General features: G+C 48.4%; 4 protein-coding genes across 16 annotated transcripts in view; 3 read left to right on the top strand and 1 right to left on the bottom strand.

Annotated features, from left to right (window-relative positions):
* The first annotated feature begins 3,145 nt into the window (after positions 1 to 3,145).
* RCOR3 (REST corepressor 3) lies at positions 3,146 to 38,813 on the top strand. Of its 3 annotated transcripts, none has more exons than XM_068168764.1 (12): positions 3,146 to 3,382; positions 4,001 to 4,057; positions 9,776 to 9,853; positions 12,846 to 12,898; positions 17,547 to 17,708; positions 18,375 to 18,499; positions 21,837 to 21,915; positions 25,468 to 25,686; positions 27,311 to 27,388; positions 28,852 to 28,909; positions 35,262 to 35,503; positions 35,925 to 38,813. In XM_068168764.1, the coding sequence occupies exons 1-12, from the start codon at positions 3,241 to 3,243 to the stop codon at positions 36,267 to 36,269; spliced, it is 1,638 nt and encodes a 545-aa protein (XP_068024865.1). In that variant the 5' UTR covers positions 3,146 to 3,240; the 3' UTR covers positions 36,270 to 38,813. The 3 variants fall into 3 exon arrangements, with proteins under 3 accessions (XP_068024865.1, XP_068024867.1, XP_068024866.1); XM_068168765.1 differs by lacking the exon at positions 3,146 to 3,382 and adding an exon at positions 3,460 to 3,551; XM_068168766.1 differs by lacking the exon at positions 35,262 to 35,503 and having other exon boundaries at positions 35,925 to 36,254.
* Positions 38,814 to 42,550: 3,737 nt separating this feature from the next.
* TRAF5 (TNF receptor associated factor 5) lies at positions 42,551 to 80,922 on the top strand. Of its 7 annotated transcripts, none has more exons than XM_068168752.1 (12): positions 42,551 to 42,653; positions 62,708 to 62,858; positions 63,412 to 63,636; positions 64,726 to 64,783; positions 67,094 to 67,195; positions 68,256 to 68,420; positions 69,907 to 69,984; positions 71,158 to 71,232; positions 71,496 to 71,588; positions 73,759 to 73,899; positions 75,390 to 75,558; positions 77,186 to 80,922. In XM_068168752.1, exons 3-12 carry the CDS (start codon positions 63,422 to 63,424, stop codon positions 77,761 to 77,763), a joined length of 1,674 nt encoding a protein of 557 aa, XP_068024853.1. In that variant the 5' UTR covers positions 42,551 to 42,653; positions 62,708 to 62,858; positions 63,412 to 63,421; the 3' UTR covers positions 77,764 to 80,922. The 7 variants fall into 7 exon arrangements, with proteins under 7 accessions (XP_068024853.1, XP_068024852.1, XP_068024854.1 ...); XM_068168751.1 differs by lacking the exon at positions 42,551 to 42,653 and adding an exon at positions 62,207 to 62,375; XM_068168753.1 differs by lacking the exon at positions 42,551 to 42,653 and having other exon boundaries at positions 62,585 to 62,858; positions 73,759 to 73,887.
* On the top strand, positions 79,937 to 101,414 carry LOC137457017 (micronuclear linker histone polyprotein-like). The gene is made up of 9 exons (XM_068168767.1): positions 79,937 to 80,060; positions 80,341 to 80,405; positions 87,642 to 87,936; positions 88,591 to 88,662; positions 89,336 to 89,470; positions 94,301 to 94,353; positions 96,158 to 96,238; positions 96,474 to 96,566; positions 100,744 to 101,414. Exons 1-9 carry the CDS (start codon positions 79,937 to 79,939, stop codon positions 100,792 to 100,794), a joined length of 969 nt encoding a protein of 322 aa, XP_068024868.1. The 3' UTR covers positions 100,795 to 101,414.
* Positions 101,415 to 109,636: 8,222 nt separating this feature from the next.
* Positions 109,637 to 140,000, bottom strand: part of RD3 (RD3 regulator of GUCY2D) — a 35,377-nt gene continuing 5,013 nt past the window's right edge. The window contains exons 1-3 of one of the 5 annotated variants that reach the window (XM_068168739.1): positions 128,733 to 128,820; positions 120,833 to 121,147; positions 109,637 to 115,803 (exon numbers count right to left, since the gene is read on the bottom strand). In XM_068168739.1, coding sequence (XP_068024840.1) covers positions 115,506 to 115,803; positions 120,833 to 121,128 — 594 coding nt within the window. In that variant the 5' untranslated portion in view covers positions 121,129 to 121,147; positions 128,733 to 128,820 and the 3' untranslated portion in view covers positions 109,637 to 115,505. Of the gene's footprint in view, positions 115,804 to 120,832; positions 121,148 to 128,004; positions 128,112 to 128,413; positions 128,683 to 128,721; positions 128,821 to 140,000 lie in introns of those variants that run through there. The other 4 variants (XM_068168740.1, XM_068168737.1, XM_068168738.1 and 1 more) reach the window with 4 other exon arrangements.

Below are 140,000 nucleotides of genomic sequence, written 5' to 3'. Positions count from 1 at the left end.
TGCCCAGGGAGGTGGTGGAGTCACCATCCCAGGAGGTGTTCAAGAGGGGACGCGATGTGGCACTTGGTGCCATGGTCTAGTAGTCATGAGTTCTTGGGTGACAGGTTGGACTTGATGATCTTTGAGGTCTTTTCCAACTTCATTGATTCTATGATTCTATGGTTCTGGTATTTGTGTTTTATGTTATTTTTTTGTTGTTTTTTTTGGTGGTGATTTTTGTTTGTTTTTTTCTTTTTTTTTGGGGTGTATATTAAACTGTGAGGTGACATTACAGTTTTTTTCACTCAGTTGTTGAGGCACTTGAAGGTCGTCAACCACATTTGATTCTGCCTTATTAGTCTTTCCAACTCTTGGAGAGACAGTAAAGCAAGCCTACAGGAGCCAGAACATGTTTTCTCCCCATTTTGATAGCTGCCAAAATGTGTCACAAATACAGCTTCTTGAGACAGCAATATTCCCAGAACACATGCAAAACAGAGGTTCTTCACAAGTGTAGAATTTAGCCATACTGGGCTGACTTCAATACAAGTGTCAGACAACCCTGCTAACATCGAATCATGGCACTGTTTGGAAAAGACCTCTACAATCATTGAGCTTGTCAACCTAATACCACCATGACCATTAAAGGGAGACACTGAACAGGTTGCCCAAGGTGGTGGTAGAAGCCTCATCCCTGGAGGCTTTTAAGCCTGGATGTGGCGCTGAGCAACCTGATCTAGTGTGGGGTGTCCCTGCCCATGGCAGGGGGGGTGGAACTAGATGATCCTTGAAGTCCCCTTCAACCCTAACAATTCTATGATTCCATGAAACCATGTCCCAAAGCACCAAGTCTACACATGTTCTGAACACTTCCAGGGACAGTGACTCCACCATCTCCCTGGACAACCCATTCTAGTGCCTTTCAGTAAAGAAATGTTTCCAATACCAAATAATTAAATCCATTCCAAACCTTCCCTGGTGCAACTTGAGGCTATTTCCTTCAGTTCTGTCACTTGATACTAGGGAGCAGAGACCAATCCCCATCTCACTGCGAGCTCATTTTAGGTAACTGTAGAGAGTAATGAGGTCTCCTCTCTGCCTCCTCTCCTCCAGATTTAACAATCCCAGTTCCCTCACCCACTCCTCTTAAGATTTCATAGTATCAGTCAGGGTTGGAAGGGTCACAAGGATCAGCTAGTTCCAACCCCCCTGCCATGGGCAGGGACACCCCACACTACATCAGCCTGGCCAGAGACTCATCCAGCCTGGGCTTAAACACCTCCAGGGACAGGGCCTCAACCACCTCCCTGGACAACCCATTCCAGGGCTTCACCACTCTCATGGGGAAGAACTTCCTCCTCACCTCCAGCCTGAATCTCCCCACCTCCAGCTTCATTCCATTCCCCCTACTCCTATCACTACCTGAGATCTGAGCAGTCCCTCCCCAGCCTTCCTGTAGGCCCCCTTCAGATACTGGAAGGCCACAATTAGGTCACCTGGGAGCCTTCTCTTCTGCACACTGAACAGCCCCAACTCCTTCAGTCTGTCCTCACAGGAGAGGTGCTCCAGCCCTCTGATCATCCTCCTGGCCCTTCTCTGGACACCTTCCAGCACCTCCACATCCCTCTTGTAATAGGGGCTCCAGACCTGGAGGCAGTACTCCAGGTGGGGTCTGACCAGAGCTGAGCAGAGGGGGAGAATCACCTCCCTTGCCCTGCTGGCCACACTCCTCCTGATGCAGCCCAGGATCTCATTGGCTTTCTGGGCTGCAAGTGCACACTGAGAGCTCCTGTTGAGCTTCTCCTCCCCCAGCACCCCCAAGTCTCTCTCCCCTGGGCTGCTTTCCAGCCAGTCACTGCATGTCACAGTTCCAGCATGTCCATATCCCTCCTGTAATAGGGGCTCCAGAACTGGATGCAGTACTCCAGGTCGGGTCTCATCCTTCACCGTGGCAAGCTACCCTACTTGTAAATAACTAGGGACACTTAAGTACTCATCTTTCCTTAATCTGTTAGAAAGCAGCTGCATCATTCCAGGTAGTGCTCTTTTACGAATCAATCCATCAACAACCTTGGGGCAGACAGCTGCCAGGGCAAAGTTTGGGCAGAACGGCTGAGATGAGACACCGGATAAAGAACTGTGTCAGACAGCCTTAGCTGGAACATGAGACTTGACACAGCAATACACAGTAACCTTAAGTTCCTAATTTTTGGCTTACACAAGGATATGAGACTGCCATTAAACATGCCTTTAACACATCTATAATGGATAGGCACAACGACGTTAAATGTATTCGCATAGAAACAAGCCAGACCAAAGCACCTCCGGGTTAAGTAACAAGCCTGTTAGCGGCTTGTAGCTCAGCCTTTGTCATCTCTTAAACCCTGGATGGTTCGCTGTGAGCTGGGTGGTGCGCACACACAGGGAAATCAGCACTGCTGCACAGCACTTCACTTGCAACCACCTGCAATGCTGCGCTGGCTTCCCTCTTCTTTTAATCCCCTCACCCCTTCACTCTGACTTGACCCTGGCTTGCACGCTCCCAAAAGCCCCGGCTGTGCAGGCGGCCCCGCCCGAGGAGGCCGACAGGGCCGGCCCCCAGCCATGGCCGGCGTCAACTTACACAGCCGGGGTCGTGGCCCAAGGTGACCGCCCTGCGGTCCTGCTCCGCCGCCCGCCCCCCGCAATCCCAGGCTCCCCCCTTCTCCCTCACCCCTCACCCACCCACACCCCCCCCCCCCGCACACTGGCTCAACCCCACGGCCAGGCCGCCGGGGCCACCAGGACCCCTTCCTCTTCCAAACAACTCTGTCGCTGCGGCCATGGCGGCCCAGCACCTCCTGTCACACCAGGCCGCCCTCCCCGCCGGGATCCGTGCGCCGCCGGGGGAAATAGTTCCCTCTCGTCTTCACCAGCCGGGGGAACCTCCCCGGCCCAGCGGCGAGGCCTTGTTATCGGCGTGGCCGGAATCCCACCGCCGCGCCACCGGAGCTCTCCCAGCATCCCCACCCAGCCTCTGCTGGCATCCCCGCCCCCTCGGCTAGATCCGGCGCGGAGGGATTACCGGGGGCTGCGCAACCGCCGGGGAGGGGGGAGCGCGGGGAGGGGGGAGGGGGAGAGCGGGGGAGGGGGGGGGGAGGAGGTGCCGGCGCCGCGGCGGCCCGAGGTGGGGGCGGGGAGGGGGTAGCATGGCGGCTCTATATTAACTTCCCCCCCTCAGCAGCCCAGGCTGCTGCCGCTCTCCCCCCGCCAGGCCCTAACATGCCGGGCATGATGGAGAGGGGAGCGGAGCTTTTGGGGGGCAGGAGCCGGGCAGCCCCCAATGGCACCAAGAGGAGCAGCCCCTCCAACGGGCACTACTCGGAGCCGGAAAGCGGCGGCGGTGACAGTGGCGACGAGCACGGTGCGAGCCTGGGGCCGGCCCCGGGCCGCCCCGCCAGCGGGGGAAGGGGGTGGCGGAGGTGGCGGGAGGGGCGGTGAACTGAGTCGAGCCGCCTCCCCTTTCCCTGCGCCGGTGTCGGGGCGGCGCGGGTGCTGCCGCCGCCGTTACTCTTCTGCTGCCGCCACCGCGCGTCTGTACTGCGGCGGGCCGGGCCGTGGACGGGAGGGGAGGAGAGGGGAAGGGAAAGGAAGCGGAGGGAGGGGAGCGAGTGTGTGCACGGGAGCGCGCGGCGCGGCCCCGCGTCTGCCGGGCGGCCCCGCGGTGCTTAACGATGGGGAGTGTCTCCCGGGAGCCGCCGCTGCCGCCGTCCCCATTGTTCCGCTGAAATAAACTCCCCCTTCCCCCTCCGGCCCCCTCCCCGGCGGTCGTCGGGGATTAATCTGAGGCGGCAGCGGGCGGGGTGGCGGGGGGGGGAGGTGGCTTATTCCATACGGCAGCGGCGAGACGGCGGGGGCTCCCGGGCGGCGCGTCCGCCAGCCCGCCCGCCACACGGCGGTAGCCTGGGACGGCGCCCTCCCGCTCCCCGCCCCACTTAGGGACACCCTAGCCGTTAATTTCTCTTCCCGCTTTGCGTTGCAGATGTAGGAATGAGGGTCGGAGCAGAATACCAGGCGCGCATTCCCGACTTCGAGCCCGGTAAATAGCTTTTCAGCTTTAACCTGACGTCTTGCTGCCGCCGCTCCCGAGGCGGGAGGGATGGGTTGGGTGCCGGGGGGCGGGGGAGGGGGTTCGGCGCTCTCCTGGCGGCGGCAGCGGCCGCGGGGTTGCATTTATTTTGCTTTTAAGCCTTTGTGTTGGCGATCCGGTGCCGGCGGCGGGAGGCTGGCAGGGGCAGCCTTGTGATCTCTGCGCGCTCCGGGTTGGGGGTGAGGGGTGGGGGCAACGCTGTGGGAAAATTTCACTCCATTATCCCCCGTACTATAATGCCCGACGGGAGGCTGCGGGGCAGGAGAAGATTTGATGCTTTTGGGTTTTTTTTTCCGTTTTTTTAACTTTTCTTTTTTTTTTTTTTTTTTCCCCTGTGGGTACCTCCCCTTCCCCCTTAACCGTAGCGTACCTAATATATTAATAAGATGATTTACAAATGTTCGAGGAGGGCTGATGGATGTTGCCGGGCAGGGGTGGGAAGAAGTGATGCGCCCTGCCGGAAGCGGAGCGGACCGGGCTGCGGGCTGGAGGCGCTGGGTGGAAGATGCGCTTGGTGGGAAACTCCTGCCCCTGGTTTTGTGTGCTGTAGTAACCTCGTTAGACCCGCTGTTGCAGGCTGAGCTGCTCTCCTCCGCCTTCCTCACCCCCAGCCTCCCCCCCCCCTCCCAAGCACCGCCCCGAGGAATACTGGGTACGCTCGCATAGCCTGGTACTCGGTTTTAGCAAGTTAATAGCTGGAATACTGTCTTGCCTTACTACAGTGAGACCGTAGGAGCGTTGATGCGTTTTGCTGTAGTGGTCAGATGAAGCCTATCTACTTTCCTGCTCTCCAAACAGGCTCCATTGGTGTCAGATGATTTCCTACCGGAAGAGGATTGGGCCAGAGCTTCTCTCATAGTGCCTCCTAAAGCGGGAGGGAGCCCCTCTTGATGGGCACAAGTCCCCACAGGCCAAAGAAAAGGCCGGGGGAAAGAAAGGGGGAGGGTGGGATTAAATGGATGCATGATCTTGGCATAAGGAAATGCCTTTTCCTTTGAAAGGAGCGTGTAGTCTAGGTCTCTTTGTTAATAAAACTAACCGTTTGCACCCTTTATTTTTACACTGCCTACATAAGAATAAACCTAAATAAAACCTATCTAACCTGCAGACTGGGTTTGTTTCTCCTATAGGCCACTTAAATTAGAAAACCACATAGTGCTTGGTTTTATTTTGATCAGAGCTCTTTGGCCCTTACAAGGGAGGCCCTGTGGTTTCTGTTTTGTAAACTGTATGTGTAACAGTATCATTGCGTTTGTAAGGGCAGAACTTAACTTTATGCTCTTGTAACTAGCTTTTTGTTTTCACAGCTCCTAAGTGTTCCTGGAGAGTGGAGCATTCTGTGGTACCACGAATTCAACTAATACTTGTTTCCCCAATAACTGGGGATTAAAGTATTCTCCTTTATCGATTTCCTTAATGATGGAAATCTTTCTTTAATTAAAGTCTTGTGCAAAGAAGCATAATGTAGACTATTTTTTTCCTTCTCATTTGTGTGTTTTGGTGACTAGGGCAAGAGGAGAGTAACTATTTTTTGAACACCCATGTCTTAACAAATTTTCCTCTTTTTTTAAAGGAAAAGGTCTGTAACAATACATATCATGTCAGCAGACAGACCTCCTCAGATGGCCACAGCAAGATCTCATGCTTTCATCTGACTTCTTTTGGTGGTTTGGGTTTTTTTCCTGAGGAGTTTTGAGGCATAATTTCATAGAGAAACTTTGTTAGCATAGCTTTTTGTCCTGCATTGTTACTCTCTTACAGCTATGTTTAGATCACCTTTTTTGTTGCAGCAAATACTCCCTTATTCCTGTAGGTTTGTCCATATGGGCATAGGTGCTAATTAATGCTGTTTCTTCTGGGGACTAGTTTAATGCCCCCCTTTTTTTGAGGGAGAGAGTTTAGAATGTGTGTTTATTTACAGTGCTTTGGGGTTTTTTTCAGCTCCCTCAAATAGGTGGGAGAATGGAATTGATGGATGAAACTAGGTAGAAGTCTAAGATAAAAATTCATCACTGGTACACACACAGAGAATACTAAAAGGAGTAGAATAAAACAAATCCTTTGGCCTCCCTTAGCCTGGGGTGAAAAATATTTGTAAGCAATGCTGTATGGGAGCTGGGGTTGCTTAGCCTGGAGAAGAGGAGACTCAGGGGTGACCTTATTGCTCTCTACAACTCCCTGAAGGGAGGTTGTAGACAGGCAGAGGTTGATCTCTTCACCCAGGCAACCAGCACCAGAACAAGAGGACACAGTCTCAGGCTGCACCAGGGGAGGTTTAGGCTGGATGTTAGGAGGAAGTTCTACACAGGGAGAGTGATTGCCCATTGGAATGGGCTGCCTGGGGAGGTGGTGGAGTCACCATCACTGGAGGTGTTCAGGAGGAGACTTGATGGGGTGCTTGGTGCCATGGTTTAGTTGGCTGGGTGGTGTTGAATGATAGGTTGGACACGATGATCTTGAAGGTCTCTTCCAACCTGGCTTATTCTATTCATTGAGGACCAAAACATTCATTGTTAAAGTTGGGAGGGCAGTAAACTTTTTAACCTGAGTTCATCTGAGATGGCAGTAAATTTTTTAACCTAAGTGAATTCATCTATGATTTTTTTTTCCTCTTAATAAAAAAGTGAATCAACTGTTAGTGTCTCCTGGGAGAATTAGCTTGTGGTTGGAAGCAACAATTACCAGGTAGCCTAAACATGCTCTTTCCCACCCCTTCCTCCCCATTCCCTTCTTGCAAGCAAGCCCTCAGTGCTGTAAAGAAGATGGCATCTTTATTTGCCACTGGCTACTACTGCAATGAGAAGTTTTAATACTGCAGCAAAAAAAAAGAGTTTCAATGAAATACAAATCTTACATTTCTGGCCTAATTTCCTGAGTTTATGAAGCATCAACTGTATTCCAGATTTTTGTCCCCTCATGCTGTTTTCCCTCATAGTCCTTCAATCCCGAGGTGAAATCATTTCTGCTTGTACTTTCTGACCCACCCCTAAATGTAGCAGGCAGGATTTTGCAAAGCTGGGTGCTGTTACGTTGTGGCCTGTTTGCGTTCTGCTGGAAACTGTGGTGAAGAAGTCTGTCACTGGAGGTGCACCATGCTGTTGTGTCATCCACACATAAAACTGCCAGAGAAGTTTTACTCTGCTCAGATTTGGGCTTCCCAAAGGCTTTAGCATGAATTTTGCTTTCATTAATGCCGAAATCTTTGTTTTCCTTTACTCTCCTTAGTCTTCACTGGAGTGGAGGCAGCTGTCAAGAGGATTATTTTATGCTTTTTAAGGCCACTCAGGGAATTAATTTCTGTGTATGTCCTTAACTCTTCCCCCTAATCTTTCTCTAAGAAAACAGACTTTCTTAAATGGAAATTATGGAATGCTATGGTGAAATGTATAATGTTTGCCATTCCATGCTATCTGTCTGCACATTCCCTGATTGATTTGTGTATTTGCAATCATGGGATCATGGACTGATTTTGAAGGTTTTCCTGCCCTTTACTTTTGACATTTTGCTCCTCCTGTTAGTTTCCATATTTCTGTTCCTACTCCCAAAGCTCAGTCTTGAGCAGCTGGTGGTACTTTTATGTTGCCATGCTGCCCCACGATCCCCCCATTAAGTCTTGCATGATTCTAGATCTTCATTATACTCTTGGTACTTAAAGTTGTGTACAGAACAGCATCCTCCCAGTCTATCTAGTCCAATGCTGAGATGAAATTTCCAGTGTGCCAGTTTGCTGATAGTTTCTGTGTTCAGAAAGCTGTGGAGAGTGCCCATGGGTCATCTTCAGCTGGCCCTGTTTTTTAAGTGGTACTTCAGCAGCAGATGAAATAGGAAAACTTTTTCCCAAGTGGCTTGAATGTGAGGTTTGGGCAGTGGGGTGCTGTTATATTTGAGGTGTAGCTCGTGAGCTTTCTTTTCTTTACTGGCTTAAAACCCTAGTAAGAGTAGGTCTTGCAGATAACATGACCCTTGAGATATGACACAGCTTTTTTTTGCCTTTTTCCTGAGTAAGGGGAGTGCTGCTGATTTGAGTACTTGGGGCAGCAGAAAGTAAACAATTCTCAAAGGTAGATCATAGTCCTGCACATGGAGATGAAGGGATCCCTGTACTGCAGCTGTGTTGAGGGCAGGATGCTGTCCTTCAAGCACGTGTGTGCATGTCATCCTTCCTTTGTCGTTCTTGCTTTCCATTTGGCAGTGTCAAGATGCCACCTGAACAGAAGCAAGTTGTCTGATTTGTGCTGGACAAACAACACTGTTTCAGAAAGAGCTGTTCTGGTGGGAGCTGCTTGAGGGTAGCAGTTCAGTAGGAAACTGTTACCACAGGCATGATCTCCTGCAGGTGCAAATGATAGGACTCTGAAACTGTTTACTGACATCAGCACTTGAATACTCAATACCTGATGATATCCATAATATCCACTTGTCTGTAGGTGTCTGCCTGATAGCAGAGAAGAAAAAATGAGGATATATTAATCTTCAGACATTTGCTAGTGGTCCTATTTTTCCCCTCATGTCTTGGTTGAAGCTTGGAGTACAGAGTAGCAGTCATAGTATCATAGTATCAGTCAGGGTTGGAAGGGACCACAAGGATCATCTAGTTCCAACCCCCCTGCCATGGGCAGGGACACCCCACACTAGATCATCTGCTGCTAAAACTGAGTGAACAAGAGCAATGTTGTGCCTATAGCATGTTTGCATACTCTCAGGACATGCTGCATTCCTAATTACTAGCAATGTCATGGGTTTTTGTTCTGATAATGTTATCCTAAGGAATTAGTTCTTATACACCAAAACCTGTTTCAGAGTTTAGTACTGCTTATGCCTCAAAAGTGGTACTCAGTGAATGTGCATTGTAAACTTGTTACAGAGTTTGTGATGCACTTTAGGTTATTAGTCTTACACATCTCATTTTGGAAGGCCCATGAATTCTCTTAGTTTGTCTAGTTAGCTGCTTTTTAAGCTCCTATCCATAGTGGATCTAAAGGTTGCAAAGATGATGGCAAATACAAACCACTGTCAAGCTAAAGGGAGAAGAGCAACCAAAAAAAGATGACTTCTACACCTAACTACTTTCTACAGCTGCACAATTTGGATGGCTATGCCTGTCAAAATTACATGTCTGTGAAAATCCAAACTAGAGAACAGAATTGTTCCTGCATGGTTGTTAGTATAGTTCCTTGCTGAAAAGATCAAGGATGGTGACTGTATTCTCCCCCTGTGTCTCTTCTTACTTAACACAGATTCTGGTAATCCTATGATAGTGATATGTGTTGGGAGTACTAACAGACAACTAACTTCTGGAGGACTGTTCCAACACAAATACGTCCAAAATTTGCATCCCTGTCAACTTTAACAATGCACTTTAATTATGGTAGCCAGGATCCTGTCTAATATCCAGTTATGACTGAACTTCCTAAGTGTAATAAGTGTAAATGTAGCCATTGGATGTATTGAGGAAATTGTGTGGCATTGATTATTTGGTGTTTTTTTTTCCCTTTGTGACCAGCACCCACCCACACACATTGCTCTTCTGTCTCCCCCCTTCATTAGTAGCTGGGCTGGTGGTCTTAATACAGTTATCTTCTACAAACTATTCTGTGCATAGTTGTTCTCTAAGTCCCCAAATTGATAAGAATTACCTAACTCTTTCATTTTGTCTTTAACTTACAGGTGCCACAAAATACACTGACAAAGATAATGGAGGGATGCTTGTATGGTCTCCATATCATAATATTCCAGATGCCAAGTGTAAGTCCTTCCCTGCTAAGGAATTTGGATGCTTAAATACAACTAAATACTACTTTCTCTTTTTTCCCCCTCTGGTGTGGCTGTTTGTTTTTTGACTTTACACACACTGAACTGCAAATTAGTAAATTAAATACAAAGCTTCTCTCTTCTTTTATTTATAGAACTCCTGGGAAAGGAAAGATCATCTTCTCTTATTTTATAGTTAAGTCTTTCTTTCAAATCACACTGCCTGTGTTGTCTCATCATTGGTGTCTGTGAAACCTTTACTTATGAGTAAAAGAATTAACATATCTAAGCATGAGGAACTTGCAGCACTGGATTTCTAGGAGAGGGAGTTGCCTTAGATAAAGTGAGAAAAGATGTGTTGAAGCTCAGTTCAAGGGGAAATTGTTATTGCTGTCTTATCAGGAAGAACTGAGTGTTTACTCCCTTCAAATGTGACCTGAAACACAGAACTCATCATCAGTTATCTGTTCCATCTAGTTTAAACCTGCCTCCTATGTCAGAATTTCCCATATGTAATGTAAGGGAGTAAACTATGAGAATGCAGTGATGAGAATCTAGTCCTCAGGGCTATTTCTACCAATTGCTATTAGTTAGAGGTTTGTGTCCCTCTACATTGGAGGGAACATACCTTCTACTACAGCAGAGCAGTAAGCAATGAAATGCCCTACCACTGTGTGGGGGCTGTAAGCAATGAAATGCCCTACCACTGTGTGTGGGGTGACCACTTTATTAATTCCTTTAAAGTATAAATCACTTTTGCTGCAACAGTTCATGGCAAGTATACCTCTGGTCCTTTTTGAATAAAGAGGCTATAATTGTTTCCTTTCCTCAGCCATGCTTCCTTTCAGCTTAATTTATTTGCCACTTAACTGTGCAGTGTAGAAGGTGACTTGGAAGAGTTTTTTCTTTAAAAATAAAAAAGTACTCACTGAAGATCTAAATTGGTAGGACTTAATTGTAGAGTGACAGAAAGTTCAGCCCAAAGCTGGCTCTGGTATGGCAAAATGATTCAAAAATACTGTACTGGTGCATTTGACTACCTAATTATTGCATTTTCATGTTCTCTATTGAAAAGTGGCTTCCTGCCATGATGAAAATTAATGTTGGTCTGTGAAAACTACATTAATATCTAGGATATGCATAATCATTGAGCTAGGATCTCTTTACATTAATCTTTAACATGTCTGGAAAAAAGAACAATGGAATTAAAACTAACCCAGGTGTTTGTGTTCTTAGGAGTGGAGTCAAATAAGACATAGCCTTTCAGTAAGCAGCTACACTCTGGTTGAAATAAATTCATAGTATCAGTCAGGGTTGGAAGGGACCACAAGGATCACCCAGTTCCAACCCCCCTGCCATGGGCAGGGACACCCCACACTAGATCAGGCTGCCCAGAGCCTCAGCCAGCCTGGGCTTAAACACCTCCAGGGACAGGGCCTCAACCACCTCCCTGGACAACCCATTCCAGGGCTTCACCACTCTCATGGGGAAGAACTTCCTCCTCACCTCCAGCCTGAATCTCCCCACCTCCAGCTTCATTCCATTCCCCCTAGTCCTATCACTACCTGAGATCCTGAGCAGTCCCTCCCCAGCCTTCCTGGAGCCCCCTTCAGATACTGGAAGGCCACAATGAGGTCACCTCAGAGCCTTCTCTTCTGCAGACTGAACAGCCCCAACTCCTTCAGTCTGTCCTCATAGAAGAGGTGCTCCAGCCCTCTGATCATCCTTGTGGCCCTTCTCTGGACACCTTCCAGCACCTCCACATCCCTCTTGGAATAGGGGCTCCAGACCTGGAGGCAGTACTCCAGGTGGGGTCTCAGCAGAGCTGAGCAGAGGGGGAGAATCACCTCCCTTGCCCTGCTGGCCACACTTCTCTTGATGCAGCCCAGGATCTGATTGGCTTTCTGGGCTGCAAGTGCACACCTTCCAGCACGTCCATATCCCTCGTGTAATAGGGGCTCCAGAACTGGACTTCCTCATCTGTTTTTTATGCTTTTACAGTTGCTGATTAAAATATGGAATCTTGCTCTCCCAATGGCAAGCACTCCCTCAGCACTCTTGCAAAACAGTCACTAAACAACCTTCAAGGCCTAGTTCCATGTCCTCCTGCCTGTTTGCCTTAGAAATGTCTTAGCTCTTAGTTGTAAAGCATCTCATACACACACCAAAAGTAGCCCAGGTAGTAATAACAGCAGGAAATACAGAACAGAAGGTTATGAAGTAAGCCCATCTTACTGAGACTTCACTGCTGCCCTATTGCAAGTCAAATGCCAGCATTGACTATTTTATTCTGAAGACCAAACTACTGTGGGCTATCCCTCATTATGTATATTTGGAGCCTCTTTGGCTTTGTTGTAATACAATATGTGAAAGCAAGCTGCTTTTTCACTGAATTAGCTTGTGTGAAAAGTTTATAGAGTTAAATGTTGGATTAAAGGCAGTGGACTTACTAACAAAGCTATGGATGTGTTTAACATTGGAGGACCTGGGCCTATGCAGTGTATTAAAGCATGGGAAAATTGCTTTCCCATGTTAGGTAGCTAATTCTGTGTCACTGAGGGAGACCTCTAATGCTCTCAGCAAACTACCTGAAGGGACATTGTGGAGAGGTTGGTGCTGGTCTCGTCTCACTTGTAACTAGCTACAGAATGAGAGGGAATGGCCTCAAGCTGCAACTAGGTTTTGACTGGACATCAGGGAAAAAAAATTCACAGAAAGAATGGAATGTGCTGCCCAGGGAGGTGGTTGAGTCACCAACCCTGGATGTGTTCAAAGATTGTTTAGATGTGGTGCTTGGGGATATGGTGTAGGGGTGGGCTTTGTAGGGAAGGGTTAATGGTTGGACTTGATCCCAAGGGTGCTTTCCAATCTGAATGATTCTGTGACTCTGTGATTTTCTCAAATCACAGACATATTAATGTCATATTAGCCTCATTGTAGGACTAAAAGTACTTAAGAATAATTCTTTGTTGTTGCTTTGTTACAGTGGATGAATATATAGCAATAGCAAAGGAAAAACATGGATACAACGTGGAACAGGTAAGTGCTGTGAAAGAAGAGTGTCTATTAAAGCTGGGGGGTTGGGTTGGTGTTTTTAATGTTGAAGTAGAACACAGCTCTTCCAGCTCCCCTTTTCCCCCCCTGCTTATTACCATTAATTAACACCATTTCTCTTCAGGCACAGCAGCAAACACTGCATTTAAATGGATCTGCAATACAGTTGTGCTCTGGGTTCTCTGCAAAAGATTGTGCTCTTTGTTTTCATGACATGCTCAGCTTGCAATGTGCATGTTGAAAGGTTTGGGATGTTTCTTGATACACTGGGCATGTCATGCAGCTGTGTGTGTGTATTTCTTACAACTTCATAGGAAAACAGCTTAATGTTTAATACTGTAATTCAAATACAGTACAGTTTTGAATCACTGATTGTGATAGGGGCAGCACTGGAAAGGTTTCTTGCATATTAAAAAAAAGCAAAGCCCAGCCAAAACCAGAAACAAACCAAACACCAAAACAACCAAAGAACAACCAAACAGCAGCAACAAAAAAACCCCAAAACACCACAGGAAAAAAGGACAAAATATCTTGAGTGGGTTTTGGCTTGGTGTTTGGGTGGTTGTGTTTGTTTTTAAATCAAGTTCTAGGTTTGAGAATAATAAACAAATCTCAATTTAAGAAGGACATTGAGACACTTGAAGGTGTCCAGAGAAGGGGAACGAAGATGGGGAGGGGTTTGGAGCACAGCCCTGTGAGGAGAGGCTGAGGGAGCTGGGGTTGCTTAGCCTGGAGAAGAGGAGTCTCAGGGGGTACCTTCTTGCTCTCTACAACTACCTGTGTGGCCAGCAGGAGCAGGGAAGTCATTGTGCCCTGTACTCTGCATTGGTTAGGCCACACCTTGAGTTCTGTGGCCAGTTCTGGGCCCCTCAGTTTAAGAAGGACATTGAGACACTTGAACGTGTCCAGAGAAGGGCAACGAGGCTGGGGAGAGGCCTTGAGCACAGCCCTGTGAGGAGAGGCTGAGAGAGCTGGGGTTTTGCCTGGAGAACAGGAGGCTTATGTGAGATATTCTTGGTGTATACAACTCCCTGAAGGGAGGTTGTAGTCAGGTGGGGGTTGATCTCTTCTCCCAGGCAAGCTGCACCAGAACAAGAGGACACAGTCTCAAGCTGTGCCAGGGGAAGTTTAGGCTGGAGGTGAGGAGAAAGTTCTTCCCAGAAAGAGGAATTGGCCATTGGAATGTGCTGCCCAGGGAGGTGGTGGAGTCACCATCCCTAGAGGTGTTCCAGAGGGAATTGGACGTGGCACTTGGTGCCATGGTTTAGTAGTCATGAGGTGTTGGGTGACAGGTTGGACTTGATGATCTCTGAGGTCTTTTCCAATCTTGTTGATTCTATGATTCTATTCCATGATTCTAGGATTCACTTTTTTAAAAGTAACTTTCCATAGAAAGTAGAAGATAAAACTTTTCTTGGTCTGTGCTTACTCCTGTTGGACTTGGGTTTGTTTTTTTTTCCTTTGTTTCTTTTTGTTTGTCTGCTGTTTGTTTGTTGTTGAGGTTTTTTGCCTGTTTTTTACCTTGTTCCTTTACTTTTTTGGGTTTTTTTTGCCTATTGCAAAAAAATAATAAAACTTGGTGTGCAAGTAAAAGCAAGTTGTATAATTTGATTTTGGAGGATGGAAACTCATAACAGCAAAAACTTACTAGACAACTCCTACCTGAAAAAGCAGCTGTCACAATGTTGGGAATCCCTACAGCTTCATGTTTGTTTATGGCTTGGGTTTTGGTAAGGAAAAGAGGGAACTCCAGCATCTCAAAATAGGTCTACAAGAAATGACTGATATTCAAAAGTGCTTCTGGTACAGAATATTTGTAGGTGTTCCTAGTGCTTGTCACCTGCCATTTCAACAAGAAGTTTGCTATGTCCAGGTTACTAGAAGATGTGAAATGGAAATTAGAAGATGTTCCAGAGGGACTTTGACAGGCTGGAGAGGTGGGCACAAGCCAACCTCAGGAGGTTCAACAAGACCAAGGGCAGGGTCCTGCAGCTGGGTGGAGGCAATCCCAGGCACAAATCCAGGCTGGGCAGGGACTGGCTGGAAAGCAGCCCTGAGGAGAGAGACTTGGGGGTGCTGGGGGAGGAGAAGCTCAGCAGGAGCTCTCAGTGTGCACTTGCAGCCCAGAAAGCCAATCAGATCCTGGGCTGCATCAGGAGAAGTGTGGCCAGCAGGGCAAGGGAGGTGATTCTCCCCCTCTGCTCAGCTCTGGGGAGACCCCACCTGGAGTACTGCCTCCAGGTCTGGAGCCCCTATTCCAAGAGGGATGTGGAGGTGCTGAAAGGTGTCCAGAGAAGGGCCAGGAGGATGATCAGAGGGCTGGAGCACCTCTCCTGTGAGGACAGACTGAAGGAGTTGGGGCTGTTCAGTCTGGGGAAGAGAAGGCTCCCAGGTGACCTCATTGTGGCCTTCCAGTATCTGAAGGGGGCTACAGGAAGGCTGGGGAGGGACTGCTCAGGATCTCAGGTAGTGATAGGAGTAGGGGGAATGGAATGAAGCTGGACGTGGGGAGATTGAGGCTGGATGTGAGGAGGAAGTTCTTCCCCATGAGAGTGGTGAAGCCCTGGAATGGGTTGTCCAGGTCCCATCCCTGGAGGTGTTTAAGCCCAGGCTGGATGAGGCTCTGGCCAGCCTGATGTAGTGTGGGGTGTCCCTGCCCATGGCAGGGGGGTTTGGAACTAGATGATCCTTGTGGTCCCTTCCAACCCTGAACTGATTCTATGAAATGAGGAGTTTGGAGTGCTTATGAACACCTTGGTGGTCATGTGTGCAGTGTGTGCTGGGAACTAAGTGGATTGTGCTTCCCACTTCCCATGGCAGACTTGATGTCAAATCTGTCATTGATTCTCTGGAATGAAGTCTAACCAGCATAAAAGTCTTTTAGATGATCAAGAAATTAAGTTATGGAAGAGTGTGTGTTTAAATTTCCATTCTTTATTAGGTGCACATGACATGGAATTTGCTGTCTTGTTACTTGTGGATTGGATAGTTGTAGAAAGACTACTCTCACTTTGAACTTTCAGGCTTGCATTTTGGATGATCCTCTGGCTGCTGAAAAGTTTGGTTGTTTTGGGGTTGGCTTTTTCTTTTGGTTTCTGAGTGGACTGGTAATAAAGGCCTGAAAACCTGTAAGGAACTGTGTAGGTGATACCTACTTGTAAGCAAGCAGGTCAAATTTAAGCCTGTCAGCCTAGTTCATTCTGCTGCAGAATTACTGCTGCCATGCCAGTGTTAAATTGTCCAGCTTTCATGCATTTAATAATATGCAGCTGTGTCCACTCTTCATTACCAGGCAGGCTGTGGATGTAGTCTGCCTGGACATCAGCAAGGCCTTTGACACTTTACCCCACAGCAAACTCCTGGCCAAGCTGTCAGCCCCTGGCTTGGACAGCAGCACTCTGAGCTGGGTTAGGAACTGGCTGGAGGGCCGAACCCAGAGAGTGGTGGTGAATGGTGCCACAGCCAGCTGGCAGCCAGGCAGTAGTGGTGTCCACCAGGGATCAGTGCTGGGCCCCATCCTGTTCAATATCTTTATTGATGATCTGGAGGAGGGCATTGAGTCCACCATTAGTAAGCTTACAGACGACACCAAGTTGGGAGCACGTTTTGATCTGTTAGAGGGTAGGAGAGCTCTGCAGAGGGACCTTGCCAGGGTGGGTAGATGGGCAGGGTCCAACATGATTGCATTTGACAAATCCAAGTGCTAGGTGCTGCACTTTGGTCACAACAACCCCAAGCAGTGCTACAGGCTGGGGTCAGAGTGGCTGGAGAGCTGCCAGGCAGAAAGGGACCTGGGGTTACTGATTGACAGGCAGCTGAACATGAGCCAGCAGTGTGCCTAGGTGGCCAAGAAGTTCAATGGCATCCTGGCCTGCATCAAGAATAATGTGGCCAGCAGAAGCAGGGAAGTCATTGTGCCCTGTGCTCAGCAGTGGTTAGGCCACACCTTGAGTCCTGTGTCCAGTTCTGGGCACAGAACAGGTTCTTAAGGACATTGAGACACTTGAAGGTGTCCAGAGAAGGGCAACAAGGCTGGGGAGGGGTCTGGAGCACAGCCCTGTGAGGAGAGGCTGAGGGAGCTGGGGTTGCTTAGCCTGGAGAAGAGGAGGCTCAGGGGAGACCTTCTTGCTCTCTATAACTACCTGAAGGGAGGTTGTAGCCTGGAGGGTGTTGGTCTCTTCTCCTAGGCAGCCAGCACCAGAACAAGAGGACACAGTCTCAGGCTGCACCAGGGGAGGTTTAGGCTGGAGGTGAGGAGAAAGTTCTTCACAGAGAGAGTTGTTAGCCATTGGAATGTGCTGCCCAGGGAGGTGGTGGAGTCCCCATCCCTGGAGGTGTTCAAGAGGGGATTGGATGTGGCACTTGGTGCCATGGTTTAGTTAGTCATGAGGTGTTGGGTGACAGGTTGGACTTGGTGATCTCCTAGGTCTTTTCCAACCTCGTTGATTCTATGATTCAAAGAGCGTTTTGTAACCTGCAGTCCATTAGCCAACAGAATTGTAAATAGAAGTCGAACAAACCTCGGATATTAAAATCTTATTTTCAACGAATAAGTTTTGCCTTTTTTTATTGGATTTGCCTCAACCTTTTATGGAGCTGACTGAATCCAAAAGGGGACTGTTTCTTTCCAAAGGCTCTCGGCATGTTGTTCTGGCACAAACACAACATCGAGAAGTCCCTTGCGGATCTCCCTAACTTCACTCCGTTCCCTGATGAATGGACGGTCGAAGATAAAGTCCTGTTTGAGCAAGCCTTTAGCTTCCATGGGAAGAGCTTTCACAGGATCCAGCAAATGGTAAAGTAATATTGTAATTGGGAGCATTGTTCAGATGCACTAAGAGTAGTCTCTTGTTGTGCCAGAATTTCATATCCATTTCTGTGTAAAAGCTTCAGGAACAACCTTGAATATAGCATCTAAGGGAGGTTGTAGGCAGGAGGGGGTTGGTCTCTTCTCCCAGGCAACCAGCACCAGAACAAGAGGACACAGCCTCAAGCTGCACCAGGGGAGGTTTAGGCTGGAGGTGAGGAGAAAGTTCTTCCCAGAGAGAGTTGTTAGCCATTGGAATGTGCTGCCCAGGGAGGTGGTGGAGTCACCATCCCTGGAGGTGTTTAAGAGGGGATTGGATGTGGCACTTGGTGCCATGGTTTAGTAGTCATGAGGTGTTGGGTGACAGGTTGGACTTGATGATCTTTGAGGTCTTTTCCAACCTTATTGATTCTATGATTTAAGATAATTTCTTCATGTCTCTTGGACCTGTAGCTCTTTCAGTCTAGGAAAAACAAGCTTTCCCCTTCTGTCCCCCTCAGGTTTTGAAATGCACATGTGAAATACACCCTGCGTCTCCGTTTCATATGGGCATTTAGAATATTTGGGCAAAGGTGGCTGAAAATAGAGCAGAATTATCATCTTGGGTAGAATTTTAATTTTAGGAAGTATTGATGTGCTAATGAATTCTTCCAGCTTCCAGACAAGACTATTGCAAGCCTTGTGAAATATTACTATTCTTGGAAGAAAACGCGCTCGAGGACAAGTTTGATGGACCGGCAGGCTCGGAAACTAGCAAACAGAAACAATCAAGGGGACAGGTAAGCTTTCTGTTCTCTGAGTAGCTAACCAGAGATTGAAGGCTTTCTAGGTAGAGATGGCTGAGTAGTTTCCAGCATGAACAACATTATTAGCTTTGAGTGATTTGAGTGAGAAAGATTGGCCATTGGAATGGGCTGCCCAGGGAGGTGGTGGAGTCACCATCACTGGAGGTTTTTAGGAAGAGACACGACATGGTTCTTGGTGCCATTCTTTAGTTGATTAGATGGTGTTGGGTGGTGGGTTGGACTTGATGATCTCAAAGGTCTTTTCCAACTGGTCTATCCTATTCTGTCCTATTCTGTCCTACTCGGGTCAAGGCAATCCCAGGCACAAATCCAGGCTGGGCAGGGACTGCTGGAAAGCAGCCCTGAGGAGAGAGACTTGGGGGTGCTGGGGGAGGAGAAGCTCAACAGGAGCTCTCAGTGTGCACTTGCAGCCCGCAAAGCCAATCAGATCCTGGGCTGCATCAGGAGAAGTGTGGCCAGCAGGGCAAGGGAGGTGATTCTCCCCCTCTGCTCAGCCCTGGTGAGACCCCACCTGGAGTACTGCCTCCAGTTCTGGAGCCCCTATTCCAAGAGGGATCTGGAAGTGCTGGAAGGTGTCCAGAGCAGGGCCAGGAGGATGATCAGAGGGCTGGAGCACCTCTCCTGTGAGGACAGACTGAAGGAGTTGGGGCTGTTCAGTCTGGAGAAGAGAAGGCTCCGAGGTGACCTAATTGTGGCCTTCCAGTATCTGAAGGGGGCTACAGGAAGGCTGGGGAGGGACTGCTCAGGCTCTCAGGTAGTGATAGGACTAGGGGGAATGGAATGAAGCTGGAGGTGGGGAGATTCAGGCTGGAGGTGAGGAGGAAGTTCTTCCCCATGAGAGTGGTGAAGCCCTGGAATGGGTTGTCCAGGGAGGTGGTTGAGGCCCTGTCCCTGGAGGTGTTTAAGGCCAGGCTGGCTGAGGCTCTGGCCAGGCTGATGTAGTGTGGGGTGTCCCTGCCCATGGCAGGGGGGTTGGAACTAGATGATCCTTGTGCTCCCTTCCAACCCTGACTGATTCTATGTGGCTCTTTCCTATCCATGCCTCTGCTTTTAGCAAGGGGTTCAGTACCTCTGCTTTAAGAGCTGTATCACTGCAGTCAAAGTGAGTTGTAGTAACACACTTGAGAGCTTTAGTTGATAACTGTAAAACCAAGGGCTCCAAAAAATATCTGGTCTGCCACTGCAGTTTAGAGAGAATGCTTTATTGGTGAAGCCTGATGCCATATTGCTGTGTGAGGAGGGGAGTGTTTTTGTGGGTGTGGGTGTGGGGGTTTTTCTGTTTGGGGCTGTTTTGGTTGTTTTTTCTTTCAGCTACAATGGAATTAAAAGTGAAAGACCAGCCATGGTAAAAAGCAGTGGCAATTGGAACACTCAAGCATTGTTTTGTGACAAAGCTTGCTCTAAAATCTTAACTTTAGGAGGCTTAGAACCAGTCAAAGTGAATTAAAGCTTAAAATAGGTTTAAATTGTCTTGGATAGAAGGGAATGACATTTCCCCTAGTTATTATGAAATTCAAATTATATTGTACTTAGTGTGCTTGAGCATTAACTTGTACTTTTTGTTAATGTGATGTCATAAGTTGAAAGTGTAATTAACATAATCATGTTTATATTGGGAAGTATGACTTGACTTTTCTGGGAAATGGCCTAGGTAGAGCAGAAAGTTTGATTTAATTATATATCATCAAAATGAACTCCTGAAATTCTTATACTTGGTGACTCTAGCTGGAAACTAACAGAAGCAAGCCAATCTACTTCCAATCCAGCATTTTGGCATGGGATTTTCTTGCAATAATCAGGAAATTTTGTCCTGTTTTTGCATTCATTCATAAGTTATGTTAATTGGGCTGGGTTTGACAGGGCTGAAGTAACATGGTTTCAGTTGCTTCTGTTTGATTAGTTCAACAGGCTTATTCAGGGGTTTGGGGTGTTTGGTTTTTTTTTTCATCCACTTGGTGCAGTGGTTTGAAAATTGATCTGTGCTCTTTAACATCTTTATTGATGATCTGGATGAGGGCATTGAGTCCGTCAGCAGTAAATTTGCAGATGACACCAAGCTGGGGGTGGGAGTTGAGCTGCTGGAGGGTAGAGAGGCTCTGCAGAGGGACCTGGACAGGCTGGACAGATGGGCAGAGTCCAAGGGTAATGAGATTGAACACATCCAAGTGCCAGGTTCTGCACATTGGCCACAACAACCCCAGGCAGTGCTACAGGCTGGGGTCAGAGTGGCTGAGAGCAGCCAGGTAGAGAGGGACCTGGGGGTGCTGGTCGATGGTAGGCTGAACATGAGCCTGCAGTGTGCCCAGGCAGCCAGGAGGGCCAATGGCATCCTGGCCTGCATCAGGAAGAGTGTGGCCAGCAGGAGCAGGGAGGTCATTCTGCCCCTGTACACTGCACTGGTTAGGCCACACCTTGAGTCCTGTGTCCAGTTCTGGGCCCCTCAGTTTAGGAAGGAGGTTGACTTGCTGGAACAAGTCCAGAGAAGGGCAACGAAGTTGGTGAGGGGCTTGGAACACAGCCCTGTGAGGAGAGGCTGAGGGAGCTGGGGTTGCTTAGCCTGGAGAAGAGGAGACTCAGGGGTGACCTTATTGCTCTCTACAACTACCTTAAGAGGGGGTTGTAGACAGGCAGAGGTTGGTCTCTTCTCCCAGGCAACCAGAACCAGAACAAGAGGACACAGTCTCAAGCTGTGGCAGGGGAAGTTTAGGCTGGAGGTGAGGAAGAAGTTCTAGACAGAGAGAATGATTGCCCATTGGAATGGGCTGCCTGGGAAGGTGGTGGAGTCACCATCACTGGAGGTGTTCAGGAGGAGACTTGACAGGGTGCTTGGTTGCATGGTTTAATTGGTTGGGTGGTGTTGGATGAAAGGTTGGACATGATGGTCTTGAAGGTCTCTTCCAACCTGGTCTGGTCTGTTCTGTTCTATTCTGTTCTATTCTGTTCTGTTCTATCCTAATGTGGCAAAGGAAAAGTTGTTTGTAGTGTTGGTACAGTTGACCATGTAAGTGTTCATGCTGGCACAGACGAGTTGAAGGGAGGTGGCACCCAAGTGTTTTGGAAGCACTTCCAGAACTGCTTGAAGTAACTTTGAAACTACAGTTCAGGATTGCTTGTTTATCATCATAATTAGTAGAATTTAGTGAAGAAAATATGTTTGTAACATCTCTCTTCTGAAAACTACAAATAGTTTAGAGATGCTCTATACTTCAAAAGAAGATATTGTCAAGTAAATAATTCTGTCTTACTCTGATACAGATTTGTGTATGGGGGTTAAAAAGCCCAAAATGACCAGTCTCTTCTCTGTCCTCAGTGATGATGATGTAGAAGAAGCTCATCCAATGGATGGAAATGATAGTGATTATGATCCCAAAAAAGAAGCCAAAAAGGAGGTAACGGATAGCTTAATGGTGAATGTCAGTTTGTTTTCTGCACATGTGCCACTGTGACAAGCAGGACTTGCCCTAAGAAGGTTTAGCTTGCAGCGTGCTGAAGCCACAGGTGATGAAGATCTTGACAGCTTATGATTGAAACCATTTCAATGTGGGGTTTTTTTTTTTCTGTTCTGTTTCTGTGTTAAATGCATCACTCATTACCTTCACTGTTCCCTAAGATGGTGCATGGAACTTAGTGAGACAACATTCCCCTGGCCTTTGTTTTGCTCGTGTTGTCAGCTCCACCGGTTGTGGATTGCTACAATCAAAACATTTCCTTTGCATTTTAAATTTAAATTAGGTTTTCCAAGAATAACTTTCTTCTTCTTTCAAAGTCAGAGAGGTTATGCTCCAGCTGAGAAGTGGCTTGAGATAGTTTCCACTAATACATGTGAAGGAAACACAAGCCCTGTGAGGAAAGGCTGAGGGAGCTGGGATTCTTTAGCCTGGAGAAGAGGAGGCTCAGGGAAGACCTTCTTGCTGTCTACAGCTAACTGAAGGGAGGTTGTAGCCAGGAGGGGGTTGGTCTCTTCTCCCAGGCAACCAGCACCAGAACAAGAGGACACGGTCTCAAGCTGTGCCAGGGGAAGTTTAGGCTGGAGGTGAGGAAAAAGTTCTTCCCAGAAAGAGGAATTGGCCATTGTAATGTGCTGCCCAGGGTGGTGGTGGAGTCACCATCACTGGAGGTGTTCAGAAGAGGATTGGAGGTGGCACTTGAAGCCATGGTTTAGCAGTCATGAGGTGTTGGGTGACAGGTTGGACTTGATGATCCTTGAGGTCTTTTCCAACCTTACTGATTCTATGAAAACATATTTGTAAAGCTAACAGTAAATATTCATTAGAGGAGACAAAAAACCCCAATGTGCTGTTTCTGGGACATGTTCAAGTTTTGAGGTTCTTTTGGTAAGCATTAAGTTATGTAGGAACAAGAATAGGAAAACACAGTGCAGTATGTAACTGTTTGATCCTTTCCTTTATCAACTTAATGCATGTGCCCCTTTCTTAAAATGGAGGAGTTTGTGCTCCTTGAGAACATGAAAGGAGAGGTAGTTCAAAACCTCAGCATTCCCATGAAGTGGTATCTGGGGTTATTAATTAGGAAGAAGTTCTTCCCAGAAAGAGAGATTGGCCATTGGAACATGCTGCCCAGGGAGGTGGTGGAGTCACCATCACTGGAGGTGTTTAGGAAGAGGCTGGATGAGGCACTTGCTGCCATGGTTTAGTTGATTAGATGGTGTTGGGTGATAGGTTGGACTTGATGATCTTGAAGGTCTCTTCCAACCTGGTTAATTCTATTCTATTCTGTTCTAATCAAACTTTGCAGCTCTGCTAAAACTAATATTAATAGACCCATTGGTTTTGATTCCATTCTCAGCTTTTCAATAATCTTTTATCATTTTATGTAGGTATCTCAGGGGAAAAAAAAGAGATTTGTAATTACCCCTTACTGTGGAAAAAGTTTGAGGGTTTCTTTTTTAACATGCTGCAGTATGGTGTCCCTGCCCATGGCAGGGGGGCTGGAGCTAGGTGATCCTTGTGGTCCCTTCCAACCCTGACTGATACTATGATGCTCTATATTTTAGAACTTACAGTGGCACAAGTTGTAGTAATGAACCTTTATACTTTGCATTCTGCTGTTGTAACAATTTTTGCAGTCTGTGGATTCAAGTTGCTGCCAGAGCCACCTCTAAATAAGGTCTATTTTGTTCCATTTACTTTCCTTGGTTATTGCTCAAATCACTACATGCAGTCCAGGATGAAAGTAGGGTGTTCCTAGACTGCTAGGAACAGGGCAAATAGGTTTGCAGTTTCTCATGAGCTGCTTGGATCTACATCAGATAACTTCTGTGTTACAGAGAGAGTGATTGCCCATTGGAATGTGCTGCCCAGGGAGGTGGTGGAGTCACCATCACTGGAGGTGTTGAGGAGGAGACTTGATGGGGTGCTTGGTGCCATGGGTTAGTTGTTTAGGTGGTGTTGGATTGGTTGATGGGTTGGACACGATGATCTTGAAGGTCTCTTCCAACCTGGTTTATTGTTCTATTATTCTATTCTATGATCAGGTATTTCTGGTAGGATTTCTATATTTTCACTTCCAAAGCAAGATACAAACTGAGTAGGGCTACTTAAGCCTGCAGAGTGATGGAAACTTTCTCTTACCAGAGGAAATTAAAACTAGCCAAACACTCTTAACTTGGCAAGACAAAAGCTTGAGATAATATTTTTGCTTTAAATCTAGATTGAACAGAAAGAACTCCAATTTCATACTGAAGGAACAATGCAGAACTAAACAAGACAAAGGTATAAATTGGCCCAAAGTAAACTTAATTTGGGGATTTTTAGCTGTCAGAGATGTAAGGCATTAGAACCACTTTCCAAGGAAGAGCAAATATCTTGGGAGCTTTTAAGATGGCCTCTATGAAGTCTGTGGACTGGGTTAAGCTGTGACCTTAGCTTGGAAGAGAATTTGTCAGAAGGTCAAGCGTACTAAAGCAAAATAGTGTCTGCTGATTTGTCCTGATGTCACAGAACGTGCTAATGGCTGCTGCAATTTGTTGTTTCCTCCACTATGATCAGATGACTACCTCCTCTTAACCTGCATGGATGCCAGCAGGGAGAAGCAGCAGGGAGCTGCTTGAAGTAGCAAAAAAGACTAAATCCCATTGGTGTTCTGGTACTAAGCATTGTTTTCAAGTGGAAAATCCTTACAGAGAATAGTAATTTTTGTTTCTTTTCTCCTGGTCTGGAGGAAACCTACCAGGTTGCTCTGTGGGAGTCCCAGAGACACAGCCCAGCTGTTGTGCAGCACAGCCCATTGAAGATAAAGCTTCAGTTTTTACACTTTCAAACATACTAAAACAGCAGTAGCAAAGCCTTCATCTCCTCTTTACTATCCCTTTCCACTTAAAACCAAACAACACAGATTTAGGCCTTTAAATCACATGGATTTTTATGATGACTGCAGAACTATGTGCCCTGTGTCTTTCAAATTTCCAATCTCCTGAAGCAAGCAGCATTTACCACTTTCCACAGAGTCCTTGTAGCAGGGACAAGTGTCATCTTGCATTCTTGCCCATCCTGCTTGACTTCCTGTCATTCTTTTTAGCTGTTCTTCATATCTGACCAGAAAGTAATGTGTAAATTACTGACTACTTGCTTTATCCATGTAATGCTCTTTACCTTCTGCACACGGATGAGCTTCTGGATTTGCCCTTTTTCAGAGTATCCACCCTGTGATTTCTCTAAGCCTTAGTGTGTTTTCAACCATGTTTAAATGAAGGAAAAAAATGTAACTGACCTTTAAGACTAATGCAGGCACATCCAACAAATGACTGGTATGCTCCATTAGCTCACCTGCAAGGCTTAGTTTGGGTACCACACGCAGAGGAGGGTGTTAGCTTAGGTTTTCCTCCCCATAAACGTGACACTGTGGTGCAATGTGATACTTTATGATGAAGTTGTGTTCGAGATGCTGTTATTCTTTAATTATTTATTTTTTGTAAATTAAAGGGCAATAATGAGCAGCCTGTTCAGACCAGCAAAATAGGTCTGGGTAGAAGAGAGTATCAGAGCTTGCAGCATCGCCACCATTCTCAGCGTTCCAAATGCCGGCCACCAAAAGGCATGTACCTGACCCAGGAAGATGTGATAGCTGTGTCCTGTAGTCCCAATGCAGCCAACACAATTCTTAGACAGCTGGATATGGAACTAATCTCGTTAAAGCGACAGGTACCATGGGTTATTGGTCTTGTTTTGTTTTCACCTTAGATTGTTCTGATTGTAATGATTTTGAAGATTATCTGTGAAGATTCTGAAACTCCTGTAATGTGAGTCTTCCTCATTTTGTTCCACAGTTAACCACCAGAAATGCTGGACACTAGTTAGCTTATCCAGCTGTTATCTGCCTTGGTGGATAACATGAAACAATGGCTTCCTTTGAAAGAAGCAGCGGGGGTGTAGGGGGTCATATGGCATGAAAATGATGTTAGAGATGTAGGAACAGGAGAAAACCAAAGACACTTCTCTTTAATTTACTTTGCAAGTATTTCTGTAACAAGTGAAACTAAGACCAATGAATCAGAAGAAGTTACCTTTGTTATGCTTAGAATTGTAGCTGTTTTTCTGGATATCCTTCCCCACATACCATGAAAGTACTGGTGGGGAGGAAATCATGGGCCTAGGTATTTCTTTTTGAACTGACAAGACTCTTACTTTAGGAAAGCTTTATAAAGTCCTCACCTTTAGGAGGACAGTTGCATGCATCCTCTGCATGAGTAACTTAGCTTGACACAAAGTTGAAGCACAGAATCTGTTCAGCTTCTAAGGGTACAGCAGTATGTGCATGCTTGCTTTCTAGGAACAATGGGGATGCAAAGGCAAGGCTTATCTCCTAGAATTTCTGCCTCCTTATAGACTGCTAAGAGCTGACATGTTGCAAAATCATGGAGTGAATAAAGGGTTTCATGGGTTTTTTGCTCCCTTATATTCTTTTACAGGAGAAATATGCTTCTTTCTGTCACAGCAGGACTCTGGGGCTAAATAGCATAGGTGGGTTTCACTCTTTAGCCTAAGTGTAGGTGAGTTCCAGCCTTGAGGCTGTGTTTCTCTCTTTTTTTCTTGCAGTGATCTCAGAGGCGCAGCCTTTGGAATCTCCCACTGAGTTGTCTGCTTTTGTGTCCATATTTAAGAGCTCTTTGTAATAGCTGTGCACCATAGTATGCAGAGCTACTTTCTTACCTATGTTACCTCATGTGCATTGCTGGCAGGTTTAAATGGCTAATGGGTATGGAATTTGGAAGCTCTCTCCTTTTTATAGATTAAGATATTTCACTTAAGTATTTTAAACCCTTTCAAGAATCACCCTTAAAGGAAATCATGATGGTCTAAGGTCAATTAAAAGCAATCTTTCAGAAGAAACTAGCTGGAAACATCTCATAAATCTTTGTTCTTTTTCCCCAAAGGGTGGGTTTTTCTGTTGGAGCAGGAAGAAGCTAATGGTTATGGTCCACCTCACTTAGATTTCTAAGAACCAAGTTTTATGTCTAGAATATTCTTCATCCCTCTTCAAGAACATTACCAAAACTCGTTTACCATGTCCTACTTTTAATATTCCTGCAGACAAACTGTTCTTTTGAAAGACTGGCTTAAATATTTCTCTCTCCATAGTAAAACTGTGCTGTATTTCTTGAATTTATTTACTTATATTTAAACAGTTAAAAGTAGTGAAGCCTTAAACTATAATATTTCTCTTTCTGACTTAGGAGGTACACTTGTGGCAATCCTAGTGAAGATATATGTGTAAAGTGACCAACTTTCTTTGTGGAGCTGATTAACTTTGTTGTTTTTGACCAAGGTTCAAAATGCTAAGCAAGTAAACAGTGCACTTAAACAGAAAATGGAAGGCGGGATTGAAGAATTCAAACCTCCTGAGGTAAGTCACAACAAACGCCAGAACTTGTGGCCTTGCGCTTGCCTTAGGGGGAAGCTAGAGGAATGTTTTGCTTCAGGACTGTTTGCATTTTAGCAGCAGCTTCAGCAAGAGCTGAAATTGAGTCCTGATATGATCTGATTTTATTTTTTGGTCTGGTTTAAAAGTAAATATAGTCCTGGTGGCTCAGTTGGTAGCCCACCAGGCCCTCAATGGGAAGGTTGTGAGTTCAAGCCTGCAGTGGGCAGTAGTGTCCTCCCTACTCTAGTCATGAGGTCTGTGGTGACAGGTTGGACTCGCTGATCTTTGAGGTCCCTTCCAACCTTAGGAACACTGAATACTGAAATAATGTAGTCTGCTAGCAGTTAATTATATGTTTCTGTGTGAAAACCTGACTATATACATTGGGGTTTACTATTGAGGTTCTCTTCTTGCTTGATTTGAAGGTTTGGATATGAAATATAACAGGAATGCCAAACACCAAGTCCTAGATAAATTAGATAAATCTAACTCTCCATTCAGATTCCATCTCCATAAAGTTCACTGGCTTGTGCTTAAGTTATGGTATAGCTGATACTGAGAACTGCAATAAGACAGAGGAAAAACTATTGATAGAGTTCTGAGCTCAAATCTTTACATGCTATTTCCTCCTCATGAGAGTGATCTTAAACTCTACTCTTATTACTCGAGGTGTGGCCTAACCAGTGCAGTGTACAGGGGCAGAATGACCTCCCTGCTCCTGCTGGCCACACTCTTCCTGATGCAGGCCAGGATGCCATTGGCCCTCTTGGCTGCCTGGGCACACTGCAGGCTCATATTCAGCCTAACTGGGCCCCTCAGTTTAGGAAGGATGTTGACTTGCTGGAAGGTGTCCAGAGAAGGGCAACAAAGTTGGTGAGGGGTTTGGAACACAAGCCCTATGAGGAGAGGCTGAGGGAGCTGGGGTTGCTTAGCCTGGAGAGGAGGAGACTCAGGAGTGATCTTATTACTCTCTACAACTACCTGAAGGGAGGTTGTAGACAGGCAGAGGTTGGTCTCTTCTCCCAGGCAGCCAGCACCAGAACAAGATGACACAGTCTCAGGCTGTGCCAGGGGAGGTTTAGGTTGGAGGTTAGGAAGAAGTTCTACACAGAGAGAGTGATTGCCCATTGGAATGGGCTGCCTGGGGAGGTGGTGGAGTCACCATCACTGGAGGTGTTGAGGAGGAGACTGGATAGGGTGCTTGGTGCCATGGGTTAGTTGTTTAGGTGGTGTTGGATTGGCTGATGGGTTGGACACAATGATCTTGAAGGTCTCTTCCAACCTGCTTTATTCTATTAAATTCAATTAAATTCTATTACTTAGAAGCAAGAGATTTTTACCTGTGTTGCAAAGGGTAGTGCAAGTAAAACATGCTATGATGCTTGTGTATTTTGGAGCTGTTTAAACATTTGAGTGACTCTGTGCCCTTTTTCTGTCTTTACTAGTCTAATCAGAAAATCAATGCCCGTTGGACCACGGAAGAGCAGCTTCTTGCAGTACAAGGTATGTTAATAGTAGTGACTTGAAATCTGATGCAAAGGATTCAAAGTGGTATTCAGGCTTGTGTTTATATTTCCCTACAATGAAAAGCTGAACTTGCAAGACTCTGGTCTTGCAAGGTCACTGAGAAAGCAGCAAAACTAGTGAGAGTGTCTAAGGAATTCATTCTAGCAACATGACACTAAATGTTGCAGTTCCCAATACTGAATCTCAAACAGAGAAGCTAAGCTGGGTTTCAGAACTGTAGTAGTACCACAAGAAAGTCCCTTCAATCTTCTTGATCACCTTTACATGATTTTTTCTGGAGTGGAAGATTGAAGTAATAATTTCATAGTATCATAGTATCAGTCAGGGTTGGAAGGGACCACAAGGATCATCTAGTTCCAACCCCCCTGCCATGGGCAGGGACACCCCACACTAGAGCAGCCTGGCCACAGCCTCATCCAGCCTGGGCTTAAACACCTCCAGGGATGGGGCCTCAACCACCTTCCTGGACAACCCATTCCAGGGCTTCACCACTCTCATGGGGAAGAACTTCCTCCTCACATCTAGCCTGAATCTCCCCACTTCCAGCTTCATTCCATTCCCCCTAGTCCTATCACTCCCTGAGATCCTGAGCAGTCCCTCCCCAGCCTTCCTGTAGGCCCCCTTCAGATCCTGGAAGGCCACAATGAGGTCACCTCAGAGCCTTCTCTTCTCCAGACTGAACAGCCCCAACTCCTTCAGTCTGTCCTCACAGGAGAGGTGCTCCAGCCCTTGAAGCACACACTAATGTTCTGTATTCATAAAGCAGGAAAAATCTGAAGTCAAAATATTTTACAGTTACTTTGTTCATGAGGGACTTAAAGAGCAGATATCTACCCAGTGGAGGCCTTTTTGAAGAGTTTGAAGCTGGATATGGGTACTGACTGTCTTAGTGGAGGGGGAAAAAACCCAAACATTTCTAGTAGGCTATTGATACAGCTAATGTGCATTGATGTGAATGAAAACTGACTCTTGTTTTGCTCTAAAATGCACTGCCTATTCAAGGTACATGCAAGGGAAGTATCTGGAGAGCCTAATGCTATCTTGAAGATACTCTGCTGTATCTCTTTTAAGATAATATAATTAGCTCAGGTATGCACATCTACTTTATTTCTCAGCATTCTTCATCTTTAAAATGAAAGTCTGGACTTCAATAAAAAACCTGCAGCTGGATCTGGATATCAGTGTAAAGTTGTCAGGTATGCCATACCTGAAAAGGTATTAGCCAGATAACTCAACCTAAAGTTAGGTTTAATTTGATGGATGAATAGAAGTGCTGAAGAGGCTGATGAGTTTGAAATCACACCTCTCAGCTTACATGCCTCGCACTGGTATGTGCATCTCCAAATTGGTTTGTGTCCTAAGTTCATCTTGTCAGTACTGCTAATAACCTCGTTTTCATTTTGTTCCCAAATGCAGCAGAAGGAGGTGCTTACCCTTAATATGATAGCCTAGTAAATAGAGTGCTTGCTGGACAAGTGAGCAAAATCCAGATTTCATCATGCCTGCCTTAGGATGAAAGGGTTCAGACTGTCTTGCATTTTAGTTTAGTTATTGTAGCTCTCACTGAGCATCAGTTTGGAAAGTGATAAGAATGCATTTACCTTTCCTTAAGCTATGGCAGTATGTGACTGACAAAGTAAAGAATAAAACTGGAGCATGGGCAAAAGAGAACAAGGGTTGTTGATGGCTCCCTGCAGAGGAGTCTTCTGGTCAGTTCTCTAGGGAGTGCTGTGTGTTCTATAAGGCTAGTCAGCTTCAATACTTAGGGGTGAGGTGAGCCCTGGAAGAAACATGTTCTCACTGATTTCTATGTGCTTTTTGTATGTGCTGTTTCCTTGTTAGACCTCTTCCTTTGCCACTGTATGAAACAGAAATGGCAGAGAACCTTAACATCATGGACAATGTATTGCTATTACTGTCCCTCCCTCATCTAGTGCCTGGTAGCAGCATCTCCTTCCTGGAGTGAGAGTATTGTAGGTTTTATCCTGCTGTCCCTCAGTCTAAGAACCCTGATGTCTTGCTTCAAAATAATTGCTTGAGCTAGTAGACTTGTACATGAAGGAGACAAGCTGTCTTTTGCCCTGACTGTTCTTAGAAGAAAGCAGCCATGGTGGCAGTGCTAAAATCTATTGTAATGTGTGTTGGGCTTGAACTTGCAAGTGAACTTGAGCACGGGCACGTTTAGTTTGTACACTTTGAAACAGATCTGTTTTATCAAATGTATTGATATATTTTGACATGTGCTTTTAATGATTTTGCAGAAAGCATAAGCATGACCAGGTGGGTGGCACTCCTGTGATTTGTTCCCTTTAGTTCAGACATTAAATCCAGTCATGGAAGTCATAGCAGTGCTTTGCAGTGACACAATCTCTGATACTGGTTTTTCCTAAACATGAGCATCTTGTTATCTGTCAGCTCAAGATAGTGGCAGTAATTAAAGAGGGGATGATGAAACATCCCACCTTAAAATAGAGCTAAGTGTGTTACCTTAAAAGCAGTGTGGCTGCAAGCAGCGGGCTTGTGGACTCAGCCTTACGTCTGAGCCAGTCTTCTGCAGTAGAATTTATTGGGTTGCTGTACAAATTTCTGAACAGTTACTGAAAGTAATGGGCCAGTTAATTACTTGATGGTTTTTAAGCTACAGTGAGTACAATCAGGATCTCAGCTGTATGAAAATTGCAATTGCAAAAATGTTTTGGACAAGTCTCAAAAGCATTTTAATCAAACAGCAGTGCCTGACTTTCATGGAGTTGCAGTGGAACAAAGTCAGTACAACTGGGGTCTAACTCTACATAAGGTAGTTGCCAAGAGCACTGCAGTCCCATCACGTTGAAACTGCAGATCTGATCACCCAGAGGTTGCCATTAACTCTTTCTGCCTCGTTGTGGTGCTGTATTTTACTGCTTTGGACCCAGGCTAGTGTTTTGTGTGCCTCTGCAGCTCAGTGAGCACACAACATCATAGTATCAGTCAGGGTTGGAAGGGACAACAAGGATCATCTAGTTCCAAGCCCCCTGCCATGGGCAGGGACACCCCACACTACATCAGGCTGGCCAGAGCCTCAGCCAGCCTGGTCTTAAACACCTCCAGGGACAGAGCCTCAACCACCTCCCTGGACAACACATTCCAGGGCTTCACCACTCTCATGGGGAAGAACTTCCTCCTCACCTCCAGCCTCAATCTCCCCACCTCCAGCTTCATTCCATTCCTCCTAGTCCTATCACTACCTGAGAGCCTGAGCAGTCCCTCCCCAGCCTTCCTGTAGGCCCCCTTCAGATATGAAGAAGCATAGGCAGCATGCAACTTGGATTTGTGAGATTCTCTGAGTTAGGCATTCAAGATGAAACATTGAGTGTGTGCACATCTTCAAGTGCATCTTTGCAGCTGAGCAAAGTTCTGAAGGACTTGAAGAATTGCCATGATCAGGGCTATTTTCAAGGGATCTGGAAGAAGGATATTCCCACATGTGAATAGAATAGAATAAACCAGGTTGGAATCAAGATCATCACGTCCAACCCATCATCCAACACCACCTAAGATACGCAGTTTTCAGCTTTGCTTTCAGCAACCCATTAAATTTATTCTTACTGAAGGCCAGATTAAACACTTTAGAAAGAATCTGATGTTTTGCACAGAAGTGGTATGAGGATGTGCAAGTAATGTTTGGAAGGCTTGATGGGTTGCCATCAACTCTTACGGTTATGCCAGCACCTTATTCATAAGTCTTTCACATGCATGCACTGAATATGAAGCGAGTAGTGCTGTGTGTAGCTAAGCTAAGGAAATTTTGGGGGTTTTAGGTATTTCTTCTAGCTGGAGTCTCAGTAAAGGCATGATACACTGTTTTCAAGTTGTTTGGAAGCAGGCTCTAAGACTTTTTCCTTTTGACAACTTCAGCTGAAGTTAGCCGCAGGTCGGGGGAAGAGAGAAGTACAGGCAGCGTAGTAATAAAGGCTGAAATCACTAAAGGTCTGAATTAGGTTTTGAACAAAAATGTGCTGTTCTGCTGGACACTTTGTCCAGTTGAGTTGTACAGATATGTTTCAGTGGATGTTTAATGATCACTTCAAATTAGTAAGAGTAGGACAGCCGTAGAATATTGAAACCCTGGCGAGTGCTTTGTGGGCACACGCAGCTCTTAAGGGGTGTAGGTGATAACCTTGTACAACTGACAAAATGCAGAGTCAGATCTCTTTGTGCCTGGGTATGTGCCCTCCCATGTGGCTCTGCTAGGTCCCTTTGTTCTCTTTCCAAGGTTCTTGCAGTGGGGATGGTTGGATTCTTTTGTATGCCCTAGAAAAGTTCTTAAATAATGTAGCTGGGCTGTTGACAGTTGAAGCATCAGCTCCAGCCACAGAAATTGTTACTATCCTGGAGCTGAACTTTCCTCTTAAATTGCAGTGAGTATACATTACCATATCAGAAGTGCCTGTTAATGACTGAAGCAGAAAAGAGCCGAACAAGCTGAAGGTCAGACTCTTCACAATTAAGTTGAAACGGAACGCAGCTTTCAGATTTGAAACAACTCTCACTTTCTCAATCCTTGGCTTCACTTTCTGAAGTGAAGCATGAAATCTGGCATAAATTTCTTTTCCTGTAATGAGACAGAGTGCCTGTCCTTTAAGCACTACAAGCTGCTCTAAATGAGTTTAGTTATCATGAGCTTCCCAGAAGAAGTCAAATTGTAATTCGCTCGTGCGTAGCTGAGCACAAAAAACGAGTATCCTGTTTACCCAGTCTGGAATAAAACTGGTTTATTTCCTTCAGTCTCCCAACACTTTGGACACCTGTGATCAAAAATACACTTTGTGCAGCTAAAAGCTGTTTTCTGGGATGCTGGAGAGTTTGAGATTTTGTTTTCTTAAGCAGGAGAGAGAAGAAACTAGATCCAAACTCTAAATGCAACTGAGAGAGAAATCAATAAACTTTAGACTATCATTCCAGTTTTAGGTTGCAAACTAGGGAGTGTTGCACTCAGGTTTTTTGCATGCTTTAACCAAATGTAGTTTATTAAGTAGTACATATTGGGAATTTCCTGTGAAGTATTGTGAAGTGTTTGTAAGCAGAAGTGACCTACTGCTATCAATAGGAAGATGAATGAAAAGAATGATGCAAAGATGTTCTGTCGTTGCTTCTTGCTGATCCTGGAGGCTTGTGCTGGGCTGTGTTGCAAATGACACAAAGAGCTTTTATTTGCTTGCATTCTCCAAGATCATTGTCCCCAAATCCCAGATTCTTCTACCCAGATCAAATGGTTGATGAAAGTGTTAAAAATACTTTGTCAGGTGAATGCTTGCCAGTTGCTCTTTGAAGCCTCAGTAGAGCATGTTACAAGTACAGGAATGTGACTTATGGAACTGTGCCCGGCTGTTCTGCCCTGTGCTTGGTCCAGAAGCAACTGCCCTGTACCACTCCTGCTGCACAGGGCACGGAAATATTTGTGTGCAGACAGCAAGAGGGGAACCTGTAGAAGCTGTCAGTGTTTGGCACTCGACATTTCTAGTGTCATACCTTGTGTCTTAGTTTATCACAACATTTTCCCTACAACACTGAAGTGAGGGAAAAGCAACAAATGCAAAAGAAACCTTCTGGGTTGAGACAAAGAGTTGAGATAAAAAGTTTTACTGAGCAAGTGCCCAATTATCTTAGCCTGTTTGCAGAAAAAGCACAGCAGAAAGCAGCAGCAGCCACAAGCAGAAGCAAAAGCAAGCTACCTAAAACCCCAAGCCAGGTAGCTACTCCCCATCCCTCCCTGTCCCACTGCCATCTCAGTGGAAGAGAGCCAACACCCAAAAACCCCAGAACCCAACAGCAGCAACTGGAAGAGGAAGCCTCTTGTGTTACAATCTGAACTTTAAGCCCCATAATACTTTGCTCCAGCCAGCACTTTCATTTTGAAGCTGTCATGAGGCAGGATGGTTTTGAATAACAGCAGGTTAAAACTCAGCCTATGACACCCTGTTTACGGCTGTACACACATGCTCAGTCATCCTCCCTCTCCTGTCTTGAATGAATTTTGGGCTTCTGCCCTCACTGTAAGCACACTGAAACGCTTTGTCCCTGGTTGTAGGTTGGGAGAGCTTGGTGAGTAAGCCAGGATGTTTGAGAAGAGTGGGTAATGATCTTTTAATAAAGTTCTTGATTTGTATGTTGATAGCTGTGCAACTAAAATTTAGCTTGTTTTAATTGAGGCCTTCTCTTAGCTGTGAAGTCCTCCTAGTTAGCGAGTCCTTGATTTGGAGGTCCCATAGGGTCTCTCTATGAATACATCACACGTAGCTGTGTCTGACTGATCCTTCACAGCTATGTTATTTACTTTGCCTTCCAGGTGTCCGAAAATATGGTAAAGATTTTCAAGCTATTGCAGATGTAATTGGCAACAAGACTGTTGGCCAAGTGAAGAACTTCTTTGTAAACTACAGGCGTCGGTTTAACTTAGAGGAGGTATTGCAGGAATGGGAAGCGGAACAAGGAACCCTGGCTTCTAATGGTGATGCTTCTGCTTTAGGGGAGGACACAAAAAATGCTTCTAATGTGCCATCAGGGAAGAGCACTGATGAAGAAGATGAGGTGTGTTTTGTGTACCAGAAATAAGTAAGCATGGGTTGAGGAACAGCATTTTATGTAGTGATATAATGTAAGGTTAACTGGTGTGGAGTAGCAAACTGCATTCTAAAGTATGATGATGACTTGCATAGAACTTCAGCCAGTGTCATTAACCAGCTGGGAGCAGGACAGCACCTTTCATTAATGATGATCATTATTTATTGTTACAATACAGTTCTTGTTCTAGAAGACTCTTGCTTTGTAAATATTTTAGTTCTGCTGTCTATAAAGTTTTGGTTGGTGATTTCTTTTCAGTAACTTCTGAGGTTTTTGTTTTGTTTCTTTTAAAATGCTGTTTCCTGTGTAGTGGACAGTGGCAGCCCAACTGCATGGCATTGTGGCTGGGATGGCTGTTCACGCAGTCTTGTCTTTGTCCTTTGTGCAGGCACAAAGCACTCTGGCCACTCAGTGTTTAGGCCCTTCACCTCCAGCACAGGCATCTGCTCCGGCACCTACCGCTCCCATGGCAGCTTTAAATCAGCCGCCCCCATTACTTCGTCCAGCGCTTCCTGCTGCTCCTGCTCTCCATCGTCAGCCTCCCCCACTCCAACAGCAGGCACGGTTTATTCAGCCAAGGCCAACTCTAAACCAGCCTCCCCCGCCACTCATCCGCCCAGCTAATTCCATGCCTCCTCGTCTCAACCCAAGGCCAGTGTTAACCACCGTCAGCGGCCAGCAGCCACCCTCGCTTATTGGAATTCAGACAGAATCTCAGTCCACTCTGCACTGAAGAAATAAGCAGAATTACGTTAACTCCTACATTCGAAAAAGAAATGTATCAATGTACTCTTTTTGTTTTGTTTTGCTTTTTTTCCAAACAATGAAGGGGAGAAAGAAAAATAAGGCAAGCCTTCCCAGGCGGCAGACCAGTTCCAGGGAGGAGCAAGCTGACGGCGGAGCCACGCGCACGACCACCTGGACAAACGTATTTTTTATCTCAAGGACACATGCAGCAGAATAATGCCTACAGTGCAGCCCTCCTCCGTGTGAACAACTGTGGAAGGGAAGCTAGCTTCTCAAAGTGAACACATGTTCCACACACCGGGGTTTTGTTCCACTGATTTCTACTCTATTTATTTTATTACAATTCTTTGTAGTCAAAACATCTAACTACAGGAAAGTAGCCTGGCAAACCTAGGGATAGATAATGTTGTAGGAGACTTAAATGTAGTGGTGGGGGTGGGGGTGGGGGGGTTGTGTGTGTGAGTTTCTTTTTGTTATGTCTGTCTCTATTTTTTTGTTTAACCTTTTAGTGCAAAAGGAATGATGGCCTTAGGTTCAGATTTGTTGGCCCTGGTTAAATAACAGTAGAAGCATTTCATGCACTTGTAAAACGTAGTTCTCTTCTCTTTGTGTTCTTCCTAAAACACTACTTCTGCTTTGAAAAGGTACTGTGGTATTAAATACTCCTCTGAAAGAGTGTTCTGAAGACTCAGTGAGCTGTTGTACCAAACCTGTTAAATCTCACACGTGTTCTAGTCAATGAAGTTAAAACAGGAGCCCAGTTCCCTGCTGCAGTATCTCTTGTGGGGTGGAGAGAGGCAGTGACCCCCACCTAGGGGGATGAGAGGAGAGGAAACGTAGCAAGAGCCATTCATTTCATTTCGGTTTTCCACTAATCCTGTTGAGCTCAGTAGAATTTCCTCCTTCTTAGGAATGGCTTGTCTTCAGTTTGTGTTACGTTAGGATATCTTTGCCTAAGAATTCAGGATGGAAGTAGAGAGGTTGATGTTGATAGTAGAGTATTGTGGCGGTCGGGTTTCCTGCTGCCGGCCCAGTCTTACTGTTAAAAGGTTCTCTGTGATTTCTGCTGTGCCTGGCAGAGCTGATTTAGCTGGGTTGAGGCTGTTGTGGATTTTTCTTTTGGTTTATTGGCTAAATCTGTGTTTGAATATTATTGTTTCCAAGTTTTAAGGGGATTGAAAGGGCTTCTTTTCCCCACTGTATTCTTGTCTGAAACCTAGGTTTATGCCCAGCAGTGGTTTGGGGGTGGGGTCTGTTTCGTTGGGGTTTTAGTTTGTTGTTTAGGAGGGGTTTGTTTTTTTCCCCTGTTTTGGGGCTTCTTTTATTTTTAAGTAGATGCCTCTACCCTTCAAATAAACCAGGCTACAAATTTGAGTAGCACTGTTTTGAATGTGAATCAAGCTATTGAAAAACACTGCATTCTTGACTGTGTAGTAACATTCTTGTTGACTGCCCTGCTCTTTAGGAACTTGATTTTGCTTATCGCCAAAACGATGTTTGAACGTACTTTCCAATCCATCTTGTTATTAACTAGACTTGCCCTTGACTAAAGTGAGGCTGTTTGAAAAGAGAATGTGCTCTCCCTTGGATTTTTCACAGATAAGCTGGATGGTATCATGATCAGCGTAGCAGCTGGCTACAGCCTTTATGTGTAAAGGGAAGCTCTCTAGCATCAGGGCCTATTTCATCTGTAAATCTAGCATTAAAGTCGGATAGCTGTGGCCTGAATTGCAGTTAGTGTTGACTGTTATAGAATCATAGAATGGTCTGGGTTGGAAGGGACCTCCCAAGGTCATCTAGTCCAACCCCCTCTGCACTAAGCAACTGGATCAGGTTGCCCAGAGCCCCATTGAGCCTCACCTTGAATATATCACAAGCATTCAATAATTAATAATTATGGGTTTAGTTCTTCACTTAAAAACATTTTCAGCTGAACTTGAGAGGTGGTTTTTTTTTCCTTCCCCAACAGCTTTCCCTGGTGTACTGAGGTCTCATACAAAAGGTCATTCTTGCAGATTTTCTCTTGCAGCAGAGTAGATGCTTAACCACTGTGTGTGTGCATCAGATGACCTCTTGTCTAATAAAAGCAGCATTGTGAAAGAAGCACTGAGGAATCCGTGGTCACAAGTGTCCCCTCACGCTCACACACAGATCTGGCTGCTCTCCAGACGTTAAAACCAATACAAAGCCCAGTTGGTACATGTGGATGTCCTGAGTACCTCGGTTTCATTGTTAATAGTGGTGAGATACATCTCCAGGATTTGTTTTGTTCTCATATTTCCTGCTTTCTTTTGGGGTTTGTTTAGCATTGAGTCTCCCCAGTGGGTGTGTTGTACCTTTTGCTAAGTTTTTGTCTTGTCTCTTGTCAATAGACTTCAGTATGCAGAATGTTGGGTGTTGCAGTGCAGTTGGCCCCTGCTGACTGCTAGAAAACTGTTCAGTACATTGTAATGCCATTGGATCTTGTTTAACTATTCGACAACTGGGCAAAGGTGCTGTATTTGAAGGGGGGGGAGGGAGGGAGGGAGGGGAGGGGGTCAGAGAATGGGTAGTATTTCTTAATTTGCCTACACTGTAGCACACAGTAGGGAGCTCCTAGCATTTGTAGTACTCAAGTATGTACATAACAAAAATGTCTTTATTGTGTGCTTTGCAGACTATGTGCAGCCAGTTTGCACGTCCTGTTTGGGGGGCGGCGGTAGGGTTTGTTTTAAGCGGTGTTTTGCCTGGAGAGTGATAACGCTTGCTGCTTCAAAGGATTAAAGTCTCAAAGAAATCTGTGTCCTCTATTTTTATGTACCTTGTAATGGTCTGATGTTAGGGCCCTTATACTGTAATTCTCTTCTAAATTCATTTCTATTTTTTTAAGAATTAGAAATAAAGTTCTACAACGGCGTTGGTTTCAGTGGGGAATCTTTTCGTTTGGTTGTTGTTGGGTCGGTTTGGTTTGGTGGGGTTGGTTGGCGGTGTTTTTTTTCCCCCCTGCCATATCTGTCTCCTGTTTTGTAATGTAGTAATGAACTCTGACTTCAAGGTTGGCTTCATTTTTGTCACTTTAAAAGGAGAAATAATAATGATGTAAAAATGTTTGCACACTGAAGTTTGGCAGAGAACGTGTATCCTACATTGTTCAAAGCTAATGTAACTCTACAGCTTTTTGTACAGTTTATTTTAGTTAATAAAGCAAAATGGTACTTAAAAAAAAAATTAATAATAATAATAATATAATGACAGGTTTTACAAATGCAAGGCCTCATCTGGACACCATGGCTGTTAGGAACAGCACCTGGAAAAACGTGGATGTACAAGAACTACCAGATTTAATTGTTGCACTTTAAATAAGAATGGGTATGAAGTGAAGCAGGTCTTTCTGCATTAATAAAACAATCACTAAACATTGCACATCATAGTAAAGCAGTTTACTTTGTCTTACAGTGGCTCATGAGCAAAAGGAATTGCAGTTGCCTGCTTGCTTTTAGGGTGTTGGGACTTTAAAAGCAGTGTTCCTTCTGGAAACCTCAGGGTATGTAGAATAGAATTAACCAGGTTGGAAAAGACCTCTGAGATCATTGAGTCCACACCATGTAATCAACTAAACCATGGCACTAAGTGCCTCATCCAGTCTCTTCCTAAACACCTCCAGTGATGCTGACTCTACCCTCTCAACACCATCTAATCAACTAAACCATGGCACCAAGTGCCTCAGCCAGTCTTTTCCTAAACATCTCCAGCAATGGTGACTCTGACATCTCAACACCATCTAATCAACTAAACCATGGCACCAAGTGCCTCAGCCAGCCTCTTCCTAAACACCTCCAGAGATGGTGACTCTGACATCTCAACACCATCTAATCAACTAAACCATGGCACCAAGTGCCTCATCCAGTCTCTTCCTAAACACCTCCAGAGATAGTGACTACTGGGCAGCACCTTCCAATGGCCAGTCTCTCTCTCTCTCTGGAAAGAGCTTCTTCCTAACATCCAGCCTAAACCTCCCCTGGTGCAGTTTGAGACTGTGTCCTCTTGTTTGTAGAAAACAGAACACAAGCCAGTAGCTTAGAGCTGTGTGAGTTTGTGTAGGGGTAGAGTAGAATTGTAGAGTTTAGGGGGGAGTTTAGGATGAGGGTTACTAGCACTGTTGTGTCTTGCACAGGGATGGAGTGAAGTTACAGATGACACTGGGCAGAAATGTGGTTGCCAAGGCTGAGAAAAATACCTTGAAATTCTTTGCTTAGATGTGCATTTCAAAACACAGAGGAAGCTGTAGAGGACTCAGCAGCTGTCATAGCTCCAGCACAAAATGGTGCACTGTCACCTGCCCCTGGATACATCTTTGTAGTTGTAATAAATGTGGTGAACCTCTACCTTTTCCCTGGGTTTGAAACAGCTAAACTTCAGTGTGTCCTTCTCAGGGAGGTCAGAGCAGGCACCATCACAAGCATCTGCTGTAAGATCACAGGAAGCTGTATGCATGATGTAAAAGGCAAACAAAGTATTTTAACACCACTTACAGTCTATTACTGGCTTAGGCTTTGAAAATGTGTAGTTAGGTAAGGAGGAGAGCCAAAAGGGAAAGGCAAAAGTATCAATCATCCTTAAAATTGATACTAAAGTACAGCTTCAGGGGGGAAAAAAAGCTTCATTTTCACCACTACTGAAGGCTACTCTTCTCAGCTGCATCATTTGCTTTTCTTCAGTGTGGTTTTGTACACTGAAATAACTACAAGCAGCACAATCAATCCTTGTATCTGTTACTGACTTGAAAGTTTTCCCTTGGACTGCCACAAAAGCCATCTCTGGGATTCAGGGACTCTGATCCCTACTGTTGCTCCAGGGAGATGACTTTGTCTTAATGCAAACCAGGCCTCTCTCTGAATCTTAAGAGTTGAGATTCTAGAACTAATGCCAGAACATTGATATTTGATGATTAGGTTTTTTGGACATCATTTTGTCACCACAGAGCTCCATTGCCAGGAGTTATAATGTTCTGCAGTAGGGGGATCGTGAGTGGAGCAAACATGCATCTCGGGAACACAATCCCAGCTCCAAAGAAACCATTGATGTGCTATAAATATTGACGGTGATGGTTGCTCTGACAGATGTTTCCGTGAGCCTCCTGGACAAGTAGTAACCAGACTGATCAGGATTAATTAATTGATCCTAATTAATCCTGAAATGGACCAAAATAAAAGAAGTCTTTGCTTTTTGCAGGAGGGAATATTTTGAGAAGTTCTCTGCTGTAGTCATGGCCTCTATACCTTTGCTGCACTCCCAGAATCAGTGCAACATGGACTGATGCCCTTGGGAGGGGCAAGTGTGAGTCATTGTAGCAGAAGAATCTTGTCAGAAACCATTTTATTGCTATTATTTCTAGAGCTTATTTTAAGACAATCCAGATAAGACAGCCCAATTGTTAGCACGGCATTTGCCTTAGAGACTTTCCTAGAACCTAGGAGTGGTTTAGTGTGAAAGACACAGCAGAGTGCAGCAGTAGATGATGGGGAGTGAGCAGTAGAACACCTTCATGGGCTTTGTTGGTTGGAAGGTGTCTGCGTGGTCTGTAGTAAAGAACCTTTTGGTATGTCTTGAGTAATTGGCAAATTATATTGGCGTGTGGTAATAGCCCATGTCTGTGTTCTTCGTGTATGCAGCATGGGCTTTGTTTTGCTGTTTCAGTGCCGTAGCTGTAAATAACAAAACACAGTGACTGTACTCCAGGCAGGCAGAGTGGAGCGTGTTGCCTGCAGAAGGAGTGGGTAAAGTCTGCTGATCCTTCCCAAACCAGCCGTACTCCACGCCGGGGACTCTCGTTAGCCTCTCCTGGAAACGTAAACATGAGCATCACCCCTGGAGGGCTTTTGTTCGGGGTTTGACAAATCCTCCAGGTCGCCAGTGGGGCTCCAGAGCCCTGCGGTGAGCCCCAGCCAGGCGGCGGCGAGGAGCGGCTGCTGCGGAGACTCCCTCAGCCACGGGGACCCGGAGCCAAAATCTTGGACTAAAGCGCAGCAGCGCTGCCGCTCTCGAGGAGATCACCGCGCTTTATTCATTCCCAGCCCGGGAACACCGACGGCTCCCCCGAGCAGCGCAGCGCTGCCTCTCGGACCGGGGTCTCCCCGCTCGGGGGTTGCCTTGAAACCGAAAGCGGCTGCTGCCCGCAGGGGCGGTGGCAGCAGTCAGGGGCGGTGGCAGCAGTCAGGGGCGGTGGCACTTGCGCTTCCTCGCCGCGCCCCCCGCCCTGCCGCCGCCGCGCCCGCAGCCGAGCCTCGCGCAACACGGAGGCGGCTCCGCAGCTCTTGGTACCCCGCCGGCGGCGGCGGCCACCGCGGTCCCGCCACGGGCCCCGCCTGGAGGGCAGTGAGCGCCGGTACAGGTGCGGCGGGGGGTGCGGGAGGTGCCAGGGCTGCGGGAGTCACGGCGGCGCCGGGCCCGGCAGGTGCCTAGGCGGAGCGGAGCCGGGGAGCGGGGCTGGGTCTGCGCGGAGCCCCCAGGCTGCGGCAGTCGGCGCTAGCCGGGCGCGGCCCCGGCCTCGGGTGCCATTGATGCCACTGCTGTGCAGGCTCCTCTTGCCCCCTCTGCTCAGGGGAAAAGGCTGCGCTGGGCATTTTGGCTGGAAACCCCAAAATGTGTGAATACCTGAACTTGATGCCCTCTGGAGTTCTGCGTTGGTGTGAATGGAGCCCTCGTCTCGCGGTGTTAGAGCACTCCTGTGGTCTAGAGAGCTGAGCCCAGCTGCTGCCGGCGTGAGCTCCCCTCACGAACGGATGCATCGACGCCGCCTTCCCCCGGCCATGCCGTACGGGAGCGTAGGCCCAGCGAACGCCGCAGAGACTGGCAGGGCTGGGAGATTTTGGAGGCTGAGAAAGAAACAAAGACGCAGGGGCTGCTAGAATAGAGCAGTCTGGTCTTTACAGCTCCTCTGATCTTGTTAACTTGCAGGGAACTGTAGCAAGTATCCCTGCTGGGGTCAGCTGAATGCTTCTGAGGGAAGGGATTTCCCCTTCTGTGTGTATGGAGGGAGACCCAGGCGCTCCTGTGGTTTTCCCCGATTAACGGTGCCCTGGGAGCAGGCTGAGGCAATAGGCTTTGGCCAAGTGCTGTCAACACTCTTAAGATTTAAAAGGGAAAATGGAGAGCTCCTATTGTTGCACTTCATGAATTGCTTTGCCTATTGTTCGCTGGCCTGTGCATTCCCCCCTGCCAGCCAAGAACAACTTTCCTCACAACTTCCGTTTTACGACTAGGGGGTGGCTGAAAGGAGGGCGGTGATGTGCTAAAAACAGCCGGGTATGTTCAGGTCAGGCATGTCTCCAGGCTGGTAGCAGCAACACGGTTCTATTTTTAAACCACTCCCGCTGATCCTGCACAGAGCGTGCAGATTGAATGAAGAACATCAGGCTAAGGCATTCTGGGATGCTCCTGTGCAGGAATCGGTCTGGCTGCTATTGCATTGCATCTTGTTTTACGTGGGGGCTGCATTGCATCATTGCCTTTGATCTTTGTGGGAGCTGTGGTGGTCCTGTGTACACCCAGGATTTGCTGCTAGCTTTGATTAATTTGTTTTCTTCCTGTCATGTGGAGAAATATTTGCCATGGGTGAGGGATCTGCTGTGCTGGGGGCTGTGCAAACAGAGGGCAAAACTGGTGCCCTTGGCCCAAGGGGATTTATTGTTCAAGCTGGGAGGGAGGTACATACCTGTGTACAAGAGCAGTAGGAGCCAGTGCAACCCCACAGACCAGTGAGACAGTCAGAAAGCCACTGTTCCCACCTGCTTCATAAATAAGATGTTACAGGAGAGGTTTGAAGTAGAATAGTCTAATATCATAGTAGTATCATAGTATCATAGCATCATAGTATCAGTCAGGGTTGGAAGGGACCACAAGGATCAGCTAGTTCCAACCCCCCTGCCATGGGCAGGGACACCCCACACTACATCAGCCTGGCCACAGCCTCCTCCAGCCTGGGCTTAAACACCTCCAGGGACAGGGCCTCAACCACCTCCCTGGACAACCCATTCCAGGGTTTCACCACTCTCATGGGGAAGAACTTCCTCCTCACCTCCAGCCTGAATCTCCCCACCTCCAGCTTCATTCCATTCCCCCTAGTCCTATCACTCCCTGAGATCCTGAGCAGTCCCTCCCCAGCCTTCCTGTAGGCCCCTTCAGATACTGGAAGGCCACAATGAGGTCACCTGGGAGCCTTCTCTTCTGCAGACTGAACAGCCCCAACTCCTTCAGTCTGTCCTCACAGGAGAGGTGCTCCAGCCCTCTGCTCATCCTCCTGGCCCTTCTCTGGACACCTTCCAGCACCTCCACATCCCTCTTGGAATAGGGGCTCCAGAACTGGAGGCAGTACTCCAGGTGGGGTCTCCCCAGAGCTGAGCAGAGGGGGAGAATCACCTCCCTTGACCTGCTGGCCACACTTCTCCTGCTGCAGCCCAGGATCTGATTGGCTTTCGGGGCTGCAAGTGCACACTGAGAGCTCCTGTTGAGCTTCTCCTCCCCCAGCACCCCCAAGGCTCTCTCCTCAGGGCTGCTTTCCAGCCAGGCCCTGCCCAGCCTGGATTTGTGCCTGGGATTGCCTCGACCCAGATGTAGGACCCTGCCCTTGGTCTTGTTGAACCTCCTGAGGTTGGCTTGTGCCCACCTCTCCAGCCTGTCAAGGTCCCTCTGCATGGCCTCCCTTCCCTCCAGCTGTCTGCTGCACCACACAGCTTGGTGTCATCAGCAAACTTGCTGAGGGTGCACTCAATGCCACTGTCCATGGCACTCACAAAGATGTTGAACAACACAGGTGTCCTACCCTGTCAGTATGCACTTGCTGCTCAAATACATAACAAGGAAGTGGTGGAGCCTGTTGTCATAATTTGGCCAGAGATGAAACCCACCCTTCAAATCATTGAAGGGGATGCAGGGGCCAGTTGAAGGAGACAAGCAACAGGCCTCGAAAGTCAAGAGGTTTTGGTGCAGTGGGGAAGTGGAGGGACAGACAACGAGGTGATGTGACCGTAGCTGTGGCTTAGAAAAATGATCCCTGCAGCAGCACCGTGAGTAAATGAATAAGTGAAAGACTGCATTTCAAGAGAAATGAGTTTAATGAGGATGGGCAAGAGTTTCAATCAAGTGGACAAGAAATACTGTGTTGTGTAGAGACACGAAGCAGAAGATGGTGAGACGTTGTAGCGATCTAACACTCCAAGCCTGAGAGAGAGATGAAAGTTATGGACCTGAGTGGAATATGGAGTGGCTATATCAGGTTTGAACACTGAGGGGCTGTGCAGAAGAAAGCCTGTTGGGGAAGCCTAGGGGCAGTGAGCTATCTTTCTGTCCACATTGAAGCCTCAGATTCTACAGCAGTGAGCTGGAGTGAATTCTCATAGGTCCTCCTTCAGCCGATGAGGATCCCTTTGAAGGAGGTAGTCACTGCAGCCAATGGAGAAGTCCACATTGGGGCAGATGCTCCATACTGCAGCTCATGGAGGACCCACACTGGAGAAGCCTTTCCCTGAAGGAGTGTATACCATGGCAGGAATGCTATGATGGAGCAGGAGAATAGTATGAGGAATAAGGAAAGGCAGATATGAAATGTTCTGTATAGCCTTTTCTACATGAAGCTGCTCTGGCAGGGGCTAGGGTTGGAGTGGCTGGAGAGCTGCCAAACAGAAAGGGACCTGGGGGTACTGGTTGACAGCTGGCTGAACATGAGCCAGCAGTGTGCCCAGGTGGCCAAGAAGGCAAATGGTATCCTGGCCTGCATCAAGAATAGTGTGGCCAGCAGGAGCAGGGAAGTCATTGTGCCCCTGTACTCAGCACTGGTTAGGCCACACCTTGAGTCCTGTGTCCAGTTCTGGGCCCCTCAGTTTAGGAAAGATGTTGAGATGCTGGAAGGTGTCCAGAGAAGGGCAACAAAGCTGGGGAGAGGCCTTGAGCACAGCCCTGTGAGGAGAGGCTGAGGGAGCTGGGATTGTTTAGCCTGGAGAAGAGGAGGCTCAGGGGTGACCTCATTGCCCTCTACAACTACCTGAAGGGTGTTTGTAGCCTGGAGGGGTTGGTCTCTTCTCCCAGACAACCAGCACCAGAACAAGAGGACACAGTCTCAAACTGCACCAGGGGAAGTTTAGGCTTGGAGGTGAGGAGAAAGTTCTTCACTGAGAGAGTTGTTAGCCATTGGAATGTGCTGCCCAGGGAGGTGGTGGAGTCCCCATCCCTGGAGGTGTTCAAGAGGGGATTGGACGTGGCACTTGGTGCCATGGTCTAGTAGTCATGATGTCTGTGGTGACAGGTTGGACTTGATGATCTTTGAGGTCTTTTCCAACCTTGTTGATTCTATGATTCTATGATTCTAAGGTAGAAGTCATCCACAGGCCAGATACCAGAGGAAGGAGTGAGAGTTTGCCCTACGCAGGAAGATGGTCTGGGGCAATAGGGCACATCTGTGAGTTGTTGGCAGGAAACTTCGGCTGAAAAGGTGTAAGATGCTAAAAGATAAGATGCAGAGTGCTACTGAGAAGGAAGGAAGAAAAGCTTGTGGTGCTCACAGGCACAGGGGAAGGCACAGGAGTAACTGTGGAGTTTAGAGAGAATGAGGAATGACATCCAGGAGGGGACACAATTTTGAAGCTAGACAGCTGCTGCGAGAAATTTTGACAGAAGGAGTTTCAAAAAGCACAAAGTGCTGAAAGCAGACAGCTTGTTAATTCACCCCCACAGGCTCCCTGAGCAGCTCCTCTAAGACAGGAACATAGTTTTTACACAGCCATCAAAGCTACCTGCCAGATCATTCTGTGCCACATATTTTTTGGGTCACTTTGCCTGCAGTGGGCACCTGCAGGAGTACTTGACACTGGGCTTGATTTGTGTCCTGTCTTTAGGCCAGCCTATAGCCCTCTGTCTTCTTCAGTTCTTTGACTGAGCCTTTGATTTTACATCAATAAGATGTTATTTATCATCAATAAATAGCTGATTATGGAGAAGCCTTCCTTGACCTGTAACTTTTCTTGGACTTTCAGTCATCTTGAGACAGTGGAGGGTGGCTGCAGTGATACAGGCAGTTTCTTTCATCTTGCAGACATATTGTCTTCAGCAGTGTTTAGCAGCATACCTGGAGCAGCCTGCCAATCTGAGGGCACTGCTGCAGGACCTTACTACCAGCACACCCATGGGTCTGGGCCTTGAGATGCTGTGAGGTTTTTGGAACTTCTTGTTTTGATTTCTGGTCCTTTTCAATCCAAGTTCTATGGCAAATGACTGTGAAGAGTGAATATTCATGCTGTGACACTCTTAGTCCCTTATCTGTATTGGTTTGGTCTGCAGCGTGCAGTTGTTCCATCCTCTTCCCTCAGCCCAGGAAAGAAGATAATCCCTTTACCCCAGTGGTAATCCCTTTACCCCAGTGTGTGGCTGGGCTCAGGAAGGTGTGTCCAGTTCTGGGCCCTTCAATTTAGGAAGGACATTGAGACACTTGAACTTGTTCAGAGAAGGGCAACCAGGCTGGGGAGAGGCCTTGAGCACAGCCCTGTGAGGAGAGGCTGAGGGAGCTGGGGTTGTTTAGCCTGGAGAAGAGGAGGCTCAGGGGAGACCTTCTTGCTGTCTACAACTACCTGAAGGGAGGTTGTAGCCAGGTGGGAGTTGGTCTCTTCTCCCAGGCAACCAGCACCAGAACAAGAGGACACAGTCTGAAGCTGTGCCAGGGGAAGTTTAGGCTGGAGGTGAGGAGAAAGTTCTTCACCGAGAGAGTCATTTGTCATTGGGATGTGCTGCCCAGGGAGGTGGTGGAGTCCCCATCCCTGGAGGTGTTCAAAAGAGGATTGGACGTGGCACTTGAAGCCATGGTTTAGTTAGTCATGAGGTGTTGGGTGACAGGTTGGACTTGATCTCTGAGGTCTTTTCCAACCTTATTGATTCCATGATTCTATGAATCTATGAAACTTGAGTCATATGTACTGATAATAAAGAATGTAAGAATTTCCCTAGCTCCCTCAGCTCTGTCTTGCATCAAATAAACAAGTGTGTGAGAAACTGTCTGCCCCTAAACTACAGTGGTTTTGATATTGGACAGCCTAGAGTGCTCTATAATGAAGTGTGCCTGCCATGGGGAGATGGGGTGGCCTGTGAAAGCAGGGGTTTATATGTAATACACTGACATTTGCATAGAGGGATTTCCTAAGGGCACATATGTTGCTGTGTGCTTATTTCACAGAAGACAGCATTGAAATGTAGAAGTTGGGGAGGGCTTTGTTTGGTCTTATTATTACACAAAGACACCTAATGACTAATCAAACCTCAAGGGGAGGAACAGTCTGCAAAGCAGTTTCTGCTGAAGTAGTCACTGTGAGACACACAATGTTTTCAGTCTCATCTGATGTATCCATGCACTACTGGGCATGACCTATAAAGGAAAACAAAAGAAAACAAAACAAAAACCCCACCAGAAAAGGCCAAATACCCAACAAAACACCTTATCTGTTTGTCTGTCTCACTGTCACTGGCATTAAAAGCTGTGGTGGCACAAGGTTTCACTGTGGAGTTACCAATGTGGACCCTGAGATGCATCTTGAGGTCACTGTTCAAGAAGGGATCGGATGTGGCACTTGGTGCCATGGTCTAGTCATGAGGTCTGTGGTGACAGGTTGGACTTGATGACCTTTGAGGTCTCTTCCAACCTTAGTGGTACTGTGATGCTGTGAACAGTGGCATTGCTCACTGCTGGGAGCAATAAAGCTAAAACTGATGGCAGCAGTGAGAGTGGAATTGAATGCTGCCCCCATTATGTTTAGCATCCTCCTTAGAAGGCATCTCACCTGATTCCAAAAGGGGCAGACCTCTGTGCCTTGCTCTTGGTACTCATCCAGGCTTGTGCCAGCGGTAGGGCTTGCTGTGCAGCTGCATTTCTGCCTGGCTGCAGCCACGGACACAGATGGGCTGCAGTACCACTTTCAATTGCAGGTGGTATTTACAGAGGGGGCCACATGAAAACACCTCTTCCAGTGCATATCTCCATAAATCTCCAGGCTGTCCTGTCTGACCTCTTGGGGAAGAACTTCTTAAGAACACATGTCCCAGCGGAGGCCAGTGACAAGCGGAGTCCCTCAGGGATCAGTCTGGGGACCTGTCTTGTTCAACAGCTTTGTGGGTGCCCTGGACAGTGGCCTTGAGTGCACCCTCAGCAAGTTTGCTGATGACACCAAGCTGTGTGGTGCAGCAGACAGCTGGAGGGAAGGGAGGCCATCCAGAGGGACCTGGACAGGCTGGAGAGGTGGGCACAAGCCAACCTCAGGAGGTTCAATAAGAGCAAGGGCAGGGTCCTGCATCTGGGTGGAGGCAATCCCAGGCTAAATCCAGGCTGGGCAGGGACTGGCTGGAAAGCAGCCCTGAGGAGAGAGACTTGGGGGTGCTGGTGGACAAGAAGCTCAACAGGAGCTCTCAGTGTGCACTTGCAGCCCAGAAAGCCAACCAGAGCCTGGGCTGCAGCAGGAGAAGTGTGGCCAGCAGGGCAAGGGAGGTGATTCTCCCCCTCTGCTCAGCTCTGCTGAGACCCCACCTGGAGTACTGCCTCCAGGTCTGGAGCCCCTATTCCAAGAGGGATGTGGAGGTGCTGGAAGGTGTCCAGAGAAGGGCCAGGAGGATGATCAGAGGGCTGGAGCACCTCTCCTGTGAGGACAGACTGAAGGAGTTGGGGCTGCTCAGTCTGGGGAAGAGAAGGCTCCCAGGTGACCTCATTGTGGCCTTCCAGTATCTGAAGGGGGCTACAGGAAGGCTGGGGAGGGACTGCTCAGGATATCAGGGAGTGATAGGACTAGGGGGAATGGAATGAAGCTGGAGGTGGGGAGATTCAGGCTGGAGGTGAGGAGGAAGTTCTTCCCCATGAGAGTGGTGAAGCCCTGGAATGGGTTGTCCAGGGAGGTGGTTGAGGCCCTGTCCCTGGAGGTGTTTAAGGCCAGGCTGGCTGAGGCTGTGGCCAGGCTGATCTAGTGTGGGGTGTCCCTGCCCATGGCAGGGGGGTTGGAACTAGATGATCCTTGTGGTCCCTTCCAACCCTGACTGATACTATGATACTATGATACTATGATACATCCTCTCTCCTGGCACTGCTTTCCTAACAGCAAGTCCCTGGGGTCCCAAACAGCACTTGAATTTTTACATTATCAGTTATCTTTTTAGTGAGGACTGTGACAAGACAAAGTAAGTGTCCATATGTTGTCAAATATATGTGTGCATTAGAGCAAAATGCACTGAACCTGTGAATTCCTGAGGCTGCAGCAGAGGCAGTCATTTGCTTGTGGAATGAGGCAACATGTCAGAAGAAGAGAGGGGTCAGCCTTAGCAAAATTTGAGTTCCTTGTAGTAATTCAAATTAATAACCACTGAGTTCAGAGAATCATAGAATTAACCAGGTTGGAAGAGACCCCAAAGATCATCAAGTCCAACCTATCACCCAACACCATCTAATCAACTAAACCATGGCACCAAATGCCTCATCCAGTCTCTTCTTAAACACTTCCAGTGATGGTGATTCCACCACCTCCCTGGGCAGCACATTCCAATGGCCAATCTCTCTTGCTGGGAAGAATTTCTTCCTAACATCCAGCCTAAACCTCCCCTGGCGCAGCTTGAGACTGTGTCCTCTTGTTCTGATGCTGCTTGCCTGGGAGAAGAGACCAACCCCCACCTGGCTACAACCTCCCTTCAGGGAGTTGTAGACAGCAAGAAGGTCTCCCCTGAGCCTCCTCTTCTCCAGGCTAAGCAACCCCAGCTCCCTCAGCCTCTCCTCACAGGGCTGTGCTCAAGGCCTCTCCCCAGCCTTGTTGCCCTTCTCTGGACACCTTCAAGTCTCTTAACATTCTTCTTAAACTGAGGGGCCCAGAAATGGACACAGGACTCAAGGTGTGGCCTAACCAATGCAGAGTACAGGGCACAATGACTTCCCTGCTCCTGCTGGCCACACTGTTCCTGATGCAGGCCAGGATGCCATTGGCCTTCTTGGCCGCCTGGGCACACTGCTGGCTCATGTTTAGGCAGCTGTCAATCAGCACCCCCAGGTCCCTCTCTGTTTGGCAGCTCTCAGCCACTCTGACCCCAGCCTGTAGCACTGCATGGGGTTGCTCTGGCTGAAGTCCAGCACCCAGCTCTTGAAATTGTTGAATGCCATCATGTTGGACTTTGCCCATCTGTCCAGCTGGTCATGGTCCCTCTGGAGAGCCCTTCTGCCCTCTAACAGATCAACTTCTGCTCCCAACTTGGTGTCATCCACAAATTTACTGATGATGGACTCAACCCCCTCATCCAGATCATCAATGAAGCTATTAAACAGGCTGGGGCCCAGCACTGATCCCTGGGGTCACTACCAGTGCCTGGAGTTGATTCACAGGTTTCTGTGTATATAATGAGTAAATTCTTCATTAAGACTAAGTCAAAGGGTTAGGGGTGTGGAAAATCAACCCCAAGATTCTCTTATGCCTTCATGGCCAAACTGACTGAAGGGTCAATACAACTGAAGTGCTGGATAGTGCGTCCCCACGGGGCAGGAAAGGAGATGTAGACCAGGGAGTGTCAAAGACCTGGTTTTGCAAAATGTGTAATGGTCTGTTATGTGCTAAGAAAATCCAGGACTTCACTGGGCCTCAAATGCACTGAAAGGAAACCAAATACAACCCTTTTTTTCAGCGCTGTAGTTGGTACTGGAAGAGATGGAGGGCTGCCCACAAGCAGTAACACAAGTCTGCTGCTCTCTACTCATCTGCAGAGTGAAAGGGTTTAAAATTAACATCCTTCTCCTACTCAACTTCTCCATTTGGGGTTTTCCCCAGTGCTTCCCAGAAGCAGATGGTGCTTCCTGGAGCTGTGCACACAGAACACTATGATTTCTGCAGCACTGCCTCCTCCTGATGAAACCATAATTGGTCCCACGAAGCAGCAGCATGCCTTCAGATTGATGCCTTTCCCTTGACCACTTCAGCAATGACTTGTCTGTTCCAGAAGGTGCAGGGAGGGCTCAGGCAAACATGCAGTAGGTTGAGATGCCTCTTGGGAGGGGAGGAGAAAATTGAAACAGGTTATACATGCTCTGGGAGAAAGCTTAGTTAAAGGAGAAGGGCTAAAGAGGGTATATGTAGTGTTTGCTACAAGCTAGAATAGGAGCTGTCTGTGGGAAGCAGTATTTTAAATAGCAGGAGACTTAAAAAGTAATGCTTGAGAGAAAATAAGATACCTTACATTAGGGGGGAGGGGGGAAAGGAGACTAGAAAGCCTGGGAAGGGGGCAGAGAGTAAAGAGAGAGTGGGGATAGAGATGGGGCCCATGGAACTGCTGTGAGAGCAGCACATTTGGGTCTGAGGAAGGAGACTGACACAGAGTTAGTGGAGATGAAGGCTGCCAGGAATCTCACGTGTGCAATTAAGTTCAGGCTACCAAATTATTATGGCCACTTAAATTACTACAACCCCAGATGTAAACATTTATGTGCTCAGAATGGATTTTATCTCAGTTGGAGAGTTCTGGTTCAAGTAAGTGCCCATGCAGCCTGCAGTGGGAGTTAGTGCAGCTGCTCTGGGACCAAGCTGCTGCTGTTTCTTCCATGAGCCGTCATCACTTTGCTTCCTGCACCAAGTGGGTCCAGCTGGACCTGCCAGGACTACGACAGAGGGGTTCATGGGGCTAGACCTGGGGTTTCCTTATGTCCTTATCTGTTTCCTGCTGCCCATGTATTTTTATTTTGGTCACATCACTCACCATTGTGTCTTGGGCAAACACAGTGACAAACACAGTTCTTGGAAACCTTGTGCTGCTCCCAGTGGTAAAATCTGCAGTCCCTACAGCAATGTGGTAAAGGAAAATACCTTTCAGTGGTTTGCCTTTTGTCCCAGCACTTTGAAAGCCTTTTCAGACGTGATCTTTTCAAAGCCACACTGGGGGATTTCCACTCCCCTGCTGCTTTAAAATTCTGCTGCTGTTGTTTTAACCACAAAGCTTACACTGGGGCACTCTCTGCACTGGGACACTCTCTACACTGGGACACTCTCTGCACTGGTGCACTCTCTACACTGGGACACTCTCTGCACTGGTGCACTCTCTACACTGGTGCACTCTCTACACCAGTGCACTCTCTACACCGGTGCACTCTCTCTCTTGCTCTCATTTTCTCCCCATTGAGGACCAGCTATATTTTTCAGGTATGGCTTTACCAAAATGTGTCTCATCAATGCTGGCAGGAGCCTAACTTAGCCTAGAATTGTTTCTCATCTCTGAAGGGCTCTTCAGGGGTGAGCTGTGGCATGTGGGGATATGAATGGTGCGTGGCTGCACTGATGGAAGGCTGCAAACCCTGAGACATCTCAGGAACTGAGCTCACCCCCTGAACTAGTGAAGCAGTGCTGGGTAGGGGTGAGTGGTGGTGCCAACACAGTTCTGTTGACAGTCAGGAAGGTGGTAAAATATCCAGGCACAGCTACAGAAGTGATGGCAATGAAGTTCTTTTCCAGCTGTGAATGAGATTATTTTAAGGCAAAAGTTTTCCATAGTTCTCTACAATATTGTGTTGGTCAGAGAGATTTCTTGGTAATACAAAATGAATGATCCAGGGGAAACAAAAATAAGCAAGCTGGCTGGAAAATCAAAGCTACTTCAGCACCAGACATACTTTGTAAGATGTAAAAATGCAATTCAAAAACAAAAAAAAAAGAGGCTTTTAAAATCTGTGTTGCAATCTACATCTTAAAAAAAGAAGGGGGAAAAAAAAAGAGAGAGGGGAAAAAAAAGATGAAGTCTAATTTCATGGAGAGGTTCCAGAGGAGGGCCACAAAAATGATCAAAGGCTGGAGGACAGGCTGAGAGAATTGGGGCTGTTCAGCTTGGAGAAGAGAAAGCTCCAGTGGGACTTTATTTCAGCCTTTCTGTGCTTAGAGGGGGCCTGGATGTGGAGGTGCTGGAGCTTGTCCAGAGAAGGGCCAAGAGGATGAGCAGAGGGCTGGAGCACCTCTCCTGTGAGGACAGACTGAAGGAGTTGGGGCTCTTCAGTCTGGAGAAGAGAAGGCTCCCAGGTGACCTCATTGTAGCCTTCCAGTATCTGAAGGGGGCCTACAGGAAGGCTGGGGAGGGACTGCTCAGGATCTCAGGGAGTGATAGGACTAGGGGGAATGGAAGGAAGCTGGTGGTGGGGAGATTCAGGCTGGAGGTGAGGAGGAAGTTCTTCCCCATGAGAGTGGTGAAGCCCTGGAATGGGTTGTCCAGGGAGGTGGTTGAGGCCCCATCCCTGGAGGTGTTTAAGGCCAGGCTGGCTGAGGCTCTGGCCAGGCTGATGTAGTGTGGTGTGTCCCTGCCCATGGCAGGGGGGTGGGAACTGGGTGATCCTTGTGGTCCCTTCCAACCCTGACTGATACTATGGTACTATGATAAGAAAGATGGGGACAGACTTTTTAGCAGGGTGTGTTGTAACAGGGTGAGGGATGATGGTTTTGAACTAAGAGAAAGTAGATTCAGAATAGATAAGGAAGAATATTGTTACAGTGAGGGTGGAACAGGAACAGGACACTGGAACAGGTTGTCCAGAGAGGTGGTGGAAATGCCATCCCTGGAAACATTCCTGGGATGAATGACAGAGATCTGAGCAACCTGGTCTAGTTGAAGATGTCCCTGCTTCCTGGGGAGGGGTTGGACAAGGGGCTGCAGGCTGGCCTAACTTGCACAGGTAATGTGATAAATGGGGGGGCATCAGGATCTGCTTGCTCAGCACTGTCCTGATGCTGAGCTGTGCAGGAGCTCGTGTGAGCCACTGCCACATCAGCAGTAAGATGCAAAAGCCAAGAACTGAGTGGCAGAGAAGCTGCTTCTACACCTTAGGAGGATGCTGATGGTTGTAAGAGATCTCCAGCCATGTTGTTTGCTGTGGTGGATGCTTTGCTTTGTTGCTTCTTCCAAAGCCCTCAAGCTTCATGTAGTGGATAATAAGAAACAGATACTTAGGGATGTTGCTGCTGGGACACCATCCCTGGAGGTGTTCAAGAGGGGATTGGATGTGGCACTTGGTGCCATGGTTTAGTTAGTCAGGAGGTGTTGGGTGACAGGTTGGACTTGATGACCTCTGAGTTCTTTTCCAACCTTATAGATTCTATGATTCTATGATTCTAAGATGACTTTTGAAGATCCCTTCCAACTCAAACCACTCTATGATTCCATACATTCCTTGTCCACAAAATGCAGTGGGTTTTTATTTGGTTTTGTTTGTCTGTCTGGGGGGTTTGGGGGGGTGGGGTGTTTGGTTTTGTGGTTTGTTTATTTTGGGGTTGTTTTTGTATGGAGGATCTTATATTAGAATCATAGAATCATAGAATCAACAAGGTTGGAAAAGACCTCAAGGATCATCAAGTCCAACCTATCACCCAACACCTCATGACTAACTAAACCATGGCACCAAGTGCCACATCCAATCCCTTTTTCAACACCTCCAGGGATGGTGACTCCACCACCTCCCTGGGCAGCACATTCCAATGCCAAATCTCTCTTGCTGGGAAGAACTTTCTGCTCACCTCCAGCCTAAACTTCTCCTGGCACAGCTTGAGACTGTGTCCTCTTGTTCTGGTGCTGGTTGCCTGGGAGAAGAGACCAACTCCCACCTGGCTACAACCACCTTTCATGTAGTTGTAGAGAGCAATGAGGTCTCCCCTGAGCCTCCTCTTCTCCAGGCTAAGCAACCCCAGCTCCCTCAGCCTCTCCTCACAGGGCTGTGCTCAAGGCCTCTCCCCAGCCTCGTTGCCCTTCTCTGGACACCTTCAAGTGTCTCAATGTCCTTCTTAAACTGAGGGGCCCAGGACTGGACACACCTTCCTGAGCCCAGCCACATACTCGGGTGCCCTGTACTCAGCACTGGTTAGGCCACACCTTGAGTCCTGTGTCCAGTTCTGAGCCCCTCAGTTTAAGAAGGACATTGAGACACTTGAATGTGTCCAGAGAAGGGCAACGAGGCTGGGGAGAGGCCTTGAGCACAGCCCTGTGAGGAGAGGCTGAGGGAGCTGGGGTTGTTTAGCCCTGAAGAAGAGGAGGCTCAGGGGTGACCTCATTGCCCTCTACAACTACCTGAAGGGAGGTTGTAGCCAGGTGGGGGTTGGTCTCTTCTCCCAGGCACCTAGCACCAGAACAAGAGGACACAGTCTCAAGCTGCACCAGGGGAAGTTTAGGCTGGAGGTGAGGAGAAAGTTCTTCACCGAGAGAGTCATTCATCATTGGAATGTGCTGCCCAGGGAGGTGGTGGAGTCCCCATCCCTGGAGGTGTTCAAGAGGGGATTGGATGTGGCACTTGGTGCCATGGTTTAGTCATGAGGTCTGTGGTGACAGGTTGGACTTGATGATCCTCGAGGTCTCTTCCAACCTTAGTGATTCTGTGATACTGTAAACTGATCTTAAAGCTCTGAATTTCAGCAAACTTTCCCCACTGTGACTAACACAAGCTTACAGTTCTGATGCACCATACAAGGCAGATAATTTTCCAAGGGAGTGTCCTGAAGGGCCATACCCCAAAACATGCCCTCACCTAGAAAATGAGTTAAGCACCTGTGAATGTGCAAACCTGGACACTGCCAGGGGTCCAGGTAAATCTCTAGCACATGTAACTAACCTTGCAACACACCTGTGAGCTGTGTGTGCCCCTGGCCATGTTTGGATAGGCCTCATTCTATAGGTGCAGCTATCTATCAGGCTTCTCTGTTACCAAAGTGCATTAATTGTCTTGGGACAGTGTGTAAGCCAGCTGAGAAGGCAACTTGCCGCCTTCTCACCAAGCAAGCAAGCAACGCCAAACGCTGCAGGAGCTGCAGCTGAAGAGCTTGTCCTAACAGGCAAACCACACCTGGGCCTTGCACCTGGACCAAGGCAACCAATGCTCCAAGAGCCCTGTGCCAGAGGCAGGAAGGGGACAAGCCTTGAGAGAACTGAATCCCAGGAGAGCTGCACTGCTACAGCCCAGGAACGGGGCACAAGAGGAGAGAGGCCCTTAGCCCTCTCCAAGCCAAGGAAAGGCTACAGCCCAGTGACAAAGTGCATGAGAGGAGAAAGGCCATTAGCCTTCTCTGAGCCAAGGAAAGCTACAACCTGTGAACTGGGCACAAGAGGAGAGAGGCCCCTTAGCCCTTTCTGAGCCAAGAGCCACTTGAATTATAGTCACAGCATCTGGGAAGGCACCGAACAGAGGAGCAAGCCGTGAGCAGCCGGATAACTTGCTACAGAATCTCCCTTGCGGGAACCTGCAGACTGCAGCCCTTCAATTCCTATTTAAATCTCTGTATTGGAAATTCATAGAATCAATAAGGTTGGAAAAGACCTCAGAGATCATCAAGTCCAACCTGTCACCCAACTCCTCATGACTAACTAAACCACGGTACCAAGTGCCACATCCAATCCCTTATTGAACACCTCCAGCGATGGTGACTCCACCACCTCCCTGGGCAGCACATCCCAATGGCCAATCTCTCTTTCTGGGAAGAACTTCTTCCTCACCTCCAGCCTAAACCTCCCCTGGCACAGCTTGAGACTGCATCCTCTTGTTCTGGTGGTGGTTGCCTGGGAGAAGAGACCAACCTCTGCCTGTCTACAACTTCCCTTCAGGGAGCTGTAGACAGCAGAATGTCTTCCCTGAGTCTCCTCTTCTCCAGGCTAAGCAACCCCAGCTCCCTCAGCCTCTCCTCACAGGGCTGTGTTCCAAACCCCTCCCCAGCTTTATTGCCCTTCTCTGGACACCTTCCAGCAGCTCAACATCTTTCCTAACCTGAGGGGCCCAGAACTGGACACAGGACTCAAGGTGCTGGGCCTAACCCAGGTTAGTCAACATTTAAGGAAGTTCATTTTCCTTTAGTGAAAATTCTCCCCCTTGGATTATTTCCAGTGAGGTTAAAGCATCTGCAAGCAACACCTTTATAGAAAAAGTTGTTGCAGAAATGTTTTGGTTGCTGCTGTGGTTGGCATGGGCAAGGATGGGATGCTGAAATAGTGGGAAGGTGCAACTGGGAGCTCTTTAGACTGTGCTGCCATTGAGCTGTCACTCCTCTATAGCTATTTATAGGGCTTAGCTTCTAGTGATTCATACTGCTCTTCTAGGTGCAGTTAGAATTAACTCTGTTTATTTCAGCATGGAATCATAGAATGTTAGGGGTTGGAAGGAGCCTCTAGAGATCATCTAGTCCAATCCCACACTGCCAAAGTAGGATCAGCTAGAGTAGGTCACACCGGGATGCATCCAGGCAAGTTTTGAAAGCCTTCAGAGGAGGAGAATCACAACCTCTCTGGGCAGCCTGTTCCAGTGCTCCATCACCCTCACAGCTGTTGAGGTGGAACTTCCTGTCTTCCAATTTAAACCCACTGTTCCTGTCCCTATTACTGGACACAACTGAAAAGAGCCTGGCACTTTTATCTTGATGCCCACCCCCTCAGACATTTATAGACATTAATAAAATCCCCTCTCAGCCTTCTCAAGACTAAAGGTCCCCAGTTCTCTTGGTCTGTCTTCATTCAGGAGATGTTCAAGTCCCTTAATCATTCTTGCAGCTCTCCATTGGACTCTCTCCAGTATCTCCCTGTCTCTCTTGAACTAGGGAGCCCAAAAACTGGATACAGTTTTCCAGGTGTGGTCTCACCAGGGCAGAGAAGAGGGGAAGGAGATCCTCCCTAAACCTGGTGGACACACTTTTCTTGATGCACCCCAGGATGACCGTCCCTCTTGGCGACAAGGGCACATCGCTGTCCCACAGATAACTTACTGTCTAGTAGGAGCTCTGCTAGGACTTACTGTCTTTCTCCACAGAGCTGCATTCCAGCAGGATGACCCCTAGTCTGTACTGGTGCCTGGTGTTACTCCTCCCCAGATGCAGGACTCTATACTTGTCCTTAATGAACTCGATCAGGTGCCCCTTCACCCAGCTCTCCAGCCTGTCCAGGTCTCCTTGGATGGCAGCTCAGCCTTCCAGCATATCAGCCACTCCTCCCAGTGTCATGTCATCAGCAAACTATATGGAAATCCATTTCTTTGGACTTGTAGATTTTCAGTGCCCATAGATTGGGTGGGGGGGTGTTGTGTGTGCTGTTACAGCGGAGGTGCAATGAAACTCCATTGGCTGCCTGTCCTGTGCATCAGCCACAGGAGCAGCTGCCATTATGCAGCACGGGGCTGCCGTTCTCTAGTGTTTTAAAAGGATTCACACAACACATGCTGAAAAATTGCAGTGTGTGCAGAGAAAGTGCAGCTTGCCATTGCTGCCGGCTGTGAAGAGGCAAAAGCGAAAGTGTGCTTCCTCTGCTGGCTGGGCAGGCTTCAGCCTCATCAGGAAACACATTCACTTAACTCCTGGCGTGCTCTTGCTCTCACAAAAAAAGGCACTTTTTCTCCTGATGGTTTCCCTCATGTTTCACTTCAGAGAGCGTGGGCACAGGCACTAGAAGCAGGCAGCAGAAGAGCAGCTTCTGCAATCCACCTTGGCTGGTGGGTGCTGGGATGGGAATTACATGCTGCCTGCGAGGGTTTGGACCACAGCCTTCTGAGCGCCGGCTGGCAGTAGGTCTGGCGCAGAGCCACTCTTTCTTGGCTCCTCTGAGCACATCTCCACAGATGATTCACACAGGCACCTCTGTACCTCGGGTAAAGCATTGCCACCCACAAGCCCTCTCCTGGGGCAGCCTGTTTCCTCCAGCAAAATAGCTGCAAATCTCCTGCAAAACTGGCAGTGGTGGCACATGTCCCTGGCCTTGGGGGCACCCAGAGGTTCCTGTTCTGCCCTCTCAGCAGGCAGGCAGGCAGGCAGGATTGCTTTTCACCTGAAGTGCTCCCTCCTGTGTCCTGAGATGCCCTCAGCTGTGCATCACACCGCTGAGCCAGGCTGAGGTGGAGGAGGAGCGTTCGTGGAGATGCCAAGAATCTCTATTTTTAGGCACGGGCTCTGGGTTGGGTGCTTCATGAAGGCGTTTAAGGAGATAAAAGTCTCTCATTTCAGCAAGGGAGTTGGGAGGCACAGCAGAGTGCTCCTCACAGAAAGAGATGGGAAAGAATGTGCTTGATTTAAGGAGCAGCAAGAGCTCTGAAAGAGTTTCTGGTTGAGATTTTGGGCTGGTGACTGATTGTGTATTCTTGATGTACTCCATAACTCTGTGGCCTAAACCATCTGTATCATTGTTCACTCCAGCTGGAAGGACTGCTGGAGTTAAGGTAAACCCTTAAAGGCAAAACAAGTAAAACTTGCATTCTTATTTCTTTTTGATGTGTGGCACTAACTTCTAAACCATACCATCAGATGGTGCAAGTCCTGGAATCCTCAGGAAATTGGGTGCCATATAAAAGGGAGAGGACAGTTTTGGGGTCCTCACCTGCCAACATCAGAAGGAATTTGCAGGTAATTTGTCCTGTAGGTGGTCTGTGCTGTAGAAGTTAATGGTGACAGCTCACCATCCACCTTTGAATCATCAGGCACACTCTGCTACTGGCATAGTATCATAGTATCAGTCAGGGTTGGAAGGTGACCTAATTGTGGCCTTCCAGTATCTGAAGGGGGTCTACAGGAAGGCTGGGGAGAGACTGCTCAGGATCTCAGGGAGTGATAGGACTAGGGGGAATGGAATGAAGCTGGAGGTGGGGAGATTGAGGCTGGAGGTGAGGAGGAAGTTCTTCCCCATGAGAGTGGTGAAGCCCTGGAATGGGTTGTCCAGGGAGGTGGTTGGGGCCTTGTCCCTGGAGGTGTTTAAGCCCAGGCTGGATGAGGCTCTGGCCAGGCTGATGTAGTGTGGGGTGTCCCTGCCCATGGCAGAGGGGTTGGAACTAGATGATCCTTGTGGTCCCTTCCAACCCATCTGCTACTGAGGCAGCCCAGGCATGAGGCTGGTAATCCCTGGGGCTGCACTTTGGTGTCTCTGGTTGACATGAGGAAAAAAAAGTAGAACTGCTCCTCATTAAGCCTAAGAGAACCAGGAACCCCATTTTCAGAGGAGAAAAAGACAGCTGTTTGAAAGTAAAAGGAGGACCAGGGACAGGCATTTGGAGAGACCGGACAGGGTAATCTGCAAATTCCATTTGAAATAATAATACCTCTCCTGTGAGGACAGACTGAAGGAGTTGGGGCTGTTCAGTCTGGAGAAGAGAAGGCTCTGAGGTGACCTCATTGTGGCCTTCCAGTATCTGAAGGGGGCCTACAGAAAGGCTGGGGAGGGACTGCTCAGGATCTCAGGTAGTGATAGGACTAGGGGGAATGGAATGAATCTGGTGGTGGGGAGATTCAGGCTGGAGGGGAGGAGGAATTTCTTCCCCATGAGAGTGGTGAAACCCTGGAATGGGTTGTCCAGGGAGGTGGCTGGGGCCCTGTCCCTGGAGGTGTTTAAGCCCAGGCTGGCTGAGGCTCTGGCCAGGCTGATGTAGTGTGGGGTGTCCCTGCCCATGGCAGGGGGGTTGGAACTGGATAATCCTTGTGGTCCCTTCCAACCCTGACTGATACTATGATGCTATGAATAATAAGTCTTTATGCCTGGAATATGATTATGGCTTGTAGTCCTGTGGGTTACCAATGTTAGAGTTAGGTCTGACATTCAGCCTGGTGGAGGGCAGCAAGGCTCTTGCAAGCTGTGTACAAGCATGGATGAGGGCTCTGAGTTACAGGAGAACAAAAATGTTTGCTGTGAAACACACCTCTTCTAGTTAAACGTTTTGGCATGGTTTTGAGTCAGGTACTTCATCTGTTTGCATGAATTCTTCACTCAGTATGGGATATTAAACAGAAGGGAAAATGGATGCTGCTTTCTGAAGCCTAAGCTGGTCTGCAGCAGTGCATGAGCTGTGCATAGCACTGGCTTTGTGGGACAGGAATCCCTTGCAGCAGTGAGGCAGAGCAGCATGTCAGTACCTGGCATGCTGTTTTGTGCCAGCTGTGAGGTTATTAATGATAACGTGTTGGCCCCGCAGCAGATACCCTGGGTGACCTTACAGAAGCTGAGTCAGAGCCCTCAGAGAGGTGCTGATGCCAGGAAGAGTGACTCAAGTGACTGACAGGGTGGATGATGCACAGAGAGGAGAACTAGCACCCCACAGCACAGCTATAGAATTGGACACTTTCACCTTAAAGCAATCTGGAGGCCTCAGGTACATGGTGCTTTTTATACACATCCTGTAAGGGAAAAAACAGCTGCTGAATGCAGACACACAAGAAGTGAAAGCCAGAGCAGCTGCAGGGCTTGAGCTACGTGAAAAAGAACTACTGCAAGACTGAGGGATTGGTGGGAAATCTGAAGGTTTATGACTTACATCCAGAAAAAAAGTATTGCTAGTTTTTTTTCCCATCAGAAAATTAACATTGCATCCCTGTGCTTGGTATGAGCCTTGGTAGGCTGAAAGGACAAATAAACCTCACAATTCTGATTGCAGTCTTGCTTTACTTCCTTTCTTTCTTTCCCCCCCTCCACTGCTTCTTTCAGGCAGGATTAATATGCCTCATTTGCACATAATTAAGTAAAATGCTGGAAAAAAAAACAGTGTTAGAGTTTCCTGCTGTGAGTGAGTGATCGACAGGACAAAGGAAAGATGCCAAGTTAAGAGGCTTTGACTCATGGAACACCTAAACTGAAGGTAAAATCCCCTCATCTTTTTTTTTCTCTGTTCCTTCCTGTGAACCACAAAGCTACCTCCTGCTTGAAGCAGTGCAAGTGAACTTCTGAATTCATGTGGGTGGGCTCTGTATTAAGGGTAGACTTTCCTGGCAGACACTGGGGCCCGGGCTTGGCCTCTGCTCTGACTCTTGTAGTGCTTTTGAGACTAAGAGTTGCTGGAAGAAAATAATACCAAAAGCAAGCAAACAGACAAAACTTAACCACCCCTCCCCCCCCCCCCCAGCAAGACCAAAGCTGGCACAACCCCAGAAAAATCTCTGTTCTGTGGAACAATTTTCAGTCAGTGAGTCTCTTTTCCAGAGCCGTGTGCTTTGATGGGTTTTGCATAACCATTGCTCTGTGGTTCTCTGAGCACTTCACTGTTTTCCACAGCTGAGGCCAGAGTTCCCTCCAAACCTTGTCACATCCTGCTGCAGATGACAACCCTTCTGCAAGGGCAGCCTGCTGCAAGCAGTAGCTGAGGCAGGGTGGCTGCTGGTGGATACTTGAAGGGATCCTCTCTGTGTTCTCAGTGCAGCTCCCATGGCCTGTGATGAGCCTGATGCTCTGTCGGGCATCTTCATGCGCCAGAACTCCGCTAGCGCCGTCTCTCTTGACTTCGAGCCTGATGCTGACTACAACTTTGTTGAAACCTTAGAAGACAGGTACAGGTGTGCCTACTGCCACCTGGTCCTTCACAATCCCCACCAGACAGGATGTGGGCACCGATTTTGCCAGCAGTGCATCGTTTCTTTGAGGTCAGTACAAACTCCTCCTGCATCTGCAAGCTCCCTGTGCCCTCCCCCCGCTAAAACCAGGTCAATATCTTCTATAAATCAGCAGCGATGCCAAACCCTCAGTACTGACCTGATAAAACGCTGAAGGAGACAATCGAAAGACTGTTGAGTAAAATGACTGCAGGCTAAGTGTTTTGAAGGTGTCTTTAAAGCCTTTATCTGGTGCCAGAGGTGAGTACTTGAGTAAGTGCAGGGAAGTCAGTGTGAAGAAATTGCTGATGAAAGCTTGAGCACTGCTGTTTCACTCTGTCTATCTAGCATTGTGCTGTTCAGATGAATTTGTTCCATTAATCTCTCATGCTGTTGGCACTGGTGGTTTAGACTAAGCTATTTTAGTTTCCTTTTGCTTCATTTCCATTATTTTAGTGAAATTAGTGTTATCTGATGCTGCAGTCAGATCACAAGGCTTCCATTCTCTTGGGATTTACCTGCAGGTACAAATTCATCCTGCAGACCTGTCTGGAAAGAGATTGCATACTGTGTGTTGTACTGGAGAGCAGGGCTTGGCCTGAGGAGGCTGCAGGGGAGCCTGTTTGTGTGGATAGATACTGCCATTTACCTTTTGTTAACTTTTGATGCTTCATGTTTTCTGCTCTCTCTCTCTGGGCTGCCTTCCTTTTGCACTTTTGCACTGCCTCAGTAAGTGTTTTCTTAACCCTTGCTGTAGGACTTCTGGAAGCCTTTTAAGACAGAAGCCACTGGATCTTCTTTCACTGGTGCAGCTTGCACTAGGCAAAGACTGGGTTTAATGCATGCAAGGGGAGTTTTTCAGATACAACATTTGTGAGCAGCAGATGGCCAGAGAGTGACAAAGTCCTCCCAATTAAAAAAAAAACCATCTTATTAACACTCCTAGGACAAACTCTGCTTTCTCTTCCATATTTACTGTTGCAGCTAATGCCTCCTTACTGCTGTGGGCACAATTTGGCTCTATGGTTAGCAGACGAGGGTGGTGTGTGTGGTACCCAGTCAGTCAGATTCTGGCACAGCCCAATTTCATAAAACAAAGGGATTTTTCTGCGGGTTAACATGACTCTTTCTCTAACCTAGAGAGCTGAATGCAGTGCCCACCTGTCCTGTCGACAAAGAAGCAATAAAAATGCATGAAGTAAGTGGCTGTAGGATTGCTTTGGCAGTCAACATCTGCATGGAGAAAACAAGACAGCTGAGAGGAAGATGGCTCTTACTCTGCTAGTCCTCTGGGGCAGAGCACTTTTGGTCTCTGAAATTATGCTGAGGGAAGAAGCATACTCATGACACTCTCCTGGAGAGGAAGTATAGATGTGTAGCTAAAGCTTTATTTTTGTACCTCATGTTGTGAAGTGATTTCATTTCAGTTCTTTAGTATTTTCAGTAAAATGCCAAAGAATTGCAGAAGGTTTTAAATGCTTCCTTGTCATCAGATGTCTGTTTTAGTGGAGAGTTCATTGACTTGCCTTTTTAGTGCCTTTATTTGCCTGGTTTCACTTTGTTATCATTTGCTGCCTTAACCAGTTCCATGATATCTCCTTGACCTTGCAGACTTAATTTGCTTTTGGGAAACTTTTTAGAGGGCAGGATAAGTTCCTGCTTCTTATATTGCAAACTACTGGGGTGTTGTTTTATTTCTGTAATTTTATCTTTGTGATTCACTCATTTGTCCTTGGTTATATGCCAATACTTGAAAGCATGCTACAGACTTGGTCCTGCCAGGATGAGTTTTCCAGTTAAACCAAATGTCTCCTTCCTCTCTTTTCTACTCCTGATACAAAACTGCAATCAGATTTTTGGTTTTCATTTGCTGTCTTCCACTTTGTGCAAGTTTTGATCCAGTAGTGCAAGAATAGAATAGAATAGAATAGAATAGAATAGAATAGAATAGAATAGACCAGACCAGGTTGGAAGAGACCTTCAAGATCATTGCGTCCAACCTATCATCCAACACCACCTAATCAACTAACCCATGGCACCAAGCACCCCATCAAGTCTCCTCCTGAACACCTCCAATGACGGTGACTCCACCACCTCCCTGGGCAGCACATTCCAATGGGCAATCACTCTCTCTGTGTAGAACCACTCACCAGCTTTGTTGCCCTCCTATGGACACGTTCCAACATCCTTCCTAAACTGAGGGGCCCAGAACTGGACACAGGACTTGAGGTGTGGCCTAACCAGTGCAGAGTACAGGGGCACAATGACTTCCCTGCTCCTGCTGGCCACACTGTTCATGATGCAGGCCAGGATGATCACCTTTGTGATGTTCCTTACATGAGAATCTCTAAATAAGTCTGGAAATTTTGCTCTGAGGGCCTGATTTGCTTCTGCATACACAACTGGGAAAGATGGTTTTGCTCCTAGAGTCTATAGAAGGGATATCTCCATCCCAAAAAGTGCACTGCACTGCTTGAACACAAGAGGAGCATGTACAGAGCTAGTTTGGCCTTTGGGGCCTGTTAGCTCCAGCTGCTTTCTTCTAGGTTCTTCTAGGCAGCTTCTGGCCATGGTTTTGTAGCTCCTGAGTTACTAACCTGCTGGCTGTGGGACGGATGAGTGTCTGTGGAAAAACTCATCCACCGTATGGACAAAACTCACTATGCTTGTGTAGTGGTTTGAGCCTTAATTGGGAGTTAAGAGCTCAGATGGGGGCAAGGCTGAGAATGTCTCCCCTGCTCCCCTCTCCTCCCTCCCAACAGAGAGGGGGGGAAAAAAAAGGAAAGGGAAGGAGCAAATCCACCAAGCAGTAATTTGGAGTCAGCCTGGATGTATGGGGGGTTGGAACTAGATGATCCTTGTGGTCCCTTCCAACCCTGACTGATACTATGAAGTAGAGAGGTAAAGAGATTTCTTTAAACAATATATTTATATAACAATAACAGGTAAGGTTCACAAGGGCAAGGAACAAGGATGGATGGGAGGAGTTAAAAAAACCCAAGAATACAAAACCAGTCTCTCTCTGAAGAGGCAGGCAGGCAGCAGGGAGGAGGATCAGGCCCCACCACATGGCAGAGGAGCAGGAAGGCAGCTGCAGCAGCTCTCATCCAGGAAAGGCAGGAACCAAAACGGAGACCTAAAGGCTGCAATGCCCTGCTTTTTGTACCCTAGCTGGGCAGGGAGGGGGGAGTGGAACAGACTCAGTTTCCCAGGGGGGAAAACACCCTGCAGGGAGGGCAAAGCACCCACAAGCCTTCCCCCCTGCTTTGTTTCTTTTCAGAATGGGCATTAACCCACCACAGCTTGTTATCAAATTCATACATGTTTAAGTTTTTTATGTCTTTTATTTGGTACCCATTTTCACTATGCATTATCAAGAACCATGCTCAAAAAATGATGGACTCTACACTTGTATGCTTGAAAGATTTGTTTGGGATGGCCTGCTTTTTCATAGTCTTTATAACATCCTATGTGGCTGCAAATGAAGACTGGCTTGCATCCTTTGCAGGTGTTCAAAGACAACTGCTGCAAAAGAGAAGTTCTCAACTTGCCTGTGTTTTGCAAAAACACTCCTGACTGCAATTCCAAAATCATCCTAGGACGCTACCAGGTCAGTTTGCTTGATCAGATTTTGGAGCCTTTTGATTTTCAGGTGAACTCTGGGTATTCATGATAAGCTAAATTGCAGCCATTGTCTTCAGAATTCAAAGCTCCTGTAGCACTGTGGTCTATGTACAAAGATGATGCTTTAGCTCAAAATATTCTGTTAGCTTCTTCCAGCATTGCCTTAGGTTATATGCTTGATAAGAACCACTTGCTTTATGTAGCTTTGGTGTACCCACAGCATTTATACATGCCTTCTGTATGTTTAAGTGCCATGTGATGGTTGATTCAAGGAAACTTTTCAGGACATACTGGCCATTTGGGCCTTTTCTTGGTATGTTATAGAATCAATAAGGTTGGAAAAGACCTCAGAGATCATCAAGTCCAACCTGTCACCCAACACCTCATGACTAACTAAACCATGGCACCAAGTGCCACATCCAATCCCTTTCTGAACACCTCCAGGGATGGTGACTCCACCACCTCCCTGGGCAGCACATTCCAATGGCCAATTACTCCTTCTGGGGAGAACTTTCTCCTCACCTCCAGCCTAAACTTGCCCTGGCACAGCTTGAGACTGTGTCCTCTTGTTCTGGTGCTGGTTGACTGGGAGAAGAGACCAACTCCCACCTGGCTACAACCTCCCTTCAGGGAGTTGTAGAGGGCAATAAGGTCTACCCTGAGCCTCCTCTTCTCCAGGCTAAGCAACCCCAGCTCCCTCAGCCTCTCCTCACAGGGCTGTGCCCCAGACCTCTCCCCAGCCTTGTTGCCCTTCTCTGGACACATTCAAGTGTCTCAATGTCGTTCAAGTGTCTCAATGTCATTCAAGTGTCTCAATATCCTTCAAGTGTCTCAATATCCTTCTATGCCAATTGCATGGAAAGTGGCAGTCATACAAAGGGCTGTCCAAATCTTCCTGTTCACTTTAGTTTGGAGCTTGGAAAAGGAGAAGGTTTACGGAGGAAGAAGTATTTGAAGCTTTGTCTGTTATCAAGCTGCTGAATGTTGTGTGGGTCTGCAGATGCAATGAAATGTGTTGGGGTTTAATCTGGTACTGCCCATTGCAGGAGCACCTGCAGCAGTGTTTGTTTGAGCGCGTGCAATGCACTAACGATGGATGCGGTGAGCAAATTCTCCGGAAGGACCTGAAGGAGCATTTGAGCCAGCACTGTCAGTTCCGAGAAGAAAGGTGCCAGTACTGTGATAAATATGTGGTGTTCATCAACATAAAGGTAAGATTTAAAAGCCTTTCCTGGGAACCCATAGTGCATGCTTCCTTTTAGTGGTGCTGAGTGGAATGTTTCCAGCATTGCAATGGGGCTGAAACTAAAATTTGCTGAAGAGCTGAAGGAGAAACTGTAATGGATAGGATAAGATAGGGTAGGATAGGATAGAATGGAATGGAATGGAATGGAATGGAATGGAATGGAATGGAATAGAATAGAATAGAATAGAATAGAATAGAATAGAATAGAATAGAATAGAATAGAATAGAATAGAATAGAATAGAATAGAATAGAATAGAATAGATCAGGTTGGAAGAGACCTTCAGGATCATCGTGTCCAACCTATCATCCAACACCACCCAACCAACTAACCCATGGCACCAAGCACCCTGTCAAGTCTCCTCCTGAAGACCTCCAGTGATGGTGACTTCACCACCTCCCCGGGCAGCCCATTCCAATGGGCAATCACTCTCTCTGTGTAAAACTTCCTCCTGACCTCCAGCCTGAACCTCCCCTGGCACAGCCTGAGACTGTGTCCTCTTGTTCTGGTGCTGGTTGCCTGGGAGAAGAGACCAACCTCTGCCTGTCTACAACCTCCCTTCAGGTAGTTGTAGACAGCAATAAGGTCACCCCTGAGTCTCCTCTTCTCCAGGCTAAGCAACCCCAGCTCCCTCAGCCTCTCCTCACAGGGCTGTGTTCCAGCCCCTCACCAACTTTGTTGCCCTTCTCTGGACTCGTTCCAGCAAGTCAACCTCCTTCCTAAACTGAGGGGCCCAGAACTGGACACAGGACTCGAGGTGTGGCCTAACCAGTGCAGTGTGCAGGGGCAGAATGACCTCCCTGCTCCTGCTGGCCACACTGTTCCTGATGCAGGCCAGGATGCCATTGGCCTTCCTGGCCGCCTGGGCACACTGCTGGCTCATGTTCAGCTTCTGTCAACCAGCACCCCCAGGTCCCTTTCTGCCTGGCTGCTCTCCAGCCACTCTGACCCCAGCCTGTAGCACTGCATGAGGTTGTTGTGGCCAATGTGCAGAACCTGGCACTTGGATGTGTTCAATCTCCTACCCTTGGACTCTGCCCATCTGTCCAGCCTGTCGAGGTCCCTCTGCAGAGCCTCTCTACCCTCCAGCAGATCAACTCCTGCCCCCAGCTTGGTGTCATCTGCAAATTTACTGCTGATGGACTCAATGCCCTCATCCAGATCATCAATAAAGATGTTAAAGAGGATGGGGCCCAGCACTGATCCCTGGGGGACACCACTAGTGCCTGGCTGCCAGCTGGATGTGGCACCATTCACCACCACTCTCTGGGCTCAGCCTCCAGCCAGTTCCTAACCCATTTAAATAATGCCAGCTGTTGCTCTCTGGTGAATGACAGTGTGATATGGGGCTTTGCACATGTATGTTTGGAATTGCTTTGTGCATATCTTCCTCTAGGTGTACTACTCTACAGAAATGCAAACCCTTGCCTTGTTTGCTTCTTTTCCCCCCAGAATCACGAGGAAAATGACTGTCCTGAATATCCTGTGCCTTGTCTCCAGAACTGCTCACAAATCATTCTGAAAAAGGAGGTACTGTTATTTTTCTCATGTGCTGTGATTCAGGAGATCACACACATTTATTACAACCAAAAGTTGTGTTGCAGACCCCATTGGCCCATGCCAATAAAACTTCATAGTTTGGCCATAAAAGGGGCCTAAGGGTAGTGTCACCAACCCTGGAGGTGGTTAAAAGATCTTTGGATTAGCTGCTTAGGGACATGTTCTAACAGTTAAGTACAGGGAGATGTTAGGTTGTGGCTGGTCTTTTCCAATCAGGCAATTCTATGCTTCTATGATATGTCCCATTTCATGAAGGAGTTATTTGTTTAGTAGAGTAGAGAAGAGTTGAATTGAATTGAATTGAATTGAATTGAATTGAATTGAATTGAATTGAATTGAATTGAATTGAATTGAATTGAATTGAATTGAATTGAATTGAATTGAATTGAATTAACCAGGTTGGAAAAGACCTCAGAGATCATCAAGTCCAACCTATCACCCAACACCATCATATCAACTAAGCCATGGCCCCAAGTGCCTTATCCAGTCTCTTTTAAACACCTCCAGTGATGGTGACTCCACCACCTCCCTGGGCAGCACATTCCAGTGGCAAATATCTCTTTCTATGAACAACTTATTCCTAATATCCAGCCTAAACCTCCCCTGGTGCAGCTTGAGACTGTGTCCTCTTGTTCTGGTGCTGGTTGCCTGGGAGAAGAGACCAAACCCCACCTGGCTACAACCTCCCTTCAGGGAGTTGTAGAGCACAATAAAGTCTTCCCTGAGCCTCCTCTTCTCCAGGCTAAGCAACCCCAGCTCCCTCAGCCTCTCCTCACAGGGCTGTGCTCCAAACCCCTCCCCAGCTTTGTTGCCCTTCTCTGGACACCTTCCAGCACCTCAACATTTTTCCTGACCTGAGGGGCCCAGAACTGGACACAGGACTCAAAGTGTGGCCTAACCAGTGCTGAGTACAGGGGCAGAATGACCTCCCTGCTCCTATTACTGCAAACCATTGGCATCTTGCAGTATGGAAAAGTATCTGCCTTGCTTATTGCCTCTGAATACTCATTTCCCTGTTCATGTGATTGGTTGGTATCATGACACTGGTCTTTGTTGATCCTTTATGGAGACATTCAGATGTTATCAGTGGGGCAAGTTCCTTAGTGTTTATTTCATTGCAAGTTTCTTTGTTAATGTCTGCAGATTGAAAACCACCACACGGTGTGCCCTGAGGCAGAAGTGGACTGCCCATATAAGCAGTATGGCTGTCTTGTAAAGGTACTCTTTCATAGATCTTATTTGCACTGGGACTGGAATTCGTTTCTCAAACCAACTGGAGTAGTTAATCACCAGTTTTTCCTCTTCCACAGCCATTTCTAGTGTTGACTAAGATCCTGTACTAGAGAGTCAGGGCTGCCATTCCCTCACTTTCAAAGCACATTTTAAGTGCTTGCATCAATAGTGGTTTTTTTCACTATCAGCTTCAAAAATGTGCATATCTTATTCTTTTATTCTTTCACTTCCCCTTCTGCCTCACTAAGGTTAAAAGAGGGCAGCTTGCTGAACACGAGAACAGTGCCCTGAGGGAACACATGCTGCAGATTTTAGACAAGAACTCCCGGCTGGAAGACCAGGTAAGTCAGATTTGGCAAGCACTCGCCAGCAGTTCCTGGCTGGTTGGAGGATGATAGGAGATTTGACATTTGGTGCCTGGTTTGGGTCATCTACATCTGAAAAGATTATTTTTATTGTCTTTGCATGGCTCAGAAGTCAGAATAATCTCTTCTAGTAAAGTCAGCCAATTAGATAAGAAGCCTCCCTGCGCTCAGACATGTATAGTCTCCACTGGGTATGGTGGGAGGTTTGTTGCCATTGCTCATCTCACTTGCTTTCAATCTCTGCTTACAGTGGATACAAGGTTTGAGGTTAAAGCATTTTCCAGTTTCAGTGGCCAGTCAGATGGCTCCAAAAAGGAGCCTTTAAATGCCCAGGTCACCCACTCTGTAGAGGTAGCAGAGAGTAGTGCAGAGCACCTCTCCACTCACAAGCATTTCTGCAGCGCCCAGCAGGTGACACTGGATGTATGCCAAATTGTACTGAGGTCAATGCATCCAAACTGATGGTTGGCTTGCTCTTTGGCTTGTTTAGGCTAAAAGTAAATGCTCCAAAGTGCTACAACTTGGTTTGGAATTAATATCCCTCACTGGCTGTGGTAGTTTAGCCCACCAGCATTAACAAAAACTCGGCTCAACTCAGTCAGCTGTATTTACAAGCAAAACTACACTCTGCAATGGAATGCAATGACTATGCACAAAACATACAGGGTTTACAATATCATACAGGTATTTACAGGGAGAAAACAACACAGAAACCCCCCTGAATGGGGGAAAACTTGCCATGCTTTCCCCCCTAACCTCCCTCCTCCCTTTCCTCTGTTTAATTAGAAGAAAAGAGAAAGAGATGTCAGAGAGCTCAGTTAGTCTTATCTGCAAGGTCATTAGCTAAGAAGTCCTTTCCAGAGAAGCAGCCAGGCAGCCAGAAGAGAAGAAAGGAATGGATGTGGGAAATGTGAATGCTAAGGGTCCCCTTTCACACATCTGGCCAATTAAATTAGTTTAGAATAAGCTCTTCTTTTCCTTGTTACACCCAGCTGTGGATTTGTTTATATTTCCCCACTCTTCTGATTGAAAATCTGCAGCTAGGTTTTAAAGGCATAGCCTAATACTGTCACACTGACTTCCTTCTTTTACTGGTTAGACTTCAGTAGAGGAAAAAACCTAATATATGTGTGTGTATGTATATATGCACACAGAAACACATGCACACATGTGCCCTTAAGTATGTATTAACCTGCTATAGAGCTAAGTGGATCATCCCAGGCAGCCAGGAGGGCCAATGGCATCCTGGCCTGCATCAGGAACAGTGTGGCCAGCAGGAGCAGGGAGGTCATTCTGCCCCTGTACACTGCGCTGCTTAGGCCACACCTCGAGTCCTGTGTCCAGTTCTGGGCTCCTCAGTTTAGGAAGGAGGTTGACTTGTTGGAGCATGTCCACAGAAGGGCAACAAAGTTGATGAGGGGCTTGGAACATAGCCCTGTGAGGAGAGGCTGAGGGAGCTGGGGTTGCTTAGCCTGGAGAAGAGGAGACTCAGGGGTGACCTTATTGCTCTCTACAACTACCTGAAGGGAGGTTGTAGACAGGCAGAGGTTGGTCTCTTCTCCCAGGCAACCAGCACCAGAACAAGAGGACACAGTCTCAAGCTGTGCCAGGGGAGGTTTAGGCTGGAGGTCAGGAGGAAGTTTTACCCAGAGAGAGTGATTGCCCATTGGAATGGGCTGCCTGGGGAAGTGGTGGAGTCACCATCGCTGGAGATGTTCAGGAGGAGACTTGATGGGGTGCTTGGTGCCATGGTTTAGTTGATTAGGTGGTGTTGGATGATAGGTTGGACATGATGATCTTGAAGGTCTCTTCCAACCTGGTCTATTCTATTCTATTCTATTCTATTCTATTCTATTCTATTCTATTCTATTCTATTCTATTCTATTCATCAAGATGAGTTTGAGAGATATGAGCCTCTTTGCACTTGTTGCCACAGAGACCTTAAAGAATACAGTTAGCTTGCATTCAGCTCTTGCCAGTGCTAATCCACAAACTGTGCATTATGTAGTGCTTTATCTAGCCAAGTTAAAGGCTTTGCATTGTGAACTTTTCCACTTTCTTTTACACAGTCATATATGTTTTAATTTGATTGTTGGATGTTTTGGTGTGCCCTTAGCATTTTTCCTGGTTTCGTTTCTATCTGTAGATATCTGACCTCCATAAGAGCCTGGAATGTAAAGAGATTAAAATCCAGCAGCTGGCAGAGGCCATTAAAAAGTGTGAGAAAGAATTCAGGCAGTTTACACAACTATTTGGTAATAACAGCAACTTGATGGTAAGCACTCAGGTGAGACATTTATTTTGCCTTTTTTACTAATTGCTCTCTTGCATCCTGAAATCCATTTGTGCAGTAAGAGTTGTCACTGGTAGCAGGACAATAACGAATTTCCCACGGGTTTCACATGCCCTTCTTGGCTTTGTGCAATATACTGTTGGCTTCTCATTTCAATCAATTAAGAAGCTTGGGTAGCAGATTTGGGGAAAGGTGCTGTACAAATCACAGTGTCACAGTATAACTAAGGTTGGAAATGACCTCGAGGATCATCGAGTCCAACCTATCAACACAGACCTCATGACCATGGCACCAAGTGCCACATCCAATCCCCTCTTGAACACCTCCAGGGATGGGGACTCCACCACCTCCCTGGGCAGCACATTCCAATGATGAACGACTCTCTCAGTGAAGAACTTCCTCCTCACCTCGAGCCTAAACCTCCCCTGGCACAGCTTGAGACTGTGTCCCCTTGTTCTGGTGCTGCTTGCCTGGGAGAAGAGACCAACCCCTTCCCGGCTACAACCACCTTTCAGGTAGTTGTAGAGAGCAATGAGGTCACCCCTGAGCCTCCTCCAGGCTAAACAACCCCAGCTCCCTCAGCCTCCCCTCATAGGGCTTGTGTTCAAGGCCTCTCCCCAGCCTTATTGCCCTTCTCTGGACACGTTCAAGTCTCTCAATGTCCTTCTTAAACTGAGGGGCCCAGAACTGGACACAGGACTCAAGGTGTGGCCTAACCAATGCAGAGTACAGGGCACCATGACCTCCCTACTCCTGCTGGCCACACTATTCCTAATGCAGGCCAGGATGCCATTGGCCCTCTTGGCCACCTGGGCACACTGCTGGCTCATGTTTAGGTGGCTGTCAATCAGCACCCCCAGGTCCCTCTCTGTTTGGCAGCTCTCAGCCACTCCAACCCCAGCCTGTAGCTCTGCATGGGGTTGCTGTGGCCAAAGTGCAGCACCTGGCACTTGGCCTTGTTAAATGCCATCCCATTGGATTCTGCCCATCTGTCCAGTCTGTCGAGGTCCCTCTGCAGAGCCTTTTTACCCTCTAACTGACCAACATCTGCTCCCAACTTGGTGTCATCTGCAACCTTGCTGATGACTGACTCGACCCCCTCATCCAGATCATCAATGAAGATGTTAAAGAGAATGGGGCCCAGCACTGATCCCTGGGGGACGGCACTGGCCTCATGGCCATCTCCCCATGGCAAATATAAAAGCATGCATCTGACTAATGAGGTGATGGATTGCAAATGGATCTGAGTAACGGGTGGCTTTTTGGTCACTAAACATGGCTATGAAGGAGCATCTGGATTCACTGCTAAGCCAGCAGACAACTTCTGAACGGACTATTTCATTGATATTGTTGATATGCCAAAGGCCTTGAGGTCTCTTCCAACCTTGGTGATTCTGTGATTCTTTATTTTGTTCCAAATGGCTGATTTTATGAATGTCTTTTGTCTCTGCTTCCACCCTCTCCAAATGGTGCGACCTGAGAAGGCTCTGGCCAGTCACCTGGATAAGTCTGCACGCCTGGAATCACAAGTGAAACAGCTGATACAGATGGCAAACCAGCAACAAAGCAAATTAGACTTGAGGCCTCTGTTTGACACCATTGAGAACGTAAAACAGACAATTGCCCTGATGGAGACCTATGACCAGCGCTTGGGTGTGTTGGGACTTTCTGTTCTTTTCTGCATGGCTGTGGGAGTTCTGCTGATTTACTGGTGGCTTGGTAGAGGCTTTCATGCTATAATCAGTCAATTGCAGCTCTCAGCCAGAAAGGGGGTTCTTCTCATTTTATGAGACCAATCTGTGGTCTTAAATGCATGCTGCATCCTCCTGCCTTCCCCTACTCTGCAACGAATTCCTGTAGTGCTGCAGGAGAAAGGAAGCCAGAGAGCCGTCCCTGGTCGTGCTGGTGTGCTGTGATGTAGGCAGTGGTACTGTCCATAGGCAGGCCTTACATCTCAGTTGTAGCTACTGAATTTCCTTACTCAACTACAAGCTGCAATTACAATTGAAATAAATTATCAGCTCTAGCAACACTGGTTACCAACCATATAGTATACCAACTATAATACTGGAGTAGTAGTACTGTACTATACTATAATAAACCACTAGTTACCAACCTATGCTATACCAACTACTATACTAGAGTAGTAGTACTAAACTATACTATAATAAACCACTAGTTACCAACTTATCCTACTGGAGAGTGGCCAGGCAGAAAGGGACCTGGGAGTACTGGTTGACAGTAGGCTGAACATTAGCCCTGGTGGCCAAGAAGACCAGTGGCATCCTGGCCTGGATCAGGAATAGTGCGGCCAGCAGGAGCAGGGAAGACATTCTGCCCTGTACTCAGGGCACACTGGGAGTCCTGTGTCCAGTTCTGGGCCCCTCAGTTTAGGAAAGATGTTGAGTTGCTGGAAGGTGTCCAGAGAAGGGCAACAAAGCTGGGGAGGGGTCTGGAGCACAGCCCTGTGAGGAGAGGCTGAGGGAGCTGGGGTTGCTTAGCCTGGAGAAGAGGAGGCTCAGGGGAGACCTCATTGCTCTCTACAACTACCTGAAGGGAGGTTGTAGGCAGGTGGGGGTTGGTCTCTTCTCCCAGGCAAGCAGCACAAGAACAAGAGGACACAGTCTTAAGCTGTGCCAGGGGAGGTTTAGGTTGGATGTTAGGAAGAAGTTCTTCATAGAATAAGAGATTGGCCATTGGAATGTGCTGCCCAGGGAGCTGGTGGAGGTGTTTGAAAAGAGCCTGGATGAGGCACTTGGTGCCATGGATTGGTTGACGTGATGGTGTTGGGTGATGGGTTGGACTTGATGATCTCAAAGGTCTTTTCCAGCCTGGTTAATTCTATTCTATTTTATTCTATACTATACTCAGACTGGAGTAGTTCAGTATTGTCAGCTCGAGCCTGGTCACTCTTTGTATGCAGAGCCCTGAGAACTTTATTTCACCCAATGTTCATAGTATCATAGAAACATAGTATCAGTCAGGGTTGGAAGGGACCACAAGGATCATCCAGTTCCAACCCCCCTGCCATGGGCAGGGACACCCCACACTACATCAGCCTGGCCAGAGCCTCATCCAGCCTGGGCTTAAACACCTCCAGGGACGGGGCCCCAACCACCTCCCTGGACAACCCATTCCAGGGCTTCACCACTCTCATGGGGAAGAAGTTCCTCCTCCTGTTCAGCCTGAATCTCCCCACCTCCAGCTTTCTCCTTCTTCCCTTTCTCATTCTCTCTCTCTCTTTTATTTTCCTTCTTGTTTTCCTCTGCCCCTTCCCTAGTTGTTTTGGAAGACCAGTCCAGCAAACACGATCTCCAGATCAATATTCACAAAGCACAGCTCAATAAAAATGAGGAACGATTTAAGCTCTTGGAAGGCACATGCTACAACGGGAAACTAATCTGGAAAATCACAGACTACAGGATGAAGAAGAAAGAAGCAGTGGAAGGCCGTGTCCTCTCCATATTCAGCCAGCCCTTTTACACCAGCCGCTGCGGGTACAGGTTATGTGCAAGAGCCTACCTGAACGGGGATGGCTCAGGCAAAGGGACGCACGTCTCTCTCTACTTCGTCGTGATGAGAGGGGAGTTCGACTCCCTGCTGCTCTGGCCTTTCAAGCAGAAAGTTACACTTATGCTTTTGGACCAAAGTGGGAAAAAAAATCACATTGTGGAAGTGTTTAGAGCTGACCCCAATAGCAGCAGCTTCAAAAGGCCAGACGGAGAAATGAATATCGCCTCTGGATGCCCACGCTTCGTTTCCCACGCGGTGTTGGAGAGCACCAAGAACACCTACATCAGAGACGACACTCTGTTCTTGAAAGTGGTGGTGGACTTAACTGACCTGGAAGAACTGTGAAAAGTGGGGCCTGCTTCAGCCATTAAGAAATGCTTTCTTGGTCACTACCAGCCATGCAATAGCGAATGGCCACTAGTCAAGCTAGTAATGTCTCGAAGCTTTGGGACTGCGTAACAGACAATGAATTGCCAAAACATCAGCCTCTCCTTTTTTAATCTCTTTTTCGCAAGACTGCATTTTTAAGGCAGCTAGAAGTCCAGTTTGATGTGAACATGCATTAAATCCAGACTGGGCTCAGTCCAGGCTGGAGGGAATGCTTGGTTTCAATCACCAATCAATGACTCCTCCAGTAAGCCCCCTTGGAGCCCAAGCAGGCCTGTGGGCTCCTGTCCCCCATGCAGAAGTGAAGCCATGCCCAAGTGTGAAAGTGTGCTTCACCTGTCTGAAACTCAAGCATTTCAACTTTAGCACATTTGAATCAAGGTATCTTGATCCTTTCACCTCCTGGATTTTTGAAGCAGGAAGAATGGCTCCAGACAGGCAGGGAAAACATCTGCCTGGGATCACATTTTTTTTCTCTCTCTCTCTTTTTTAATTGGAAGATGCCAATGTCTCTTACTTTCCTAGCCAGGTATTTCAGCTGTATAGAGTATCCCAAGGTGACAACAGCTTATGTCCTTTCCGTTCCTGCCCAGTGCCTTGGGACTGATTTCCACTGATGATAAACATCCACAGTCCCCAGCTGAAGCTAAAAGAAGCCATAGGTGCTTCTCACCTCTCAGGGCACAACCAGAAGCAGGGTACTTGGCCAGCCTGCCAGCTCTTGGCTGCGCTGCTGGAAGAAGCGTGGCAAAACTCCTGTACTTTTGCTCCCCAATCTGCACAAAAGAGGTTTTCTGATCTACCAGCTCTAAAGAAGACAGGAAGAGCTTTGGATATCTGCTTGAGAAAAGGCCCCTATAACATGTAACTGTTCCCTCTGCTAGAAATGGAGATGTTTGAAGGAGGAGGAGGAAAATGGACTAGGTTGCCCTGAGATCCTAGTTCTCACAGGTAATGCAGCTCTGGCATTTGTTAAAAGGGGAGAGAGCAGTTGAGTAACAGCCACTATGAAATACATCTGAAGATCTTCATTTTTATTTCAAGGTCCCACCAAGGGAACATGTGTGCTGTGTGGAGTTTATTGAAGACACACTAAACCCACCAAGATCAGGCACTGAGGAACAGGTGACAAAGAATACACGTGCCTTTTGAAAGCCTCTTGGGTGCCTGTGAGAGGGATGCAACTTTGCACACTCAGTAATTTTGTTATTACAAGGGACAGAATTTGATTCCTCTCTCATCTCACACAGGTCAGGTAGTGAAACACTGCAGGGCTATCCCTTGCCCCTGGCATCCACTGGCAGAGCAAACCTGACGCTTGCCAAAAGACAGCAAGAAACTAAGCTGGGTTTAGACTAGAGTAAACTAGGCAGGGGAAAAAGCAAAACAGTGCACAGACTACAATGTGCTGGCTCAAAAATTCAAGAAGGTGAATGTGGCAAAACCAAAAATGCCCTTTCTGTTCAGGAGATTGATATCAACTGAAATAATACAATCTGGGCACCGACAGTAGGACGAAGGCAAAATACCGTGTTTTATATCTGCAATCTCACTGCTAGGCACTTACTTTCCCACAGAGTTCCTAGAACATAATCCAGGTACAAATATTCTCTGTCTGTACCATATGGTAAGTTACCACATCTGAAATTCTTGTTTTGAGCTAGAAGTCATAGAATCATAGAATCAATAAGGTTGGAAGAGACCTCAAAGATCATCAAGTCCAACCTGTCACTCAACACCCCATGACTACTAAACCGTGGCACCATGTGGCACTAAGTGCCACATCCAATCCCCTCTTGGACATCTCCGGGGATAGTGATTCCAGCACCTCCCAGGGCAGCACATTCCAATGGCTAACAACTCTCTCTGTGAAGAAATTTCTCCTCACCAGTCCTTTTGGTTGTATGAGGTCAAGGTGTACTGAGCCACTGGAGGGGTTTTCTGTGTTCCCAGGGACAGCTGGTGAGGACCAGGTTTTATTATTTTGTACAGCCCTGGCTGACTTCAACAGTAATTTTGGCTGCACAGCAGAGAGAATTCATCTGCACATCCCTAACACTTTGTTTCAGATAAAGCAAGCTTGGTTTGAAAATGGTGTGGCACTCTAGGACATCAAGCCCAAGCTTCGGACATGGACTTCATATCAGTTATTACTTTAATATCTGTCATGATTCACTTTCAAAACAGCACAACTTGCATAATGACCACTAACAATCAGTGGAAAGCTCCCACTGGGACTCTCCAGTATGTTGAGTGTAAAATACAGACATTGATAAAGAACTTGGAGAACCAAGGGAGGCAAGAAAGGAAAGATGCAGCCTGTACCCTGGCAAACTGCCAGCCCTCTCCACCTCCACCACCACCCCAAGTGTAACACGGGGATAATAATACTTGCAGGAGCATTCGGCCTGTTTGAATGTTTGTGGAGAATATTGAGCATGAAAAGAGCAAAGTATTGTTACAGCTCCACTTCTAATTATTAGAATAGGTGAGAGCATAGTGATGTGGATAAGTGTTCTGTGTGTTTCTGGGCAGATTATGAAAGCATGTTTGGTTTCAGCCAGTCCACACTGCCATCTCTCCTCTCCCCGCCAGCTGGGGTGAGGCTTTTGCCATGAGTTTCTGAAGCACAAGTGATTCATCATGGGTGATGGAAACATCCCTTTTGAAGTACTGCCTGGTTTATAAAGAACTGGTTGAGGAAGTTAGTTTTTCTTCCTTAAAGGCAATCTCCTTGACTCTTTTCTTTCATTACAGCAATTGAGAGACTTAGGTTGAAAATTTTCAGCGACTTTTGCTACTTGCAAAGAGGATTTCAGACTTTCATCCCGTGTTGTATAGCATGAATTATCAGGAAGAATTTTGATGTTGCATGAAAAACACCCCCCAAAAAAAACCAACCCCAAAACCTTTTCAATACTATTGGACTGGGTAAATAACCCACAGAAAAATTAAATGAGGGTATTTCTACATCAGCATTCAGTATGTTTTTAATGTATTTATTGACAGTTTGGAGTTGTTTTGAGTATCTCTTACTACAATACAGGCATTTGTTTTTCTAGCCAAATGTTGTCACTGCACACACAAACTGATGTCAGAATAAATAGTTTTACCATCCTTCTGGAGTGAGTGTGGCATATAGAATCATAGAATAGAATCATAGAATCAATAAGGTTGGAAAAGACCTCAAAGATCATCAAGTCCAACCTATCATGACTACTAGACCCGGCTCCAATATATTCCTGTTCAGCAAGGTTTTTAAGGAGGCTATGGAGCACTGGATGTTTGCACCCCCACATAGGTTTTGCAATAAAAAATAAGCTGACACTGCTGTAGATTAAGAATCAACGTGCTTCACAGGTACTTGGGGTTATACTTGAATATTGTAAAGCAGCTGCACATAGAAGTTCAGTAAATTAGTGTAAGTTCAGTAAATTTGAGGTTAAGAATAGAATAGAATGGCATAGAATAGAATGGCATAGAATGGCATAGAATAGAATGGCATAGGATAGGATAGGATAGGATAGGATAGGATAGGATAGGATAGGATAGGATAGGATAGGATAGGATAGGATAGGATAGGATAGAATAGAAGGGACCAGGTTGGAAGAGACCTTCAAGATCATTGTGTCCAACCTATCATCCAACACCACCTAATCAATTAAATCATGCAACCAAGCACCCCATCAAGTCTCCTCCTGAACACCTCCAATGATGGTGACTCCACCACCTCCCCAGGCAGCCCATTCCAATGGGCAATCACTCTCTCTGTGTAGAACTTCGTCCTAACCTCCAGCCTAAACCTCCCCTGGCGCAGCCTGAGACTGTGTCCTCTTGTTCTGGTGCTGCTTGCCTGGGAGAAGAGACCAACCTCTGCCTGTCTACAACCTCCCTTCAGGGAGTTGTAGAGAGCAATAAGGTCTCCCCTGAGTGTCCTCTTCTCCAGGCTAAGCAATCCCAGCTCCCTCAGCCTCTCCTCATAGGACTTGTGTTCCAAACCCCTCACCAACTTTGTTGCCCTTCTCTTGCTCCAGCAAGTCAACATCTTTCCTAACCTGAGGGGCCCAGAACTGCACACAGGACTCAAGGTGTGGCCTAAGCAGTGCAGTGTACAGGGGCAGAATGACCTCCCTGTTCCTGCTGGCCACACTGTTCCTGATGCAGGCCAGGATGCCATTGGCCCTCTTGGCTGCCTGGGCACACTGCAGGCTCATTTTCACCCTACCATCAACCAGTACCCCCAGGTCCCTCTCTGCCTGGCCGCTCTCCAGCCACTCTGACCCCAGCCTGTAGCCCTTCTTGTGGATAGGTACCACCTTGGCCAGCTTACACTCTTCTGGGATCCCTACAGTGAGCCAGACTGCTGAAAAATGATGGAAAGCGGCTTGGCCAGCTCATCTGCCAGCTCTCTCAGCACCCTAGGATGGATCCCATCTGGTCCCACGGACTTGTGGGGATCCAAGCAGCTGAGGAGGTCTCTAACTATCCCCTCCTGGAATAGAGGGAAACTATGCTGCTCCCTAGCTCCTTCTGCCAGCTCTGCAGGCCAGCTGTCTGGAATACATTCTGTCCTGCTAGTAAAAATTGAGGCAAAGAAGGCGTTAAGTACCTCTGCCTTTTCCTCATCTTTTGTTACAACGTTCCCCTTGCTAAGTCAGATGAAGATCCCTCAGGTCTGAGGAAATCAGAATCAAAGGATATTATTTATGGTTGGAGCAGGTTTGATTCAGCTGAGGTTGGATGTGGTTTAGTTCAGGCTAGTATCAGAGGAGTTGTTTCAGTATCCCATGGTTATTTTATGCTTGAAAACATGCTCTTTTAGAAAGGGACTGGAAAACTTGGCAGGGTTAAGCCCAGAGTGTTAGAAATCAGCTTGGGGAAAATGTTAGCATCTGACTCCTGTTCTGCTGCAAGAACTCAAACACCCACTCAGTGCCATGAGGCGTCCCAGCACCATAAACATGGCATGCAGGGTGAAGGTGATGGAAAGCCTTAGCACTGTGCTGCTGCAGGCAGTGTGAGAGCAGCTTTCACACTACAATGGAGTGGGAAATGAGGTCCCAGGGCAGGAATCAGGGTCTCTTAGTTGATTTACAGGCAACTCTGACTCACATCTGCATGTGTGGAGGTAAAGACATGCAGAAGGGCTGTGTACATGTGCACCAACAACAGGATGGCAGGGGGAGCTTGGGCTAAAGAAGGGGGTCTCCATTGTAGGAGCCACACACAGAAGGACATGGCTCACCCACAGCTCCTCCTTGATTGCTGTGGGCAGTCCCCACACTGTGCCACATGCATGTGGGCTAATTGCAGAGCCGAACAGGAGGGCAGCACCGACCAAAGGTAACGGTCATGCTGGCAAGGGAAATGTGAAGAGCAGATCTTAGGAGGAACAATCAGGCCTTGTTGGGAAAGGGCTCCTGTGGCAGGGGCTGTATTCTGAACAGGTACATGGAATAAATAACTTTGGCTTCAGTTGGAGGCAAGGGTCAGTGAAGGCTTCAAAGCTCTCATTCCAACTCAGTGTGGAGGGCAGGTGTGTGTGCCTGTTTGGGCTTGCGTCCCCTCCCTTGCAGTGTTCTCCCAAAGAGCAGTGTCATTTCCCTGTGTGCAACACACCAATATACACACACAGAGCAGAGGTCTTTTCTTTATGTCATGTGTGGTAGTTCCACAAAGCCAGCACGCCTCTCCAAGGAGCTGTCATGCATTTATCCTGCCATGTGATTAGCAAAATCCCACTTACATTTCTGTCAATTGGCATCACTTTTGTGACGGGTTATTTCTATTTAAATGAGCCACACTTACTGCATCATCATCATAGAATGGCTTGAGTGTGATGGGACCTTAAACATCATCTAGTTCAAACGCCTCTGCCATGGCCAGGGACACCACCCACTAGACTGGGTTGCTCATGGTCTCATCCAGCCTGGTCTTAAATGCTTCTAGGGATCACAGAATCACAGAATCACCAAGTTTGGAAGAGACCTCAAAGATCATCAAGTCCAATGTGTCACCCAACACTTCATGAATAAACCATGGTACCAAGTGCCACATCCAATCCCCTCTTGAACACCTCCAGGGATGGGGACTCCACCACCTCCCTGGGGAGCACATTCCAATGGTTAATGACTCTCTCAGTGAAGAACTTTCTCTTCACCTCCAGCCTAAACTTCCCCTGGTGCAGCTTGAGACTGTGTCCTCTTGTTCTGGTGCTGGTTGCTAAAGAGAAGAGACCAACCCCCACCTGGCTACAACCACCTTTCAGGGAGTTGTAGACAGCACTAAGTCTCCCCTGAGCCTCCTCTTCTCCAGGCTAAGCAACCCCAGCTCCCTCAGCCTCTCCTCACAGGGCTGTGCTCAAGGCCTCTCCCCAGCCTTGTTGCCCTTCTCTGGACACCTTCAAGTGTCTCAATGTCCTCCTTAAACTGAGGGGCCCAGAACTGGACACAGAACTCAAGGTGTGGCCTAACCAGTGCAGAGTACAGGGGCACAATGACTTCCCTGCTCCTGATGGCCACTTCTCTGGGCAACCTGTTCCAGTGTCTCACCATGCTTATAGTAAAAAACTTCTTCCTTATGTGTAATCTAAATTTAGCCTGGTCTAGTTTAAAACCCTTGCCCCTTATTCTGTCACCATAGGCCCCTACAATGAGTGTCTCTCCAGCTTTCCTGTAGCCCCCTTTGGGTACTGGAAAGCTGCTCTAAGGTCTCCCCAGAGCTTTCTCTTCTCCGGGCTGAACAGCTTGTCCTCATAGGAGAGGTGCTTTAGCCCTTTGATGGTCTTTGTGGCCCTCCTCTGGACCCTCTCCCAACAGATCCATGTCCTTCTTGTATTGAGGGCTCCAGAGCTGGACACAGTGCTCCACTAGATGGTGTCTCACAAGGGCAGAGGGGCAGAGTGACCTCCCTTGAGGTGAGTAGCATGCACACTCTTTGTGGGTGTGGGAGGCAAGTCTTTTTGGGCTGACTTGAGTCAGTGCTCATGATCTCCCCTGCTGTCTTTACGCTTCCTCCAGTCACCACAGACCTACGCAGACCTCTGGCTTCCTTGGCAGTTCCCCACCTCTCAGTGCCTTCTGGGGAGGATGTTCCCTTCTCAATAATCTTTCCATTCCTCCTCAGAGTCACAGCCCCTAGCAAGGCAGGCACTGTTTAAACAAAGGAACCAGAGTTACACAGCGAAAGCCCCCGAACAATGGTCCTGCTTAGAAGACCAATGCTGTCTATTTAACAACATAAACAGTGTCATTATAACCATGGCATGGTGAGAAACAGTAATATTTGGCTTTGGCAAGGGGAACTGCTGGGGACCATGGGGTTCGATCTTTGGGCTGATTGGTTGGTCATAGCCTGTGTTGTGTGGGGTTTGATCCTTGTGTACTGGGAGAGAAAGAATAGAATAGAATAGAATAGAATAGACCAGACCAGGTTGGAAGAGACCTTTGAGATCATCGCATCCAACACCATCTAACCAACTAACCCATGGCACCAAGCACTCCATCAAGTCTCCTCCTAAACACCTCCAGGGACGGTGACTCCACCATCTCCCTGGGCAGCACATTCCAATGGCCAGTTACTCCTTCTGTGAAGATCTTTCTCCTCACCTCCAGCCTAAACTTCCCCTGGTGCAGTTTGAGACTGTGTCCTCTTATTCTGGTGCTGGTTGCCTGGGAGAAGAGACCAACCCCCACCTGGCTACAGCCTCCCTTCAGGGAGTTGTAGACCGCAAGAAGGTCTCCCCTGAGCCTCTTCTCCAGGCTAAACAACCCCAGCTCCCTCAGTCTCTCCTCATAGGGCTGTGTTCCAAACCCCTCCCCAGCTTTGTTGCCCTTCTCTGGACACCTTCCATCAACTCAACATCTTTCCTAACCTGAGGGGCCCAGAACTGGACACAGGACTTGAGGTGTGGCCTAACCAGTGCTCAGTACAGTGCAGAATGACTTCCCTGTTCCTGTTGGCCACACTGTTCCTGATCCAGGCCAGGATGCCTTTGGCCTTCTTGGCCACCTGGGCACACTGCTGGCTCATGTTCAGCTGCTGTCAACCAGTACCCCCAGGTCCCTCTCTGCCTGGCTGCTCTCAGCCACTCTGACCCCAGCCTGTAGCGCTGCATGGGGTTGCTGTGGCCAATGTGAGGCGTCCAGATGTCTGAAGACTGGCCAGGTCAAAAGTGCAGGTTTTGTCTCAGCTTTGAAGGAGAGGGTGGGAGCGTGCTGGGGCAAGGTATGAATATGTACGTTTGACGTCTATGTAAGTTCAACTCGTGCTGTTATGGTGCGCCTCTAGCACACCTGCGCCCAGCGCTGTTCTGCCTTTATTTTATAATAAACTGGTTGTATTTAAAATGCAGCAGTGAGCTCGTTTCTCACAGCATCTACTCAAACGAGACTCTGGCATGCTAACTAGTTACGCGACCCCCGAGCGGCCCCGTCCCTGGAGGTGTTTAAGCCCAGGCTGGATGAGGCTCTGGCCAGCCTTTATTAGAATAAACCTTCATTAGAATAAACCAAACCAGGTTGGAAGAGACCTTCAAGATCATCGTGTCCAACCCATCAACCAATCCAACCCACCTAAACAACTAACCCATGGCACCAAGCACCCCATCAAGTCTCCTCCTGAACACCTCCAGTGATGGTGACTCCACCACCTCCCCAGGCAACACATTCCATAGTGCAATCACTCTTTCTGTATAAAACTTCTTCCTAACATCCAACCTGAACCTCCCCTGGCACAGCCTGAGACTGTGTCCTCTTGTTCTGGTGCTGGTTGCCTGGGAGAAGAGACCAACCTCTGCCTGTCTACAACCTCCCTTCAGGTAGTTGTAGAGAGCAATAAGGTCACCCCTGAGTCTCCTCCTCTCCAGGCTAAGCAACCCCAGCTCTCTCAGCCTCTCCTCACAGGGCTGTGTTCCAAACCCCTCACCAACTTTGTTGCTCTTCTCTGGACTCGTTCCAGCAAGTCAACCTCCTTCCTAAACTGAGGGGCCCAGAACTGGACACAGGACTCAAGGTGTGGCCTAACCAGTGCAGTGTACAGGGGCAGAATGACCTCCCTGCTCCTGCTGGCCACACTGTTCCTCATGCAGGCCAGGATGCCATTGGCCCTCCTGGCTGCCTGGTTACACTGCAGGCTCATGTTCAGCCTACCATTGACCAGCACCCCCAGGTCCCTCTCTGCCTGGCTGCTCTCAGCCACTCTGACCCCAGCCTGTAGCACTGCATGGGGTTGCTGTGGCCAATGTGCAGAACCTGGCACTTGGATGTGTTCAGTCTCATGCCCTTGGACTCTGCCCATCTGTCCAGCCTGTCGAGGTCCCTCTGCAGAGCCTCTCTACCCTCCAGCAGGTCAACTCCTGCCCCCAGCTTGGTGTCGTCTGCAAATTTACTGCTGATGGACTCAATGCCCTCATCCAGATCATCAATAACGATGTTAAAGAGCACAGGGCCCAGCACTGATCCCTGGGGCACACCACTAGTGCCTGGCTGCCAGCTGGCTGTGGCACCATTCACCACCACTCTCTGGGCTCGGCCCTCCAGCCAGTTCCTAACCCATCACAGTGTGCTCCCATCCAAGCCAGGGGCTGACAGCTTGGCCAGCAGTTTGCTATGGGGGACAGTGTCAAAGGCCTTGCTGAAAAACACATAGCCTGATCTAGTGTGGGGTGTCCCTGCCCATGGCAGGGGGGTTGGAACTAGATGATCCTTGTGGTCCCTTCCAACCCTGACTGATACTATGAAACACGGTTTCACTCAGATTCTAACAGCAGGAGGTGCCTGACTTAGGCGGCAGCAGGGTGCAGGAGCCCCAGGGGTTCGGAGCGGTGGGGCCGGCAGGGAGCCCACCCAGGCGCGGAGAAGGACGAGGAGCCCCCAGCAGCCCTCAGGCTCACGGGGAGGCGCGGCGCGCACACCGGATGCGGCGCGCACACCGGATGCGGCGCGCACACCGATTCCAGCGCGCACACCGGATCCAGCGCGCACACCGGATGCTGCGCGCACCCCGATTCCAGCGCGCACACCGGATGCGGCGCGCACACCCTGCCATCCCGTTCCGCCGGCTCCGCGGGCAGGAAGCGAGCTGCGCTTCCGGGTCGCTGCGCCTGCGGAGCGGGGCCCGGGCTCGCTTCAGGTAAGCGCCCTCCGCGGGGAGGGAATCGGAGCGGCGGCGGCCGGCCCTCGCCCGGGGTGAGTCGTGCAGGGGGATACTGCTCGGCTGCGGGGAGCAGGTGGGAGCCCGCCGTCCCCCAGGAAATGTCGGCGCGGCCCGTGCGCTCGTGCGCCCGTCAGCGGCTCCGCACGGCTGGGCTCGGACCGCCCTGGCCGGCAGGGCAGCCCCTCCTGGCCCGCGGGCTGCCGGCGGGGCTGGTGCACGGCCACAGCTGGACGGATGGCTGGCTGGCTGGATGAGTGCAGGCTTAGGTCGGGCAGCTGCTCGGGGGCGGTGCAGGCCGTGCCGAGCCCCGCAGGCCTCCCCCCGCCGCCGCGCAGGGCGGGACCCTGTGGCTGGCCGGCAGCCTGCAGCGCCGCAGCTGCCGCAAACACCACGGCGCCGGCTTGCGGCATCGTCGGCCGTGGCACGAAAACAGGGCTTCGGCTTCGCGTTCCTGACCCGTGCAGATCATAGCCTGGGTTTGCACTGGGCAGCGCGATAGGAGTGGTGGCGGGGCTGCCCTTCACGGCTCCCGCCGGTGTCCTCTCTTACTCTTCCCCCGCCACACCGCTCCCCCCGCCAAGTCCTTCGGAACCAAATGAGGCTATTGAGTGTATTTTTGGCTCTTACTAGATATGGATAACAGGAAGGATGAAAAGAACAGGACGCACTGTGCAACTTCACAAGAAGAGCTGAAAGTCCGAGGTAAGCAATGCTGATCACTAAGCTGTTTTAGCGCTGTGGAGTGGTGCGTGTGCATCGGTCAACGATGCTTGGATGTCAACCGTTGTCACTCAGTGATGGTGATAGACCATGAGGCACTAGAAGAGTGGAGAAAATACAACAAAAAGAGTGGATAAAATACGACTGCCTGAAGGGAGGTTGTAGCCAGGTGGGGCTTGGTCTCTTCTCCCAGGCAGCCAGCACCAGAACAAGAGGACACAGTCTCAAGCTGTGCCATGGGAGGTTTGGGCTGGATGGTAGGAAGAAATTCTTCACAGAAAGAGAGATTGGCCATTGGAATGTGCTGCCCAGGGAGGTGGTGGAGTCACCATCACTGGAAGTGTTTAAAAAGAGACAGGATGATGCACTTGGTGCCATGGTTTAGTTGATTAGACAGTGTTGGGTGATGGGTTGGACTTGATGATCTCAAAGGTCATTTCCAACCTGGTTTACCCTGCCCTACCCTACCCTGCCCTACCCTACCCTACCCTACCTTACTCTACCCTACCCTACCTTACCCTACCCTATCCTACCCTATCCTACCATATCCTCTCCTAAAAACCCCACCAGAATAGAGGTGTAACTTCTCTGAGGAGTTCTTTTGTAGGCCACTGTTGCTGGCATGCTTGTCACTGTTGCCTTGTGTTATCCTAAGGAAAAGAGAAGAGGAAACGAAAGCGCAGCAGAAGCAGATCATCATCTGTTTCATCCTCATCCTCTTCTAGCACCACATCTACTTCCTCCTCCTCCTCACGCTCGTCATCAAGATCACCTTCCTCAAGCAGCAGAGGTAAGCTAACTCCACAGGTACAGGTGATGTTCACCAGTTCTGATAGCTCTCCTGGAAGCATGTAGTGCTCATTCTAACTGTGGCTGAACCACCAGAAAATGACTTTGTAGAATAGTAGTGCTGCATGCTTGAGAGTGTTTCCCTCAAACCTTTCCTGTTGCTGTGTTAAGCTACCTCTTTGTAGGTAGTGTGCAGTGTTCCTGTGTTAAGTAACTTCAGAATAGAAGCTGACATTCAAAGAAATGCTACTTGATAACAAGATACTGTATATATTTAAAACTCTTCTCTCTTGAAAGTGGAGTGATTGCAAGAGCTTTTTCTATCTCACCTGACTTACCAAGGCCAGACTTGGGATATTTGATTTAGTCTTAGTGTTACAAGCACTCAACTGAGACATGAGCCCAGACTCTGCAGGCAAATCATATCCTAGGCTGCATCAAAAGGAGTGTGGCCAGCAGGTCAAATGAGGTGATTTTTCCCCCTTTGCTCTTGTGAGACCCCCACTTCAAATACTGTGTCCAGTTCTGCTGTCCCCATCATAAGGAGAGCTGTTGGAGGAAGTCCAGAGGAGAGCCATAAAGATGATCCAAGGGCTAGAACACCTCTGCTATGAGGATAGGCTGAGGGAGCTGAAGTTTGTCAGCCTAGACAAGAGAGGACTCCAAGGAGAGCTTATAGCTGCCTTCCAGTACCTGAAGGGATCCTACAGGAAGGCTGGAGAGGGACTTTGCATAAGGGTGTCTACCAGCAGGACAAGGGAGAATGGTTTTAACCTGAGGGAGAGTAGGTTTAGACTGGGACTTAAGAAGTTCATCAGCGTGAGGGTGGTGAGACTCTAGACTGGTTTGCCTCTTTCCTGGGGTTGTGCAAGGCTAGGTTGGATGAGGCCTTGAGCCAGTGAATCTAGTTGAGAGGTGTCCCTGCCCATGGTGGGGAGGTTGGAGTAGATGGTCTCTCAGGTCCCTTCCAACCTAAGCCATTCTGTGAATCTTACTAAGAGCAATGACCAAGTTCAGTGTGAACATGTATGTAAGCATTGCAGGTGGGAGATTTTCCATGCTAAGCTGCTGCTTCCTTTGAGGATTTGGTATAGATACCACCTGCAAGTAAGTGCAGATTTTTTCCCTGACCTTGAGGGGGATGTATTGCTGATTAGATCAAGATTGCATTGTTTCCATTTTCTGTATCAAAATGCTTGGCCTCACTGCCAGTAGTGTGACTAAATTGCCATTTCCTAATGAGATGTGCCAGGCTAAACACTGAAGTGTATGTTAATGGGTTTGTTCCTATGATTCAGAAGAACTCTCATAGTGAGCTGGAGGTCACCTGGTGGAATGTCTGATAATCTGGGTTGACTGAAAATTCAGTATCTACTGCAGGATTTCACAGTATCACTAAGGATGGAAAGGACCTCGAGGATCATCGAGTCCAGCCTGTCACCACAGACCCCATGACTAGACCATGGCACCAAGTGCCACATCCAATCTCCTCTTGAACACCTCCAGGGATGGGGACTCCACCACCTCCCTGGGCAGCACATTCCAATGGCTAACAACTCTCTCAGTGAAGAACTTTCTCCTCACCTCGAGTCTAAACCTCCCCTGGCACAGCTTGAGACTGTGTCCTCTTGTTCTGGTGCTGCTTGCCTGGGAGAAGAGACCAACCCCCTCCTGGCTACAACCACCTTTCAGGTAGTTGTAGAGGGCAATGAGGTCACCCCTGAGCCTCCTCCTCTCCAGGCTACACAACCCCAGCTCCCTCAGCCTCTCCTCACAGGGCTGTGCTCAAGGCCTCTCCCCAGCCTTGTTGCCCTTCTCTGGACACCTTCAAGTGTCTCAATGTCCTTCTTAAACTGAGGGGCCCAGAACTGGACACAGGACTCAAGGTGTGGCCTAACCAATGCAGAGTACAGGGCACAATGACTTCCCTGCTCCTGCTGGCCACACTATTCCTGATGCAGGCCAGGATGCCATTGGCCCTCCTGGCCACCTGGGCACACTGCTGGCTCATGTTTAGGTGGCTGTCAATCAGCACCCCCAGGTCCCTCTCTGTTTGGCAGCTCTCAGCCACTCTGACCCCAGCCTGTAGCTCTGCCTGGGGTTGTTGTGGCCAAAGTGCAGCACTCGGCACTTGGACTTGTTGAATGCCATCCCATTGGACTCTGCCCATCTGTCCAGTCAGTTGAGGTCCCTCTGCAGAGCCTTTTCACCCTCTAACTGACCAACATCTGCCCCTAACTTGGTGTCATCTGCAAACTTGCTGATGACTGACTCAATCCCCTCATCCAGATCATCAGTGAAGATGTTAAAGAGCACAGGGCCCAGCACTGATCCCTGGGGCACACCACTGGTGCCTGGCTGCCAGCTGGCTGTGGCACCATTCACCACCACTCTCTGGGCTCAGCCTCCAGCCAGTTCCTAACCCAGCACAAAGTGTAGTGGTCCAAGCCACGAGCTGACAGCTCAGCCAGCAGTTTGCTGTGGGGGATGTGAGGAAAAAGTTCTTCCCAGAGAGAGTTGTTAGCCATTGGAATGTGCTGCCCAGGGAGGTGGTTGAGTCCCCATCCCTGGAGGTGTTCAAGAGGGGATTGGATGTGGCACTTGGTGCCATGGTCTAGTCATGAGGTCTGTGTTGATAGGTTGGACTCTATGATCCTTGAGGTCCTTTCCAACCTTTGTGATACTGTGAAATCTTTATAGCTAAAAACTCCCTAAGCTTTCCATTTCAGAAGGAGAGCAGGCACTGGCTATAAAACAGGGATTTGCCATCTGTTGAGAGCACAGCTATTGTAGGGGGTTGAAGTTCCCCCCCCCCCCCCCCCCCCGCCACACTATTAACTTTTGCCAGACCAACTCAGTTAGAAGCAAATGAAGCTGTATTTACAAGCAAGAACTGCACTCCAGGGTGGAATGCAATGGATGTGTACAAAATATACAGGAGCTACAATATCACACAGGTATTTACAATGAGCAAACAACACAAAACCCCACCCTGGTCAGAGACCAGGGAAGCTGCTCCACTGGAAAGGAGTGGAGAGAGAAGCACTGGGTTAGACCTAGCCAAGGTCAGCCAAAGCAGGCAGATTATCTCTCCTGAGTGAAGCAAAGCCAGCCAGAGATCAGCAGAGAGGAGAGAAGGAATTGTTATGATACAGCTCCTCTTATTCCACATATTTGCCCCATGAATTTGTTCAGAGTAATCTTTTGGTTTCCTTTTTACACCCAACAGTGATTTATTGATACTTTTCTACTTTTCTGCTCAAACCCTGTAACTGAATTTTAAAGGCTTAGCCTAAAACCACCACAGCTATAGAAAGAAGTCAGAAGTATTGTCTGCATTAATGTGATATATGGGTGTAAGTAATCACTGAGTAGATCAGGTATTGTCAGTGTCCATGCTAGACTAGTAAGTGGCAGTACATTAATGCATTGCTTTTCTCAGGTGGTGTCGGATGATAGGTTGGATGTGATGATCTTGAAGGTCTCTTCCAGCCTGCTTTATTCTATTCTGTTCTATTCTAAACCAGTCTTCTGGGCCCCTCAGTTTTTCTGGGCCCCTCAGTTTAGGAAAGATGTTGAGTTGCTGGAAGGTGTCCAGAGAAGGGCAACAAAGCTGGGGAGGGGTTTGGAGCACAGCCCTGTGAGGAGAGGCTGAGGGAGCTGGGGTTGCTTAGCCTGGAGAAGAGGAAGCTCAGGGGAGACCTTCTTGCTGTCTACAACTCCCTGAAGGGAGGTTGTAGGCAGGTGGGGGTTGGTCTCTTCTCCCAGGCAACCAGCACCAGAACAGGAGGTCTCAAGCTGCACCAGGGGAGGTTTAGGCTGGATGTTAGGAAGAAGTCCTTAATGGAAAGAGAGATTGGCCATTGGGATGTGCTGCTCAGGGAGGTGGTGGAGTCACCATCACTGGAGGTGTTTAGGAGGGGACTGGATGAGGTGCTTGGTGCCATGGTTTAGATAAGCCTAACACTGCTCTCTTTCAGGTCCTCTCTCTGTCCTGGTACAGAGGGGTCTGGGAGGTGGGGAGGGGCAGTGGAGCAGCTTGCCTGGACTCTTTTTGACCAGGTCTCTTTTCATGTTGTTTGCTAATTGTAAACACCTGTCTAATATTGTAACTCCTGTATATTTTGCACACATCCATTGCATTCCCTTGTAGAGTGTAGTTCTTGCTTGCAAATACAGCTTCATTTGCTTCTAACTGAGTTAATCTGGCTCTGAGTTAATCTGGTTCTGGAGCCCCTATTACAGGAGGGATGTGGAGGTGCTGGAACATGTCCAGAGAAGGGCCAGGAGGATGAGCAGAGGGCTGGAGCACCTCTCCTATGAGGGCAGACTGAAGGAGTTGGGGCTGTTCAGTCTGCAGAAGAGAAGGCTCCCAGGTGACCTCATTGTGGCCTTCCAGTATCTGAAGGGGGCTACAGGAAGGCTGGGGAGGGACTGCTCAGGATCTCAGGGAGTGATAGGACTAGGGGGAATGGAATGAAGCTGGAGGTGGGGAGATTCAGGCTGGAGGTGAGGAGGAAGTTCTTCCCCATGAGAGTGGTGAAGCCCTGGAATGGGTTGTCCAGGGAGGTGGTTGAGGCCCAGTCCCTGGAGGTGTTTAAGCCCAGGCTGGCTGAGGCTGTGGCCAGGCTGATGTAGTGTGGGGTGTCCCTGCCCATGGCAGGGGGGTTGGAACTAGATGATCCCTGTGGTCCCTTCCAACCCTGAATGAAACTATGAAACTATGAAGTTAATGCTAGGGGGAAACTTCAACCCACCCCAGTTTGCTTTGTTGTTTGTGGTCCTGGTTGGCTTTTTGTTGATGTTGGTTTTCTTTCTTTTTTCATTCTAGATTCTCCTAAGTCTAAATCAAAGAAGAAGAATAAAGAAAAACACAGCAAAAAGGTAAACATTTGCAAAGATCAGTTTTCTTAACAAGCAGAAAGTAGTTTATAATATTTTGGTAGCCCTAAGTGTCATGGAAGGTGGAATGGTTTTGTCTCTGTACAGCTGAGTCCTGCTGTGTAGTTGCAGTAGCTGAACCCATAGGTTGGCACATACTTGGCTGTTCATTAAAGGAGAAATAACATAAAGGATCCTGTTATCAATCAGTGCTGGTCCAGCTAGCATTTGGAGTGGTCTCTGAAGGAAGCAAAAGGGAAGATCTTGAGAACTCTAGAATTTGTCAGAAGGAATGATTTATAGAAGAGAAAATAAATTAACCAGGTTGGAAAATACCTTTGAGATCATCGAGTCCAACCTATCACCCAGCACCATCTGATCAACTAAACCATGGCACCAAGTGCCTCACCCAGTCTCTTCCCAAACACCTCCAGTGATGGTGACTCCACCACCTCCCTGGGCAGCACATTCCAATGGCCAATCTCTCTCTCTATGAAGACTTTCTTCCTAACATCCAGCCTAAACCTCCCCTGGCACAGCTTGAGACTGTGTCCTCTTGTTCTTGTGCTGGTTGCCTGGGAGAAGAGACCAACCCCCACCTGGCTACAACCTCCCTTCAGGTAGTTGTGGAGAGCAATGAGGTCTCCCCTGAGCCTCCTCTTCTCCAGGCTAAGCAACCCCAGCTCCCTCAGCCTCTCCTCACAGGGCTGTGCTCCAGACCCCTCCCCAGCTTTGTTGCCCTTCTCTGGACACGTTTCAGTTCCTCAGGATCTCAAAGTTGCTACTCCACTGCACTACCACAAAGATGATCACAAAGAGGGCCTGGAGCCCCTCTGCTGTGAAGACAGTCTGTGAGGTGGAGTGGTTCAGCCTGGAGAAGAGAAGACTTCAGGGAGACCTTATAGCAGCCTTCCAGTACTTGAAGGGCGCCTACAGGATAGCTGTAGAGGGACTTCTTAGAAAGGCATGTGGTGACAGGACAGGGAGTGATGGCTTTACGCTGGAAGAAGCTAGGTTTAGATTGGGAATAAATTCTTCACTATGAGGGTGGTGAGGCACTGGAACAGGTTGACCAGAGTGCTTGTAGAGGCTTCAGCCCTTGAAGTATTCAAGGCCAGGTTGGGTGGGGCCTTGAGCAAACTGGTATCATAGTATCAGTTAGGGTTGGAAGGGACCACAAGGATTATCTATTTCCAACCCCCCTGCCGTGAGCAAGGACACCCCACACTACATCAGGCTGGACAGAGCCTCAGCCAGCCTGGGCTTAAACACCTCCAGGGACAGGGCCTCAACCACCTCCCTGGACAACCCATTCCAGGGCTTCACCACTCTCAGGGGGAAGAACTTCCTCCTCACCTCCAGCTTCATTCCATTCCCCCTACTCCTATCACTACCTGAGATCCTGAGCAGTCCCTCCCCAGCCTTCTTGTGGCCCTCTTCAGATACTGGAAGGCCACAATGAGGTCACCTTGGAGCCTTCTCTTCTGCAGACTGAACAGCCCCAACTCCTTCAGTCTGTCCTCACAGGAGAGGTGCTCCAGCCCCCTGATCAACCTTGTAGCCCTTCCCTGGACATATTCTTGTCTGGTAGGAGATGTCTGTGCCCATGGCAGGGAGGTTGGAACTAGATGAACTTTAAGATCCCTTCCAACCCAAACCATTCTATGATTCTGAGATTCTGTTCTGTGGTGGTATGGCAAGCAGTAGTGGCTGTCTTCACTGGCTGGTACATTGAGAGCTGATTGTGGATTTCCTATGTTTTGCCTTTGTGAGTGTGTAAACATAAGAGCATGTTATGTACTTGCAGAAAAGGAAAAAGGAGAACAAAATGAAGAAGAAAGACAAGAAGAGAAAAAAAGAGAAAACAGGACCTGTCCAGCTGTCCAAGGTATGCTTGTGTGAGTGTGAAGCCCTTTCATAGTTCACTTTGAAACATGTCACCCATTGTGTCATTAAAATGTGGATAACACCACCAGTCTTTGCATCAGCAAAGGGAAACCTACACCTGTGATTCTGGACAGTTAGGAAGCATCAAAGGTTATTGGCAGTAATTCTGTTTCAGAGTTGTAACATGACAAAATGAAGCAGAGCTGAAGTCTTTCTCATCTGTGATCTTATTTTAGTTCTTCAAAAACAAAAAGAAGAATGATAACTACAGTATGATAACTGGAAAGAAAATTAAGATGAGAATAAAGAAGACTAAGAAGGATAAAGAGGTAAGAGTTAAAATAGGCCTTTGACACCGTCCCCCACAGCAAACTGCTGGCCAAGCTGTCAGCCCCTGGCTTGGACAGCAGCACTCTGAGCTGGGTTAGGAACTGGCTGGAGGCTGAGAGTGGTGGTGAATGGTGCCACAAGCAGCTGGCAGCCAGGCACCAGTGGTGTGCCCCAGGGATCAGTGCTGGGCCCCAGCCTGTTCAGTATCTTTATTGAAGATCTTTACGAGAGCATTGAGTCAGTCATCAGTAAATTCGTAGATGATACCAAGCTGGGAGAGCAGGAGTTGATCTGTTAGAAGGTAGGAGAGCTCTGCAGAGGGACCTTGACAGGCTGGAGAGATGGGCAGAGTCCAACAGGATGGCATTTAATAAATCCAAGTGCCAGGTTCTGCACTTTGGCCACAACAACCCCATGCAGTGCTACAGGCTGGGGTCAGAGGGGCTGAGAGCAGCCAGGCAGAGAGGGACCTGGAGGTACTGGTTAACAGCAGCTGAACATGAGCCAGCAGTGTGCCTAGGTGGCCAAGAAGGCCAAGGGCATCCTGGCCTGCATCAGGAACAGTGTGGCCAGCAGGAGCAGGGAAGTCATTGTGCCCCTGTACTCAGCACTGGTTAGGCTACACCTTGAGTCCTGTGTCCAGTTCTGGGCCCCTCAGTTTAGGAAGGACATTGAGACACTTGAAGGTGTCCAGAGAAGGGCAACAAGGCTGGGGAGAGGCCTTGAGCACAGCCCTGTGAGGAGAGGCTGAGGGAGCTGGGGTTGCTTAGCCTGGAGAGGAGGAGGCTCAGGGGAGACCTCATTACCCTCTGCAACTCCCTGAAGGGAGGTTGTAGCCAGGTGGGGGTTGGTCTCTTCTCCCAGGCAAGCAGCACCAGAACAAGAGGACACAGTCTCAAGCTGTGCCAGGGGAGGTTTAGGCTGGAGGTGAGGAGAAAGTTCTTCACCAAGAGAGTCATTGGCCATTGGAATGTGCTGCCCAGGGAGGTGGTGGAGTCACCATTCCTGGAGGTGTTCAAGAGGGGATTGGATGTGGCACTTGGTGCCATGGTTTAGTTAGCCATGAGGTGTTTGGGGACAGGTTGGACTTGATGATCTCTGAGGTCTTTTCCAACCTTGTTGGTTCAATGATTCTGTGATATTTGATGTGATTGGGTGGCCATGGTCACAAACATGCTGAACTAACATCTGTTCTTCACAATATTTTAAGATGCAGTAGTTGTTCTATGAATTGTGATTTTGTGACACTGAAAACAAGTGTTTTGACTGAGCTGTCTCTTATGTGAAGAAAGAGCCTCATGTTCTGCTTCTTTTCTCTTGTGCTGCAAACTGCTGCTTAAATCACAGAAGAAATTACACTTTTAGAGCACAAGTCTTGCAGTGTGTGCAGTGGGAGCTGCCTCAGACACCAGGGAATTGCATCTGTTCTGCTTGTGAGTTAGCTCCCTCCTGAGCAGGCTGTTAGCCTACATGGGGAGCGACTTACAGAACCTATGGACTTGTTCAACATCTTTGTGGGTGCCATGGACAGTGGCACTGAGTGCACCCTCAGCAAGTTTGCTGATGACACCAAGCTGTGTGGTGCAGCAGACAGCTGGAGGGAAGGGAGGCCATCCAGAGGGACCTGGACAGGCTGGAGAGGTGGGCACAAGCCACCCTCAGGAGGTTCAACAAGACCAAGGGCAGAGTCCTGCATCTGGGTGGAGGCAATCCCAGGCACAACTCCAGGCTGGGCAGGGACTGGCTGGAAAGCAGCCCTGAGGAGAGAGACTTGGGGGTGCTGGTGGACAAAAAGCTCACCAGGAGCTCTCAGTGTGCACTTGCAGCCCGCAAAGCCAATCAGATCCTGGGCTGCATCAGGAGAAGTGTGGCCAGCAGGGCAAGGGAGGTGATTCTCCCCCTCTGCTCAGCTCTGCTGAGACCCCACCTGGAGTACTGCCTCCAGGTCTGGAGCCCCTATTCCAAGAGGGATGTGGAGGTGCTGGAAGGTGTCCAGAGAAGGGCCAGGAGGATGATCAGAGGGCTGGAGCACCTCTCCTGTGAGGACAGACTGAAGGAGTTGGGGCTGTTCAGTCTGGAGAAGAGAAGGCTCTGAAGTGACCTAATTGTGGCCTTCCAGTATCTGAAGGGGGCTACAGGAAGGCTGGGGAGGGACTGCTCAGGATCTCAGGCAGTGATAGGAGTAGGGGGAATGGAATGAAGCTGGAGGTGGGGAGATTGAGGCTGGAGGTGAGGAGGAAGTTCTTCCCCATGAGAGTGGTGAAGCCCTGGAATGGGTTGTCCAGGGAGGTGGTTGAGGCCCTGTCCCTGGAGGTGTTTAAGCCCAGGCTGGCTGAGGCTGTGGCCAGGCTGATGTAGTGTGGGGTGTCCCTGCCCATGGCAGGGGGGTTGGAACTAGCTGATCCTTGTGGTCCCTTCCAACCCTGACTGATACTATGATACTATGAAATTTTGACACCAACAGCTTGTCTCCAGCAGGCTCTCTTCTGAGTACCTGTTGCCTTGCATATCCTCCAGGCACTCACACCTAACTGGCAGCTGGTTATATCCAGCTGGTTGAATGTGGTAGTGTGTGTTGTGCAGCATGCTGAGGTGTGAAAGCCCCACAGATAGCAGGTTTATGCAGTGTGGCAGTTTTAGACTGTGCCTTTAAGAAAGGAAAAGTTACTGGAACACTCTGGCTGAATGTTTTGGTATTAAAATGAAAACAAATTATTCTAAATGAATTTCATTGGTAGATTGGTAGAATGCAACTTTAAATTGTAGTTCAATTTGAGTCTCAGTCTTTGACACTGTCCCCCACAGCAAACTCCTGGCCAAGCTGCCAGCCCATGGCTTGGATGGGAGCACACTGTGTTGGGTTAGGAACTGGCTGGAGGCTGAGCCCAGAGAGTGGTGGTGAATGGTGCCACAGCCAGCTGGCAGCCAGGCACCAGTGGTGTGCCCCAGGGATCAGTGCTGGGCCCTGTGCTCTTTAACATCTTTATTGATGATCTGGATGAGGGCATTGAGTCCATCAGCAGTAAATTTGCTGGCAACACCAAGCTGGGGGCAGGAGTTGATCTGCTGGAGGGTAGAGAGGCTCTGCAGAGGGACCTCAACAGGCTGGACAGATGGGCAGAGCCCAAGGGCAGGAGATTGAACACATCCAAGTGCCAGGTTCTGCACATTGGCCACAGCAACCCCATGCAGTGCTACAGGGTGGGGTCAGAGTGGCTGAGAGCAGCCAGGCAGAGAGGGACCTGGGGGTGCTGGTCGATGGTAGGCTGAACATGAGCCTGCAGTGTGCCCAGGCAGCCAGGAGGGCCAATGGCATCCTGGCCTGCATCAGGAAGAGTGTGGCCAGCAGGAGCAGGGAGGTCATTCTGCCCCTATATACTGCACTGGTTAGGCCACACCTTGAGTCCTGTGTCCAGTTCTGGGCCCCTCAGTTTAGGAAGGAGGTTGACTTGCTGGAATGAGTCCAGAGAAGGGCAACAAAGTTGGGGAGGGGCTTGGAACACAGCCCTGTGAGGAGAGGCTGAGGGAGCTGGGGTTGCTTAGCCTGGAGAAGAGAAGGTTCAGGGGTGACCTTATTGCTTTCTACAACTACCTGAAGGGAGGTTGTAGACAGGCAGAGGTTGGTCTCTTCTCCCAGGCAGCCAGCACCAGAACAAGAGGACACAGTCTCAGGCTGTGCCAGGGGAGGTTTAGGCTGGAGGTCAGGAGGAAGTTTTACACAGAGAGAGTGATTGCCCATTGGAATGGGCTGCCTGGGGAGGTGGTGGAGTCACCATCACTGGAGGTGTTCAGGAGGAGACTTGATGGGGTGCTTGGTGCCATGGTTTAGTTGATTAGGTGGTGTTGGATGATAGGTTGGCCACGATGATCTTGAAGGTCTCTTCCAACCTGGTCTGGTCTGGTCTATTCTATTCTAGTTCAGTCTGTCTGGTTCATTCTCTCTGAGCACCAGCTGTGCTGGATGGAGTTGACCTTGCATTACTGAGCTAACCAGATAAGAAACTAATTCTTGCCTGTGCTTTGAGCTAACAGAATTTCCCCCCCAACTCTCCCCCCCCTTCTCCCCCTGCTTCCCTTTTTTCCCAGAAAGGCCTGGGGAGCAAGCAGGTTTATGCAGTCTTGGTCCTCTTGAGTACAGGTCTGTTGAACTCCTGCCTCTGCTTTTCTGCTCTGCAGAGAGACCGGAACCGCGCAGAACTCCTGGAATTCCTGAACTCTGCCTTGTGATGGGAAGAGTGCTGACCCAAGGACTTGTAAATAAACCAACCCCAGGATCATCATGCCTAGCAAAACACTAAAGGGAAACTCAGGGAAAAGGACACCAAGTTTGACAAAACCAGACTCTTCTGCCGAGAAGACAATCAGGATGTCCTTAGCAATCGCAAAACGAAGAGTAACTGATTACTTGCTGTCAATGAAAATCCATGTCCTCCTTTTGAGATCCTAAGGTACCAGCCAGGCTATGGTGTTCTGGAAGAGCCTGAGAGTATGGTGTTGGCAATGATCTGAAATGACACACTGAAGCCCAGTCATGTAGTTTCTGTCTGAGCTGCACACACTCTGAATTTCAGATGTCTTAACTGTTTCTAGTAGTTCAAGCAGAGTATTTGTCAATGTCTGTTTGAGAGATGAGGCATTGCTGTGTGGATTATTTTTCCAGCAGTGTGTTTTACTGGTCCTAAAGAGCAAGCTGACCTTTGTAAATAGAACCTGCTTTTACATAAATGGGTTTTTTGACAGCTCCTTCACTAATATATTATCTTTCTTTTAGAGTTGGAGATCTGTTTGAGATAGCTTCTTGCTCTCGCTCGCTAGAAAGTGTAACAATAAAATACCCTGGAGCAGAAGTGGTAGCTGAGTGGTTTTTATCCTAAAATAGAAGCAGGAAACGTCTTCAGACACTGGAAGGCCACAATCAGGTCTCTGGACTTCTCTTAACAAGGTTAACCACAAGCCTGCTGTGAGAGGACACTAACCTGCTTGCCATTCATCAGGTGGTATTTTATTTAAAGGCAGAATGGTTTCCTGGAAAGTGAGAGAGGGAAATAAATAAGTCAATAAAATGTGGAAAAGGGAAGGTAAATAGGAATGAGAAACCCAGAGACCACACTTGCAAAGAGCTGCATGGATGGGAGTTGTCAGAGTGAATTGACAACATCTGCTTTTCCAGGCTGTGGTAGGTTGAAAGGCTGATCCTCCCTTCCTCCCACCACGGGTGAAAAATGAGACTCAGACAAAGGGGTTGCACAAGTGGTGGAAAGTTTGAATGGCAGAGCAGTGAATGTTTGCAGAGACCCACAAGCACAGGGACAAAAGAGAGATCCCAAAGCATACTCAAAAGCATCCCCTCCCCACCTGAGGGTACACCCAAAACCCCCAGGGCTCATTCTCCCCTCCTGCTTCCTCCACTGCTAGGCTAATCTCAGCTGGGCAGATCTGAGATTGCCCTTCCCCTGGCCTTGGGCCTTGACGCACTGAATTTAGGGAGTGCAATGCTCAAGCAATGCTCAGCTGATAGAAGGAAATGTTTTAGCCCTTGCAGGCCACAGACCTTGGGAACAAACTGCAGCTTTGTAGAGAGAAAAAAGCCTTTAGCTGATTACCAACGGCCACTGTGACTCAGGAAGCCACAGAACGACCTGAGAATTAGAGCTGGTAAATATTGCAAGAGAGTCTTTTGTTTTCTCTCTGAACTTAGATAAGTGATGCTTGATCGTTTGCCTTTTGTCTAACACCTGCCTGGGCCTTCCCCAGCGATGTGTGTGCCCTGGTCTTCTCTGGGCAGCCAGTCACGGAGGATGGACACATTTGATTGCCAATCACGAGTTGCTTTTGATTATGTTACCCTATATAAAGAAAAGACTTTGTACAGTAAAGTAGACACTTTGCTTGCACCAAGCTTTGTCTCCATCTCTCAATCGTGGTAGGGCCCAGCCAGGCCCAAGAGGCCATGAGGTAGCTCCCCCCATTACCAGGGAAGAAAGAAGAAGTGCAGGACCCTGCAGGTGGTTTTTGTAAGGAGCAGGACATTATGGGATGAAATACCTGGCTTCCTGTGTCCACCCACTGGGCTGGACCCTGCAGGACACCAGAGGGGCTGGAAAGTAGCCCTGAGGAGAGAGACTTGGGGGTGCTGGGGGAGGAGAAGCTCACCAGGAGCTCTCAATGTGCACTTGCAGCCCGCAAAGCCAATCAGATCCTGGGCTGCATCAGGAGAAGTGTGGCCAGCAGGTCGAGGGAGGTGATTCTCCCCCTCTGCTCAGCTCTGGGGAGACCCCACCTGGAGTACTGTGTCCAGGTCTGGAGCCCCTATTCCAAGAGGGATGTGGAGGTGCTGGAAGGTGTCCAGAGCAGGGCCAGGAGGATGAGCAGAGGGCTGGAGCACCTCTCCTGTGAGGACAGACTGAAGGAGTTGGGGCTGTTCAGTGTGCAGCAGAGAAGGCTCTGAGGTGACCTCATTGTGGCCTTCCAGTATCTGAAGGGGGCCTACAGGAAGGCTGGGGAGGGACTGCTCAGGATCTCAGGGAGTGATAGGACTAGGGGGAATGGAATGAAGCTGGAGGTGGGGAGATTCAGGCTGGAGGTGAGGAGGAAGTTCTTCCCCCTGAGAGTGGTGAAGCCCTGGAATGTGTTGTCCAGGGAAGTGGTTGAGGCCCTGTCCCTGGAGGTGTTTAAGCCCAGGCTGGATGAGGCTCTGGCCAGGCTGATGTAATGTGGGGTGTCCCTGCCCATGGCAGGGGGGTTGGAACTGGATAATCCGTGTGGTCCCTTCCAACCCTGAATGAAACTATGAAACTATGTGGCCACAGCAGGGGGCACCTGGCCCATACTGCTGCACATGGAAAAGGCAGGGGACCCAATACTATGAGTAGTCTGTTCCTCTTTCAGGGTGTTGGTAGTTGCCAGCTCTGTATAAAAATAAATCAGATGATTTTTTCTTCAATCAACCAGAAACCCATTTTTTTTCTCCTTTCTGTTTCAGACATGTTGTATATCCTTATGTGATGCTTTGAAGGATTTCTCTGCCAGCATTTGCTTGTAATTATAGTTTCTTTTGGAAAACCAAGCTGCCTGAGTTCTGTGGTAGTGATGCAGCTGTATTTTCTCCAGTCAGAAGTTCTGTCTGCAGCTTCCCAGCAGTTGCTGCTTTTGAAAATCTTTCCTTTCTTACTCATCTCAGGTTTCTAAAGAGGTTGCATCCTTCTCTCCCCCATCTTTTCCACCAACCACTGAGATCACGTGCATCTCTACAACTACCTGAAGGGAGATTGTAGCCAGGTGAGGGTTGGTCTCTTCTCCCAGGCAGCCAGCACCATGGGGAGACAATGGGGTCATGGGGAGAGGCCTTGAGCACAGCCCTGTGAGGAGAGGCTGAGGGAGCTGGAGTTGCTTAGCCTGAAGAAGAGGAGGCTCAGGGGAGACCTTATTGCTCTCTACAACTCCCTGAAGGGAGGTTGTAGCCAGGTGGGGGTTGGTCTCTTGTCCCAGGCAACCAGCACCAGAACAAGAGGACACAATCTCAAGCTGCACCAGGGGAGGTTTAGGCTGGATGTTAGGAAAAAGTTCTTCCCAGCAAGAGAGATTTGCCATTGGGATGTGCTGTCTAGGGAGGTGGTGGAGTCACCATCACTGGAGGTGTTTAGGAAGAGACTGGCTGGGGTGCTTGGTGCCATGGTTTAGTTGATTAGGTGGTGTTGGATGATAGGTTGGACTCAATGATCTCAAAGGTCTCTTCCAACCTGTTGTTGTTGCTGTTATTGTTATTATTATTATTATCATCTTCTTGGGACTGTATATATTTGAAGCTGCTGTTTGGAGCTGGCCAACAAATTCTGTTTCCCATATAGCCAGGGTAATTGTCCATGCCTTGCCACCTCGATAAAGAGGATGATTTTGTTGACCTTTTCATTAGGACACACCTTGAGTCCAGTGCCCTCAGGTTAGGAAAGATGTTGAGTTGCTGGAAGGTGTCCAGAGAAGGGCAACAAAGCTGGGGAGGGGTCTGGAGCACAGCCCTGTGAGGAGAGGCTGAGGGAGCTGGGGTTGCTTAGCCTGGAGAAGAGGAGGCTCAGGGGAGACCTTATTGTTCTCTACAACTACCTGATGGGAGGTTGTATCTAGGAGGGGGTTGGTCTCTTCTCCCCGTCAACCAGCACCAGAACAAGAGGACACAATCTCAAGCTGTGCCAGGGGAAGTTTAGGCTGGAAGTGAGGAGGAAGTCCTTCTGAGAAAGAGTCATTCGTCATTGGAATGTGCTGCCCAGGGAGGTGGTGGAGTCACTGTCCCTGGAGGTGTTTAAAAAGGGATTGGATGTGGCACTCTGAGCCATAGTTTAGTTGTCATGAGGTATTGGGTGACAGGTTGGACTTGATGATCCTTGAGATCTTTTCCAACCTTATTGATTCTATGGTTCCATGAACTTGCTCAGGGGTTACCTGCTGAACCTGCTCTGGTGAGCTGTGAGTAGGAGCCTTGACCACTGGATGGAGCTCTGAGATGCTTTGTTGCATGCATTAAATGTACTCCTGGTCTTTGCTGGGTGTATTTAGGAACAAGTTTCGCAAGTTCTTTGTCAGCTGTCACGAATGGGAGTGCCACTCTCACTGGGCACTCTATGGAGTGGCTGGACATGAAGTGGTAGTGGATCCTCCTGAAGGATGAGAGTTCCGTCCCTGGAGAAGAATCATCGGTATTACAGTCCAGTGCAGAGATCATGATACCAAATTGGGCTGCTGATATCAGGTGTTTTCCCCCATCTGTTAAATTTATATCTTAAATTGTGATTCCACATGTATGGAAGGTAGCAGGCCATGGTGCTGAGGGCTCTGAGGAAGCACGTTCCAATGCAGGCTGCTCACTGCTGGTGTCTTCAAATACTTGGCCTGAGCACAGCCTTCGACACTGTCCCACACCACATCCTGGTCTCCAGGCTGGTGACACATGGGTTGGATGGGTGACCACTAGATGGATAAGGAACTGGCTTGATGGCTGCACCCAAAGAGTGGCTGTCAATGGCTTCATGTCCCAGTGGAGGCCAGGGACAAGCAGAGTCCCTCAGGGATCAGTCCTGGGACCAGGCTTGTTCAACATCTTTGTGGGTGCCATGGACAGTGGCACTGAGTGCACCCTCAGCAGGCTTGCTGATGACACCAAGCTGTGTGGTGCAGCAGACAGCTGGAGGGAAGGGAGGCCATCCAGAGGGACCTGGACAGGCTGGAGAGGTGGGCACAAGCCAACCTCAGGAGGTTCAACAAGACCAAGGGCAGGGTCCTGCATCTGGGTGGAGCCAATCCCAGGCACAAATCCGGGCTGGGCAGTGACTGGCTGGAAAGCAGCCCTGAGGAGAGAGACTTGGGGGTGCTGGTGGAGGGGAAGCTCAACAGGAACCAGCAGTGAGCACTTGGCAGCCCAGAAAGCCAATCAGATCCTGGGCTGCATCAAGAGAAGTGTGGCCAGCAGGGCAAGGGAGGTGATTCTCCCCCTCTGCTCAGCTCTGGTGAGACCCCACCTGGAGTACTGCCTCCAGTTCTGGAGCCCCTATTCCAAGAGGGATGTGGAGGTGCTGGCAGGTGTCCAGAGAAGGGCCAGGAGGATGATCAGAGGGCTGGAGCACCTCTCCTGTGAGGACAGACTGAAGGAGTTGGGGCTGTTCAGTCTGGAGAAGAGAAGGCTCCCAGGTGACCTCATTGTGGCCTTCCAGTATCTGAAGGGGGCTACAGGAAGGCTGGGGAGGGACTGCTCAGGATGTCAGGTAGTGATAGGACTAGGGGGAATGGAATGAAGCTGGAGGTGGGGAGATTGAGGCTGGAGGTGAGGAGGAAGTTCTTCCCCATGAGAGTGGTGAAGCCCTGGAATGGGTTGTCCAGGGAGGTGGTTGGGGCCCTGTCCCTGGAGGTGTTTAAGGCCAGGCTGGATGAGGCTCTGGCCAGGCTGATGTAGTGTGGGGTGTCCCTGCCCATGGCAGGGGGGTTGGAACTAGATGATCCTTGTGGTCCTTTCCAACCCTGACTGACACTATGATACTATGAAACAAGGCACTAAGCACTACAGGTACTACCAGCCGTGCTCAGTTTGCTCTCCATCAGTGAGCTGGTCTCTGGGTGGCAGTGGTGTGACAGAGCTGTAGCACGGCCGTGAGGAGTCCGTCAGCAGAGGGCTGGCGAGGGAGCTGCCGTGCCCTGGTCGGTCGGTGCTGGGCAGGGTGCCGGCAGGGGGCACTGCTCTCCAGCGGCGCTCAGAACTAAGTCCGTCCTTATTTAGGCTTTGCACTTTCTTATTCTGAAACCCTGGAATTAGTCCGCAGAGACCTAATTATGTGGTGTTTATGTGGAACATTTGTTACTGCTGTGCCATACAGTCAATCCAGTCCTTGTTCATGTCTTGCTCTTGACTGTGCAGTGGATGGCCAACAGTCTCTCCCCCTGTTGCCTGTGTGCCACAGGCAGAAGGAAGCTTCTCAGCAGGTGAATGCAACAGGAGCAAATTGCTGAGAGCCAGCAGGGTTCTGGAAGGGCCAAGTGTTCTTCCACCACCCCTGCCTGTGGTTGCTGAGCTCTTGAGATACTGCACCCTGCTCTTCCCCTTCTCTTAAGTGATTTCAGATGCCCAGTGTCAGAATAAAGGGTGTGGGGGGGGAATAAATAGTTGAGTATTTTACTGTCACTGCTTCATACCACATTTTGCTCTTTAAATCACCTTCAGACTAAATTGTGTGCAATCTGTTCCTGTAGGCAACCTCACACTGCAGGGAATAAAGTTGGAAAAGCTACTGCCTATGGACTATGACCTGATAAGGCATTGTGATCTCTGAACAGCTGTAATAGTCATCATATCCTGAGAGTACATACCCTGATGTGGAAAACACTCATGCTCCTTCACACACTCCTGCAGTGTCTGCTGCTGGGTCAGGTTGGATTTTTTTTTTGGTAGGGGTGAATTGTTCTTGTGACTAAAATACAGAGCTGAGATGCTATAATCTGGTTATCTAGCCAAGCCCCTAGGAATGTGTAAGTTTATGAAGTGTACAGTACACAGAGAGAACAATAAATTGCCACATCATTCACTGTGCTTCTCTGCAGCCCTTTCCATCACCTTTCAGTCACGTTTCTCGAGATCTTATCCTGCAAAGATTTTTCCCTTACTCTTAGAAAATCTTCATACAGCAACTTCACAGGAAATATCACAGTCTCACAGTATCACCAAGGTTGGAAGAGACCTCGAGGATCATCGAGTCCAACCTATCAACACAGACCTCATGACTAGACCATGGCACCAAGTGCCACATCCAGTCCCCTCTTGAACACCTCCAGGGACGGTGACTCCACCACCTCCCTGAGCAGCACATTCCAATGGCAAATGACTCTCTTGGTGAAGAACTTTCTCCTAACCTCCAGCCTAAACCTCCCCTGGTGCAGCTTGAGACTGTGTCCCCTTGTTCTGGTGCTGGCTGCCTGGAAGAAGAGACCACCCCCCTCCTGGCTACAACCACCTTTCAGGTAGTTGTAGAGAGCAATGAGGTCACCCCTGAGCCTCCTCTTCTCCAGGCTAAGCAACCCCAGCTCCCTCAGCCTCTCCTCACAGGGCTGTGCTCAAGGCCTCTCCCCAGCCTTGTTGCCCTTCTCTGGACACCTTCAAGTGTCTCAATGTCCTTCTTAAACTGAGGGGCCCAGAACTGGACACAGGACTCAAGGTGTGGCCTAACCAGTGCTGAGTACAGGGCACAATGACTTCCCTGCTCCTGCTGACCACACTATTCCTAATGCAGGCCAGGATGCCATTGGCCTTCTTGGCCACCTGGGCACACTGCTGGCTCATATTCAGGTGGCTGTCGATCAGCACCCCCAGGGCCCTCTCTGTTTGGCAGCTCTCAGCCACTCTGACCCCAGCCTGTAGCTCTGCCTGGGATTGCCATGGCCGAAGTGCCTCTCGGGGTCAGCACAGTATCTTCCTAGTGTAAACCAGCTGGAAACATGGCTTGTCTGATCACACAAAAGGAACAAGAGATGGCTTGTGCTGACACCCTGCAGTGTGGATGGCAGTACCAGGGAAAGGTAGGCACCAAGATCACAGTGTCTCTGCCCAGCACAAGTAGGTGGAACTGAGGGAGGCTTAACAGCCCTTCCCCTCCTCCTGGGCACAGCCATAAAGGCTTTTACTCATACACTTCAGTGCTGCTCAGAATGTTGGGGGGGTTTTGGCAAAGCTTCAGTGTGGTGTTTGTTGTCAGGAGGTATAGCAGAACACAGGAATCTCAGACTGGTCATCCAGCCAAGGCCTTTAGTTTTCCTCCTGGAAAAGGCCTATAAGCAATGTTTTGAGGAAGTGGTGTAAGCATCAACACAGAGAGATTTCCTTGTCCACAGCTTCTGGCAAGGAATAACTTAAGCCTTGTCCTGTAGGCTGTATCCTGATCACTGTGGTTTACTAACCCTCTGAACTCACACACTCCCCTTTAGGAGTCAACTCATCTGCCTGGTCTCCAGAATGTGCTGAGCAGTGCAATCCATACCTCGGTAATACTTTGTGTGTGGGAAAACAACACTTCCTTCTGTTTAACATACACATACTGTGCATGTAGGGTGCTTAGAACAGAGAATCTTGAGCCATCTGGGGCCATCTGCTAGTATCAAGGTGTTCTAGCACCCAGGATCAGGCACAGAATCCACAGGAGTGACTCAACAATAGCTGGAGGTAAAACATCCATTTTGTCCCATCTTCTCATGCCATGATAATAGTGGCTACTGCAAGACATGCTTGGAAGCACGTTGATGAAGCCTTCAGTTCAAGGTCATACCTGTAAACCAGAGAGTTTCAGATCTTCACAGCTGTTTCATCCTGGTTATTTATCAGCTTAAATCTTGGGAGGTACTTATAGAGGTAGCAAGATACCAAGGCTGCATTTGAAGCCTGTAGAAAACACAGGGTTTGGTGTGCTTCTATCATTCTTGCCTTCCTCCTCGGGTGCAGACACAGTGCACAGGAGGGCGATGGAGCAGCTGTTGTGTTTGGCCAGATCTGGACAAGATTATATTGCAGGAGATCTTTAATTAAAGACAACAACTACAAAAGTGTGTTTTATTTTGCTTTAATTGTGTGAGGTTCCCTGATGAAATGTATAAACAGTGCAGTCTCAGCAGGCAGGTATTTCCTGCACAGCTTACTCCAGCTCCTCACAGCATATTAGCTGTCTGAAATATATGCTGATAGGGGTAAGGGGCCTCACCTCCTGCACACCTTTGCTGGTTACCACATTGGCCAGGCTCATCTGTGGGAGCAGGGCTGCAGTCTCTCTCAGGTGAGCAGTGACTCTGAGGAACATCAGCCCCTTGAAGCTGAGCAGTGCAGGTAAGCAGCTGTAGAGGTGCTGCCATTGCTTGTCAGAATACATCATAAGTCTAGGACTGCTTTTTCCCAGGAGTAGTAATGTCTGCTGGAGAGCACATTACCAGCAGTGGCCTGGGCTGATGCCAAATCCCTTGCTCAGTTTTGAGAGGACAATTGAGGATTTAGAATGATTCTTGTAGAGTTTGCTTCTTTGTTGAGGCTGGTGTGCTGCTGTTTCACTCTTCATTATTCTTGAAGGATACTGGACTAGCTCCTGGGGCTAAGAACAGCTGAGAGGGTCTCACCACAGCTCTGCAGAAATGTTTGGGGTTTGTTTTGGGGATTTTTTCCCTACATTAGCAAGCAGTGTAGGAAAAGTGTAGGCCAGGAGGAGCCCAGTAGTAGTCAGACAGCTGTTGCTGAGGACCGGCTGTTCACACCCTGCAAGTTTCACAAGGCTTTACCTCAGGCCAGCGTCAGTCTAGCTGTATGGTCTGTGAGCCAGCTGCAGCAGCCCAGCCAACAGCAATCTGGATTTGAGCTAGAATGCTCATTTACAGTATCACAGAACCACAGTATCACTAAGGTTGGAAGAGACCTCAAAGATCATCAAGTCCAACCTGCCACCACAGACCTCATGACTAGACCATGGCACCAAGTGCCACATCCAATCCCCTCTTGAACACCTCCAGGGATGGGGACTCCACCACATCCCTGGGCAGCACATTCCAATGGCAAATGACTCTCTTGGTGAAGAACTTTCTCCTCACCTCCAGCCTAAACTTCCCCTGGCACAGCTTGCGACTGTGTCCCCTCGTTCTGGTGCTGGTTGCCTGGGAGAAGAGACCAACCCCCACCTGGCTACAACCTCCTTTCAGGTAGTTGTAGAGAGCAATGAGGTCTCCCCTGAGCCTCCTCTTCTCCAGGCTAAACAACCCCAGCTCCCTCAGCCTCTCCTCACAGGGCTGTGCTCAAGGCCTCTCCCCAGCCTTGTTGCCCTTCTCTGTTCACATTCAAGTGTCTCAATGTTCTTCTTAAACTGAGTGGCCCAGAAGTGGACACAGGACTCAAGGTGTGGCCTAACCAATGCACAGTACAGGGCACTATGACCTCCCTGCTCCTGCTGGCCACACTATTCTTGATACAGGCCAGGATGCCATTGGCCTTCTTGGCCACCTGGGCACACTGCTGGCTCATGTTTAGGCAGCTGTTGATCAGCACCCCCAGGTCCCTCTCTGTTTGGGAGCTCTCAGCCACTCTGACCCCAGCCTGTAGCTCTGCATGGGGTTGCTGTGGCCAAAGTGCAGCACCTGGCGCTTGGACTTGTTGAGTGCCATCCTGTTGGACTCTGCCCATCTGTCCAGTTAGCCACACTAACTGTGGAATGAAGACAAGGCAAACATGAGTGGGTAGATGTCGCCACATGCAGTGACCAAAGGATTATTCATGGTTCAGTCTACAGCATTTCTAGGAAAAATGAGCCCCACAAGCAGGATGCAGCAGTTGTGCAGCCCTGACCAGCTCCCCAGCTCTGCCTCAGTACATGCTGATGCCTGCACAATGCAGTAGGTCAGAGGCAGTCCTCAAGCAGCTGGCTACAGGCAAGCATGGTCCTACTTCTATGACTTCAGAATAGAATAGAATTAACCAGGTTGGAAAAGACCTTTGAGATCATCCAGTCCAACCTATCACCCAACACCATCTAATCAACTAAACCATGGCACCAAGGGCCTCATCCAGTCTCCTCCTAACCACCTCCAGGGATGGTGACTCCACCACCTCCCTGAGCAGCACATTCCAATGGCCAATCTCTCTTTCTGTGAAGAACTTCTTCCTAACATCCAGCCTAAACCTCCTCTGGTGCAGCTTGAGGCAGTGACCTTTAAGAGTATTAGAGAGCATGTAGTGGGAATGGAAACCTCCTGGCTGGGTATCTGAATCATCTTTTATCATCAGATTCTAGCATGAGCACAGTGTGTCTTGCAGAAGAGCTAGAGGGAGGATTACACTGTTTAAAAGTTTGGATTACATTTTATTGTAAGCCTGGCCTCCATATCATACCTGACTTTGAACAAAGGTCATGTTTGCCTCCCTTGGCTGGCTGTTAAGTGAGAATAATGTTAAATGAAATCTGCCAGCTTGAGGTTGCTCATGGACACAGTTACGACAACAAGCTGCAGTGACTGGGTGATCACCCTCCAGGTGATTCCCTTGGTGCAGGGGAGTTGATTATTCCTGATTCTCCCTAAGAAGAAGTGAATGCATTACAGATACTGCACTGTCCCAAGGAGCACAAGTGTGCTCATAAAGTCAGTGTGTCAGAATATCCTCTCTCCCCTCGCAGTCCATCAAGCATTGCACGAATGCAGCCAATACTGGAGGTGTCAAATTGAACATGAGTGCAAATAAAATGACTGCAGAGGCATGGCATGAAATGTGTGAACTCAGCCTTCAGGGGCCTGCAAATGTACTTAAAAAAAAGGTTAGCTTTGCTTACAAACAACTTTTCTGCAAGCTGTGCTGATCTCTTGCTAGAGTTCCTACATCCTCTGGACAGCTATGGCTATGCTAAGTCCGCCAAGCCGTTGTTTGCACTTCATATGCACAGTCACATTACTTCACAGGGACAGACAGCTGAGGAACAAGAAGCTAGTTGTCAAAAAGGCTTTTTTGACTCACTGGCCTAGAGTTGGAATGGCTCATCCTGTATGAGCCATGGATGCTGGATCTGGAAGGCCTCTGTTTTTGAGTAGAAGTGAGCTTCTGCTTCTTGTCCCTAGAAGGGTTGTTGCCAGCAGCATCCACCAAGGGACTAGAAATGCCAGCTAGCAGGAAAGCCTTGTCTTCAATCTTAGATAGTCCAGAAGGGAGAAGGGAAGAGCCAGAATCCTCCAGTCTTGGAGAGCTCATAAGGGTTTGATCTTGAGCTTTGTTTTGTGCTGCCCTCCTCCATCTTTGGAGGTAACTGCACATTTCTACTCCAGGATAGATTTCCTGTGCTGGAATTCTTCCCAGAGTTGTCATGGCTTCACAGGGTTTTGTTTTGGCTGTAGTACCCACATGCTGCTGCAGAGATCCTCAGGGAAAAGAGTTGGAAATGAACAAAAGAACAACAAAGCAACAGGATGTTCCAGGAGGCTATATTCCCACTGGGATGATTCCTCAAAAGCCAGTTGTACAGGGAAATCCCTCCCTTCCTCATCTCCCATTGGTCACCACAAAGCAACCTAGTCCTTAGCTTCTCTACAGGACCCATGGCTTTCACAGCATGCTCTTTACTTGATCATGAGAGCTCTTTCTCCTGATGATTATAGGGCCTAGTAGCTTTCCCTCAGTAGCACTTTCCTGTTTCTTACAGGTCTGAGCAGAACCATGCTGGCCTACAAGCTACTCAGTTTGCATTCAAGATTCTTTTGTAATACTATCAACTCACTGCTCAAGAACCTGTGATGCTGGTAAGCTCTCTTCTGAGCACTCAGGGGAGAATCATAGAACCAATAAGGTTGGAAAAGACCTCAAAGATGATCAAGTCCAACCTGTCACCCAACACCTCATGATTATTAAACCATGGCTTCAAGTGCCATGTCCAATCCCCTCTTGAACACCTCCAGGGATGGTGACTCCACCACCTCCCCGGGCAGCACATTCCAATGGCTAACAACTCCCTCTGTGAAGAACTTTCTCCTCACCTCCAGCCTAAACTTCCCCTGGCACAGCTTGAGACTGTGTCCTCTTGTTCTGGTGCTGGTTGCTTGGGAGAAGAGACCAACCCCCACCTGGCTACAATCTCCCTTCAGGGAGTTGTAGATAGCAAGAAGGTGCCCCCTGAGTCTCCTCTTCTCCAGGCTAAGCAACCCCAGCTCCCTCAGCCTCTCCTCACAGGGCTGTGCTCAAGGCCTCTCCCCAGCCTCATTGCCCTTCTCTGGACACGTTCAAGAGTCTCAATGTCCTTCTTAAACTGAGGGGCCCAGAACTGGACACAGGACTCAAGGTGTGGCCTAAGCAGCGCTGAGTACAGGGCACAATGACTTCCCTGCTCCTGCTGGCCACACTATTCCTAATGCAGACCAGGATGCCATTGGCCCTCTTGGCCACCTGGGCACACTGCTGGCTCACATTTAGCCTACTATTAACCAGTATCTCCAAGTCCCTCTCTGCCTGTCTGCTCTCCAGCCACTCTGACCCCAGCCTGTAGCTCTGCATGGGGTTGCTGTGGCCAATGTGTAGAACCTGGCACTTGGATGTGTTCCATCTCCTGCCCTTGGACGCTGCCCATCTGTCCAGCCTGTCAAGGTCCCTCTGCAGAGCCTCTCTACCCTCCAGCAGATCAACTCCTGCCCCCAGCTTGCTGTCATCTGCCAACTTACTGATGACTGACTCAATGCCCTCATCCAGATCATCAATAAAGATATTGAACAGGATGGGGCCCAGCACTGATCCCTGGGGCACACCACTGGTGCCTGGCTGCCAGCTGGCTGTGGCACCATTCACCACCACTCTCTGGGCTCAGCCTCCAGCCAGTTCCTAACCCAGCTCAGAGTGCTGCTGTCCCAGCCAGGGGCTGACAGCTTGGCCAGGAGTTTGCTGTGGGAAGCAGTGTAAGAAGACTGCGAGAAAAATCATCATCCAGTGGATCTCCTCTGTCACTCAAACTGCAGCTTGTTAAAATGATCTCAACTATTGCAGCTGTGCAGAGCCCTGTAGAGGAATGCTGGTTCCTTTCACCCTTCTCTGTGACTTCTGTCTACACTGAGACTTTGGTACTCTTTCAGGCTTAGCCATAAACATTAATTTCCACCCACTGACTTATTCCTGGATGCAGAGTGGAGCACTTTACCAGCAACACTGAACAATGAGGACTAAGCACAGTGTTTGATAGAGCACTGGTATATCTGCCTGTAAATCTACACAGTAGGTCGTTCCATTTCCATATACCCTGCAGGTGCAAAGTTCAGGGGCTTCTTGTGTGCACAACAGACAAACTACCCCAGAAACCAGAGCCTGCATGAACTGGTTGCTGTGGAATAACGTTGGTCTTTCACTTCAAAAGTTTGGACCTGCTTCTACTCAGTTTGGATTGTGAATTGTCAGCAAAAAGCTGATCAAGATCTGTGAAGGTTCTTGTAGCACTGAGGGAGGTTATTAGCTGGAAAATTAAGTTGAGTGTTCCAAATCAGATACTGGCTGTAGCTCACAGGCCTGACACCTCAAGCCTTGCTGATGTAAACTGCTGTTTACTTGCAGCAGGAAGGCTCCATCCAGCAGCTCTCACTAGCTTGGGCCAAAAGCTTTTACAGCTAACTATACCCAGACTGGGGGGGTGGGGGGGAAGGAAGGGGAAAGACAGACATCACAGAGCTGATTTTCCACAAGGAAGCAGTAATAAAAATGAGATAGAAAGTAAGCCTTGCCCTTAAGGTTATGAAGAGACACTAAGTTTATAAAAGAGGGCTAACACATCTGGCAATAAGTTGTGTCTCACACCCTGGGCATCAGACACAGCTGAAAGAGAGACAAGCAGGAAGAGAGAGCTGGAACAAAGAAACAGTAGAGCTGACAGAAGTTAACTAGGATTTTGAGACACCACTGTCTGAAAGCCTCCTTCCACACAGAGTCAGTAATCCTTGGCGTGTTTAAACTCTGGCATGCTCCAAACCCTCCTGGTGGGTTGGGTGCCCCGCTCCACATCCTCGGAGATCGTCTTGATGTCACTGATGAATGGGGAGATCCTGGACCGAGATTTAAATGTTGTTAAGGAGAGGCTGGTTTTGTTCTTTGTGTTCCATTGCCTGGCCAGCTTCTTGGCGTCTTCCTCCTCTTTGATCCTGTCGGCAGCTTCCTGCAGGACGGAGCGGAAGAGCCGCGACACTTCTTGCGCTTCTGGTTCGTACTCGGCGATGAGTTGCCGGAATCTGGAAGCACAGTCAAGGCACAGCTTTGATTAAAACCTTGGGTTATGGATTGCTGCCAAGTCACTGTGCTAGGAACTTGTGCTCTCCTGTGAGATGGAACAACAACAACAAGGAGGGGCCATGAAGATACACTCAAGGTCTCTCAAAGCACAAGTAAGCCAGAGAATGTGAGGAAGCGGTGAATCACCATTTCCCCAAAGAACAAGAAAGGATGGGAAGCACCAAGCAAAGGTGCAAGGTGGCAAGGCAAAAAACAGAAGGAAGTGGGCAGTGACTGGCTGGAAAGCAGCCCTGAGGAGAGAGACTTGGGGGTGCTGGTGGAGGAGAAGCTCAGCAGGAGCTCTCAGTGTGCACTTGCAGCCTGCAAAGCCAATCAGATCCTGGGCTGCATCAGGAGAAGTGTGGCCAGCAGGTCGAGGGAGGTGATTCTCCCCCTCTGCTCAGCTCTGGGGAGACCCCAACTGGAGTACTGCCTCCAGGTCTGGAGCCCCTATTACAAGAGGGATGTGGAGGTGCTGGAAGGTGTCCAGAGAAGGGCCACAAGGATGATCAGAGGGCTGGAGCACCTCTCCTGTGAGGACAGACTGAAGGAGTTGGGGCTGTTCAGTCTGCAGAATAGAAGGCTCCCAGGTGACCTCATTGTGGCCTTCCAGTATCTGAAGGGGGCTACAGGAAGGCTGGGGAGGGACTGCTCAGGATCTCAGGTAGTGATAGGACTAGGGGGAATGGAATGAAGCTGGAGGTGGGGAGATTCAGGCTGGAGGTGAGGAGGAAGTTCTTCCCTATGAGAGTGGTGAAGCCCTGGAATGGGTTGTCCAGGGAGGTGGTTGAGGCCCTGTCCCTGGAGGTGTTTAAGGCCAGGCTGGATGAGGCTCTGGCCAGGCTGATGTAGTGTGGGGTGTCCCTGCCCATGGCAGGGGGGTTGGAACTAGCTGATCCTTGTGATCCCTTCCAGCCCTGACTGATACTATGATATTATGATAAGTGCTCTTTTCACATAACACCTATTAAATCAGAACTTGCTGCTACCAGTAGCTCAAGAAACAAAATGATTAGACAAGCTTGTGGAAAGTACTCCCATCATTAGATGTGATTGTTCAAATGCAAATCCTTACTCAAGTAGTCCCTGAACTGCTTCTTACTAGAATCTCAGCATAAATCAGGAAAAGTTCCACTAGACTTCACATTTCCAAGTGTTCTTCCCCATAACATTACCCAACGGCCACTAGACAAAAAAACCTGCTGTAAGAGTCTTCTTTATTGTATGTTTATAGTCAATAAAATTTCAGTGCAGTGGCATTTCATCTTCCTGTGGATTTCTGCAAGGTCATGGACAGGCATAGCTGATAAAACATTGACAGGCAGCACGTTGCTGTATCTAATTGGACAGCTGTGAAATGCTCCAGTGCCTTCTCAGCAAAGAGTTCAAAATGGATTGTTTAACTTTTACTAAGGGAAGTGAAGGATTACGACTGTTTACTTTGCAGCTCAGGAAGATGAGATGCAGAGCAGGATGGGGTTGCTATGGCCAATGTGCAGAATCTGGCACTTGGATGTGTTCAATCTCCTGCCCTTGGACTCTGCCCATCTGTCCATCCTGTCGAGGTCCCTCTGCAGAGCCTCTCTACCCTCCAGCAGATCAACTGCTGCCCCCAGCTTGGTGTCGTCAGCAAATTTACTGCTGATGGACTCAATCCCCTCATCCAGATCATCAATGAAGATATTAAGGAGCACAGGGCCCAGCACTGATCCCTGGGGCACACCACTAGAGCCTGGCTGCCAGCTGGATGTGGCACAACTCACCATCACTTTCTGGGCTCGGCCCTCCAGCCAGTTCCTAACCCAACACAGTGTGCTCCCGTCCAAGCCATGGGCTGACAGCTTGGAACACAAGCTCTATGAGGAGAGGCTGAGGGAGCTGGGGTTGCTTAGCCTGGAGAGAAGGAGGCTCAGGGGAGACCTTCTTCCTGTCTACATCTACCTGAACGGAGGTTGTAGACAGGCAGAGGTTGGTCTCTTCTCCCAGGCAGCCAGCACCAGAACAAGAGGACACAGTCTCAGGCTGTTCCAGGGGAGGTTTAGGCTGGAGGTCAGGAGGAAGTTTTACACAGAGAGAGTGATTGCCCATTGGAATGGGCTGCCTGGGGAGGTGGTGGAGTCACCATCACTGGAGGTGTTCAGGAGGAGACTTGATGGGGTGCTTGGTGCCATGGGCTAGTTGTTTAGGTGGGTTGGATTGATTGATGGGTTGGACACGATGATCTTGAAGGTCTCTTCCAACCTGGTCTATTCTATTCTATTCTATTCCATTCCATTCCATTCCATAGTGTGTCACTGGCTGGGCCAAGAAGAGAGCATATTGTTTCGGACACCTTGTTGGGTGATTAGGGCCCCAGCCCAGAGAGTGTGGGATCCACTCCTGAGGTTCACACACTGGTCATATAGCTACACTGGTTGTTCCACAGCAGTGTGCATTTATGACACAGAGCAATATCTTAACATAAAAATTATATCTGCAAGCAGACAGAGTGGACTTGGGCTTCACTGAAATCCAGGCAATTTGCACACACTGGAAGCTAGAGTGGATGAGGACTATAAGCAATTTGAGAGTTTTCTCCAACAGAACTGAAAGAGGATGGAACACAGTAGGATTGTGTATAAGTAAAGGTAACAGATCAGAAGCTGAGAGGGTAAAATCTTGCCTCTTGGGTTTTTTTTTTATAAGCCCTAGGAATGTAACAAGGAGTTTAATGCACCTTGGGATTGTACTGCTTGTTGGTGTACCAGTGGGGACCCCAGAAAATAAGGACAGAGAGAAAACCAGAGATAAATTTTGAAAGACTCTTTTTGTTATGCATGCCTGCCAATTAAGGCATGATTAGAACAGAATTAGAATAGAGCTAACCAGGTTGGAAAAGGCCTTTGAGAGCATCAAGTCAAACCTATCACCCAACACCATCTAATCAGCTAAACCATGGCACCAAGCACCCCAGCCAGTCTCTTCCTAAACACCTCCACTGATGGTGACTCCACCACCTCCCTGGGCAGCACATTCCAATGGCCAATCTCTCTTTCTGGGAAGAACTTCTTCCTAACATCCAGCCTAAACCTCCCCTGGCACAGCTTGAGATGGGGTACTCTTGTTCTGACACAGGTTGCCTGGGAGAAGAGACCAACCCCCACCTGACTACAACCTCCCTTCAGATAGTTGTAGACAGCAAGAAGGTCTCCCCTGAGCCTCCTCTTCTCCAGGCTAAGCAACCCCAGCTCCCTCAGCCTCTCCTCACAGGGCTGTGCTCCAGACCCCTCCCCAGCTTCGTTGCCCTTCTCTGGACACCTTCCAGCATCTCAACATCTTTCCTAACCTGAGGGGCCCAGAACTGGACACAGGACTCAAGGTGTGGCCTAACCAGTGCTGAGTACAGGGACAGTGGAGGCATGCTTGCAACTGAGAATGTAAGACAGGAGGAAGAAAGAACTTGGTCAGCGTGCTGAAAGAAACTGAATGTGAACAGGCTGCTGTAGTAATAGCAGATGCCAAATAAGAACCAAACACTCATTACTCAAAACAAAAAGCTCATGTAAAGACTTTTTGTGTGGAGCTCAAAATAAGTGGATGCAAGCTGTGCATGAACAGAGTGTGTGGAAAAGTGAGAAACACAAAGTGAAACAGCACAGACTTAATCAGAAAAGAAACTGAGCCACGCTACACAACGATGCTAACGGGAGCTTTGCTGAGAAGGCAACGTTACAGTTAAATCTTGCCTCTAAAAGAGGACACAGGAGGTGAGAAAAACCAAACTGTGTGCTGTGATTTCATTGTGTTGTTCTGTGCAGGGCAATGGACCTTGCAACTCTGTCTTCCTTTTTTCTGGAACAGTAATTGTTCATCAGGCAAGACAAAGTTTCGCTGGGTGCTCAGGAGCAGAGAATACTCCAGCCAGCCTCAGAGAGAAATGTCACTTCCTGACTATCTGGAGGAGATGATGGCATGTTAAATTGACTTAAAATAGTAGATTCCCCTTCTTCAAGTGCCAGGTTCTACACATTGGCTGCAACAACCCCAGGCAGTGCTACAGGCTGGGGTCAGAGTGGTTGGAGAGCAGCCAGGCAGAAAGGGACCTGGGGGTCCTGGCTGACAGCTGGCTGAACATGAGCCAGCAGTGTGCCCAGGTGGCCAAGAAGGCCAATGGCATCCTGGCCTGCATCAGGAAGAGTGTGGCCAGCAGGAGCAGGGAGGTCATTCTGCCCCTGTACACTGCACTGGTTAGGCCACACCTTGAGTCCTGTGTCCAGTTCTGGGCCCCTCACTTTAGGAAAGATGTTGAGATGCTGGAAGGTGTCCAGAGAAGGGCAACAAAGCTGGGGAGGGGTCTGGAGCACAGCCCTGTGAGGAGAGGCTGAGGGAGCTGGGGTTGCTTAGCCTGGAGAAGAGGAGGCTCAGGGGAGACCTTCTTGCTCTCTACAACTATCTGAAGGGAGGTTGGAGGCAGGGGGGGTTGGTTTCTTCTCCCAATCAACCAGCACCAGAACAAGAGGACAGAGTCTCAGGCTGCACCAGGGGAGGTTTAGGCTGGGTGTTAGAAAGAAATTCTTCATGGAGAGAGTGATTGCCCATTGGAATGGGCAGCTCAGGGAGGTGGTGGAGTCACCATCACTGGAGGTGTTTAGGAAGAGACTGGATGAGGCACTAGGTGCCATGGTTTAGTTGATTAGGTGGTGTTGAGTGATAGGTTGGACTCGATGATCTTGAAGGTCTCTTCCAACCTGGTTTATTATTCTATTCTATTCTATTCTATTCTATTCTATTCTATTCTATTCTATTCTATTCTATTCTATTCTATTCTATTCTATTCTATTCTATTCTATCCTATCCTTTCACAGGCTGTCCCAGCATGACTTGTGATACAGAACACCAAGATTCATCTCTCTTAGGTTTTATTTGGGTCTAATAATTCTCACTCCTTCTTCACATGTACATAGGAGAGTGGGAAAGTAAAGGGCTGTATCATTGCTGCTTTTACTGTACCTGAGTATGACAGGCCCACAGTAGGAAGGATGTATCTTGGTGCACATATCCTCCAGCTGCAGCCTCTCTCCTGGGCTGATCTCATAGCTCTGCTTTGGGTAGCTGACCAACCAGCCGTAGTCCACCCCGGTCTTGATTTTGCGGTACTCGTTCTCCCGCTCTCTCTGCTGCTTCTCTGCCTGCTTGGTTTGCCAGTTCAGCTCCATCATGAGCGTTTCAACCACCATTTCTGTGGGGCTCCTCTGGGAAATGCGGGGTGGGGGCTCATTCCACCTGAACCAGGATGCCAGTGACATGGTGCTCTGTGTGTCTTCACTGAGAGGCAGGAGGGAAGGAAAAGAAAGAGCAGTGTCGTCAGCAACACGCCTCGGCCAAGAACATGCTTCCCCTCACACCTCTCAAGTCTGCTGCTCATCTGAAAGTGCTACTGGATTGCCCACTCAGACATAATTGGTGCTGACCCCCTCGAGAAATCTCGCCTGCAGCAGCCAACTTGTGCAGAGGGTGAGAAAAGGTGAAGAGGCACCTTCTGCCTTCAGCTTCCAGTCACCAAGTAATTAAAATGCCAGTCACAGTTCTTGCATCTGACGTCAAGCTGTAAGGATAGGGTGCTCCCTCCAGACTAGGCTGGGGAAGCATTCTCCTGCCCACACACAAGAGCTGGGGCTAGGGCTCACCTGCCTCATGAGAGGGCACAACCTTGCAGCAGCCCTGCATGCAAAAACTCCACCTATGGAGTCAAATGTGGCAAACAGCCACATCCTAGCCAGCAGGAGATGCTTAAGGAAGCAGATGGTTGACCTGCCATGGTAAGTTGACCCTGGATGGGCAGCAGGTGCCCACCACAGCCACTATCACTCCTGTCTTCAGCTGGATGTAAGGTGAGAAAATGTAGCAAAAGACTCGTGGGCAAAGATAAGGACAAGGAGAGACCATTCACCCATTACAGACAAGGCAGACTCCACTTGGGGAAATGAGTTCATGACCAAACAAATCAGAGTGCACTAATGAGAAATAACCCCACATCTTAAGAACACCTTTGGCTCATCCCTCTCTTCCTGCACTCAACTACACTCCAAACTTCTCTACCTCCTGCACAGGGGGAGAGCAAATGGAAATTGGAGTCACTTCATCACTGTCTCTGCTGCTCCTTCCTCCTGGTGGGGAGGACTCCTCACACTTCCATTGCTCCAGCATGGGGGTCCCTCCCATCAGAGACAGTCTTCCACAAACTTCTCCAATGAGTCTTTCCCATGAGGGGCAGTCCTTCATGAACTATTCCAGAGTGGGCCCCCTCCACAGGGTCACAATTCCTGACAGCAAACCTTCTCCAGCATGGGCTACTGTCTCCATGAGGCCACAGGTCCTGCTGGGAGCCTGCTCCAGCACAGGCTCCCTGTGGGGTTACAGCCTTCTTCGGGCACATCCATCTGCTCTGGGGTGTAGGGTCCCCCATGGAATACAGGTGGGTACCTTCTGCAGTGTTAACCTCTGTGAGCTGAAGGGGACAGCCTGCCTCTCTACCATCTTCACCATGGACTGCAGGGAAAACTCTGCTCCAGCAGCTTGAGGCAGTACCTCTCCTCCTTCTTCACTGACTTTGGTGTCTATACACTCAAGTAGGTTTGCTGCCACTGGAACATCAATGGTAGAGCTCACACCTGTACATAGGCAGTAGCAACAGGAGCAATAGCTGCATTCACTACAAGGCTAGGCAGAGTGCTAACCTTTGTTTAGCAAATGTGCTGCATGCAAGGTAGGCTACACCATCCTCTCCAAGCTGAAGTCCATCTCTGCCAGAAGAGCATACTTTAGACACTGCCACCAGCACCAAGCCGACTGGGAAGCAGCAGCATTCTGAGGTTTAAACTATCAGCCCTAAGTGAAAGGTTTCTGTCAAGTGAAAGGTTTCTGTTGCTAGGGAGTTGCCCATCACTGAGTGCAGAACAAACTGCACCAATCAGTTGAGGAAAAAAAGCAATTAACTCCCCTCCAGCCAACCCCTTCATGCAATCAGTTGAAGAGGAACAAGGTCATTAACTATTGTATTTGTATTTAAATACAATGCAATCCGAAGCAGGCAATAGGGACATTAACAGCAGCCAAACAGCATCTGTTTCTTCACACAGCACACCTACGTGCCTCGTTGCTGCCTTCCAGTAGCCCCCAGGGAGAAGGAGTGGCACAAATGATGGCTGCAGCTGGGATTACCAAAAGGCTACTCCTGGAAGCATCCCAATCAGGACATGGCATCAAAAGTGAGCAGAAGGGAAACAGATTAAGAAGCTTGATTCTCCAGAGTCACAGAAGATAATGGCAGGGGCTGGAAGAAGGAACTGCCCATGGTGAGTGAAGATCAGGTTGTGACCATCTGAAGAACCTGAAAGTGTTCAAGTCCATGGGGCCTGATGGGATACACCCAGGGGTGCTGAGGGATCTGCCAGAGGAGGTCACTAAACCACTCTCTATTATATTCCAAAAGTCCTGGCAGGCTGGGGAGGTCCCCACTGACTGGGAAAGGGGAAACATAACTCCCATTTCAAAAAGGGTAAGAGGAATGACCCAGGGAACTAGAGGCCAGGCAGTCTCACCTCTGTGCCCAGTAAGATCATGGAGCAGATCCCCCTGGAGGCACTGCTGAGGCAGAAGAATAATGAAGAGTTGATTTGGTACAACCAGCTTGGCTTCACCAAGGGCAAATCCTGCCTGACCAACCTGGTGGCCTTCTATGGCAAGGTCACAGCATGACTAGGCAAGGGGAGAGCAGCTGATGTCATTTATCTGGACCTGAGCAAAGCCTTTGACACTGCCCCACATGACATCCTGATCTCCAAACTGGTAAAGTATAGGTTTGATGGAGCACTCAGTGGATGAAGAACTGGCTTGATGGCTGCACCCAAAGAGTGGCTGTCAATGGCTCCATGTCCCACTGGAGGCCAGGGACAAGTGGAGTCCCTCAGGGATCAGTCCTGGGACCAGGCTTGTTCAACATCTCTGTGGGTGCCATGGACAGTGGCATTGAGTGCACCCTCAGCAAGTTTGCTGATGACACCAAGCTGTGTGGTGCAGCAGACAGCTGGAGGGGAGGGAGGCCATCCAGAGGGACCTGGACAGGCTGGAGAGGTGGGCACAAGCCAACCTCAGGAGGTTCAACAAGACCAAGGGCAGGGTCCTGCATCTGGGTCAAGGCAATCCCAGGCACAAATGCAGGCTGGGCAGGGACTGGCTGGAAAGCAGCCCTGAGGAGAGAGACTTGGGGGTGCTGGGGGAGGAGAAGCTCAACAGGAGCTCTCAGTGTGCACTTGCATCCCAGAAAGCCAATCAGATCCTGGGCTGCATCAGGAGAAGTGTGGCCAGCAGGGCAAGGGAGGTGATTCTCCCCCTCTGCTCAGCCCTGGTGAGACCCCACCTGGAGTCCTGCCTCCAGTTCTGGAGCCCCTATTACACGAAAGATGTGGGCATGCTGGAACATGTCCAGAGAAGGGCCAGGAGGATGATGAGAGGGCTGGAGCACCTCTACTATGGAGACAGACAGAGAGTTGGGGTTGCTCAGTCTGGAGAAGAGAAGGCTCCCAGGAGACCTCCTTGTGGCATTCCAGTATCCGAAGGGGGCCTACAGGAAGGCTGGGGAGGGACTGCTCAGGATCTCAGGTAATGATAGGACTAGGGGGAATAGAGCAAAACTAGAAATGGGTAGATTGAGATTGGATGTTAGGAAGAAGTTGTTCCCCATGAGGGTGGTGAGACACTGGCACAGGTTGCCCAGGGAGGTGGTGGAAGCCTCATCCCTGAAGGTTTTTAAGGCCAGGCTGGATGTGGCTCTGAGCAACCTGCTGTAGAGTGAGGTGTCCCTGCCCATGGCAGGGGAGTTGGAACTGGATGAACTTTGAGGTCCCTTCCAACCCTGACAATTCTGTGAGTCTGTGCAGATGTGAGCATATTCTCAGGGCTGAGACACAGACATAAAAGGAAAAAAAGCATGCTTTTGTTTTAAGAGCCTAGACCCTTTACTGACTCTATCAATCACCAGACATTCATAGCTACCCAATACTCCCATTAAAGATGGGAGTCACAAGCTCCCAGGCTCCTTAGAGAGCTTTTTTGGTGTCTGGAAAAAATGTTACCACCTACAGCAGGTAAGGAGGATGCTTTGGTTGTTTTCATGCCTCCATCCCTTGTAGTAAGTTAGCCTTGTTCCCTTTCAAGAAATGTTTATCTCATGCAACTATGTCACACTTTCAAAGGGGACTATTCAAAAAAGGTGGTAGAGGGTAGCCTGTACAGCGTCCCAGGTTTGAAATTCTCTCAGAGCCTAATGCTTGGGCTTTTCTAGTCAGAGAAAGTTTTCCCACCTAATGAAAGGACTAGTTTCTCTAGTTCCATAGGCTGCCTCTCCCAACAAGCAATACCAGTTTCTTCAGAAGGAAGAAACAAAAGGGCTAAAATCTTTGATGAGACACAGATACAGCTACCCAGGTGTGTAAAACCACAGCTGCTCGTCAGAGCCCGTGCAAACACAGACAGCTTTGCTAGCTGACAGTGCTCATACAGGAAAGATCACTGTAGTGACTGTTTTTAGCCTGGAGAATCAGCTACGATTAGCCTTATGATAGCAGCCACAGTCTACAGCTACTGGAAGTAATCCTGCCTCTATTTCATTACTGTGCTCTGTAGGAGGAGCAGCAGCAGGTCCTCTAATCTGTTTCCATCACCATGATGACTCCAGCTGACAGCTCTCAAAGCATCACGCAGCCTTCTGGCTGCCTGCACTGATGGCTTCAGTTTTGTAATCCCACCGTCCTGACTTGCCCCTGGATCCTGCACACGTTGGCTCCACTCACCACTGCTCATCCTTAATAAAGGATGAAGATCCCTCAGACCTTTTCCTTGGTCTTATGTATTGTGTACTGCATAGGTGAGCCCCCACTGCTCATTATTAAGGATGAAGATCCCTCAGACCTTTTCCTTGGTCTTGTGTATTGTGTACTGCATAGGTGAGCCCCGCTAGCAAGAGCGAGCAGCATGACATACCGTGGTAAATGATGTCTGTCTCATGTTGCTTTTCAGCTTCAGTGGCAGCAGCACTTTATAAAAAGCTTTTTACAGTCACCTGACCATTTGAGCCTTCACCCAATAAAGCTGAGCCAGCCCTTCTCTATTTTGCCATCCAGGGTTTAGCTTACCGCCACTGCCTGCAGCAGCGCTAGGGGTAGGTCAGTATCAAGCAGTATAACTGTGAAGCTAAGGGGGGTAACAACAGCTGGCAGGGCACTCAAGAGCTGGTCCATTACAAGATGAGCAGAAGGGGGAATTTAGTGGTCAGAACTGGGAAGAAAGGAAGAAGATCAAGGCTTCAGCTTGACCTGCTCCGGCTTTCACATGGTCCTGGGCGGTTCTTACTACCTTGCAGGTCTCTCTCAAAGCAAGTAGTTCATCATGGAGAAACCAGTTTGACCTAGCACTAGTACTGCAGAAGGCAATCCACTCCTAAAATATTTTGGGTGCCCTGTCTGAGCAAGACCCAAGAACCTGAGCTGTGCCCCTTCCCAAAGCTGTCATGCAGCACTAGTAGCAGGCAGATTTGGTCTTGATAGACGGCTACCACCAGCTTGAGTAGGGCCTCCACTTGCCTGTTATACATTACCTGAAGAATCTGCTTTCACATGAGAGGTGCATAAAGTAAGGCAAGCACCTCACCTGCAGTTACAGCGGCCTGTTCTCGAATCCCATGCGAGAATATCACACACTCTGACAGCTTGTGCTGGTTGTTCCTAAGGGAGCCTTGTTTCTAGGAGATTATTTCCTTCCCCAGCTACCTGAAAGAGCTTCATGATCTACAGTAGATCTGCATTAACAGAAGAGAGGTTTTCCTTTCTTGAACAAAGAGCTGTGTTGATTAACTCCAGACACAGAGCCAGTGCAGAGATCTTAAAGCACGAGTGAAGGAAGAATCCAACAGCCTAGACCCCTGGTAGTGGCTGGGGGTCCCTACAGAAGGTAATATTTGACTTCTCTGCTAAAGGGAAAGGGTGGGTGTCACTCAAACCTGCTTATGAAGCAGAGTAGGATTTTAGTTTGTCTGCTTATCAGAGCAAGTGAGCTCCATCTGCTGAGAAACAGGACTATTTTCATACCAAATTCCAACCACAAACACACGAGCATATACAATTTGTACTGAACCTATACCTAAACCTCCTGAAGCCAGGAATATGTTACTAGAGGGGCAGTAATGTCACAAGCTGGAGTTTCTAATACTCCCATTCATTATTGATACTTCAATCTACACATTGTATAAAGCAAGTCCTTAAAACTTAGATCCAAAAGCATAGTTTGCACGTTGTCAAGTGCACTGGTTTTTCAGTTCATACACTGCAGCATAGACCAGACTAAACACTCTGAAAATGAGATGTGCACCCAGGCTGATGCCTGCTTTTATGCATCATAAGGTGAGAATACAACCTCTGCTCAGTACTGACCCTTGCTTACACTCTCTATTAGAAAGAATACTCACTGGGCATCACCAAAATCTCAATTCACTGCAGAACTATGTGGGAGATTTGCTTTTACTAGACAATACTATGACCACTTTTAAAGTTTCTCCTTGTGACAGGGATTACTTAAAAATAGGCACTGCTTTGAAATTCACCCCCCAAAGAAGAATAGTGGGTTTACAGCTGCAAAACCTAGGTCTTTCTTTGCAGAGATCACGTACAGCAGAGAGTGATTGGCAGAGCTATGGAGACCTCATGCTTTTCTTCCTGTGATAGCTGTGTGACCCACCTACAGCAAATCCACAGAGAGCAGCCATAAAAGCAGTGAAGAGTGCTTCACTCTTCAATTCATGTGCTCGCATCTGGAGACGTGCAGTGCAGCGTATTCTCAGTCGTGCTGCCATAGCTTCAGCGCTATCTGACTGACCTCGGTGGTAGCACGCCGCGGTTACTGAACACTGCACTTTTGCACGGGAAACAGCATTGTGGGGGTCTAATCTGAGAGATCTCAAGCAAGAGCTGCATAAACCGTGCCTGCCTTCTCGCCTGCCTGCTCTTTACGTAACCGGTTTCCCCACGGTCATCCCTGCAGGCAGCCCCGCGGTGTTGTGCCCCAGCCCAGTCCGAGAAGGCTGTCGGAGCCCCCCGGCCCCCTTTACCTGCCCAGCCATCCCGCCTCACCTTTGGCGGCAGCGCTGCCGCTGCTTGCGCGCACAGATGGACCCAGAGTGAGCGGAGAGGGCACCAGGAAGGAAACCTCTCTCTAAACCGGCACAGCAAGCTTAAACCCACGCTAGGATATGGATTAGCGCTAGTGACGAGGGATAACAGCTGGGTTTACAGCAGCGCTTCGGAGCTGTTAGGGCTTCGGGTTTACAGCAGTGCTTCTGAGCTGTTAGGGCTTCGGGTTTACAGCAGCGCTTCCGAGCCGTTAGGGCTTCGGGTTTACAGCAGTGCTTCCGAGCTGTTGGGGCTCGGGCTGGGACCTCTACAGACCACAGCTGAGACCTGTCGGCTCAGGCAGACATCCGTTTAAAAATCCCTCCCAAACCTGAAAGTTCTGTGAGCTTTTCTGCTCTGCAGCAATTACCCTAAAGCCATGGGTTCGAACTTTCTGAAGTCGCCAGAGCGGGACCGTGGTTGGCTTCCCCTCGCCCCTCGCCTCCAGCTCCCAGCCGCCGCCCACTCCCGCTCCGCTCCTCACGGCTCTGCTCCGGCGCCCTCGGCGGAGTCTCTCGGACCGGGCAAGGATAACTGCGCCCGCGGCATAAACGGCTGGGAAACCCCAGTCGGAGATTCTTCTTGGCGAGGGCCAAGAAACACAGCGTTCCCCTCCGCTCGGCACCAATTCCGTCCCACCACGGCCACAGCTCCCCGCCCGCCTCCAGTAGCGCCCACCTCCGCCTTACCGCGGTCACCCGCTCCCGTCCCGCCACCGAAGGCGAAAGGAGCGAGCGGCCGCGATCCGCCTCAGTGCCGCCCCTTCGCCGAACTTAAACGGAGCCGCCGCTGGCCGCTCTACGCCGCAGCCGCCGTTGCCATAGCTACTTGCACTGAACGCCGGTGGGACGAGAATCAACGAGTGCCCCCTAGGCATCCGCCTTGCGCAGGGACCCGACCCCTCTGTAGGTTAAATTTGCACTGCTGAAAACCCGCGCAGTAGGTTTACAGAGTTGCCAGGATTAGAAGGGACCTTAAAGATCATCCAGTCCCAAACCCCCTGCTATGGGCAGGGACGCCTCACACTACAGCAGGTTGCTCACAGCCCCATCCAGCCTGGCCTTAAAAACTTCCAGGGATGTGGCTTTCCACCACCTCCCTGGGCAACCTGTGCCAGCATCTCACCACCCTCATGGGGAAGAACTTCATTTGTTTACAGCCAAGGTGTTCAGTTTTATGTACAGCTGTCCAAGGGGCTTTTGTCCCAAAAGTTACAGAGGTGTCACTGGGTTTCCTCGGGTTGGCACGGGAGCTGGAAAGGCATGCAGGAGGTGAGGAGGATGAGGAGAGGGAGAGCTGTGCTGTTAGAAAGGTGAAGGATGGGCAGTCTCAGAGGGAAATGAGAACATTGCAAGAAGTTGGTGCAGGCTCTGAGAGGGATGTATGTAGATTTTGGAAGTCTTGACAAGTACTTGTGTTTAGTGAGAGGTCACTGAGGAGGGTTGTATTTGTTAAGAGACCCAGTAGGATGACAAGAAGTGAAAACTGGCCTGGAGACTGCCTGAGAGATGAGTAATGACACGGGGACATGGACAGTGAGGTCCCCATGCCTCACAGGTCATCTCGTGCCACAGGATGGGGGCATGCTCCTAGTCCCAGCCACAGGCCATGGAAGTGACATGGCTCATCAGTCTATCTTTTCCTGCAGTGCAAGAATAGAATGGAATGGAATGGAATGGAATGGAATGGAATGGAATAGAATAGAATAGAATAGAATAGAATAGAATAGAATAGAATAGAATAGAATAGAATAGAATAGAATAGAATAGAATAGAATAGAATAGAATAGACCAGGTTGGAAAAGAACTTTGAGATCATCAAGTCCAACCTATCACCCAACACCATCTAATCAACTAAACCATGGCACCAAGCACCCCATCCACTCTCTTCCTAAACACCTCCATCACACATTCCAATGGCCAATCTCTCTTTCTATGAAGAACTTCTTCCAAACATCCAGCCTAAACCTCCCATGGCATAGCTTGAGACTGTTTCCTCTTGTTCTGGTGTTGGTTGCCTGGGAGAAGAGACCAACCCCCACCTGGCTACAGCCACCCTTCAGGTAGTTGTAGGCAGCAATAAACAGGGGTACGTTGTGCCTGGTTTGGTCCAGAAGGTTTTACAGGTTGTAATAGCTTAGATGCTCTGTGTCCTCTAATAGTGACCAGGCTAAGCAACCCCAGCTCCCTCAGCCTCTCCTCACAGGGCTGTGCTCCAGACCCCTCCCCAGCTTTGTTGCCCTTCTCTGAACACATTCCAGCAACTCAACATCTTTCCCAAACTGAGGGGGGTGGTGGTTCACAATGTGCAGAATTCATCACCTTCGTTTCCCCTTTCTCTTATGGGACAGCAAGCCAAAACGACCTGTCAAAAGAGGAACTGCATCCTCAAACACAAGACAGAAGTACAGCTGTTGCTTATCTGTCAGATTAAATGGAACTATGTAGGTGAGGGTGGACATCACAAAACTACTGCACTTAGTGTGAGTGCACAAATAGGGATACACCTTAAAATCCGTAAGGAAAAACGTGGCCATTTGTGCACATGAGCTGTCAAAAGGTGTAACCTTTAAGAAACCATGGAGGCTTCCTTAAAAAGGGGGGGGGGGGGGGGGGGGAAGGGGGTGAGGGAGAAAAAAGGCAATTGTAGACGTGTGGAAGGTAGGGACACTTTGCAAGGCCTAAGTGTGTTTGCCCTTCCAATTATAGGACAGGAGTGTGTTCATACTCTACCACTTTTCAAAGCATTCCTGAAGGTTTCCATAACAAGGCTTTTTAAATAAAGGTTTGAAGGATTGCATAGATACAAAGGCTCAGTGGTCCTCTGCTTTTGACCTCTGAAATGTATCATAGTATCATAGTATCATTCAGGGTTGGAAGGGACCACAAGGATCATCTAGTTCCAACCCCCCTGCCATGGGCAGGGACACCCCCACACTACATCAGCCTGGCCAGAGCCTCATCCAGCCTGGCCTTAAACACCTCCAGGGACAGGGCCTCAACCACCTCCCTGGACAACCCATTCCAGGATTTCACCACTCTCATGGTGAAGAACCTCCTCCTCACATCTAGCCTGAATCTCCCCACCTCCAGCTTCATTCCATTCCCCCTAGTCCTATCACTACCTGAGATCCTGAGCAGTCCCTCCCCAGCCTTCCCGTAGGCCCCCTTCAGATCCTGGAAGGCCACAGTTAGGTCACCTGGGAGCCTTCTCTTCTGCAGACTGAACAGCCCCAACTCCTTCAGTCTGTCCTCACAGGAGAGGTGCTCCAGCCCTTTGATCATCCTCCTGGCCCTTCTCTGGACACCTTCCAGCACCTCCACATCCCTCTTGGAATAGGGGCTCCAGAACTGGACACAGTACTCCAGGTGGGGTCTCACCAGGGCTGAGTAGAGGGGGAAATGTATGGATGATCTTTCCCGTGTGCTACTTCCATGACGGCAATTGCCCTCTTCAGGGTTTTAATGCCCAGTGTCATTGGCTAAACACCTACCAAATCCAAGCAGAGTCAAGCTGTGCCAGAGGGTTGCAGACAAACCTAGAGCACACAAGCCTAGAGCACAGAAACCACTTAAGGACGTGTGCCACCTAACCATATTTGTAAAGTCAGTCAAGACCCTGCTGCTGAGCCTCCATACATTAAGCTTCAAATTCTGACAACTTGGTACTTATGCTGTGCTTTTACACAGCTAGAGGACAGTGGCATTTCAGACCATGCACATGCAGAAATCATAACAGCAGCTGAAAAATGACAGGTTAAAAGATGCCCAGTGCAGTCTAAATGAAAATGTAGAAGTGTGGGGGGTTGTAATGTGTATTTTATTCTTAGATCAAATAATACAACCGGACTAACAGAGAGATTAGAAGCACTTTCTGCTCTAATTATTTGTGGAGGATTATCTGTCTGTCCTGATCTTCAGTTCCAGCCCAGCATACTTCCCAGATTGCAGAGGTTTATAACATTGTGGGTAGACTTTGCTCAACATGGGATTGTTGCACGTTAATTAAAAGTCATCTTACTTGGCTAAGCAGCATTCTATTTTCATCCATTAAACCTCATTTAAAAAGCCATCAACTCTGACTGATGCAGAACAAACCTCACTTGGAAAGGACTTAAGTCCCAGGTAAATGAGCTGTTACATTGTCAAAGGGCTGGATTCCTGGGGAATAGGATAGGATAGGATAGGATAGGATATAACGGAATAGAATAGAATAGAATAGAATAGAATAGAATAGAATAGAATAGAATAGAATAGAGGAATAGAATAGAACAGAATAGAATAGAATAGAATAGAATAGAATAGAATAGAATAGAATAGAATAGAATAGAGGAATAGAATAGAGGAATAGAATAGAATAGAATAGAATAGAATAGAATAGAATAGAATAGAATAGAATAGAATAGAATAGAACAGAATAGAACAGAAAAGAATAGAATAGACCAAGTTGGAAGAGGACTTTGAGATCATCAAGTCCAACCCATCTCCCAACACCATCTAATCAACTAAACCATGGCACCAAGCACCCCATCCAGTCTCTTCCTAAACACCTCCAGTGATGGTGACTCCACCACCTCCCTGGGCAGCACATTCCAATGGGCAATCACTCTCTTTATGAAGAATTTCTTCCTAGCATCCAGCCCAAACCTCCCCTGGCACAGCTTGAGACTGTGTCCTCTTGTTCTGGTGCTGTTTGCCTGGGAGAAGAGACCAACCCCTTTCTGGCTACAACCTCCCTTCAGGGAGTTGTAGAGAGCAATGAGGTCTCCCCTGAGTCTCCTCTTCTCCAGGCTAAGCAACCCCAGCTCCCTCAGCCTCTCCTCCCAGGGCTGTGCTCCAAACCCCTCCCCAGCTTTGTTGCCCTTCTCTGGACACCTTCCAGCAACTCAACATCTTTCCTAAACTGAGGGGCCCAGAATTGGACACAGGACTCAAGGTGTGGCCTGACCAGTGCTGAGTACAGGGCAGGATGACTTCCCTGCTCCTGCTGGCCACACTGTTCCTAATACAGGCCAGGATGCCTTTGGCCCTCTTGGCCGCCTGGGCAGCCACAGGGGGAACACTGACTTTTTAATTGACGTAAAACCTTGCTTAGGAATGTGCCACTCTCAGAGCTATTTGTTACATTTTTTGCAGTGCTTGTTTTCCCTCACAAAGCAGATTTTCATTCAGTGGTAAGATCTCCCTGTTATTTACATCAGATCCAATTCAGAAGGTTAAAAAAGTTGACTCAGGATCCTGGTAAATCAGGGAGGTACATGGATGTTGTATTCCAGGGCACAGGTTCATGTAGAAGAGATCTTTCTGGGGAAAACCTGTTGAAGAAGCAAGCAACAGAGCAGGGGGGAGTGCACTTCAAGTAGTTTTGCCTTCAGATAAGCATACTGTAATGCTCTTGCAAGAGCCTTTCTCCTGTCATGTTACACAAACTCCTCAGTAGGGTCTGATGGTGGTGTTTGGTGCCCCTCCCTCTTTTAGGAGAAGATGATGTCATGGGAAGCTACAATGCCAAGGCTGGAAAAAGGTTGGTTCAAATTAGTATTAGCTAGAGTAAACTAAGAACTTCAAGGAAAGAAAATCAGGCAAAAGCAGTGACTACAGGTAAAAGGTTTGTACTGTGGACAAATATATATTGTGGATGAGCATCCAAGCTAAACATTTCAAAGGACTCTAGGAAAGCAACAGAAGATGTTTGCTTCACTCCAGGGAGGTGGAATGAGTTACCAACTAGTAACACTGTCCTTAACATCAGTGGCACTAGGAAGTAAAATCTATGAGTAGTCCTTCTTTACTGCATGCATTGCACTCAGTGCCATCAGCTTAAAGGGCTTTATTCCTCCTGACACATTGGAGGCTGCATGTACAATAATCCTCAAGTACTGTGTCCAGTTCTGGGCCCCTCAGTTTAGGAAGGAGGTTGACATGTTGGAATGAGTCCAGAGAAGGGCATCGAAGTTGTTGAGGGGTTTGGAACACAGCCCTATGAGGAGAGGCTGAGGGAGCTGGGGTTGCTTAGCCTGGAGAAGAGGAGGCTCAGAGGTGGCCTTCTTGCTGTCTACAACTACCTGAAGGGAGGTTGTAGACAGGTGGGGGTTGGTCTCTTTTCCCAGGCAGCCAATACCAGAACAAGAGGACACAGTCTCAGGCTGCATCAGGGGAAGTTTAGGCTGGATGTTAGGAAGAAGCTCTATACAGAGGGAGTGATTGCCCATTGGAATGGGCCTGCCCAGGGAGGTGGTGGAGTCACCATCATTGGAGGTATTCAGGAGGAGACTTGATGGGGTGCTTGGTGCCATGGGTTAGTTGTTTAAGTGGGTTGGATTGGTTGATGGGTTGGATGCAATGATCGTGAAGGTCTCTTCCAACCTGGTTATTCTATTCTATTCTATTCTATTCTATTCTATTCTATTCTATTCTATTCTATTCTATTCTATTCTATTCTATTCTATTCTACTCTACTCTACTCTACTCTACTCTACTCTACTTCTATTCTATTCTATTCTATTCTATTCTATTCTATTCTATTCTATTCTATTCTATTCTATTCTATTCTACTCTACTCTACTCTACTCTACTCTACTCTACTCTATTCTACTCTACTCTACTCTATTCTATTCTATTAAGTATCTTTAGTCCTGATGCAGTGAGTGTAGTTTGCTACAGCCCTCAAAAACCCCTTTGTACTCATGGGCCGTACCCGGTAACCAAGCAGCCTTCCAGCCATGATATTCTTCCTGAACTATCCTGTAAGCTGGGGTTCAGTGTGCACTGCAATATCTGGCTGTAGTGGGTTGAGAGAGAAAAAGGTAGTTATTAAGAAAGAAGAATTTTAGTAGGCCTCTGTGCATCATAGGTAAGCAGCACCAGAAAACCTGATGTGTAGCCTCTCCCTTCTTGCCTTTCTGTTCAGCATTACACAGAAATGAAGTCATCTGTTTAATTGTTTAATCTTAACAGAGCAACTTAACCAAGCAACCTAGTTCTGTGTTTTTAAAACTAAGAGTGAAAATTACAAAGTGTCAGGAAATAGTCAGCAAAAAAAAACAGCAGGTCTAGAAAGGAAAGCTGAGCAGCAAAAAAGACAACACAGATGGTCATGATAAATTAATTTAAGACATTAGGCTGCAGGGGAGAGAGATGAAAAAAATTTTCTATGGAGCCTGTAAGCAGATGTCAAAAATACTTGTGATTATGTGCTTAATTACACTCTCCATGATTGCTTGATTCCTAATGTACCCTATGAAAAAAAAATGACAGCCTCCAAAGGACATTGTCAAGGTTGTTGGCTTTTAAAATGGTCAAATCTTAGAAGCTGATGTGCAAACTATAGTGTGGTGGTTGTTTCTTTTTAATCCAAAGCATGTAGAGAATCTAACTGTTGCTCTAGATAGTGTGAATTGCATCCCTGGAGCTGTATGGGATGGACTGTGCAAGAGAATGCTAACTTGATCAGATATGTTCCCCTCAGGAGAGAACAGTAGGAAGGAATACAGGGAGACCTAGAGAACTGCTTGGTGGATTTGAGACTGGAAGGCACAACAGAGGGAAGATCCCGGGGAGGCAGGAACTGAAAACTCAAACAAGTGCTGCTGGGGATCACGTTGTTTGTGTGTTGGCAGAGACAGAGAGAAGTCTGAAGTGTGCCAGAATGAAAGAGACCTCCAGAGATCATTAAGAAAAGGTGCAGGGTACAAAATCTGCACTGTCACTATGTCCTGGGTACAAAATCTCACTGTCACTATGTCCTGGGTACAAAATCGCACTGTCACTGTGTCCTGGGGACAAAATCTCACTGTCACTATGTCCTGGGTACAAAATCTCACTGTCACTATGTCCTGGGACAAAATTGCACTGTCACTATGTCCTGGGTACAAAATCTCACTGTCACTATGTCCTGAGACCTTAAAGCCTGCATCTCACAGCTGGGGTGGTAGGATCCTCCCTTTCCCATTGCCAACAACTGCTTAAGAATAACATTTTCTGGAAGGGTGGTGTTTCAGAGGAGTCACCCTATGGGCTTTTGGGTTAAACTCAAATTCCCTGGGATACCCACAGAATTTTTTCCTGAGTCCCCTCACTCCGTGCATGAAAAGCACAAGTATTTAAACAGGTTTCAACCCAGCCCCTTACGTGGCTCCACCAATCAGCCAAGCACTCAAACACTAGCCATAAGGCCAGCAGCACTGCTGGTTTGGCACAGCTGAAAGATAAAGCTGGCACACTTAACACTCAGCTGTGGGGAGGTTTTTCCCTTCAGGGAGCCTGCTCCCCTCTTTCCCCATTCTTTCTCCATGTTAGCCTGCAGATGGGTGGGAGCTGCCTGCTGCGGAAGCTGCAAGACCTGCTGTAGCTCAGATAGGCTGGGAAAAGTACAGTCACAAGAGTTTCCCATTCCTGCACCTGGTGGTTTTCAACAGGCTAAGTAAGTGTGTTGCTCTGCTGAGTTTGTATTTAAAGTCTGGAGAGCCTGAGTGTTGCAAGAGCGAGGGGAGGTTTGAGTCAGTGCTTGTGAGTCACGAACAAGTCACTAAAGAAGGATTGCAAGGGGAACTGCCAAACAGCAGCATCAGTTTGGTGGGGATTTTTTTTTAATATATATATATATATATATAGTCAAACTTGTCCTGTTTAAAATGTGAATTCTTAAGGTAAATCTGGAGATAAATGCCTTGACATAATTGCCACAGTTAAACGCCCATTTTCTAGAAGATCTGTGGCATTACCCACCCACAGACCTGCGTTTCTCTCAGTGTGGGAGGTCAACAGTTGAAAGTTTAATCCCACAAATGCTAAAATTTCTTCTAAATGCAGAACCTGTGATTTTAATTATTGTTTTTTTTAAATTTCATTTCAATTCAGCTGAAAAAATTGCTCTTCGTTTAAGGCCAGCCTCAAGCCACCCCATTCATCCAGCATCCAGCATTACACGGGCATCACCAGCGCATAAACCCAGTGCGTGGCACTGCAGAGCATCACTGGGGCAGCTGATAAATGCAGTGATTTAGCAAGAGCATGTTTTCAGTTTCTTAAGCAGACAGTGATCTGTGGAAGCAGATGCAGCTAGTAGATTGTATTCCCAACATGCAGAGAATGGGTTTAATCAGCAGAGGGGCCCTGTGCCCACGAACAAGCTGTAGCGTCTCACTGCAGCATGGTCCTGCACAGTACTGGAAGGTATCACAGTATCACAGTATCACTAAGGTTGGAAGAGACCTCAAAGATCATCAAGTCCAACCTGTCACCACAGACCTCATGACTAGACCATGGCACCAAGTGCCACATCCAATCCCCTCTTGAACACCTCCAGGGATGGTGACTCCACCACCTCCCTGGGCAGCACATTCCAATGGCGAATGACTCTCTCAGTGAAGAACTTTCTCGTCACCTCCAGCCTAAACTTCCCCTGGCACAGCCTGAGACTGTGTCCTCTTGTTCTGGTGCTGGTTGCCTGGGAGAAGAGACCAACCCCTTCCTGGCTACAACCACCTCTCAGGTAGTTGTAGAGAGCAATGAGGTCACCCCTGAGCCTCCTCTTCTCCAGGCTAAGCAACCCCAGCTCCCTCAGCCTCTCCTCACAGGGTTGTGCTCAAGGCCTCTCCCCAGCCTCATTACCCTTCTCTGGACACATTCAAGTGTCTCAATGCCCTCCCTAAACTGAGGGGCCCAGAACTGGACACAGGACTCAAGGTGTGGCCTAACCAGTGCTGAGTACAGGGCACAATGACTTCCCTGCTCCTGCTGGCCACACTATTCCTAATGCAGGCCAGGATGCCCTTGGCCTTCTTGGCCACCTTGGCACACTGCTGGCTCATGTTCAGGTGGCTGTCAATCAGCATCCCAGGTGCCTCTCTGTAACACTCAGAGGCTGTTGGGCAGAAGCTATCAGGATATATTTGAAGCAACACTGTCTCAGCCCAGATGCAAGTGTTTAACGCGGTGTTTATCTGCCACCCTACCTTTCTGTATGGCACAAATGCCTTTGAGCCGGCCAGCAAGATGTTCTACGTCACAGTTCTCAATGATTTGTTGATGAGAGCGTGCTCATTTTTCTTGCTGTTGCAGCAGTCAGCTTTCTGTTGTGATTCTAAATGGTTAAGCAAGCTGTATACTAGGAGGGATAATCTGCTGCAGTACGCCATGGCCTGATGCATGCACCTAGACTGGAGATTTAATTAAGCTTTAATCCCCAAGAAATCAGTGATCGCTCACAGGAGACAAAGGAGGGCTGTTTATAGCACAGTTGCTACACAACAGTTTACCATTTGAAGTTTATTTGCCCAAAGGTTTCAGAGGTTAACAACTTTTCCAACAACCTGCTTATGCAAAACAAAGTTTAAAACATCTGTATTTTCAATAAAGGGGCCAGGATTCGAGGGCAGTTCCAAACCTAGAAGTGAAACACTAAGGAGGGACCACCAATACAATGCTGACTTGTCTGCTGCTGTGCTGTGGAAGCCCAGGCTTTGCAGGTGGCCACTGCTGGTGGTGAAGCCTCCTCCCAGCAGTTGTAGCTGGTTTAGTGGCTGTCCTGTGCCTGGCAGCAACAGCATGAGTAGTGTCACCTCCCCAGTGGGGAAGGACTTTTGCTGGAGAAGCAAACAGGGAGTGGAAGGGAGCAGGGAGATCATATCACTGGCACTGTGGCAGAATGAAGTACAAGAAGGTCACCCCTGATGGATCCCAATCAGATCTGTTATTGAACCCACAATAACAGGGTCCTGTGGCCATCTTTGGCTACCAGCTGTACTTCACAAGTGTCACAGTAACAACATTTTTCTTCACATCTATCATAAGCTATTCACACAAATTAACCTAATCTGTCTTCCTCCTGTACCCAGTAGATGGGAAGAAAACTGCCACCTGTGAGCTCCTTTTGACCTTTGGGTCTTACTTTGCAGTACATTCCTGAATGAAACACAGATGTAAACCTTTGCCATTGCTTAACTTCATTCTGGGACACTTTCCCTTTTTTTCCAGAGGGCTTTAAACTCAGGTCTTCACTCCAGCTGCTTTCAGTCCTTTCTGGCATGAATAATGGAATGGCTCAGACTGGAAGGGACCTTAGAGGCCATCTACTCCAGCCTCCCTGGGACACCTCACAGCTAGAAGGTCGTTGCAAAATTACATGTTCTCCATACAGTACAGAGGGTAAATGTAATATTCTAGAGTGAGATTTTTAATGGCAAACCAACCATCACGTCCAAAGCAGAAAGTCCTATTGCCATTTATCTTTCCTTCCAGCCACTGTTAGATCATATCAGAAAGCAAACTGTCCTTTCCATGGTGGTGCCTGAAGTAGAGGCACAAATGTAGGGGATGCTGGCTCTACAGAGTGGGCTGCATTGCAGCACTGTCAGATCAACTCATCCTATTATAAAGCCCAGCAGCTGGCAGCCTATTCCTTGCAAAGTGGTGTGCCTTCCTCACTGCCCCCTGAGCTTGTGCACCATAGAGCTTGTGGTACCAGCTTCCCCTGCAGTTTTCCAGATCGTGCCTGCGTGTACTGGGATGAGAGAGAGAAGATAGAGCCAGAGAAATGAGCCTTGGCACTGCCTACTTTCCCTTGGCTCTCTGATGTTCCTTTATTGCCATCATAAAGTAACAGTCCTGATGCAGAGAAACACCAGCCTCATCCTCTTCTGTGCTTTTATGGGGACACTGCTACTCAGTTGCTCCACCTTTCTCTGCCTTGTGCTTTCATGTAAAGGCCTCCCAGTAACCAGGAGACAGATCAAAACGAGCTTGGAAACTGTGCAGAGTTGCTATATGAATGATTCTCTTTCGTCTTCAAAGCTCAGCCTGACATCATGTAGTGGTTTGAGCCTTAACTGGAGTTTAAGAGCTCAGATGGTAGCAAAAAAACCTGAGCATTCCTCCCCCCACCCCTGAAGAGACTGGAGGTAAATCTACCAAAAAATAACCTGGAGTCAGTTTGGAAGTAGGAGAAGTAAATGTCTT

The sequence above is a fragment of the Melanerpes formicivorus genome, unplaced genomic scaffold, assembly GCF_026170545.1.
Source record: "Melanerpes formicivorus ecotype bairdi unplaced genomic scaffold, bMelFor1.0.p_v2 SCAF_157, whole genome shotgun sequence".
NCBI classification, from domain to species: domain Eukaryota; kingdom Metazoa; phylum Chordata; class Aves; order Piciformes; family Picidae; genus Melanerpes; species Melanerpes formicivorus.
The sequence above is the reverse complement of the archived record's forward strand: the minus strand, read 5'-3'. Positions and strand labels throughout refer to the sequence as shown.

Excerpts from the sequence above, each read along its gene's own strand:
- RCOR3 (XM_068168764.1), top strand. The coding sequence starts at position 3,241 with ATGCCGGGCATGATGGAGAGGGGAGCGGAGCTTTTGGGGGGCAGGAGC. Across the intron at positions 12,899-17,546 it reads ATGGATACAACGTGGAACAG|GCTCTCGGCATGTTGTTCTG; the intron begins GTAAGTGCTGTG and ends TTCTTTCCAAAG. Across the intron at positions 27,389-28,851 it reads AAGAATTCAAACCTCCTGAG|TCTAATCAGAAAATCAATGC; the intron begins GTAAGTCACAAC and ends TGTCTTTACTAG.
- TRAF5 (XM_068168752.1), top strand. The coding sequence starts at position 63,422 with ATGGCCTGTGATGAGCCTGATGCTCTGTCGGGCATCTTCATGCGCCAG. Across the intron at positions 64,784-67,093 it reads AAGCAATAAAAATGCATGAA|GTGTTCAAAGACAACTGCTG; the intron begins GTAAGTGGCTGT and ends CATCCTTTGCAG. Across the intron at positions 73,900-75,389 it reads ACTTGATGGTAAGCACTCAG|GCTCTGGCCAGTCACCTGGA; the intron begins GTGAGACATTTA and ends CGACCTGAGAAG.
- LOC137457017 (XM_068168767.1), top strand. The coding sequence starts at position 79,937 with ATGGACTTCATATCAGTTATTACTTTAATATCTGTCATGATTCACTTT. Across the intron at positions 89,471-94,300 it reads ACCTTCCTCAAGCAGCAGAG|ATTCTCCTAAGTCTAAATCA; the intron begins GTAAGCTAACTC and ends TTTTCATTCTAG. Across the intron at positions 96,567-100,743 it reads AGACTAAGAAGGATAAAGAG|AGAGACCGGAACCGCGCAGA; the intron begins GTAAGAGTTAAA and ends TCTGCTCTGCAG.